Source organism: Schistocerca piceifrons, chromosome 11, assembly GCF_021461385.2.
Source record: "Schistocerca piceifrons isolate TAMUIC-IGC-003096 chromosome 11, iqSchPice1.1, whole genome shotgun sequence".
NCBI classification, from domain to species: Eukaryota; Metazoa; Arthropoda; class Insecta; order Orthoptera; family Acrididae; genus Schistocerca; species Schistocerca piceifrons.
Window position 1 is genome coordinate 157708706 of NC_060148.1, and position 141378 is coordinate 157850083.

Sequence of the window (141378 nt, forward strand, 5' to 3'; positions counted from 1 at the left end):
CAATCAACACTATTGTGCCATTAGTGTCTTCAACGAGATTGGGTGTTCACATTTCAAAATGCAGGCAGTCATGATAGGTACTGTCTGTATCCTTGTAAGAAACTTGATTATGTTGTATACGGTGAGACAGAGAGGTGATGTTTATTAATAATGGAGTGTTTTTCAGTTGTTGAGATCTTGAAAAATCTATCGTGAAGTATTTTACAGACTTAATCCTCAAAATAATGGTTCCTCATGTTAGTTTACAGCTATCTCTGATTGTTGCAGTTGTCGTGTTACCGGAGTAGTGATATGCAGCACGAAATGTTAGGTATAAATGAGTGAACAAAAGATCATTTTTCTGTGTTCTTTATTTATGACTAAGACATATGGTAAAACTAATTATGTGTTGTGTAATGCTGTACATCAGCGTTGTTGCAGCATTTCCACAAGCTGCTGCTCATTGTTCTGCATGGCGAGGTCCAGAGGGGTCCTCCCCCCACCATCCCTGGCCACACTGTCAGCTCCCGCCTGCAGCAGTTCAACCGCCACCCCTGTCTGGCCCCACCTTGCCGCCAAGTGTAGTGGCGTGAGCCCCAAGTCATCTCTGCCATTTGGGTCAGCAGATGCATCCAGCAGCACCTGCACCAAAGCCGTGTGGCCATTTGCTGCAGCGAAGTGTAGGGGTGTCGTCTGCCTGCTGCCCCTGGCGTCGACCTCCACGCTGGCCCCTATGAGGCAGCTGGCTGCCCCCACATGGCCCCAGACTGCTGCCCAGTGCAGGGCAGTCCGGCTGTACCACGCTCTGTCCCTCACCCCCACGTCCGCTCCTGCCGCCAGCAACCTGCACAACTGCTCTACCACCCCCTCCTTGGCTGCTTCTATCAGCCTCCTCCCTCTCTCTGCTTCGGAAAGCAACCTGCACAAAACATCAACACTCTTACACTCTGCTATAAACACTCAGACACCAAATGAAAAAACCATCACAGACGTAAAACTGTGACCAGTCATGTATACACTTCTGCTTAACGACAAGTTACAAATCTAGAAATCTCCCCTCTACAATACAGATCTATCAGCGTATTGCTGACAGATACTTACCAGTAGCCCACAATACAAATCTGCAGCCACTTCCCATTAAAAATTGGTTCACTCCATCTCATTACAAAATGAGCTGTAACTTTCTCCTAATTCACTCCAAAGAGTCACCTCCTTTGACCTGTGAATCCTGTTAGTAACCAATGGTTGACCTCCACACGAATACAACTCTAACACTACCTTCTGTTGGCAGCAATCCCTTCTGATACTTAGGAAGAAAACACAAGTAACTAATCACATTTCTAAGTAGTGAAATACGTCATCGCCTGTCAACAAAACGTAGGTGCCAACACTGACAACATTATTGAAAATGAAAGCAGTGAATATTGGATCTATTACTGGGTTTATGTATTAGTCTACATCAATGTCTTCATCAAAACATTTCCCATTACATGTTATACATTTATTCCAGTGTTTGTACCAGTTACTGAAAAATTCTGGAATTGTCTATGAGATAACCCTTATCTCTCAGGGGTGTGTTTTGAATATGATCTGTGTATGAAAAAGACAGGCCTTTAAGGTTTGTCTTAATTTTTCGGAACAAAATTTCATACGGGATGATCGTGGTGCCAAGGGCACGACTACAGTATGGTTTGTAGCCAAACATGCAAGAACACGCAACAAATTGTAAGCAGGTGCATCATCACAATGCAGAGATGTTTGTTCCACAACAAATTTGAAGGTTTTTTTTTCTTCAGGCCAGTGGTGATGAGTTTTAAAGTTGCACTGCTTGCTGACCATTTCACCTTGTGACAGGAAGTCATGGTGCACTAAACTGTTGAAATCTAAGAACACTGTGAGAAACATGACATTCACTTTTGACCGTTGTTGGTTATCTGGAATATTGTCACAGACGATTGATTGTTAGCTCAAACATCATATCGTGAAACTTATTTCGTCTTCTTTTATGAACCTTTTCATAATCATCATCTTCGAAACATGTGTATCTGTCATTAAGACCAGTTTTACTGATGGTAGACTCACCAAAAGCAGTATGTAATATTTCTAAAACCTTGATGCATTTCATTCCATTCTTGTAACAACATGTAATACAAATGCACTAACCGCTTTTACATTAAACAAATAATCACCACTACTACTAACACACCAATAACCCTGTTAACATCTGACAACACACTAAATATCCTATATGCCTGGTGTACACATACTTTTGAGATATGTTTACCAACATGACAATAGAGTCATGCAAATGAGTTGTAGAACACGCGAAACAAGTTTTCCATCACTTTTGAGCACAACTCTTGTCACAAGAATTGTCGCGTTTCAACGCATCCCATCAAAGGAAAGCCTTAAATTCTCCAGTATACCTGCAGTGTTTTTTGTTTAATATCTTATCAGACGGAATATATATGCCAATTTTGGAGGAAGTTGTAGACAAACGCATATTCAGTGGAACAGGCATTCGGTTTTATATTTGCAACATATACGGGAGCCCTGACTTGATTCCTGTTCCCATGTTAATGTAATTTACTCCATAACATTGCATTTCAGGAGTGGGCAGTCGTCTGCTGCATTATGATAGTGTCAACTCATTTACATAGCAGTAAACACTGCCAGGATGTGTCTCCACACTGGGTCACTGCTGATTTAAAACATGCGCTGTGGTACAGCACTTTGAAAGAGCGCACAGAAGCATCTCATGACGTAGGTGGGTAGGCAGAGTGGGCACTCACTGGCTCGTTCACTCACTCACTCACTCCACTGACAGGCAACACTGCATCATGAACAAAAGATAGTCAGGCAAGGCTGCACCAATGTAAGTGACCTTTCAATTGTTTACTTGACTGCACTGTAGAATTAGCACGAACTGCCAAGTCTATATGCGAGTCTCTTGTGCTTCAGTATTCTTGGAATGCAGGTATGTACAGCAATGAGAAGTCAGACATGCTAATTTTATATCAAGGATGTCAAAGAAATTCTGTTGAAACAGGAATATCTTCTTTCCATCATTGTCCATTGCACCAGAGCCTTGCACGAATAATTAGGTCACCGGTGCGATCAGAGAGCTCCAGCATCATCACACAGAGGACAAGGACAAAGACTGTGGCTGACAGAGCACTTGAAGACGCTGTTCCAGCTACAATGCTTGTCAGTTCAAACAGTAGCATGAGACATACCGATAGGAATGTGGGAGACGAGTGTCATTCGCACCCCACATTCACATAAATGTCATCCCTACCGTCTGTCAGTACATCAGAAACAGTCGAAGACATTATTTTGAACATAGCATACAATTATATCTATCTGATCTGCAGTGCCTGCACATGACACTAAAAATCCATGCTGGCTTGGTCAGGTACAATACTAACGACCTAGAATTGCGAATGTATGGTGTGGTATGATAGGAAATTACATTGTGGGACCTTACTTCATCAAAGGAGGGAGGTTAAATGGAAGTACATATGGACATGTTCTTAGAAACATTCTGCCCATTCTTCCAGATGAAGTACCACTGGATAACTGTCAGTGTATGTGGTTTGAACATGACCATTGCCCAGACTCTTCTCCTGCTGTAAAGCAACCACCAAATGAAAAGTTTCCTGACTTCTGGGCAGGATGGAATGCTGCAGCACATCAGCAGGCAAGCTACCCTGATTTCACTCCTCTATTACTCTCTATGGAGAGCACTGAGATATGCAGTCTGTAGTGAACTGCAACTATGTCAGATGATATGAGCCATTGAACCGCCATACAATGCAACTGCGTATCATCCAACACATCTCCTTCTGTTCATCTATTTCTCAAACAGCAATTCCACATGTGGCCTGAGGTGGATGGTCCACAACTTGAGTACATACTTAAATTTAAAACCGCATTTTGTTAACAAAAGTATGTAGTTTGTGGGTGAAAAGTCATCAGTTACTTTGAACAAAACGTTTAACTTACTTAAAGTTTATTGTCTCTGTTTATAATGGCAAGTAGTTTATAATTTTGACCTGACAGTATATGTTTCACCATTAACAAGCACTTGTGTGCCTTCAAGCAAAGACAGGTCAAGTATTACACGGAGCTGACGAAAGTCGTGGGATACCGATGTCTACATACACAAATGGTGGTAGTATCGTGCACTCAAGGTATAAAAGGGCTGTGCATTGGTCAGGCTGTCACTTTTACTCAAGTGACTCACATGCAAACATTGCCGTCGCCTTAATGGCTGCACGACGGGAATAAGCAGACTTTGATTGCAGAATGGCAGTCAGAGGTAGACTAGGATTGTTGATATTTTTAAGAATATGGAGTATCCAATACATGAGTATTTATTAAAATGTTTATATCGACTCTTGATATATTGAAACATATGTGTCTATCGGTGGACAAAATATTGGGGCTCTCCTGCCTACAAAAATATCGGCTACACGTTGTAAATATACTGCTGGTTTTCGAGCTGTAGAAGTATCTATTTATTATTACATATTCTGTACATCAACAAGGTAGCAACCCGCCCATCTCCTTTAGAGCAAGAATTGAAACGAAATGTTGGATGTTCACGCATGCCGATAAACACTTCGTTAAAAGTGGTAACTCCACACAAGTGGCACAATGAAAGGCGTCTGATGGGTCAATCGTTTGGTTTTGTCGCATTTATAGGATTTGTCTGATACACTTCATGTCGCCTTCCCTGTTCTTTCATTTCCGCAAATGCCAGCGACCTAGCAGCTGTAGTGTCAAAATTGCATGCTGAATCTAAACATTTGCAGTTACTGTTGGTAGTGCTGGCCACCAATTATGTCAGCATTTCCCCTCACACATCTGCGCCCACTGCAACTACCATTCTCGACATTTACATTTTTGTTGTTGATTTTCAGCAACTGTTTAAAGAATATCGATTCAAAGAAATAGCACACTAGTTGCAGCAAAAATTGTGTTTTAACGCCACTGGTGTTCTGTTTCTTATCAGTCTTGTTACTCCATTCAAACCACCACCCCCAGTGCAATCGAAATTGTTCTGTGCCACATATACTTGCTTTACAGTGTCAAACAGAAAGATCGGAAATGATGAAAGCTCAAAATGTAGTAGGACCCCTTCACACAGTGGAAGTAAAATTATGTCCTACTACAATTTAAAAAAATACTTCAAATATTTTTGGAACATTGTGAAAAAATATACCATAAAACTGAAATATCAGCAGTTGATATTGCTGTTTTGATATCGATACAATGATATATATCAGTGTCACATTTTCCAACAGTATATCAATATTTTTTGGAGAAATTAATGATATATTTTCATTTCATCATGCAACTAAGCTAGATGCATGGGAAATTCCATTTTCGAACCATTCCAACATCCAGTGTGTCAAGAGTGTGCCAAAAATACCAAATTTCAGGCACGGCCTCTCATCACGCCTTCACTTAATGACCAAGTGCTGTGACATTTGCATATTTCACACAACACTGTGTGAAATAACCACAGAAATCAATGTGGGACATTATGAAGAACACATATATTAGGACAGTGCGGCAAAATTTGGCCCTAATGGGCAATGGTAACAAGACCGACGTGAGTGCCTTTGCCAACAGCGCAACATCGCCTGCATTGCCTCTCTGGGGTTCGTGGCTGTATCAGCTGGACACTAGAGGACTGGAAAACTGTGGGCTGGTCAGATTAGTCCAGAGTTCAGTTGGTAAGAACTGATGGTAGGGTTTGAGTGAGGCACGTATCCCACAAAGCCATGGACACAGGTTGTCAATGAGGCATGATGCAAGCTGGTGCTGGCTCTATAGTGGTGAGGGCTGTGTTTATATAGAATGCACTGGTCCTCTGGTTGAACTGAGCCAAACATTGCCTGGGAATAGATATGTTCGGGTACTTAGGGGAGGCCATCTGGAGCAATTCATACACACTTCATTTGCCCAAACAATGATGGGATGTTTGTGACTGGCATTACACCATGTCACTGGGCAACAAGTATTTGCAACTGGTTTGAAGAACATTCTGGGAAACTCAAGCGGATGATTTGGCCACCCAGATCACCTGACATGAATCTCATGGACTATTTATGGGACATAATCGAGAGGTCAGTGGTAACACTTTCGCAATTATAAAGGGCTGTAGCAGCAGCACGGCTCTATTTCTGCAGGGTACTTCTGACAACTTGCTGAGTCCCTGCCATGTCTAGGTCCACCACAATTCAGGAAGTATCCCATGACTTTTTATCACATCAGTGTATTATCATTGACAGTATTGCAGTGGCTGTGTTGTTACGAAGACCAACAAAATGTTCGTTTGTGAATTTGTGCATATCCAAAGAAAAATGCACTGCAGCGGCTGCAGCCATTATGAAATGCGTGAAATGCTTTTGCAGATGCGAGTACTGCAGCCTTCAAGTCCGTAAGAGAATGTTGGCAGTGACAATTCATGCCAGACCTGGACTCCACCCCAGATTTCCTGCTTTACGCGAGTGCTCGCCTTAACCACTTTCGCTATACATGCACAACTCATGGCCAGACCCAAACTTCCAAAATGTCATCATTCATGCATCACTAACTGTACTCATACACACATCAATTTCTGTACTGGGGAGGACGCTTTGATTGAAAGCCATTGACTGATGTGGGGAGATAAAACAATGAGGCAGTGCCTCTGTTGATCAATTATTTCGTTCATAACAGATGTAGCTGTCGCAATGCCTGCTCCTTGAGACATGCATGCATGTCCAAACGAGCGTTTCATCATTCTTCTTAAAAAGTTTGGAGACTTGAGCAAGAAGAAGGAAGGAAATCGGCTCGTGGCATATATATGCTGTCCAGGGAACAGTCCAATCCATGAATCCGTCAGGTGTTGGTTAGGCATTGGTTGTACCATGACTGTCACTGGGTAACAGCACAAATTCCAGACAGTTACTGGAACAACAATTAATAGCAGCCAGCAGTAGTATAACATATCAGCTGAGAATTGTTTTGTCAGTTACTGGGAAATACGCTGCTCACAGTTGCTCACTGGGTTTGCTGATATTTCACTGAAACACCATTATGCTAGCTCCAAATGATGAGATTTTCTCGTGGAAGTTCGCATGCGGCACCAGACATGAGTAGGACACAGCCTGACTGACGTCTCTGCACTGAGAGCTGCATCCACAAGCCTACGAAGAACAACTGGCCACTCACATCTTGTTAAACCCTTGCCATGTACTGCCACTGTGATTCCAATGGAGCTTGTCGTTACTCTCATTAATCTTAGCCTCATCAATAATTTTAGTGTAAAATCCAGTAGTAGCATGAGTAACTTTCACTATTAGTGAATAAGCTGGGCTTCACTCCTGTGGAGTCAGGGTGGTTGTTCTGGTGTTGCTATTTTACCAGTAGCCCACAGCGATTCTGTGGAGCGAGTGAAGAGGCTGTTCACCGCGTAAGAAGTTTATATGTATCGAATGTTCGCACATTTAGTGGGCTATGCAGGTGGGCATGGCACACAGGCAGATTGTGTTTCCATCAATGGCAGCTGAGATTCGCGATATATGCAACAAACATACCAATATATGAAAATGAACAGGTGTTTCAGTATACTGAACTAGGAGAAAAGAACGAAATCAATAAGGGAATCTGATGGGGTTCTGGGCAGTGGAACACAAAGAACTTAACACAGACACACTTACTGGCCAGAACAATGGAACCCTTGCTTCACTAACACAATAACCAAATTGGATAACAACAATAGGAAGCCGTGGGACCCACTGCAAGTAGATACACACATTGCTCATATCGATGGCTGACCATTCTAGATAATTTGAGTTATGGAATCCTCGAATCTCTGTATAGGTGGGAGCAATGAATTTCCTTAAGTCAATTCATACATTTCACATGCCATTTAAGTTACAACATATGCATTGCACCCACTTTCCCACTTGAAAGTTGGGACACACTATTCCATAACGTCTTGCTGCATTCTTCTCTGATCAGTTTCAAATGGCATGCTGAATAGTCACACTGTTGGTTGTCCTATGCCCGTGCAGGTACTAGTCTGGTACATTGAGCACGTTCATGTTAAGAAGGAACTGCAATGTCAATCTAGTCCCAATGAATGCATCTTGTAAACCTTTCAACTCACTGTCAGACAAATTTTTGTTATACAGCCAACTGCCTATGACCGTACCGTCGGTCGCTTATTTCCAATAACAGGGAATAGTTATGTGAAAGCAAGCAAGAGCGGGAAAATGGGCATAAGAGAACTACAGCTATAGTATGAGCACTGCTTCTGACCAACAGCTTGTTAAAATGTCTTTTGCTCAATTCCTGGTCTGCATATAAAAACCACACTCCTTTAGAGCAAATTATCCCTCCTTAAAGGTGTGTGATACAACAATTTGTATCACTGGAAAATTCAGCCTCTAGATGTATGTTTGTTCTATGCCTATAAAATGTACTATCGCACTATCTCCATGTACACCTTCAAGGATGGCGAGTTTCATGATAAACTCCATGACAGACTGTTTTGCATTCATTTGCATGCCATCAAATTCCATCAGTTGTTATCACACCATTACACGTGTATCATTTAAAAGAGTGGATGCTTAGCTGAATGTTCTGAACAGTTTGCCTTTGTGACCTTTTATCATTTGTGCTCGTGGTTCAAGTTAATGGTCTGTCCTGAACATTTCTCGGGTGTCGACGATGTCTATTCTGTTAAGTGTAATAAGTGTGTCGTATAGGAGGTTGATCTCTGAACCTCACGGAAACATTTTTCTGTCACCCTCCTGATGAAGATGGTGAGTCATTAGCAGTTAAAATTTTTTCCATCAGAAATGTTAACACTTTCAAATGAGTGAAAGACAGTGTGACCTCGCACTTAAAAGAGGTTTCTTGTGAGAATACATTCACGTGACATGTAAGTTTTGCTGAATGTCAGTGCACTGAAACCTTGTCTTCTCACCAACTTCTTTTAGGACTAATTTTTAAGGTACGTCAACACCATCAAGAGCCCCAGCCGCATTAAACACACCAATTAAATGAAGAAGTAAGTTTTCCTGATAGCTCCAAGCTCAGCTACATCGAAAATTTAAAAAATTTAAATTAGAGCCTTTCAGTGTAACATTTGGTTGACGCGGCACTGAGAGTTACTGTGAATGTACAAGTCGTGCGTTGGCAGTGATGGTACTCACCGCAGGCGGGAGACGGCCGAGTCGTCAGGTGGCGGGGGAGTATGGCGGGCAGCAGCGGTGGGAGTGCGGCCGCAGTCGCTGAGCGGCTGAGTGCCGTGGCTGGTGCTGGTGGGCCTGCAGTCTGCAGTGGCTGGCACGCTGAAAACAAGAGGCACTGCGTCAGCGGGTGGGCGCACAGGGTATTGTGGGGCGGGGGGGGGGGGGGGGGGGGGGCAGAAGGTCGCTTACTGCAGCCGGGGGCCTGTCCACAGTGGCAACACGACACACGCTGTCTGTGACACTGGTGGGGAGCCTGAGTTCAACAGCCCACCATTTTGTCAGTTTACACACTGGTTTTCCCAAGTTCCACCATAACAGCAGCTAAGTGTACCAAACAAAAAATTGTTCAGAAATAACAAACCAAAGGTAAATGTAAGGGCCCAGTATCTCTGGACTGACAGTATTATTGAACAGGACATTGCAAATACGTCACTAAAGCAATACTCAAACTAGCTCATTTATCAAAGACTGAACTATAACAGGCACACATAACAAACATTAAGACAGCAGATACTTAACTTCGCAGGGAAGGTATTTCAGATAAGGCACGAGAGAATGGAGCTATGCCAGAGGAAACTTTTAGTCATTAAAAAGTCATCATATTTTTATTTGATTATAAATAAAATTATATATAAAATTATGCCACATTCCCCTGTACTCCTTGTACATAGTAGAATAAATTGGCTACAGAAATTGCTGGCATACGCCATACACATACCAAGGAAATGAAAGACAATTACACAAAGTAAAGTCTGTACTGCAGCAGAAGCATTCAGTGGCAAGAGCATAAGGAACACCAGTTGGTGATTACACTGACTGACATCACACTTCTGAGCAAGCAACTTAACACTTTTAGGACGCTGTGTTTTAGTCATCCCATGGATCACACTTCAAGGTACCATTATGCTCCAAATGCTGCGCCCCAAAATATGGATTTTCCGGGGGTCATAACTCATGTTCCGCTGGTGACAGAGACAAGGCATGTAGTGTTTCGGATAGCCCTTAGCCTGAAGGCCATTTGTATACCAGACAGAAGATCTCATACTGTTGCTATCCTTCAGTACAGCGTAAAAATTTAAACACCACACACTCCTTCCAGCCCAGGCAAACTGAGGAAATCATCTGGTTATTTTGCATTAGGTGTGGCTCACGCTGGACCTTAGGTGGCTTATGAAAGCACAATTTGTTCATGGGAAAGCCACAAAGGACCAAGATTTTTGTGTAGGAAAAGCACCAATTGTGGGGACAGTAATTTCTATTCATGACAGCACCTTCGCCATGTCTTCTTAAGATGACATTTTTCAGTAACTTTGAAACTTTTTGGATATCATTATCCGTTATGATATGTAAGAGTTCATATTTAGTGTTTATATCCACTCAAAGTATGTGTGTGATATCCCATCTGAAGTACACATATAGTTTTAACTGATGTAATGAACACATGGCAAGGGTTTTAGGGCCATTGCATAGGTTCTGAGGTCATGAAACTTGGTTTTTACCCAGCATTTTTCCATCAATAAAACCTTATGACATACTACCTCTGTATAATAGGCACTTCACACATATATAAATAGATGGGAAGCTGTACTACAGTGCTAAAAATGGCCTCATGAGGGTTTTCACGTGTTGAAAATAACTTAAAATTACTGTTAAAAACATATATAACTGGAAAAGCTGTTGATTCTGTAAATTATTACTAACAACATTTTTACGTCTTAAGACAAATATTTCACTTGATCAAGGTATACAGAAAGAAACCTAAGTCAAATAATTTTGTGTTAACTTCATATTATGCATACTTATTTGTTGTTTATATATGACGAAGTACCTAAATGTGCCGAAGTACGTAAATAAACTGTCTAAATGTTGTTGACTTACAGAATTTGATTGATACGTGGCGTACCACCTAAACTTTTCACCGCCATTATCTGTGGAACCACCAACAGATACTGACTAACAGCTTTCACGGGTATGAATGTACAGCAGAGGCTCAAGAAAGTAAAAACTATGGGACAATCTAAACTGTGCGGAAATATTGGTTTCAACAGAAAGTAGTAGTTATGGCATTAAAATATAAATGCCATGTGGCTAGGGCCTCTCATCGGGTAGACAGTTCGTCTGGTGCAAGTCTTTCAAGCTGATGCCACTTTGGTGACTTGCATGTGGATGGGGATGAAATAATGATAAGGACAACAGAACACCCAGTCCCTGAGAGGAGGAAATCCCCGACCCATCCGGGAATCAAACCCGAACCATTAGGTATGACATTCCGTTGCGCTGACCACTGAGTTACCAGGGGCAGACAGTAATGGCATTGATTTCACCGCAATGCATCAATTACATTAAGAAATTGGTACATGAATTTGACGCTTGAAATAAGCGGAACATGACATTATTGCACTTTTCACAATATAAGAGAAACCCACATGTTGCTCGAAATCGCAGTGTGATTTAAGTACTATGATACAACAAAGCTGTATTTATGTATCGCTATGTACACTGTTAGTACATGGCCTAGGAAACACACAGATGTCCAGTTACCCGCAAGATAAACAAGGGCATGGTTTACTCGTATGTGCTTCATACTACTACAGTGCACATAACTGTAAGAAAATACTGGTATCCACTGACCAGGGTAAACAAAATTAATGGCTGTCAAAGGGTCACACAGAGGGATACATGCTATTTGTATGTAGTTTATCAATTACACAATGGTACATGCCATGTACGGGACGTGTTACTGAACATCTTTAGTGACTGCTGTCACTATATCCTTGGCAACACAGCTGTGCCCACTCCGTCACTGATCCACTCGTGGCTATCAGTGTTTGTGATGCTATTGCAGAGCATGCAGCACGAATATAGGCTGTAGTGTTCGTACTTGTTGTTGGGACCTGCTGGTACACCGCATCTTTGACATTTCCCCAGAGAAAAATGTCCATGGGCGTGAGGTCTGGCGATCCTTCTGGAAATCCCTCGATATGATTGCTCTGTTCAATTCATCGATGTGGGGTGGTTAGTTTAGCTCCTACTGTCCCACTGTGGCATTATGCACAGGGCATCCATCATGTTGACACCACATTATTTGATGCAATTGAAGGGTCGGTCTTCCATCACGTTTTGGAAACAAATACGCTGCATATTTTCATATTAGTATAAATTCGAATTGCACCGAACACAGCACGTTACTTTCCAGAGCTTTGAAATCGAGATTGTGATGCCCTTATGTAAGCCAATCATATCTCATGCAACATGATCTCGACAGCCGATGATAGATATTCAGAGAATAGGGCACACCCTGTAGTAAGCCAATAGTGAGATCACTTACGTAGCGTGAATACACAAGGAGGAAAAGTTAACAGTTTACATTAATATACGTAGTGTGGCAAAAAGAAAAGCCAAGCTTTCTCATATAATATTGGTCTCTAAGATTAATAAGCTACAAGAGAATCTAAGCTTTCACATGTAGTATTGATCTTTCTTGCTTGTGTTATACTTAAGGTATTTCACACAAATGTGCCACTAATTTGGAATAATGATGTGTCTGGTCTCCTGAGACACAAATTATTCTACATGGTTGGGCCTGAAAGTATTCAGTTCTAAACGAGAGTCAAATGCTCTGATTGAAGAAATTCATCCCACTTTCTCACACGTAACATAATTCACCTTCCATAAAGAGAAATTTACTTTGAAAGTAACACCTCTCAAACCACCATTCGCAAAACTATCCCGAGATTGTTAGAAGTAGGTTCGATTTAGCAGTTGCCAGAGTGCGCCCGAAAACAGGCATTAATGCGCGTGTGCAGCTGCAATGACGTAGGAAGCCCGCACGTATGTATGTATGTATAAAGCATAAAGAGATCTTACATTACACCATAAAAGAAACATGACATCAGAGGATATTCCAAAAGCATCAGAATTTTGTAAACTATACTGAAACTCCCAATCCGGCCTGAAGTGCACATTGATTTGTCAACATTCAAAATGAAGTAGGTCCCACGTGATATTAACCTTTTCAGTGTGGTTTTTGGGATGTACATTTTTTTCGAATAGCAGTACTGTACCATCTCATGTTGTACGAGATTGTATGATTAAATGATGACTGGCAATGGCAAGGAAATCGTTTCTGAAGAAGAGAAATTTGTTAACATCGAGTATAGATTTAAGTGTCAGGAAGTCGTTTCTGAAAATATTTGTATGGAGTGTAGCCATGTATGGAAGTGAAACATAGACGATAAATAGTTTGGACAAGAAGAGAATAGAAGCTTTTGAAATGTGGTGCTACAGAAAATGCTGAAGATAAGGTGGGTAGATCACTTAACTAATGAGGAGGTATTGAATAGGATTGGGGAGAAGAGAAGTTTGTGGCACAACTTGACTAGAAGAAGGGATCGGTTGGTAGGACATGTTTTGAGGCATCAAGGGATCACAAATTTAGCATTGGAGGACATCGTGGAGGGTAAAAATCGTAGAGGGAGACCAAGAGATGAATACACTAAGCAGATTCAGAAGGATGTAGGTTGCAGTAGGTACTGGGAGATGAAGAAGCTTGCACAGGATAGAGTAGCATGGAGAGCTGCATCAAACCAGTCTCAGGACTGAAGACCACAACAACAACACCAACACCATCTCATGTATAGTTCTTTATAATGGCATAGTACCATACATGTCACAACATGAGAACGTGGACTTTAAATTCAGTGAACAATTGAAACTAGCCAATTCTGTGGCATGAAACACTTTGGTTCAATTAAATTGATTGCCTCAGTGTGAGTGATTAATAAAGCCAAATTTCTTTAGCAAACGGAAGACGGTAAGTTCATTGTTCTGCAAAGTGATTAATGCTCGACTGCTAAAATCTTTGAAATAAAATAAAATCCAGAAGACTGAAACTAATATATTTTTGCCTTCCATAATTATGTCAATGTATTTTAATTCGCTTGATAGCTCCCAGCCACAGAAAAACGTTTTATTTTCATTTGACTTGGGAGCTGTAAAAGAAGATTATACAGCAATAGCACTAAACGCAAATACGGGTCACGTGGAGGCTAACCCCTCCCCACTACAACTCAGGTAACTCTGCACAATGCGTGAAGCTGGCAGCTATGGAACGTAAGAAAAAATTTTCTCATTAGCATTTTGCTGCTTGCTGCTACTGCCGATAGAGCTAACAGCCGCACTTCAAGTAGCCAGAAGAGGGAGAAGCTATTGCTCATATGCACGTCGACTGCACATCCGCCCACTGACAACTGCTCAAATGAACCTGATGTAGGCAGTTGTGACGCCACACTTACAGAAAGGAGTTTATTGTTACGAAGGTCTTTGATACATTTTTGCTGTTTGCAGATACTTGTGCGTGCAACATGATTTCTTGTTTTAAATGGAGCATTTCCTTCACAACTAAAGATTTACTTTTTCCCCTCTCGTTTATGTTTTATTGCTGCAGTATTGTTCTCCAGTAGTATTCTTCGCTAGAGAATCAATTCTTACCAGTCAAAATTAAAAAAAATTTAACTGAAACTAAAACAATGAAAAATTCGAGTTTTTCACGGTTTCATATTGGCAGGCCCGATCCCTTGAGATACCTTCAGCAATGGCCTGCGGTTTTGGGCTGTCGTGGAAGTCCACCCATGTGGTCAGTTATTTACGTGTCACAGAAACCATGCTGATGAAGTGAGTCCATGGTGATCAACCCATACTGAGCTGCAGACAGGTGTGTAAAAAAGACCAATCACACACTCAACTATATTTTCGGCCATGGCCTTTGAAAACCAAAACACACACACACACACACACACACACACACACACACACACACACACACACACCTTTCATTAAGAAGTCATGCACACACCACTGCTATCGCCAGTCGCTGTCTACAGTCTCTTGAGAATCAGAGCCAAACAAACCACTCCTCACACCTCCCTGCCTCTTGTTGGCAGCTGCTAGGCTAATGGAAAGAAGTGGTGGCAGCACTGACTGCAAGTGAGGGGACAGGTGGGAAAGGGAGAAGCAGAAAGAACGAGGGAAGGAAGTGGCGCACATACTCAGCTGCCGCCGCCCCCCCCCCCCCCCCCCCCCCCCCCCGTCAGTGACTGCTTGGCACCTCAGTAAACAAACCATTTCATCTACTGGGACCAAAACAAGATATTTCCTGTGTTTATTTTTTTCAAATTTCCCTTATTCCCTGACATTTTTGAAATTCCCTGATTTCCACAGCTTGTGGCAACTCTGCACTGACAGTATTCCTGGTGATTTTGAACGTAGTCATTATGGAGGACTATGTACTGCCACATGATACGGGTGGTATCTATGCCTGTCCAGAATACGTCACGCTTTCATTCGAGGAATTCCCACCCGTCACCATTTGATGAATACTTGCACGAGGCTTTATTGCAGGGATCACTACAACAACTCCATCTGTTGCTTCACGTGTGAGGCCCCTGCTGCAGAACCACGTTCATGGACAGAACTGCCCTGTCACACAAAGCCTTCTGACAATACTTGTGGAGATGTGCCATATTTGTGGCATTCTCTGTACAGTAACATCATGTCAACCATTTCCTCATTTTTGAATACCATGACAGGTAAATTAATACCACGATTACAACTGACACCAATCACAGTGTACAGTACACCAGTGCCATGTACCTGTACATACTTTCACAAAGAACAACCTGCATCACAGTGAGCCATTCCCACATACAGTGCCGATTGCAGCCCACTGCTGTATGCAACTGCAGAGGCGAAGGGTTGACCTGGACACTAACGGGGCAGCGTACACTGGCAGGTACTGTTCCACAATCTGTATGTAGATGAATACGACAAGTATGAGGGACACTTACGTAGATATCAATGGTTGTGGCAGAAACCCTTATTACTTCCTTAGGCCCTCATGATAGCAATGTGTGCGTACATTTTGCAGCTTGCACTACAGCTGTAGCGGTTAGAAAGCTAAGTACTGACGAACTTATTTGTCCACTGTTATACAGTTATTAAATTTAATAGTTTTTGGCAGTGTTTCATGCTGTTTGAAGCGAAATAACGATTTAATAAACTTTTGGAATAGTTCGCTTGCTGTGTATTTTAGAGTTTTCTGTGCATTTAAGTTGTTTGGTAAATTCCGTACATTAGTTTTCACCCGACATTTCTTATTGTTTCTAGTGAAATACTTCAGTAAAATTTTCATTCGCTGTTTTAACTTCGTTTAATGTTCCAGTAGCCTTTCGAATTTTTTGGTTTTAGCTAATAATTTTGTGAAGTTTTGTTGGTATTGGTATTAGCTGTTGTGTAGTAGTATTTATACAAGTAGTTGCTTTCTTAGTAGGCAGAGAATTTCGAGACCTTTATTGTTAGTTCTATAAATAATTCTAGTGGTGTAACAACTTTGGTAACGTAGCCATATAGTTTTTTCAGTAATTGTAAAATTTTACCATGAGTGAGGAGTGTGGGTTCTGTCGTAGGTTTGTGAATAGTGGGCTATGGTGTAGGATTTGTTCAAAGTATTTTCATCGGGGGGAATGCAGTGGCGAAGCCAGTGGTCATTTTAGTGAGATCCTCTCCTGGAAATGCAGAATCTGTAGTAGAAATAAGTTGATGAGCAGTTACAACACGCAAAGGAGGAACTAGATAGGTTGAGGCGGGTGAAGGGTAGTGGGGGAATGGGAACTGGCTGGCTCTGAGCACTATGGGACTTAACATCTATGGTCATCAGTCGAATGGGAACTGGCAATTGGCAAGAAGGCAGCTAGGAAGAGGAGGTATTCAGACTGTTTTACTTTGCATATATGCAATACATTTGACCAACTGTCAGAGTTGAGTGGAGAGGAGCCTTGTGTAGCTGTAGATTTAGGGAACATGCAGCAGTCCTCAGCAATTAGGAGGCCTAGGTTAGTCACAAAGTCATTTATTTTTATCTGTTATTACTTTTACGTTGTAATTTCATGTACTGACACATTCCATGGCCTTTGAGATTTGCTCCTCAATTTGGTCCTACAGAACTTACTGTATAAACAAAAAAAATTAAAAAATGAATGTAAGAACATGCACGTCAATCACTTCGTGATTACGAGCAATGTGCGGGTCACTCTCGTTTAGCGGGAAGTACAATAACAGCGCATTTTGTTCATTTCATGCAGCAACTTTAGTTTCAATTTCTTGGAATGTAATTTATGTATTGCAATGCAACCAACGCCATTATTATTGTGATCGCTCCTGTTATTGATTGTGTATGGAATAATATGGAGTGTCCATTTTTTTTTTTAAAGTAAGTGAGTTGATACCAGTATTTCCACACCATTTAGAATGTCTCACAGAATTTACATTCGCGACTCCCTGCCTTACATTAATAGCCGGAAAAGCCATTTGTCAGTATGTATCGTGGTTCCAGAGATATTGGCTGTGGAAACTTTAGATGCACAGGGAAACACTACCAGGGGAAAAATGCTATCAGGGCATGAAAGGGTGAAAATATTTAACTCTTTGAAAGACTGACAGCAAAGTAGGGAACCAGCTGCCTCAGTCGTCACTGCACCTTCCTCACCAAAAATTTTGGTGTCTGGAAATACTCAATTTTTTTGTGCTGAAAGAGTAGTAGAGAGAGTTATGGCAAAAGCTAGGAAAGACAGTGCCAGTGGGAGAAAAAGAGGAGGCTAGGTGGCGGGATGGAGGTGATAAAGTCGCAGTGAAAAATTGAGATGCATGAAGACAACAGCAATGAAACCAAAAGAGAGAGATATTGCTGGTCAGTGTGAGACAATAGCAGTAGAAGTGAAAGAGAGATGGATGGACGTATACCCAATAGGAGAAAAATGGAGAGATGACAGTGGAAATGAAAAATAGATGCGTGGAGACCCTACACATGCTTTGTGGGTCTGCATCCTAATACACACAGGAATAGGGGGACAGCACATTATGGACTGGAATTTTGAACACATGGGGATGGGAAAAAATAACATTGACACCACAGAATTTTTGAGCTGTTGCAGTTAGGTGGAGACAGTGGCATTGCAAAAGAAAGAAAGGGAGACAGTGTAAGTAAGAAAGGGTTTCCATTTATTGCTGGGAGAGGGAGAGAGAGAGAGAGAGAGAGAGAGAGAGAGAGAGAGAGAGAGAGAGAGATGGGCAGTGGCTGTGGGAGTGTGCATGAATATCTTCGCATGATAAAAATTTTGGTACGTAAAGCAGAATGAGGGCTCAAGCAGGTAGTTCTCCATTTTTCTGCACGAGTCCTTCAAAGAGCAATATTTCCACCCTTTTGTGCTCCGACAAGAACATCTTTCCCCTTTTGTCTTTCAGTCCAATCACAATTACTGATGGAAAACTTCCCAGTTGTCAGTACCTCAAAGATGCTTTTGAAAGCTGGGGCTACCAGAAGTCAGGCTGCTGTCGTGTGCACAGGACCAACTGTCAGTTCCAAGTGTTGTCTCGGCTGCTGAATGTGTACTGTGAGATGTGAATGTGGGACTGAACTAGGCATGGTGACATGCTTCACTACATCTAGAAGTTACAACAGGTTATCATGTACAACATTGCAATGTGTGGATGTATTGCTGCCCTGTGTTCTGTGTAAGCTACAGCAGTATAAGAGTACAGTGACAGGAAGATGAAGAAATAAACAATTCCTACTGAATGATCTCCTACCTTGATGTCACTGACACACAACAGACCATGTTCAGGGAGCACAAACACACTCCATGCAATTCAGCTAGTCACCCACCCATTTGCACATTACAAAGTTGTGGTAGAAATAATAGAACTAAAGAATAAACGAACTCCAGATCCAGAATGGATGCATTCACAGATACTCCAAAGACTAGCATCACAGATCACTCTGTACTTACCAGAATTAATATATGATGCCTTAAGGCTAGGCACGCTATTTACAGTTTGGGGAACCATAATTGCAGGACTCATCCAGAAAATGCAGGCCAACTTTCCTCAAAAACCAGAATGGCTAAGGTGCACAAGCTACTGTACAGCTGCCTCCAGGCAGCGAGTGCTTCGGGGCCTCGGCCCACAAGATTTTGGTCTTAATAAAAGGAAAGCAACAGACGATGTAGTTAATCAAGCTCTGGAAATTGTCAAAAACATACAAAACAAAGATGCCACAGCCATCGCGAAAGATATTGCATATGCTTTCGACAAACTCTGATGCCCTGCAATATTTGCTAGTTTCAGACAACTCTAGGTGCTACAATCCTTAGACTATTGCAGGTATGCAGTAATAGAATGGTTTGTGGGCACTTTTCAACCAGTATGTAGGCACACTGAGTAATTTGAACCAACAAAACAGCTGCTAGATGAAGGCAGAGGAGTGGCCTGCTTAGACTGTCAGCTGTGTTTTCAGCATCACTACAGTGGTAACACTGTGTGTGGGGATCAGAACAAACCCAACTGATATTACTACCACATATTGGGCAGCAATGTACTGGTTAAAGTTGAGTAGACTAGACTAGACGAAGTTGAACTAATCAACTGTGCATCCACTAACAAGTACCAACTTAAACTCTGAAAAATGGAGACCTGGGAAGGTGATTAAAATGCAGGCAATAAGGGGCAACAAGTCTGTATATTTCTCCCCACATCTCACACAAGGCTAAGAATCAAACATGTCGATCTGAGCTCTGGCACGCTGTACTTCTAATCTGGAAGCTGACATTACCACAAGCACTTCAACTGCATGAGTAACCAGAGACAATGTTTCACATTTAAAAAATTAGGAATGCCTTAAAACACAGACCTATTCTGCAGGAATTAAAGAAATTTCAGATACCACTGACAGGTACACAATGTAACCACCGAACATTAAATATATGAAGCCATGACGTCAAACAATAGAACCAGCTAACCAAATTGGGAGCCTAAATTTCTAATACAACTTATCAAGAATCCCTACGCACTGTTCCATAATGGGGGGAGGGAGGGGGACATTAATGGGCAGCAAAATGAGAACGCTTAGGGTGGAAGAAGAAAACAAATTAAGTGACTTTCAACTCCAGACACCAACAACAGATGTCTTATATAGCCACTGGTCAGCCACAACATTATGACCACCTACCTAATAGCCAGCATGGACAACAGCAGTGACTCTTAATTGCATCAAAGAAATATAAGGCCTTTGTAGGTCACTGGAGGGAGTTGGCACTGCATCTGCACACTTGAGGCAGTGTCCTATGTGAGTGACAAAAGCGAGCGACTTCTGGATATGTGACACTCCAGCGACAAGCAGCAACATCAGGTAAGAGCTCGGGTTTCCTGCGTGCGAGCGAACATGTCGTGCTACAAGAAGGCTGCTTAGAGCCAACCAGCTGTGTCTATAAAACAGCACCCTTAAACTGTAGAATACTGTAGCTGGAGAGTAAGTCTACAAAATTAGATTTACCTAAGAAAATCAAGCGAAAAGGAATGCTGTGCATGAAATTTACAAAGGGAGGAATCTCCATGGAGAATTTCATAAATATCAACTACCAAGATCACCATACAAATCTTCAAAGACACGTGAATGAACAGAGGAGCATTCGACTATCTCACCAGTACATTAAATACAAATGTTTTTTATGTGATCAAGAACTTTTAACAGCCAATAAATGCAGAAGAATGACTGACTACATTACTGACTACCATAAATAGACATGTAAGTACGTAGATTGATAACTGAAGGACAGTTAGATGTGTAGAGGTAGCGTTACAGAACATGAGTATGATTCGTTGTCCTAGGTTCGATTTCAGCTGCATCTTATATTTTAACTGACTCCATTACAATTCTGTATAATACACTTTATATATACTGTTTACACTGCGTTTCTAAGCATATTTTAAGGTCTTGCCAAAGAACTTTATCTTTAAGTGTATACACACCTCTCCAAGTATATCACAAACATTAAATTCCTAACAAATTACAATGAAGCATGAAATTTTACAGATATCTGCTGTTACAAATGTAATTCATCAGCAGTCAGAGTTAAGGCCAAGCGTTACCATTAATCTAAATAGTGTGTAAAGGTAAAGCATACAAATTTTTTAAAAAGAAAGTCAAAGATTTTGTGTAATGATTTGTCTAAAAATAAGATATAAAAAATATTAGGGAAATGTTTGGAGCACCTCATTTTCTGTTCATGATTTTGAGCATCATTCAAAAGCATGTAGAACATTTCTCTGATCTACTTATTTCTTTTACACAAATCATTTCATAAATTATGTGGATGATTTCTTTCATTTTTGATTTTCAAGTTTTATTCAGGAGGAATGATTTACTGACTCCTTGTTTGCCTTTGTAACATACTTGATTCGATGGAATCCTTTTTGACATTTAAAGACCAATGTATCTTTTTATGTGCAAAATAGCTAGGCCTTGAACAGACGAAATTTGACACTTCATTTACATAGCTTGGCAGCAGCTTCTTGTGAAATATTTCAATTTTTCCTCACCTCATTAATTAAGTTTTTTATAATTACCCAGATTACTTTCAAGCAGTTACGTATGTTCATACAAAACTAGAGCTCACGCTGATCACTTTGATACCTCGTTTACTGTTTCTTTCCCTTTGTTTGGCTATGAAAATTCAGAAAAAACCTCATGGTGTAATTTAGAGGGAGTTTTGTTTTTGCTCTGCTCACGCGTTTACAAAAGTGAATCGAGTGTCAATCATACGATAAATAGTCCTTTCTGCGTGTTATCATTTCCAAATATCATCTTTTCGATATCTTGAACCGTTTATGAAATACAACAATTTTTACGACCACTTGATTCCCAAAGCGCAGGAAAGGTTCCGCCCCGTCCGTGGATGTAACAACCAATATCTCAAGAATGAAAAGAAATATTCCGGTCTCAATTTTAAATACAGTTTAGATATATTATTACATTTCATCCACAATAATGTATGGCCTTAAATGAACTACATGGAAAGTCTATGCAATGTGATTTTACCTCTGCAAATTCTTCAAAATTTCGTGCACCCATGTACTCAATTTCGTGCAGCACAGTAACTATGACGAATAACGAAAATAAATTGAGACCTTTATCAAGCGACGATATCAAGCTGTAATATGCGGATGAACCAAATTTTTTCACCAAATAGTTTTCTTATAATCTCCTAAATATTTCAATGGCTGCCGTCGCGTCCGCTCCACTGTCTTGCCGAGAAGACACGTGGCTGTATCTCTCTGTCACACATGTTGCAGCAACAAGATTCAAATACGTTTGAATTCAAACATAGCCAGTTGCAGCGGGAGACAGGCAGCGACACAGACATCGCTCACGTAGGACACTTCCGTAACTACACCTGCGGTTGTGTTTTGTCGCCTGAAGCTGTTGTGCACTGTCAGTCTCTTCTGTTGCTCACGTAGGACACAGCCTAAGTCACCTATGTCCATCAATTCCAGAGAGGGGGAGATGAGCTCAGATGCCACATTCCATCGTATGCCAGATGTGTGCGATCAGGTCGCATATCAACTGCAACTCGCCAATGTGTTCCTCAAACCACTCCATCACACTCCTGGCCTTGTGACATGGCACATGTTATTGAAAACTGCCACTACTGTCAATAAATGTGAGTCAAAGGGCTGTGCGTGGTCTGCAACCAGTGTATGATACTCATTTGCTATCATGGTGCCTTGAGCAAGCTCCACTGGATCCACAAGATCCCCCTGTGAGTGTTCCCCACATCATGACGGCGGCACTGCCAGCTTGTCTCTCCACAGAACAGATGGGAGGAGCTTTTCCCCTGGAATATCATTCATGCCCTACCATCCGATTGATGAAGAAGCTATTGGGACTCATCAGACTGTACACTTGTACAATGCTCTGCCACTGCACCAACGTCCAGTGCCGATGGTCACGTGCCAATTTCAGTTTTAGTTGCTGATGTCACAGTGTTAACATTGCCACATGCAGTCATTACCTGTGGAGCCTATTATTAGAGGTGTTCAGTACACTGTGTTGAGACACAATTGCACTCTTCCAAGCATTGAAGACTGATGTTAGTGTCACCACAGTTCGCCACTTGTCCTGCTTTAGCAATCTGTGCAGCCTGTGACATCTGACAATGGGTATACTCTTCTTTGTGAGTACTGTTTCACCCTGTGTATGCCATAAAGCATTTAACAGTGTCTGAGCCATAACAGGTTACCTCTCAACACAAAGTTCTTCAATTTCAGGTGCAGCACACTGAGCAACTGCTGCTCAGCTTCTAACAAATGACTAAGTTGTTCCACAGCCAGTCACTCCTCCCAAGCACCATTAGTTTAATGGTAATGAAGAGGATTGGTCTGAATATCACACGCAAGTCGAAGCCCACTTTGACACATACAATGTTACAGCTATGATGCCCATTGCTTTCTCTCCATCATCTGTCAGAACTGACATACTGACTGTGTTTCAAACTGTGCCCCAATTCAGTGTTCAAAATTGTGCCCCGATTTTCGTCATGATGACCTTGTTTGGAAGTTAGATGAACATTCTGTTGCTCAGATATGTATGACTGCAGTTAGGTTCTGATTTATTCGTCTCAAGAAGTTGCCCCAACAGTGTTTTGAACAGTGGATAGCTGAACTTACAGGGTTAAACAAGATATTTCAGGTTTACGTGCTTTGGGCTAAGCCATAGCATTATTTTGTTACATATTGCAGTCACATAAAATGTGTCAGACACATGCATTTGCACAGCTGTTCTAAAATTGCTTGAACACAATCTGAAAACAGTTTTGTCTATTGTGGAATCTAAGTACGGTGGACACAATTGAAGTTGACTTTGATTCTCCATCTATTTCTCTTGTTAAATGATGCACAAGACACCCAGTCTAAAGTTCATCCTAATGTTTAAGTGAATAAAACAGCGATCACGTGAACAGTGAAAGTGAAGGTAAAAACTTTCGGTGGCATCGTATGTGAGGTTCACTGCAGAATACAATGAGAAAGTCGTCTTCAGTGCTTTTCAAATTACAGGAAACATTGTCCTTGGTGTGACACAAAATGCTTCCACATGGTATGCAAAGACCTAGCCTGACAGTCTGTTTACAAGGCAGCCTGGGCAAGCACAGGTCCGGTGCACGGATTCAGTGAAGCTTACATGAGGTGCATTTTGTGTCAATGTCACCAATAGAAAAGAAATTTTAGTTCGCAACTGGTGCATCAATAACACGACAGTATCAGTAGCCCACATCATCAGATGCCTACTTCTGTAGTATCTACAGATGACGCCAGTAGTGTGTGTGTGTGTGTGTGTGTGTGTGTGTGTGTGTGTGTGTGTGGGGCAGTGGGGGGGACACTTGCGCGCGCTCACACATGCAACATGCCAGCAACTTTTCGTGAACTTGCAATATATGTTTCATGCACTCAGTTCTAGGAACAGTGCAAAGATTTTTGGGTTAGACTTGTTCAATTTTTCAGTGCCTCTCATTAAAGTCTGCGACCCATGTGACAAGAACAGCAGACTGTGTGACCTAGATTTGCAGAGGACTAAAGATTGAGGTGCACAGAACCATTGAAGACAATGCAAAGCCACATTTTTTCATGTTTGGCCTGTCACACGTGCAATCTATGAGGAAGTTGCTCTACACAAACATTGACTAAACTGCCCATAACATTTGAGGAAACATCCTGGCAACTAAGTGCCAGAGTGGTGTCAACCTAGATTGCAGCCTGAGCTGACATCCGTGTATCCGTGGAGGTGCCACCCACAGACAGCCATCACACTGCCCCAGGTGTTTCACTTGCCATCGACCCAACCGACAGCATCTGTGTTACTGGATACGCGACTGCCACATGGCCAGTTTTTCAGTCGGTGCTCCTAGTCATTCGCAAGGTGGCTATCGTGGTGTGGACAACAAGCAGCCGTTGGCTGCTGTTCCACTTCCTCTCTTCTCATCTGTGTTCGCATTCAGGCCACCTCTCCCCCACCATCACCATGTGACAACACTAGATGACAATGGTATGGAGGTTTCGTGGTGGGGAAATATGGTGGTGTCAAAGACCGAGGTCCCATAGAACAATCGGTACCTCAGAATGAAACCACAAGTAAGCACTGTCACTGCCAGTTGCAGCAATGATTGAGAGATTTTTTCAAAGACACGCCCTCAACAGTTTCTGTATGCCACCACTGCTTAAATAACGTGAGACCAGTGTCTTGTTTAACTTTAACTCTGCAATAATTGCTTAAAATGACAGTATTGTCCCTCTACACAGCCAGCAGCGCAAGAGTTCATTAGACGCCACCATGTAGTAAAGTTTACAGTCATACATTGAGAGGAGGTACTTATGTGGTAAATTAGTGTTTAGTGACAGTGACAAACACCACATTCCTGTTAACATGGATTGTTTCAAAGTTAACTATTTCATCATCTTCAAGTTATGATAAAGAAATACAGTATAATAGTTTGGGTGTGTTGTATAATCCACTCTGCCTTCTCCAGCAGTAAATCTAAGAAATCCGCATAGTGCTAACAAGTTTTTTTCATCAAGCACAACAGTTCAGAATATCGCACACGCACGCACACACGCACACAGATTAATGGTGATCATCTTGTGCTTACCTGGACTCTGGTGTCTCCGCGAGCAGCTTGCTGACCTCTATGACGTCTTCTGGCTGGGTGCGTACTGCGTCAGCCCAGCCCTGCGTTGCCATCACTTCATGCGTGCGCCCCTTTATGTAGGAGATGGTGGTCAGCCTCAGGCCAGGGCAGCAGTGACGCACAGCAAGAACAGCTGTGGCCGCCGCATTGTCCACAGCCAGTGCTGTGGCCAGCTGCTGCTCACACTGAGCCTTCAGGCTAAGCACGCCGTACTTGTCGGCGGCGACTAGTAATTGTGCAGCCATGCTCGCCAGCTGGGGGGCATGGAAGGTATACATGAATGTCAGTAGCTCTCTCAGCACTGGTCCGTCCACATCTCTTATGTCTACCAGGCCACTGCCTGACTCCTCCATGTTGTGGCGAAACATTGCGGCAAACACGGGGCTCCCGGTAACTAGGACGGCTGTGTGTGCCACCAGCCGTGTCTCCCCCGCCGCCAAAGTCACCATGTTACCTTCCCCAGCGTCTAGTAGGCCACCCAGGTATGCAGGTGTGCTCTCCTGAACTCCCTTGCCGGCTGCCATGGTAGTCGATTCTGAAACACAGCGTTACTGAACAGCACTGTCGTTACGCAGCACCGTCAACAAGTGTAGACCTGTATCGATTGACACTTCGTTAAAACTGTAATATATCTGTTGTGTAATATTGTTGCAACAGGTGAAATGCTACAAGTCTTTGATATCACAATTTTCAAGGTTTTCAATTTAGTTGCAGCATCCTAACTTTCCACAAGATGTCTTTAGAAATAGAGGAGACCAAATTTCTTCAATTTGCAGCTAAGTGCACAAATCTTGCAGTCTTTCAAAATGAAGGAGCTTAGTGTTTTAACATACCATCAGCATCGAGGTCATCTGGGTTTGGGTACAAACTCGGATTAGCTAAGGATGGGGAAGGAAATTGGCCACGCTCTACTTTGAGTTCATTCTAATGTCATTTACATTCAATCGAGCCACAAATTACCTTAACAAATGGTTCAAATGGCTCTGAGCACTATGGGACTTAACATCGGAGGTTATCAGTCCCCAAGAACTTAGAACTAATTAAACCGAACTAACCTAAGGGCATCACACACATCCATGCCCGAGGCAGGATTCGAACCAGCGTCCGTAGCGGTCGCGAGGTTTCAGACCGGAGCGCCTAGAACCGCATGGCCACAGCAGCCGGCTTTCTTTAATAGCCCATATGCGAAAATGTCTGACCCCACTTGAGTTTGTAAAATGCAAAATATTTATTGAAATACTACAATGCTTGTAGTACCTATAATACTTTGTTGGAAATGGGTTTGTGTTATGAAAGAAAGATATTCATGAACTGTAATTTTAAAAAAACAGTTTCTACAATTTTTATCCAATACTCTAAAATGTAGTACTTGTACAGTATAAGCAGAAATTTTTCCAGGGAGGGGGGCATAATTTATCACTTTTGAGATGTTATCATGCCTCCAGAACTCTCCACGAAATGATCGATGTCAACTCAGTATTTGTATTTATTATGGGTAAATTACTTTGATACTTACAAGACGGGCATGACTCAATTACCTTCTTTGAAGTAAACCTTTCTGTGTTATTAATAGGATTTTGGACATGACACTTTTCTGAAGTTGACGATCTAACGTTTTATCATTCTACGATAGCATTCAACATGTGTTCAAGAAAATGACCAATAAGTCAGGAAATAAAACTGCAAAATATTTAGAAAACATTTTTATCAAGTACTAGTAACGTTAAACTGATACGAAAATGAAAAATTTGAAGTATAAAACGATTAGAAATGAGAATAGTATTTGTTATAAGGAAAATGAACAAGTCAAAGAGCCTTTGAGTAATCTTTCAGGAAAGTGATAAAGCAGAAAACAAATTTTAAGGCATAGCGTAATGCACAGGCCATTCTGTTACTACATTGTTCCGGAAAGCGCTACGTTTAGCTACTGATGATTCGTTACGAAACCTGTGACGCACACTGATTCCACGACAGCGGTTAAATGCCTCGTATGCAACTCCACAGCAATATTTCAAAGACGGCAGTAAAGGAAGTCGACAGAGAGGCTATTTTCAGTCTTTTTATGATCCAAGGTAAAATGGCATGTTTATTGTTGTGGAAGGCAGACCGACTTACAGCCGAACGAAGCCCGCGCTCCATAACCACACGTCTGGTGTCACATTTTCTAAGGAGAACATGACAACTTCTACAACATTATTTCAGTGGTACAGGCTGGCGCACGAAAAATCGGCCCCGAGTATTGGACTGCCCATTGTCGCCCACCAATCGTCATCTACTGTTTTGCAGTTGGGACTCGCATTGGCTTATTTGGTATTTCTTTATTGCCTAATTGTTGTTGTTGTTGTGGTCTTCAGTCCTGAGACTGGTTTGATGCAGCTCTCCATGCATTGCCTAATTATTACATGTTTATCCCTTTATTGTATCTGCTCGTAACGGGCTTAGTTGGCGAGCAGTCAGTAACCGGGGCCGCTTTTCCGTGAGCGACCCTATACTATTTCACTGCAATCAGCCATGTAACGCTTCAATTGGCTACCACGAGAGGTTCTGCAGAATCACGGAAATTACTTCAACAAGTATGTGAGTTCTGCAATGAATAAAAACCCTGTATTCCAGAGGGAAGGCAAGTGCCCCCTCTTGGCGGCTTCCATCCTTCAGTCACCTACACTACTGGTTTTCAATTTTTCTTAAGAACCGTATACCATGCACAAATGAACGGTGAACAAATAAAGATGAACGGCTCCCAAAAAAGAACGATCACCAGTGAACTAGTGCCGAAGGATGAACGTGTCTGTCCATCTCTACACAGCACCCAGCAGCCCTGTACCGCGGCAGGGTGGGTCAATGATGCGTTTCGTGGCAAATTTTACTTTTAAGATTGCCGCATTACTGAGAACCGACAACGAAATTCAACGTCTCTTAACATTTTCATCGTGCATAGAACTGGGGAGGGGGGGGGGGGGGGGGGACAGCTAGGTAAGAAACGCGGTATTTGTTCGGAGTGTTGGGGCCTTACGACTGTCGTTTTAGAACGCATTTTAAATTGACGAATTTGTGTTTCGTTGCCATTTTATTGAAACGTTAACCACAAAAACACAGTGTCAACGAGTATCACTTATTCCGCATTTCACTACAGGATGAATGTCTGGTACCATTTTTTTTTCTTCGTCGTCTTGTTCTTCGAGTAATGCTAATTCAAAAACAAAGCTCGCAAGTTGAAATCTGCAAGTGAGCTTCTGTGGGTGGATTTTGTTCTCTCCAAAGAGTAAAAAAGCAGCGAGCAGAGCTAAGTGCAAACTTCGGCAAATTTGTAGCTGCCGACTTGTGAAATCGTGAAAATTTACGTCGGAGGGCACAGAACTCTGGGAGACTAATGTTGCTATGAAATTAATCACGCACACGTCACACTACAGGTGTGTTGAGTTCTGGCTGTGGCCGAGTTTCCACACTGTCGACGTAACCCGAGAATCGGTGAAACTGCGCAACCCTTTGCAAGCTGGAAGGCGGTGCGGAAACTCGACCTAACCGCGAATTCATTCGTTTAGCGTTCCCCCTGAAAACAAATGTACTCTCGTAGCGAAAATGCTGGGAAAATTGAGACGTTTATTTCTCTGCTTCAGTCTTTTGTAAGGAATCTATTGTAATGTTGTTAACTGAATTTATCGTTCTGTTCAAAGTTTTGAAATACACTAATTGAACACTGATCGTATAAAGACACCACCGTATCCAATACACATATTCACTAGGCAGGCATCCTGCACCGACAATGACGATGTGTGTGACCGCTTTGAAGTTTCTAACCCGACCATCGTTCTATTTTTCATTCCTTTAAAAACAGCTACTTTCCGTTTCAAAGAGAGAGTACACACTGAAGCTTCATTTTCTTCAAAAAGAATTTAATGGCTATTTCACATATTTGGAGTGTTTACTCTCAGATCCCAAACGATCTGGATGCATTCGAATTACAAGTACAGCTAAGAATTGTTTGAAACACTGACTGCGTAAGGGGCTGCACCACACCGAAAGATGCGGAAATAATTTTTTATTTCTATCACCATCGAACGAAACCATCTTTTCTTCGACCTTGAAACAAACTTGGGGACAGGCTTCCGGCCTGTCCAGAACAGTGTCCCTCGCGCCGCCCACTGCCTGCAGCGCCACCCCCCCCCCCCCACCCCCCTCGCACTCACGCGCGGCTACTCGTACTATGGACTCGCCGGGGCAGCGACACAGTCCGGCCGTTTTCAGGAAGAAAGAATGCGATCCCTGTGCCGAAGTCGCGACTGCAGGCGACGAAGCGCGCTGCTCAACTTGTCGAGAGGTATTGCAATAAAAGTACAGATATGCCTACGTTGCGCCTTCTAGTACTTGTGCCTACTGCACGAACAACAAATGCTTTTTGTTTACAGAGAGCTGAAGTTAGTTAATTAGGCCTATGTTAGGCGACACTGAAAACATGGTGTATACGCGGACAAGGAAAAAAATTTCCCGGTTAAAAATACACTTTCTCCCAGGTGAAGACACGCTTTTTCCGTGATAAGTGACACTATATTTTCCCTTATCAATCCTTTGAATGGTTATGGTTTTTTACACGGCTGTAGAATTTCCTGGCACTTTAGAAAACGAAACTCAGGGAAGAAAAACACGTTTTGGAAATATATTTGGGGTTGAATTGGATTGTTTGGGGGAAGAGACCAAACAGCGAGGTCATCGGATTATGGAAGTCGGCCGTGCCCTTTCAAAGGAACCATCCAGGCACTTGCCTGGAGGGATTCAGAGAAATCACGGACAATCTACATCAGGGCGGCCGGGCGCGGGATTGAACCGTCGTCCTCCCGAATGCGAGTCCAAATATATTTGATGTGCAGCAACATCTGCGCTGCGTATTTTCGTATTACGAAAGTATACATTGGAATGCCACCAAACACCGCATGTCACTTTCCGAATCATTGAAATCGAGATTGCGAAGCGCTTTTGTAAGCCAGTCATAGCTCATGTCACGTGATCTCGCCAGTCGATGACAGTGGATATTCACAGCATAGACAGGACACGTGATGTAGACAGCCAACAGCAACATCACTGTTCAGTAGCACGAACACGCAAACAGGGAAAGTTAATAGTTTAAATTAATATACATAGTGTTGCTACAAGAAAAGAAAAGCTTACACATATAATATTGGTCTCTAACGTTAATAAGCTACAACAGAAGCTAAGCTTTCGCATATAATGATCTTTTTTGCGCCTGTTACATCATATATCATACAAATGTGCCAGTAAAATTTTTAATGACATAAATGTCTGATCTTCAGGGTTTGAAATCCTAAATGGCTCGCTATCAAGGAGTTGATTTTTAAATGAGAGTTAAACGCTCCGTGATTTAAGAAATTCATGGTACATTCTCGCACATAGTTCAACTTACGTAAAAGATATTTACTTTGAAAGTAACGCATTTCAAACCACCAGTCCCAGTGTTTTCCCGCGACCTGTCAGAAATAGGTTCGTTTCAGCAGTTGCCAGAGAATATAGATAACAGGCGACACAGCGCTTGCGCAGCTATGATGACGTAATAAGCCCGTATGTATGTACGTGTAAAACATTGAAAGCTCATACATATGTCATAAAAGAAACAAGACATCAGAGGATACTCCAAGAGCATCGGAATTTCGTGAACCATACTAAAATGTGCACATTTAAAGTGCGTACTTAAAGTGCACATTCGTATGTCCAGATTCCCAATGAATTAGGCCTCGACCTGATATTAAGCTTTTCAGTGTGGTTTTCGGGATGTAAATTTTCTTGCAGCGCCAGTACTGTATTATATCATGTTTGGTTCTTTATTATGGCATAATGCCATACGTACTAGAAGATGGAAACGTGCACAGGTACGTTGACCTCTTCAGCAGAAAAGGTTAATAAAAGCCAAATTTCTTTAGCAAACAGATGACAGTAACTTCATTGTTCTGCAAGGCGATTAATGCTTGCCTGTCACAAAGGTGGAAATAAAATTTGAAACTAATGACATATTTTAGCTTTCCGTAATTATGTGAATGTATTTTAATTCACTTGATGGCTCCTGACCACAGGTATTCGTTTTGTTTTCATTTGACATGAGAGTAAACGAAGGGGAAACAGCAAAATCACTGAATGTAAACACGGGTCACGTGGAGACTACCCACTGTAACTCAGACTGCTCTGCGCATCAGCCCCGGATCTACAGATATTTGCGAAACGGGTCAATACTAAAAAAAATCGAATTTTCAAAAATATGTTCATCTTGTAGCGCGCATCTTTCTGAAAAGTCGAACACAAAACATGTGTGTTCGAGGAAATGTCATACATATTATTTGGCCTTAAGTGTGCCAAAGTGCAGTGCTCTTGATAAAGCATTCTTTTACCGCAAGTCACTGTATTTCACTCTGTGGAATTGATACGTGTAAATTTTGTAATGGATGCCATCAAACTATATTCAGGACAGTGGAAATTGAAATATCTTGTGGTGCCTCTCCTGCTCCCTGTCGGCCGGTTTGACAGCCTGCCCCTCTAAAAAATCTCGCAATTAACAGTGGATGGGATTATTTGTAATCGGGAGAACAATAACTTCAGAAAATTTGCACCCTTTATTGCCAATTAGCTAATAACTTGCTGTTTTGTGTGACAGAATTAAATATCGGACACACAAAACTAATACAGACAAGAGACATGGAAGAATGTACACATTTCTTCAATCCTTAGCTCCTAGCATATTTTTCTCTCTAATCTTGCTACAGCTTTACATGGCGTGCTTTCCTTTCTGCGAAAGAATCTATTACCTCATCAAAGTTCGTCGAACGTTTTGCTACATGAAAAATCGAAATGTTATCTAATTATTTTCCGGTTAGGCGTTATTACGTGTTCGTACAACACGTTTTCCGCGTTACTTCCAGAATAGAACTTAAGCGGCTGCTAGCCGGGGACTGTACAACTGGTCCTTACTAGAGTAGCTATCTGGACAAAAATTTTCTGTCAAAATTTAATTTTCTTGGATACACCGAGAAGATAATACGTAATCTTTCTCACCCATTATTCCTGCCAGTCGTTTATTTCCATTCTGGTAGTATGAATCTATGGATTTCGCTAGTAATTATAACAACCCCGATCATTCGCAAACCCAATCAACCACACAATCAAGACAGCGATTGGCATTCATCCGTTCGGCTTTACTCTGCTCAGCTCGTATAGCCCCGTCCCCTTTTGTCTGCGTGAAGTTTATTTCTAGATTCGACGAGGATTCTCCTAACGCCGGCCGCGGTGGCCGCGCGCTTCTAGCGCTGCAGTCCGAAACCGCGGGACTCCTACGGTCACAGGATCGAATCCTGCCTCGAGCATGGATGTGTGTGATGTCCTTGGTTAGCTAGGTTTAAGTAGTTCTAAGTTCTAGGGGACTGATGACCTATGATGTTAAGTCCCATAGTGTTCAGAGCCACTTGAATCATTTTTTGATACTCCTAACAGAGACATTACGAACAATATGCACGCATTCAAATATGAACTTATGATTCATTAAGAAATCAACTTAAAATGTGTTCAAAAACCAGAAGGGAAGCTTTTCAAAATCATAAGAATAAACGATAGACAAACGTGCGCTGGATCCTAGGCGCTTGGTGAAGCAAGTCCCCCACCCCCCTCAAGAATATGAATTTGGAGGCCCTTTTTTCCCGGTGGCATCTAGCTGCCTGCTGCGACTGCTTCACAGCCAACAGTGACATTCCTTTGGCCAAAGTGGAAGAAACTACTCAAACGCGACTCAACTGCTAACGCGCATGAGCCCACACGTAACTGCTAAAACGAATCAAATGTAAACAGTTGTGACTTCACGCTCATCGGAGGCAATTTGTTGTTATGAAGCATTGCATAGTCTTCCCAAAGCCTTTGACACATTTTGCTGTTCGCAGACGCTTGCACGAGCACTGTATGTCGTCGTTGTACATGGCGCATTTCCTTTGCAATTTATTTTCGTTTTCTCTCTCGTTTATGTTTTATTGTTGAAGTATTATTCTGCAGTAGCGGGAAACAGTAATATCCTTTGTTAGAGTACCGGTTCTTACCAGTCAAAATTACAAAAATTTAAGTGAAAACTAAAACAATGAAAAATTCCCGGGTTTTTGCCGGTTTTCTCCCGGATGAAATTATTCCCGGGTTTTTCCCGGATCGTATACACTCTGTGAAACACTTTCTGCCAAGTGCACTTATTTCCGTGTTGAGGTTTTGCTGTATACGAAACCTACTTTGAGTGGCCATCCGCCTCGTTCACCAAGTAGCCTGTTATGTATTTAGGTATTTGCCTGTCACGATATTAAATTGTAAAAGTAAAGAAAAGAAAAAGTTTAAACAGGCAGGCAGATAAAATATATCGTAAAGTGTAAATATTACTGCCTCATTTGAAAGAATGTGTACATAGTCATATTTAAGTAAATAAAGGCAATACATGGAAGCGACACAAAGTACTTCTCAGGACAGGGAATCGTTACTAAGAAATTACAGAGAACTTGCTGCAAATTCGTGTTCCGCACATCAATACTATTAATTCGGTCTCTCAGAATCTAGATACCCTGCGATGAAATACATCAACAGATTACAAAGTAGTTTAAATTTGCTACGTGGTTAACACAAGCAATCACACACAGCAATCATGCCTACAAAAGTGTCAAACGTGCGGCATCCACGACAGACTTGAGCCTTCGACAGACGTGATGATCGGTCATTCTTCCAGCAAAAAAGTAAAACCCTCTCGGTAGCTGGAGACGTCTGGCAGTTTTCCAGATCTCAACTCGATTACCGTATTTATATACTTCCCTCAAATGGACTAACTTGTACTCGAGTAAACGAATAGGTCACGTTAAGTATAGGCCTATTTCTGTTTTGTGTTACAGGGCCCTACACTTAATGGAATAAGTGAACAAAGCCAGAAATTGAGCTTCGAATTTTACCTACAGTGCTGCGGCAAAGTAACGTACTTTCTTTCACAGCTGCGATAACAAATCTACCTCAATTCTCCCAATTATTACACTCGAAATGACAATTTCAATTCTACCGTCGTTATCGGCTGCGCGTAAGAATTTACACTTCTCTTTAACCCTTAACTCACGAAGGGTTATCTCCCAGCCCGCTTGAAAATTTCGAACTGTCTCTCGAAGGTCAATTCTGGCAGAATGCTTCTATATCCCCACCTGCCTTTTCCCTCAAGCACCAACTCCACAATATTTTGTGAGCTGCACTACTGTCTTCTTTGTCTGTTGTTTACACGTGTTACTGACAAGTGATGTCTCCTAGACCGCGTCTCGTGAACTTTTCAGTTTTAACGATCGAAAGTTTAATGAAACCATTTGTCAGTGGATGCAGGGACATGTCAATGACAAAATAGCCGGATTTTACGAGATCCAGTGATCGCAGTTCTGCTGGCGAAGGGTCATTCAGAGGAAGAACTTCAGGACAATTGTGATGTGGTCCTCTGTTTCTCCAATAAAATTCTTAATGCTTTAGTTAAAATTTTATCTTCACTGTGGTGATATAGAAAACTGAATGTCACTTTTTCAGACTTTCGTTTTGTATCTATAGAGCAGTTTTTATGTGCACGTTGAAATCCCAGCATTTAGTTGATGTGAGAATTTACTTGCTACAGATGTACTGTACTTTTTGAGAATCTAAAATTCAGTTCTGTAAAACTTCGTTTATGTCTACTATTTAAAAATCCGCACAAAATGTTAAATAAAAAGTAAACTCCTGCAAATCAATAAAGATTATTTAAAAAACACTTAAGTAATTCTAAAACGAAATGTCATTTAACTTAAAAATATCAAATTATTTGCGCCTTAATTCTCAGATTAAACACAGGGATCTCAGAGACCCCATCTCGTAGTATAAGTTACAGAGAAGTCACTTTGATAGTTAAGGGTTAATCTCGTCATTTGACTCATTTTTTAACAGTTTCACGTGGCACAAGGGAGCTGCACGAAAATAAATTTAAAACGGTGGTAGAGACATGGCTGAAGGAGAAAGCATTCTCTAGTACAAGTGAATTCATATGTAATAACAAAACCTTTTATACAATGAAAAATAAGATAGTCTTTTATATAATGAAAAATAAGATGCTCTTTTATATAACAAAGTGTGATTGTGAACTAACAAAATTGTATCTTACGACATACAACAAAATTTGTCTGTGCAACCGGTGTAACTAATTATGGACGAGTAGAAGATATGCAATATTTACGTAATAGTATCTATATGTTAACCTTTTGTATAACCATCTGTGGAATTATGTATCTACTCTTTGTATAATTTGTGTAACAAACTGTATAATTATGTAACAAATGACGATGCCTTATACAACAAAGGTTGTCTACAGGCAAATAAAATCCAATTCAATTCAAGTAAAGAAGTTGGTAAGTGACAGCGCCAGAACCGGTAACATTCGTTGCTTCGTACAGAAAAATACGACTAATGCGGAAGCATGACTGCAACAACTTTTCTGCACAAGCCGCACACAAATCCGACGCGTCTCAAAGAGATCTCTGATGCGTTGTAAACGCAGCATGCTCTCGTATCACGCAACTTTTAACACGAGAAAAGCCAAACGAAGCGCTGCAGCACTGCAGAGAACAAAAAACGTGTGGTATTTGATCGCTTCCCCCTCAGCAGCAAATCTCAAAAGAGGAGACGTGACAGAACGATAAAAAAACAGATTTATTTCATGAAGCAGGAACATTACGGTAACTTTTCAAGGATTCGCAAACTACTCACCCCATCTTCGGCTCAGTCCAACCAAGATATAGGGGAACGCGACAAATCGCACGTTCACCACAGCCTCACTTCCAGAACATTGTGAAAATATTGAAATTCACGCAAGCGCTGTGTTTCACCGCCAGAATCATGTCGGCATGTCGCCACGTGTTCTGCTTCGCGAGTCGATTCGGAACGCCCGCGCACGAAACAGCTTTTCTTCCCCCAAGTTACGCGTATTTTTGCATTTATTTATGAACATAACATTATAACAATACATGTACAGAAAAATGTAACTACGTCTGATTACTTTAGAAATGAGTTAAAGTGTGTAATATTTGTCATATAAAAGCGAGAAAAAGAGAAGAACGATTTGAAATTATTCTGAACGTGTCTTCAATGCCGCCAGTATTCTCATTATGAAACGCTGTATGAATATGGTCTCGTTAATTTGCGCTCCGTTTTAAGCAAAAACAAGTTTTTGTCGTGTCTAAATATTTATGACTTATCTCCTGACGCGTTTGCCGTACAATGATATAATTTAGCCGATACTTTCAGTGGTGTATGTGGTTACTGTCTGCGAAGTGCGCTGCAAACAGCGTCGGTACTAATGAAGCAACAAAACGCCATGTCTGATGCCGAAGTTGACTGCACGAGCAGCGAAAGTGTGGTTGTTCACGTTGTGTGTGGTTTGTAGGGCCAGGAGGAAAGAGGATAGCGAGAGAAATAACAGCCTTTGAAATTTTGTTGAGTTTATCGTAAACGCTAAGCTGTCTCGTTCTCAAATACTGGGTGACTAACGTCCGGGAATTTCAACGCCTGCAAGAGACACTAAGTGGACTGTGATACTTTTCTTACTGCGTGAGACCCGTAACAAAATTGTACCTCTTAAATACTAGATTACGACAGCATTTTAGATGTTTAAATTCGGCCAGTTTATGTGAAACATTCAAAATTAAATTTCTGCTGGGAGTTCCGTAACAGAGATGGCTACGGCTGATGGAACCAGAGGCAGAAGACCTAGTGTCGCACTAAAACTCACTCAGTCTGCTGCATTTGATGGTTATCGCCGACTTTCGTCCTACGAACATATTTTATTTCGATGCAGCGACATAATAAAGAACGCGTGGTTTTGACTTTAAATACGTGTGGTACGAGAATTCTGCAGGAATCTACACTGGCACATCTCTGCAGGAATCTACACTGGCACATCGAAACACTGACCGACTGAATGTGGCGCTATTTTCCATTTGTACCACGTTATTCTCTCTCAGGTTTTCAGCGATTAAATGACTCTACAAAAGGCAGGAAATAACGAGCAAAAAATTATTAAACACTCGACACTGTAAATTAACACACTATTCGCCATTCGTAGCGATGCTAATTTTCTGTTTTCAAAGTACGACGCTGTTTTGGAGAGGAGCAATTTTGCTGAGTTTGCGAGTTAGGCGACGGACCACACAAAAGCGTGGAAAACAGCGGAACAACGTCCGCAGCTTCCAGAAATTACAGTAGAGGGCGGCTGCCCGCCTTACCTTCCTCTGATATTCCCCCGGAGAAGTGATAGAAAGCAGCTCTCGAGCAGACAGCACCGCGTCTCGCCGTTCTACACGCCTGGCTCCTCACTCCAGAACTGGGCCGCACAAACCGCCGGGGCGCGTGGCTGCCCCCACCCAGCGCTGACGTCACGGGGCGGCGTTGCCAGCTGGGCCCAGGGCAGGCGAGGGAGCGGCTGCGGCAGAGCCGGCCGGCGAGGCGTCTACGTCGGTGTGCGCACTGCCGGGCCGCCTGCCTCCTTCCACACCACGGTGTCTCGTGGTGCGCTTTGCTGTTCGCAAGGCAAACCCCGTTTACATGGGGCTCCCAACACATGATTTCGTAACGAACCGAATTCCCAACACCGCTTCTGCGTAGTCATATAAACACTTCAAAATCTACTCTTTTTTTTTCCTGCCTTTGCACAGGTGTTCAGTAGCACCCGCTGAGATGCATGCCATTTGTCAATGCGGTGTTCAAATTGTTCCCACACTGCAGCGAGCAGGTTTCAAGTCACAGCTTCCATAGCTTCTGTTCTGCGATGTTTCAGTTCATTCAAGTAACGGAACCACATAAACAGTCTTTCATAAGCCCCCACAAGGAATAATCACAAACAGTCCGGTCCGGTGACCTTGGAGGCCAGTAATGTAAGACTATCATTTGGTCCATTGGCGTGAGCTGCAGTCCCTCGGCGTGAGGCCGCATCAGGAGTGCTAGCAGGGGGTTGGTGTGGCGGGGGCCGCGGCGCGCAGCCCTCTGCTGGTGCGGCCTTGAGCGCCTGCGGTCGCCGCCCGCCCCCCAAGGCTGCCACCCCGTTGCCGCTCGCTCCTGAATTGGGTTCCGCCACGGAGGAAGACTGCCGTTACCATCGCCGTTCTGCTTCGACGCGATCCTGACACAACACAGATTACACGTTCAAATGTGTCCTCACACATAATCGAAAGTATTATTTCGCTGAGTAGGTTTCATTTAATTTCAGGTGCCTTGCAACAGCACGTTAAACAGTCGAGTTCTCTCAACAAAAAAGACTTACATTCTAATTTTACAACATCTTAAATTTGGCGTGAGTGCTTTACAATTGGCGTACCATTTACAAGAAAAGATTCTCTAACCCAGGAATATTTAATCTAAAGTGTGCCATGATTACTTTACATGTAGCAAAAGTTTAGTGACAAAATAATAGGCTGATCTGCGAATATTTTAGTCCAAAGTGTGTCATGAATATTTTACATGTGGCACATACATTTGAACACAAAATTGTCAATACTCTTTCCCTTTGATGGGTCAGTCACAGGATGAGAAACTAAAATTCGTCACTGTTGCGAAATGTTTGGCTATGAGGTTGAGGTAGCTGAGGATGCGGCCGCTTTTACCAAATCGTCTCTCCCGATCATGCAGTAGTTCGCAAAGTTTACTACGTCACTTTCTTCCATCAGGTTTTCATTCTCATGTACTCTATATACTGGCAAACTGATTAAACGAGTTAGTACCCCAAAGTTAGAGTCTATGCTAACCATTTATTCTTGAGGTTCATTTTATTTCTTCACTATTGAAATTACTCCACGAATTAGTAATATCATAGATGGAGAAATCAAGACACTTTAAAGGTCTCAGTAACATGCAACCCTTCACTCGCAGCATTGAGGCTTAGGTGCATTTGCTCCTTCAATTACACGTGCAAAAGTCCATTAAGTCACACAGTCTGAATACTGGCCCACAATTACTAACGTTACAAACAGCGAACACTATAAAACAACTAAAAGACTCTTTTAGTAAAAATACAATTCCGTCATTTACATCACTGAGGTTAAGGTTTGCTTTTGCTCATTCACTTTGCTGTTGTCCCTGATTAGGATGTCTTCCTTCCAGACCTGTTCTGTGCCCATCGTTTATCTGAGGGTTTCAATCTTCGTTGAGGTACCATCAATTTGTTCAGCATTAATGTGTTAACACGTGATTAACAGTGGCTATGTTATCTTATCTAAAAGTGTTTACCCAGGGGTATAAATTCCTCATGGATAATTTCCTTTACTAGTTATTTGCGATTGTGCTAATGGCAAAAGTTTGCAACAAATTTAGCTACCTGGTATAATGTAAGTTTATGTCTAAACTTAATTTAAAATCATGGTAGTTAACGATAAAATTTCTCTTGTTAATGATTATTTAAATATTTATGCTTATCAAGGTTAACCATTATGATTCTTTTATTTTTACATACTTATAAACACTGCTTTTTCTATTCCCTGTTCTCTGCTTTGCCTTGAAAGGTGTCTCATTGTAAGGAGAGTTGTGGAACATTGTCGCTGCAAGTAGATCTCCATCACGATATGGTCTGGTCGTGGTTTCCGTCGGCACAGTCCCAGATATACTTCATCGTCCTGAAACACAGAATTCTCAGGCTCTTCCCTCTGTCGGAGTTCCCTTTCTTGATCTGCACTATCTTTCTACAACGCATGTGCTTCCTTACGGCACACAACATATCGCCTCTATGGGCTTCTCAACATCCACTCTTTACATGGCGCATTCCGCTTTAGAATCGCTTAAGACGTTCCTATACGGCGCAAATCTACTACTACTATCGACGCGACCAGTGCTCGTCCATTCTGTTTCCTTTTATTAGAAAATGCACCTTGACCTGCCTCTCATTCACTCGGGCATACTGCCTTGGACTGACACTCAACCAGACATCAACCAAATTACATGAATATCTTGCCTTATTGAATTTGCAAGTGACAAACATTCAGAGAACTATGATTTAAACTTTTATTTGTGAGTTGAGAAACATAGTATGACATAAACCTTCGTTCTAATAATGATTACATTAAAACACAATCGCTCCTTTCTTAGTACCCTATTGCTTCCACAGTTGCCGGCCGGAGTGGCCGAGCGATTCTAGGCGCTACAGTCTGGAACCGCGCGACCACTACCCTCGCAGGTTCGAATCCTGCCTCGGGCATGGATGTGTGTGATGTCCTTAGGTTAGTTAGGTTTAAGTAGTTCCAAGCCTAGGGGAATGATGACCTCAGATGTTAAGTCCCATAGATCTCAGAGCCATTTGAACCATTTTTTTGAACTTCCACAGTTTTAGGTTGCTGATGTGGTGTAAACCACGGGATTTTCTCGTACGAAGAGTGTGTATTTCAAATGCATTATCGTGTACCACTCTTTTTACACGAAATGGTCGGTCATGCAGATTGAAAAATTTACTGCTGTGATAACTAGGTTTCTTTGACAACCGGTGAAAACGGACTAGGACTATCTCCCTCCTGCACATGTATCTGGCGCAATGCACCTTTGTGCCGTCGTTTCCTGTTTTCAGCTTCCACTGTGATACGTTTTACAGCGTGGCGAAATACTTCCGTATGTGTCAAATTCTGTGACGCCGGAAACTTCACGATCTCTCTGATCCTGTCACGTGGCGTTTTATTCTTTAATAGAGTCATCGGACAAATTCCAGTTGATCCATGGGGCATTGTGTTCAGTATATTCTCGAATTCCTCTATATACAGACCCCAGTTCTTATGTTGTTTGTGGCAATAGATTCTACAAAGTTTACCTAGTTCGTTCGGCGGTATTCGAACGCGCGCTGTATCTGGATATAAAGATGGGCGTGATTTGTCTTCTGTGTAACAGTGATCTCCACTCTTTGGACCCAAACTGTGGTCCGCTGTCGGTCATCATCCCTTTTACGCGTCCGACTTCGGCGAGAAAGTCTCGCATGAACGCTGTGCATACCGCTTTGGCAGTCGCGCGGCGTAGCGGAGTGAATGCATCATACTTTGACACCAGCTCTACCACTACCACAACATATCGACACCCACTTATTGTCTTAGGTAAAGGCGCGAAACGGTCAGCTGCTGCTAATTGATTCAATTGTGTTGGCACTATCGGATATAACGGTGCTTTGAACGACACAGTTGGTGGTTTTGCCTTTTTGGGAACTTTTACTAGTGTCGAGGGCAGTTCTAATGCGACTGGCCATGTTGTGAAAGAAAACTGACTCTTGTAACTTCATGCAACATTTTTGTGCCTCAAAGTGTCCGTAGCTTAGATGACACTACCAGACTAGTTTGTTAATGAGCTCATTTGGAATGCAAAGAGCCAGTTTATCTCATTAGCGCATTTTCGGAAGAAAAGTACACCATTTTTAGTTGTATATTATTCCCTCAAAGATGAAGTTCTTTCTTCGTTCACTTTATTTTTTATCAGAGACCATGTAGGATCTTTATCTCTTTCTTTCCCTATCCCTGTGAGTGTTGGAATCATAAAATTTTCAAATGGAACTAGTTTCATGTATAATACATGGAACGGCATCTCATTTTGTTCCATCTGCGCCTGTCATGAGTCCGTCAGGACTACGCGATAAGGCATGAACCACGATATTTTGTGACCCACGAACACAGATAAGTGAGAATTGAAAATATTGCATGTATACTGCCCACTGTTTACGTCTGCCACGTTTTAATTTTGCCGTCATGAGAAACGGCAGGGCCTCGTGATCTGCATAAATATTTGTCTTTCGGCGTAACAGTTAGTATCTAAATTTGGTAAAGGCCGAAGTGATTGCTAAAGCCTCCAATTCTGTGACGGTACGGTTTCTCTCGGGGTTCTTTAATACACAGCTAGCAAATGCTGTTCAAAGTTTTGAAACAGCGTCATCCCCAATGCAGCTCGTGCACCACCTGTCCATAGGCAGAACTCCTTGTTTACATCGGAATGTGTGAGCAGTGGAGCAGCAAGAAGCGCCTTCTTCAGTTCGTCGAAATCGACCTGCGCCCTTCCATCCCAGTTCCAAAAGGGTTTCTTCCTGGTTAGGGTGCATAGACGGGGGCCGTCACGCACGCTAGTTTCACAAAACGTTTATAAATATTTACTAGTGCTAAAAACCTGCGCTGTTGTATTCTTGTTTTGAATACGGGAAAGCCCTGTATTGCACTGAGTTTTTCAGGATCGGGACAGATTCCCTCTGATGACACAATGTGTCCCAGGAGTTTCACTTCCCTTTTACCAAATTCGGATTTACTCAAATTGACAGGGACACCTTTACCTCTGAATGAGTTCAGCTGAACGTCGGGCAATTTACTGTGCTCTGACCGCCACCCCTCTGCAATGAGCACATCGTCTACGTACAGAGTCACCCTGTCCCTAATTTCCCTCGGTATCGCAGTGTCCAGCGCCCGCACGAATGCAGAAGACGAAACATCGAGCCCGAACGGAAGTTTGCGGAATTGAAAACATCGCCTGTAGCATGAGAAGGCAGTGCATTTTCTGCAGGAGGGAGCGAGATTGACCTGTCAGATGCTCCGTCGAAGGTCGCGTGAGGGCAACACTTTTACTCCGTGAAATCGTTGTAATAATCCGTCTAGCGTTTCAGGGCGATCCGTTTCCGGCTCAGTTATTGTATTAATCCTTCTCGAATCGAGCACGAGTCGGACAGAACCGTCCTCCTTTGCCACACGGAGCAACGGGCTGTTGCAGGGGTTCACAGCTGTCCCTATGGTGCCTTGTGATAACATTGATTGCATTTCTGCCTCGACTTTATTTCGAGACACTGACGGTATCCCATATGGACGAACGGAAAATCGACGATGTCGCTTGACACGAAATTCGTCGACAAAATCCCGTATTGTTACTGGAATTTCTGAAAGCACTGCTGCGTTGTGTTGCAGAATTTTCTGCAGCTCTCTCCTGTCTTCCTCCGTCACGATATGCTTCGCTTTGTTTCTCATTACACCTGCGTCTTGGTTTTAGTTTTGCATACTGCGTACAAACCGAGTACTGCCTAAAGGTTCATCCGATTCTATTCTCATACCGAATAATTCGGACACGAGATCGTCGGTGTCTGTCTCGTTGTTAACATTTATTTATGCTGTGCACCCTTGCAGGGCTAATGAAACACAGCTCCGTTTGAAATCAAGGACAGCTTGATACGTAATTAGAAAGTCGCGTCCGAGCATCATCTCAGCTGCCAGAAACGGTAGCACCAAAAATACACCGTTAAATACATGTGATTGGCACGTGAGTTTTAGGTGTACTTGTCTCCGCACATCTACACATTTGCTCTGCACGGCGCCCCTAGCTTTTGTTTTCTGCAGTGGTAAGGATGACCACTCACACTTTGTACTGCAACGATTCAAAACGTCTTCCCTAATCGCCGACGTTTCGCTGCCTGAGTCTAGCACAGAAGGCACAATTATTCCGTTAATTTCTAAATTTATTACGAGGGACTATTCCGAAATTATATCGTCTCCTTCTTTCAGTAATTCTTCACGGATCTTTTCAAAATCCACGGAGAATATACTGATTTGGTTTACCTCCTGTTCTTTGCGTACCCTCCGTCCTATTATCCAGTCATTCTTGCGTGCTGCGTGTCGTTTGACGCTGACGATCTTTGTGGCGTGGGTCCGCACATCGCATCTCAGCTACTCGTTCCGAGTCTCGGCCGTTATTTGGCGGTCAGCGACCCACATCACGTGGTCTCTGATTGTCCTACGGACGCCAACTCCAACTTCCCCTCCCACGGTTTCTGTCCCGCCGATCATAATTCCTGCGCGGTGCGGAATGTTACGGCCAATTCCGGTGGTCACCATTACATGGGGACGCGTTTTCTATGCTATTTCTGTTTTCATTCGAATTATTTTGGACTCTCGGTCGTCCAACTTCTTGCAGGAGATGTTGAAAAGAGGTGACATCTTTTAGTCCTCTTCCTGCTATCATTATTTCGCTCCTGAACTTTTCAGGTAGTTTTGTTAAACATATTCAAATGAGCTGAGAAGGTAAGTAAGGTGCATCGAGATCCTGATTTCGTCGAGCTAAGTCGCGGGAGTAAGCGGCAGGGTGTGGACGATCACCTTCGCTAGCATTCGCAGCAATTGGTCAGAAACGTGGTCAGAATGGAAGAAGACAGAGCATGTGAGAGGATTTTTGATGGCAAGGCTGTAGGCAGACGGCGGAGGGGAAGCCCCAGAAAGAGATGGGTGGATGGAGTTGAAGAAAACATGAAAAAGCTGTGTGTCAGAGGATGGAGACGGAAAGCCAGGGATCGGATAGAATATTGCGATGCAGGCCAAGGCCCTTCAAGGGCTGTGGAGCCGAGGAGTAGTAAGTAAGTAAGTGGATGATCACAGTCGTTATAGTCTGCGTTCATAAGAGTCACTAATTTTGTTCTTTCTTGTTCGGTCTCTGACCAGAATTCTCGAATGAAGCATAGGCTTCGTCTCGGAGGTGGTTATACACGAACTTCATTTGTTAACAGCTCCCACGATCATGTAGGTATGGCCCCGTTATCAAGTTGTGAATTCCAAATTCGGGAGTGTTGCAAAGTATTTGGGTCTGGAAATAACGAGTACTTCAGTACCGAAGTGAAATGTTTCCAACAGTTTTCGTCTTCTGTTGTCGTGACCGCAGTTTCGTTAACGGAACTCGAATCTGCATCTGTAGATTGAACAGGCGCGCTTCCATTTGACGAAGTTCGTCATGTACTTGACTTTGGTTTGTGTCCGTTTCCCTATCATATGATCCCCCATCTACTACGTGTCCGCGCCTGGCTGCCTCGCGCTCGTTCACTTGCAGCAGTTGATTTGGCAACTCACGGTTTCTTCTATTTATGTCATTCTGCGTCTGTTTAAAGCGTAATAGTGGTTGCGCCTCTTCGCTATCACGAACAGCCACAGGGAGTGTCCTATCAGATCCATTTTCCCTCCGTTCGGACGCACTTTCGACTGCCAAAGTCGGTACGCCTATTTTCTGCGTGACTTGGGCCATAGCGCCCGCTTGCGCCTTCAGTGCAGCCTGTTGTGGACACACTTACTGGCAAACACTGTTTAGAGTTTCCTGCTGAATTCGATTTTCTGTTCGCTCGGTAATTTCCTCCATATCTTTACGTATTTTACGGCTTCGGTACTTATTGCCCTATTACTTGATTGGTTATCTGTCGCCAACCCATTCACGCGGGTTTCGAGTTCTCCAAACTTTTGCGTTTGTTCCGCAAATCTTTGTTCCTGCTCATCGAACCGTTTATTCAAGTCTTCTGCTATGACAACAATTTTGTTGTTTAAATCTTCCGAAACTCGTTTCTGTTCTTCCGACTGTTGGTCTAATTTACGGTTTTGTTTTCGCACGAGTTTAAGAATTTCTCCTAAAATGTCATTATTGTTACCAGCGGTAACCGCGAATGTTGGTTGCGCGCTTTCTACACACGCCGCCCGCTCCAGAGTTTCATCTTGCGGAAGCGTGCTCTCGGCCACCCCCACCCCCACGCCCGCCTGCTTTAACGGTTCCTGCTCGCCCGACTGCAGCCCGCTGCCGTGCTCCTTTGTGCAGCCCTGCATACCCTGTGTGTGTGTGTCAGCGTTTACGCGCTCTCGCTTTCTTGGCTGCCGTTACGGTCTCCATTGCCTCCAAGTTGCACTCTGCGTTTTCTATAGCTCTACGACTATGCGCTCGCGCCCTTGTAACTCGCATACCACTATACGCCTAACGAAATGATTACACCCCAAAAGGAAAGAAAAAACTAATTAATTGTCCACAAATTTCTTTAGCCCTCCAAAAGATTTCACACAGTTAAAAAACAAAATAAAAACAAAAGCACCGCCGTATTTTCAACGCCGTTATCAACGCTGCAAGAGGACACAAAACAGAATTGTGGATGCCTGAAAAAGAAGTTTAATTGGTACATCCTATCACAACTGACTGCTCGATCTGAAAAAACCGGTGTCCGAATGAAAATCCTGGCAGGGGCGTCACACTAGTTTTGTTTGCATTTCATTAACTCTGCCTGTCCGTTCAATACAATTATTGAATTTATAATGGCAGGCTAAAGAGGAAGTTGCTTACTTTTGATAACAGGAGTTTCTTTCATGCTTTGAGAGAAGATCTGGGCCACACCCTTATTATCGCCGACGTAACCTTCTCCGACTATTATGCCCGTTAATAGACTAAGGTTTCGGCCCACCTAAATTCTGATAACAATCTGCCACCGATTAAGCTTCATTCTCGTGTACTCTCTTGCACCTACGGATATTTTATAAGGTCGCAACGGATAATGCAGTAGGAATTCGGGGTCAGTCAGAGAAAACTACGTTCTGGCCTGAACTAATCTTGTGCCGAGAACGTAAGGCTGGGGCAGCCTAATCATAAATACTATTAACGTGACTCTCTTTTCAGGCATTGTTAGAAATAAGGTAGCGAGAAACATAAGTTGCTTTCAAATTGCAAGTTATTTTTACTTTCGATTATCTTTTTAACAGTTTGACAAACGTTCATGATATTATTTACAAGGTATCAAATACCTTTCGAAATTCTATTTCACAATATCACACCTAAGAATTACATGCCGTGTTGGCTTCAATTTGCATAGTCCTGTGGGGAAGGGAAAGTCTTGGAACACGTGGTCACTGTTCTATTTTAACGACAGACATTCACATGCACTAAATAATCAACACGGGCAGGCAAATGTCGACAGCATTTCGCTGAGAAGATTTTTTTATACTTCATGGCTGCCATCGAGCAGGATTTTGTGGCGACGTATTGCTAGCGTGAAACGCTTTTAAGGAACACGGACTCGTCTCACAAAACGCGCACTCGTTACAAATTTGGAATAAAACACTCTGACATCGACGCAAGATAATTTAAAAATTCTCATCAATAATAAATGGAAATCTGTAACATCTCTTACTACGTTTAATGAAGATTTAGATTTGTATTTACGGACTGCGTGGTCGCATCTGACGGAAATCACATTCTCAAAATACTCTGTATTCGGTTAATTCGACTAAAAGTCATAACCGGCCCCTAAATAATCATCATTGAAACATCTATCAAGAGGAAATTGTTGAGTTCTACAAATAAGTGAAATTCAAATACCTGTGTCCAGTATTCGACACAGCCGTTCTGAGAGAATGCCCGGCCGCTTACCTGTCTTCTAACACTCCCCAGAAATTTTGCATTTACCGATCAATGAATTTTTTAACGGATTTGTGGATTGATGTCTGCAACCATATTTGTCCGTTTAAGTCAGTCTTTCGATTATACATTTTGAAAGTATATTCAGCGTGAAAAATCCTAAACTGGCAACAATACGGCTACAGCTACTTCTAATAATCAGATTTCGATATAGTGTTTCCCCTGCCTCAACAAACAGAACAATTCTTTCCTGTCTTAGTTCTTTGCTTTTAGCACTGCAGTTGCAAGTTACCGCGTTCTGAAGTCGTTACGGTACATAGAGCTGAATTGTGAATGTTTATGGTGCAGTTAATCGCATTGTAATCAGTGATTGATTTTCTTTGCATTTTATTAGTTGTCTCATCAAAATGTCGAAGCAAAAGGACAAAAAATACGCCTAAAATCGTAGAAAAGAGGTTCTTAGCCACAAACAATTGAAAGACCGGCTTGTTGAGATCCCCGCCGATCCTTCCAGTGTGTGATGTCGATTTTGCCAGTGCAATTTAAATTCGCATCTGTCGGATTTATTGAATCATTCAAAAATCAAAAAGCATGTAAAAGGTGCGGAATCCTTTTCCTCACAGGGGCAGTTGCAACTAGATGCTCATGCAGTTAGGCAGTCAAATGAAATGAAATTTCTGTTGCAGAAGCTACATTCTGTTGATTTGTGGCTAAATATTCCGCAATAAGGTCTGTGGGTCACCTGTGCTGCCTTTCAAAAAGGTGCTTTATAGGTGCTGACCATCTGTCTCAGATGCGTTTGCATAGAAGCAAGTGTAGTGGAGCGATTAGAAACATTGTTTACCTATATTTCAAGGCCAGTCTGAAAAGGATATAGGATACGGATATTTCTGTTTACTTTTGGATGAATCTAGACATTAGTGCCAGTAGATTGTCACCTGCGTGTGTCATGTACTTTTCTGAGGCCCAAGGTCGCATTGTTTCCACATTCTTGGGAATGGTAGAGTTAGAGGAAGGCAACACAATGGCAGTAACTAATGGTTTGAAATCTTTGCTTAATGAGTACGGTTTGAACATTCATTTAATGCGTGGTTTAGGTACTGACAATGCAGCAGTTATGGTAGGCATCAATAACTGTGTGCATCAGAATTTCAGAAGAGAAGTCCCTCATCTTGTCTTAATTCCTGGTCTCTGCCATTCCGTGCACCTGGCGGCATCTTCTGCTGCAGATGAAACTTTGTCCCAGAATTTGGAAATTTTGTTGTCAGAAACGTATTCTTGGTTTTCCAAGTCTTCATCCCGTCGAATTGCTTGTAGAAAGTTATTCGGTGCAATAAATGACGGAACTAATCCATTCAAAATAGTTCAGAAGTGTGACGGAGCTAATCCGTTCAAAATAGTTCAGAAGTGCAATACACGTAAACAAAATTTACCTTACTTTTCTGAAACATTATTTGGAAGAATGTCAGCTGGTAAACAAGGAATTTCAGTCAAATTCTGCAGACCAATCACGACTCCTAAACGATATTGTTTTACTAATCGGTGGGCTCGTAAGGAGAATAGTTGTACCAGGCTATAGGGACGATCTTTTAACAGCAGACGTTCGCAGTTACAAGTCACCAAGAATATACTTAGGTCATGAAGTCGAAGTCTTAGTGCAGAATATGAATGCTCCCAAGAAAATTTCATCTGAGATTGAGAAAGTCATAAGGAAGAGATGTGAACATTTCTTGTTTCCCTTGCTTCTGAGCTGCAACGCCGCTTGCCCCAAAATGTAAAAGTGTTGCAATAAGTATCCTTAATTGCTCCACGAGAATGCTCGAGAGCGATAAAAGAACCAATAGTATAGCTGGCTAAGGAATTTGGCTTGTGAGACAGTACAGTAACAAAAATTGATTTTCAGTGGTCAAAGCTCACTACTGTCCAATGGAAACAAATCGCCAATTCTGCGGCGTTCTGGAATGAAATTAGGTCATACAGAGATGCCAGAGGCTCAAATCCTTTCCGAGAACTCTGATCTTGCTATTATGCTTTCGGTTTTACCGCGGTCCAATGCAGAGGTGGAAAGGGGCTTTAGCCAACTAAATTTGATAAGAAGGTCTCTCCAGAACAGACCAACTATTCTTATTGTGAACGCCATGATTACAATAAGAGCTGGTCTTAATCGAGTTATTAAGTCCTGTCACGATTATGAGCTGCTGGAGAATGTTCTCCAAGAAATCGGCACCTTGACAGGATATGCCCCAGTGATATCTTCACCCCGTCCTAGTACTTCAGCAGACAGCCTACTACAGGATGAGAAGGAAAATGAAATTCTGAGGCTTGAACTCTACATTAATGTAGTGAGTGGAATCTGAACTTAGTGAACTTCCTTTTAGTAATTGTAGTAATAATAATAATAATAATAATAATAATAATAATGGCTGATAGGGGAATTCCTGTAGATATGCAGGACGTGGGAATAAGGCATAGCCAAATAAGCACCTGCGGATCAACTGAGGAATGAGAAAAATGGCCAACGGTCTCGAAGGCAGAAGAGGGGAAATCCCAATGGCAGAGACGGCGGAAGAACTGACTTAAATCCACTTTGCGTCTTTCTTGCAACAAGCAGCAAAGTGGTCAGCGTCTGATCACCAGAGGAGCCGCTGGAAATGTATGTTCTGGAACTATCCACTCCAGTCCTATGAAACTGGGCTACAGTCCAAAACTTGTGATGATCAAGTACTACGAGGCGTGACAGGAAACAAATTTTAACCCCAGATGGTAACCAATCCATTGCTGCCATCAACAGGACAACCAGACTATCGAATTCTGTGGAGTCTGGCTTGACACGCATACAGAGGGAGTCGGAGACCTCTGGCCAATTTCGCCCAAATACCAAAACATTTTTAGGAACCTTAAATAGAAATACTATCTTGCGGGTAGGGAAGTTGTATGAACTAGAGAAAATCCTTAACGAACAAAAATTGGAAATACCGGCACTCCAAGAAACAAGACTGACTGACGAAACCGCAATGGATTTCGGGAACTATAGACTTTTCAAAAGCAAAACAGACGAACGGATTCTCAAAAATACTCCACATTTAGGAGTTGCTTTTGCAGTCAAAAGAGCATACTCAACTCGGTAACTCATGTGACTCAACTCGGTAACTCATGTGAAGCCTGTAAATAATAGACTAATAACAATCACAATAAAGTGTGCAAACAAAACATACACACTGATAAATGCACACATGCCTATCAATGATGACAATAAAACAGATCACGCAAAGGTAGACAAATCGTGGGAAACACTAGAAGAAATAATATCAAAAATTCCAAAAAACCACGTCAAAATCTTAGTAGGTGATTTCAATGCGCAGCTAGGCAAAGAAAGAAAATACAGGAAAACAATAGGAAACTTCTCAGCACATAAATGGACTAATCATAATGGACGGGGATTGGTCGAATTCTTCAGAATATTCAACCTTAAAATCAGGTCAATGTATCTCAAGAAAACAAATGACATGGAGATGACCCAACTCACTCATTGGTGCTGAATTCCAAACTGATCATGTAGCAATTTCCTATCCAAACCACAGAGAAACGATGAATATCCAAGTAAGAAAGGGTGCAAATGTAGACTCAGACCATTACCTAACGAGAATCAAACTACAGTTAAAAACTCAGAGGTTCACATAAAGGAACCCACTAATCCCCAAATTTGACACTAGCCAGATCCAACCACCTTTCACAGAAGAATTAGAGAAAAAGCCCTCCAACAATTAGAAGCAAACTAATCGAAACCGCACAAACACTGATACCTCTGCAAAAAGGAAAAAAAAAGAAAACACCCTTGGTGGAACGAAGAATGTGAACAAGCAATCCAGTCTCGACAGAAAGCATACAGTAATTGGAACAGCAGAAAGACTGAGAAGAATTGGAAAACATTCTTGGCAGTGAGAAAAGAGACAGTCCAATTAATCAGAAAGACCTAAAGGAAATTCGAAAAGGACCAGCTACTTGAAATCGAGAAAAACTTTGAAAGCAATAACACGGGAAATTTCTACATGAATTTCAAAACAAAACTCACATGATATCAGCCGCAAAATCGTTGTTTCAAGAAAGGAAATGGGCAATTTACACTAAACAATCAATAAAATTGCGAAGAACTAGCAAGTTATTTGGCAAAACTGCTGAACTGCGCAGAACAAACACAAAGATTTCCGCCTCAGGAACCTGAATCCACAAACCCAAACTCATTATCACCGGATGTTGAGAAAATCCCCAAACAGATCAAACGACTTGAAAACAATAAAGCTGCAGCTGAAGATGGACTCGTAGCGGAAATCCTCAAATCAGCAGGCCCAAATACTATAAAAGAAGTCACCGAAATAATACATGGCATTTGGCAAACAGAAGGAATTCTGGACGACTGGAAAAATGCATTAACTCATTCTATACACAAGAAAGGAGATAGATCGGATGTAAACAACTATAGGGGAATCTTGTTGATGTCAGTAGCTTACAAAACTCTATCCCAGTGCTTTCTGGAAAAATGCATTAATTCATCCCCTACACAAGGAAGGAGATAGCTCGCATATAAACAACTATTGGTGAATTTTATTGATATGAGCAGCTGAAACGTCCCCTTAGAACAATTATACATGACTGTGCTTAACCTGACACACAATATTTTTAGCGCAACGCAATCTGACTTTCAAAATTCCCTACTAAAGAATGGCCCTGACAAACATTAAACTATACCTTTCACAAATCACTTACCTCACAAAAATCTTCGCTGCTCAAGCTACTGCAATACAGCGAGCGCCACTACTGCCAGCTAAATAAAAGATTCAAACTACTGAAGGCACTAACTACTGATAGGGGTAGTTAGCAAATGAAAGATATTAATAGAGAGCAAACAATGTATTTACCTTAATATCATCACAAGTCACAATATATATCAGTTCATGACAAATTACAAAACTCCGCCATCTCTCTCCCCACATCCACCACTGCTGGCGGCTCACCTCTAACTGCGCAACGTTACGCGCTGTTCACAGCCAGCTGCCGCTGCCCAACACTACAATGGCAGACAACAATGCAAACTAGCCACAGACTGCACACAGCACAGCCAGTGATTTTCATATTGAGCGCTACGTAACGTTGCCAATAAGAAAACATAAACAGCCTACTTACATAGAGAAAACATAAACAGCCTACTTACATAGCCCCCATGCTCCCCACAAAAAATTTTTACAAATGGTGTTGGGCACTGGCCAATACAGATTTGACAAAAATTTTTCACAATTACAGTAACAAAGATATAAAATGCACACACTTATTGATACAATGTTGGTCAAAAGCTAAAATTTTCTCACAGTCTATAAAGACAGTCTTGATCATTCATCACAGTGAAACTGCCGTTTCTTTTCTCAAAGTCTGAGCAGTAAAAGACAATGCACACAGAAGTAGTGGATTTCCATGCAGTCTTGAAGAAGTAGTGTTGTCCTTCCAACGGAAAGACAGTGCTGACTCTTGACATGCTGACAGGTAATGGGCCACAACAGAGCAAACCCACAGCAGAGTTCATTCGACGTTTTGAAGAATATTGTTAGGTAGGTCATCACAGAGCAGACCCACTGGAGTCCTGGTAGAGATTGTGGTATTGGTGGGCCACCAGAGGTGCAGACCCACTGCAGTCCTTGTAGAAATAATGGCGTTGGTAGGTCATCATAGATGCAGACCCACTGTAGTCCTTGTAGAGATAATGGTATTGGTGGGCCACCAGAGGTGCAGACCCACTGTAGTCCTGGTAGAGACGGCCAGCAGCCATCCGTTGCGACTGTGCAGGTGCACAATCACCATCGAAGATTCTTGCAGAGAATATAGCAAGTCCATAAACCACCACTTGTGCACTCAGAAAGTTTTTCTTTTAATTGTCCTTAGAACCAGCAATGCTGTTATCCAGTCCCTTGCTGAATTACCAACACATGTGCAAACACTAACAGTCCCTACTTCTCATATATTGTCCACATACTATGACCAACAGAAACGTGTGCAGTGAAATGTAACTAACAAGTTAATAATGTCATGAACTGGTGACAATTACAATTTTATAACATAAGAATACAATTACAAAGGTACAAAATACATCATTAAAAACATAATAATACAGATAACATTTGTAGTACAGGCTTTACAAAAGAATAGAAATAAACATATACATGAGTGTTACAAAAATAGTGACATAAGTACATACATAAAATAATGAGAATAGTTTTCGAAACATTAATTTCACACATGAACATTGAAACAGAACAGAATTGTAAACAACTTTACAAAGAAAATAACATATTATTAATGCAACTTATATTTGAGGATAACAGTATTCCTCCTCATAGTGAATATAGCTTAGTATTAGAAGAGAAAAAAATTCTATGAAACAGTACACAGAGACAGGAAGAAAACAAATACTCAAGGGTACACAAACACATAGTGGGATAACACCAATAGGAAAGGACAGGGTTCGTTTTCAGTGTAACATTTGGTACTGCAGTCCAACCCAAAACTTCATATATCTTTCCTCTTATTTCATCCTTTGTTTCCACCAAAAAAAATTCTATCTAAGCATGCTTTCTGTATTTATATGTTCACACATTTCTTACCTCAACATTTATTTCCAAGAAAATCCTACCTAAACCTGTTTTCTCAATGCATTTCTTCCAATTCATCGCAACTCATTCTCTTAGAGGCTACCCCCTCTTAAGCTAACTTAAATCTACTGAGCTCAGATGCTAAACTAAGGGACGAGGCAATGCAGCATCACATAACAAATCAACACAAACAGTAATGCAAAAAATGCAAATTGGCAAAGCTAGCAGCATAAATGAGCAAAAGTCAAATTCAATAACACTATGCCTGGCAAACAGCAGCAACTTATACCTAAACATGACATAGCGCAAGCAGAAAAAATATTACAGTAAAAACAACAATGCAGATAAGGGAAATGTATAATCAAATCTTAATGTCTATGTAATTAAAGTGGTGCACCACAACAACTTATTGTAAAAGAAATATTACCATGTACTTGAAAAGAATATTATGTATGCAGTTACTAGTTCCTTCTTATTGTTCTTTCCTTTCCAAGTGCTCCTTTTTTAAAGAATGTGGATCATAAAATAATTATTTAATAGATCTGTTGACAGAAAGTGTTCACATTAGCAAATGCATTTTATTTTATAAAAGCAATGCTGCAACACAGCTGGAAACCAGATATCAAGTGAAATAAGCAATTACGCAAACCAAAGCATAAAAACATCATTCAATAGTCATTTGGCATTTCGTAAGTCAGTAGCTCTCAACTCTCATAGAAAGACACTTGTCATAATCAGGTGTGCAGATGTACGAATATTTCCCATCAATTCATAAGCATTTCAGCAATTAGCACAAAGTGCGAGTAATCATATGTTTTCAAGTAACGAGGGTGTCGCATTAGCGATGAAAGGCACACCCTAATGGCTTGTTCTCCAGGTGTTTTCCTGTGCTCTGAAAGGCACGCGCTAATGGCTTTTTCTCCAGGCGTCTGACACAGCTGGGTGCCCACGACGCATTATGTGTAGGTGGTCCGTTAACTTTCTTACGGAAATATTTACGACAGCAGTTTCCGCTACAGAGACAGTCGCACATAAAAATATTTCACAGGTCAAGAATTAGCGTTGCAAATCTGTAGAAACAAAATCCTATAAATATAAGTGTCCAAAAAAAATTTTCAGTGGCATTGTGATACATTCACACATGATTCACACATGTCATAACTCTTAAAGTACTATTCTTGGTTTCCAACATCCTTTTCATAAATCAGAGTCCCTAAACACTACTCCTTATTCCTTACCTTATTACACATATACATATTCATATTCATCAACACGTCTTCAATATTTCATCATGAGAAATACGTAGCATAATAAACATTCCTCAACAACATAATACACATCGTCGTCGTAATAATAACATCATAACACTTCAGTCAAATCTCAAAATCGTCGTAACTTCCTCCAATAATTTCTAAGCCTAAAATAATTCTCTGCTCATTTCAATAGTGTCATCTACCTCAAACGTACTTTAAAAATCATGAATCCATATCAAATATATCATTCAAAGCTCTCATAGTATCACAATGGTTCCGAAAAAATATGAACAGATCACACAGTACAGACAAAATACAATTTCGTAAGTGTGAAGTAATCCAACTCTGTAATTGCGTAAACATATGTCACTGATGTAATAAAAAAAGTTTATCTCTCAGTTAAATGATCAGATAGCTGTGTAAATTGTGTGTTAGAGAAATATGGTACCGATGTGTAAAGTTGTATAAGCAAATACCATATTAGCTAGGGCTCCTTGTGCTTGCCAAACACATGGTACACAAAGTAAGCGTGTACCCCCCTGAGGATAAACGTAATTATACCCTCAGGTGTTACAAATTACAGCAATGGAATGAAATGTATCACGGAAAACTTTCTTTGTAATTAAAAAATCTTTGAAAATAAGTGTTTTAAGTATAAGATTAATCACTCAAATGCGTGTCCTGTAGCGCTAAATGCGCGTCTTGCTGTAAGATAATTCTGTGGAACTGTCGTAGTTATCGTCCTCTGTAAGCAAAGTTCTGCTAAAGTCAATGTACTTACCTCATGATACACAAAAGTGAAATGCTTTACGTATAGATATCTTAGTTATTACGCTTATTGCCGTGATGAGGAAAGTACTGTACAGTAACGTATTGTTATGCCACGAAAAAGGCTGTCTCATTGTTGCTATACCACAAAAGTTACTACTAAAACATGTTTTTCTTCCTAGAAGAATTCAGAAAACTGTGCAGATATAAAACAGATACACTGCAAAAGCAACATTGTAAATTGTCACTCATTAGTAGCGTCGTGATAAAAATCGTGTAGCTGTCACATAAACTAACCACTGTGTCCTCTGGTATCTCACAGAAAGTACTTTAAACCCAGAATGTATTTTCAAGTAAACCAAAATGTTGCATTAAAATCTCATTAGCAGTACCAGTATGTGTCCTAAGTATGTAACCCTGATAGTCGTTACGTAATCGTGCAACTAACAAGCAAGAATGTACAAATACAACACTGTGTCGTCTGTTCACTATAACAATGGATTCGTAATTTCTGTTTTAAAAAGTTCTCTTGGTTCTTCACTGGATATTTAACTTCAAACATTGTTGCACGTTAACAGATTCTAAGTCTGACAAGCATACTAGTAATGTAAAGTGAAAAGTTTTATGGCAATGACAAAGTTAAAAAGCAGATTATCTTTCAATAAACGCTTTTACATTTGAAATTTGGTACAATCTTTTACTCTTCATAGTACTCAGAGTTTCAACATCAACCCAGTTATCGTGCGGTATACGTCGGTAAAGAATACTGGAATATTTCTCAAGGTTAGCGTCTTATGTTATTTTTCTCGGAGCCAGCGGGCGCACGCGGCTGCCTGCTGTGCGAGTCATTGTCTGTTCCTTTGTTGGCGCGCGTCGTTATTGGGATTTGGAGACCTAACTTCTACAAATTCACCGTGACGAGAGGGCCCTGCTCTGTTTGAATCCCGCCAGTTCTGATGCAATTCAGGTCTGTCGTTACGATCATATCGTCTGTCGTCATGTCGATAGCTCCTGTAGTTTCTTTCTTGTCGGTTAAGTGGTGGAGAATTTCTCCCTGAATCGTAACTGCGCGCTGGACCGTTGCGTCTAAAGTTATTCTGTCTCCCTTGATAATTATTGTTTTGGTTCCCATATTGTCTGTTTCTCTGATTGTCTCTATGATAGTCATTACCACGGAGAGGTGATCTTTCCCTGTAATTATTACTACTCTGCCAACGGTTGTCATACGGGTGGTGTCTGTTTTGGTCACGATATGTGTTGTGAGAATAGCCTTGTCGTGTCCAGTTATTATTTCTTTCATCGTGGAATTGTGACAGATGTGACCTGTAATTGTTGTGCTCCTGTTTCCGCGTTCCCCGATTGTCAGTGTCAATTTCCAATTCTTGTAACAGACCCTGAAATGCTTCAATGTCATCTTTGCAACGTCCTGCTAAAATAATATGTCGTAAATGTTCAGGCAATTTGAGTAAGCAAATGCGGATGAGTTCTGAGGGGCTGTATGGGTTTGAAAGATATTAATAGAGAGCAAACAATGTATTTACCTTAATATCATCACAAGTCACAATATATATCAGTTCATGACAAATTACAAAACTCCGCCATCTCTCTCCCCACATCCACCACTGCTGGCGGCTCACCTCCAACTGCGCAACGTTACGCGCTGTTCACAGCCAGCTGCCGCTGCCCAACACTACAATGGCAGACAACAATGCAAACTAGCCACAGACTGCACACAGCACAGCCAGTGATTTTCATATTGAGCGCTACGTAACGTTGCCAATAAGAAAACATAAACAGCCTACTTACATAGAGAAAACATAAACAGCCTACTTACACAGCTTACAAAATTCTATCCCAGTGCTTTCTCGATAGAGCACAACAACATTTAGAGCTAAAAATGGCAGAACATGAGGCTGGATTCCGAGCAGGCCGTTCATATCAAGAGCTAATTCTGAACTTAAAACTAATCTTAAGACATCATAGAATAAGTGGCAAACATGTAGTTTACATCTTTGTTGACTTTAAAAAATGCCTACAATTCAGTTGGTCGTCAATCATTATTCCAAATATTAAAAGTACAGGTTTTAGATCTGAAAACACTTGCAATCATATAACAGACATTAATAGACACAAAATTTATGGGGGAAATCTCTGAACCTATTCTGATCAAAATAGGAGTAAGACAAGGAGATGGACTCTCTCCACTACTGTTCAATTGCGTTCTTGAAAAGGTGATACAAGAATATCGCAAACTGAAATCAGTCCTCAAGATCGACCAACCAATTACTCTCGGCAGAGGAAAATTAACAGTAGATTGCTTAGCATTTGCAGATGATCCAGCCATCTTAACTCGCGATGTTTCAACAGGTTAAAAACAGATTGAACTCCTGAAAGAAACTGCGGAAAAAGTCGGCCAGAAGTATCTTTGGAAAAGACAGAACATATGACTTGCAACAAACGAGCACCAAAATTCATGGAGACAAAATATATTAAGACGCGTATACACTGAGTTCGCAACATTGTTCATAACATTGTTCGTGACTAGTAATGGACAACCGATGTTCGCAACATGTTCGCGGATCGCGTGCTAGCTTTCCAGTGACGTGGCAGAATGTAGGCGGATGACCGGGCTGGGGGCCAATGAGACGTGTGTATAACGCACGTAAAAAAGGAATAACTGAAACAGCGCTGGGTGTGCGAGGTTTGCCATCCAGCATCGTCATACAGGCTGCGGCAAAACAATTTGACCAAAAGTGTAGGGTGGAGAGGCAGCATTAAACATAGGAATTTGAGTATAGCAACTAGGAATCGCAATTGAATATCTTCGGCGCTACAGGAACGCAACTGAAATCTAACAGACGGATGTCTTTACCCAAAATGATGGGTAACTTATAGTAGATGTATACGTAAACAGAATGTTTGGACTAATAAATCGCCACGATGAGAACAAGATAAGTTTAAAGCATTACTTACACGTGTATCGCTCTTACCTGACGGACCAGGCAGTACTTCTTTAAAAAATGAAGACAATCACATACCCATGCTGCCAGCACGCGATCCGCAAAATCGCGAAACCAGCATCACATTCGCATAGTGACGCTGTACTGATTGTCAGCACATTTAGACATTAATCGGAGATGCAAGTCGCAGTAATCCAGAAGCCGAGTCTATCTTTATGTTTATTCTCCGTCTCCTGTAGACCACAGAGCTCTGTCGCTGCATCAGCGGTCGATCGTTGCTGTTGGCGACACGGAATGATGGCAGTTAAATTGAGACTTTCTCCGGAGTATTTGGGATTCTATTAAATGAATAAAAACGTAAAGAAGTAACAAACATGGCAGCTAGCAGTGAAACTGCGCGTTCCTGCTACTTTAACGCTATTTTAAACGATAAATTACGTAGTGGGACTGAGTTAATAGCTCTGCACAAACCCGGATTTAAACTTAACGCCGTCCACACACCAATTCACTAAAGTTATCGTCCTTGCCATATTTCATTTTACACACAACTGACTTCGACTATTTCTTAAGAACTACTCTTAACTAAGGCTGTAATTCGTGTCGGAGTCGACTATTACTGCTCTCGTATCTTCCTTAGGCAACGAACGAGCAAAATGCTCAAACGAGATAGCGGTCTTGTGTCCAGCATGTAATCATCCAGGACACCGTGTCTCCAGCCAGAGCATTTACTGTTCCGACACAGGTATGATTTTGTAATTACCTCTACATGGAATTTATATGTAACCTTATAAACTGAATACTTAGTACAAGGGCGAACCGAATTACGTACCGCATAGTGTTAATAGATGTTGCAGTTTTGGCGGCAATAACGACAGAAAAGCGCATAATACCAAGACTCAGTTTCAGATGTCTTCCATCACAGAGCTGTAGTGACAGCTAAGTCGTTCACGAAGTCTTAATGGTGACCACAGCGGCTGAGGTGCGTTTACAGACGGCAGCGGCCCAGACCGACGTGTGACGTCACGTGGCACCCCTGACCCCGTAGACCACGCGAGATGTGTTTCCGTGCATTTAATAATTTCTCTTTATCGACCATTCTGCTAATTTTGCACATTTGAAACATCGGTATCTTTTCTTGGTATCGATATAATGATATTAAAGGCTTTGTATAATACTCCTTTACGAGCGGCATGGTTATTAACAATTTTACTTTCAATTTTTGTCAAGTAGTTATCCGTTAGTTACTGTACTTTCTGTTTCTACACTCAATTAGCGTCAAGCAAATTACGTGTACTTTTGAAACATGGGCCGCTTTTACCAGGTACATCTGTAGAAGTATTAGATACATAACATGTCTTAATTATTTACATTCAAAAGTTGATCTTGTATGAAAAAGACGGATGTCAATGTGTTTCTGTTTAAGAGAAACATTGGAATCTCTCCCCGCTTGGGGCAGCGTACTGACTTCTTAAACTCCACCTGCAGCAGAGTCTATCCTGCCAGTCGTAAGGTGCGTGTCCAGTACCGTGTCCCAGTCGCCGATCAGTGACGCCATCTTAATCTATCCACAGAGTGCCATGTCGCCACCCACAAATTACTGGGTACTCTTCCTACGTAACAGAACTTGTCCGCCCTTAGCATCCCGCTGCTGTTGATTTAGTTTAGACTTCCCGTTTCAAGATGCGCCACACAGCCGGTCGCTCCCAGGCCGTGACTCACAACCGCTTTCTCTGAAGTCTGCTTCTCTCTCTCCATTCGGATAACGCATGTTCCAGCGTCGCGCCTAATCGCCTATGCCTCTTGTTACCCCATGCCACGAATGGTGCTTTGTTTTCAGAAGTATTACGAGGTGCATTCAAGTTCCAAGGCCTCCGATTTTTTTTCTATTTAACGACTCACCCGAAATCGATGAAACTGGCGTTACTTCTCGACGTAATCGCCCTGCAGACGTACACATTTTTCACAACGCTGACGCCATGATTCCATGGCAGCGGCGAAGGCTTTTGAGTCTGTTTTGACCACTGGAAAATCGCTGAGGCAATAGCAGCACGGCTGGTGAATGTGCGGCCACGGAGAGTGTCTTTCATTGTTGGAAACAGCCAAAAGTCACTAGGAGCAAGGTCAGGTGAGTAAGGAGCATGAGGAATCACTTCAAAGTTGTTATCAGGAAGAAACTGTTGCGTAACGTTAGCTCGGTGTGCGGGTGCGTTGTCTTGGTGAAACAGCACACGCGCAGCCCTTCCCGGACGTTTTTGTTGCAGTGCAGGAAGGAATTTGTTCTTCAAAACATTTTTGTAGGATGCACCTGTTACCGTACTGCCCTTTGGAACGCAATGGGTAAGGATTACGCCCTCGCTGTCCCAGAACATGGACACCATCATTTTTTCAGCACTGGCGGTTACCCGAAATTTTTTTGGTGTCGGTGAATCTGTGTGCTTCCAATGAGCTGACTGGCGCTTTGTTTCTGGATTGGAAAATGGCATCCACGTCTCATCCATTGTCACAACCGACGAAAAGAAAGTCCCATTCATGCTGTCGTTGCGCGTCAACATTGCTTGGCAACATGCCACACGGGCAGCCATGTGGTCGTCCGTCAGCATTCGTGGCACCCACCTGGATGACAGTTTTCGCACTTTCAGGTCGTCATGCAGAATTGTGTGCACAGAGCCCACAGAAATGCCAACTCTGGAGGCGATCTGTTCAACAGTCATTCGGCGATGCCCCAAAACAATTCTCTCCACTTTCTTGATCATGTCGTCAGACCGGCTTGTGCGAGCCCGAGGTTGTTTCGGCTTGTTGTCACACGATGTTCTGCCTTCATTAAACTGTCGCGCCCACGAACGCACTTTCGACACATCCATAACTCCATCACCACATTGCTCCTTCAACTGTCGATGAATTTCAATCGGTTTCACACCACGCAAATTCAGAAAATGAATGATTGCACGCTGTTCAAGTAAGGAAAACGTCGCCATTTTAAGTATTTAAAACAGTTCTCATTCTCGCCGCTGGCGGTAAAATTCCATCTGCCGTACAGTGCTCCATCTCTGGGACGTATTGACAATGAACGCGGCCTCATTTTAAAACAATGCGCATGTTTCTATCTCTTTCCAGTCCAGAGAAAAAAAATCGGAGGCCTTAGAACTTGAATGCACCTAGTAAATACAAAAATAGTACAACGTATTATTTTAAGTTGCTGAAAGCTACACTTCGTTGGGAGTGGGCTCGAACAAGAAGATTCAGATCATTTATTTTTCTTCTGAGATCAAAAATGTTCCACGTTGTTGGAAACTCAGACGAAAAAAAGGATTTATTTATTTCGATTCTTTTCAGAGTAAGACAAGATATTCTTATTTCGTGGTTGTAGTACATATTTTGTAGATTAAAACTGAAGAAACTGCAAAAAGGTGGGAATTAAAGGAGATGGGACCTGGATAATCCGACTAAACCAGAAGTTGTATAGAGTTTCAGGGAGAGAATAAGGGAACAAGTGACAGGAATGGGGGAAATAAATACAGTAGAAGAAGAATGGGTAGCTTTGAGGGATGAAATAGTGAAGGTAGCAGAGGATCAAGTAGGTAAAAAGACGAGGGCTAGTAGAAATCCCTGGGTAACAGAAGAAATATTGAATTTAATTGATGGAAGGAGAAAATATAAAAATGCAGTAAATGAAGCAGGCAAAAAGGAATATAAACGTCTCAAAAATGAGATCGACAGGAAGTGCAAAATGGCTAAGCAGGATGGCTAGAGGATAAATGTAAGAATGTAGAGGTTTATCTCACTAGGGGTAAGACAGATACTGCCTACAGGAAAATTAGAGACCTTTGGAGAAAAGAGAACCACTTGCATGAATATCAAGAGCTCAGATGGAAACCCAGTTCTTAGCAAAGAAGGGAAAGCAGAAAAGTGGAAAGAGTATATAGAGGGTCTATACAAGGGCGATGTACTTGAGGACAATATTATGGAAATGGAAGAGGATGTAGATGAAGATGAAATGCAAGATATGATACTGCGTGAAGAGTTTGACAGAGCACTGAAAGACCTGAGTCGAAACAAGGCCCCGGGAGTAGACAACATTCCATTAGAACTACTGATAGCCTTAGGAGAGCCAGCGCTGACAAATCCCTACCATCTGGTGAGCAAGATGAATGAGACAGGCGAAATACCCTCAGACTTCAAGAAGAATTTAATAATTCCAATCCCAAAGAAAGCTGGTGTTGACAGATGTGAAAATTACCGAACTATCAGTTTAATAAGTCACAGCTGCAAAATATTAACGCAAATTCTTTACAGACGAATGGAAAAACTGGTAGAAGCCAACCTCGGGGAAGATCAGTTTGGATTCCGTAGAAATGTTGGAACACGTGAGGCAATACTAACCCTACTACTTACCTTAGAAAATAGATTAAGGAAAGGCAAACCTACATTTCTAGCATCTGTAGACTTAGAGAAAGCTTTTGACAATGTTGACTGGAATACTCTCTTTCAAATTCTGATGGTGGTAAGGGTAAAATACAGGGAGTGGAAGGATATTTACAGTTTGTACAGAAAAGAGCTGACAGTTATAAAAGTCGAGGGGCATGAAAGGGAAGCGGTGGTTGGGAAGGGAGTGAGACAGAGTTGTAGCCTCTCCCCGATGTTATTCAATCTGTATATTGAGCAAGCAGTGAAGGAAACAAAAGGAAAATTCGGAGTAGGTGTTAAAAACCATGGAGAAGAAATCAAAACTTTGAGGTTCGCCGATGACACTGTAATTCTGTCGGAGACAGCAACGGACTTGGATGAGCAGTTGAATGGAATAGACAGTGTCTTGAAAGGAGGGTATAAGATGAACATCAACAAATCAAAACGAGGATAGTGGAATGTAGTCGAATTAAATCGGGCGATGCTGAGGGTATTAGATTAGGAAGTGAGACACTTAAAGTAGCAGATGAGTTTTGCTATTTGGGGAGCAAAGTAACTGATGATGGTCGAAGTAGAGAGGATATAAAATGTAGACTGGCAATGCCAAGGAATTCGTTTCTGAAGAATGGAAATTTGTTAACATCGAGTATAGATTTAAATGTCAGTAAGTCGTTTCTGAAAGTTTCTGTATGGAGTGTAGCCATGTATGGAAGTGAAACGTGGACGATAAATAGTTTGGACAAGGAGAGAATAGAAGCTTTCGAAATGTGGTGCTACAGAAGAATGCTGAAGATTAGATGGGTAGATCACATAATTAATGAGGAAGTATTGAATAGGACTGGGGAGAAGAGAAGTTTGTGGCACAACTTGACTAGAAGAAGGGATCGGTTGGTAGGACATGTTCTGAGACATCAAGGGATAACCAATATAGTATTGGAGGGCAGCGTGGAGGGTAAAAATCTTAAAGGGAGACCAAGAGATGAATACACTAAGCAGATTCAGAAGGATGTAGGTTGCAGTCGGTACTGGGAGATGAAGCTTGCACCGGATAGAGTAGCATGGAGAGCTGCATCAAACCAGTCTCAGGACTGAAGACCACACAAGAACAACAGAACATATTTATTTTAAAACGCTTGCCAACGCTTCGCTCGAGAACGAAGGCAATCTAATGTTTACTAAACGTCACCTGACTGCGTTACAAGATGACGCTGTGTGGAGGCGGATTTGAAATAGCACCCGCCTCTCTTTGACGTGTCAGTCTTGTCCGTTCACAGTTATTTTAACTTCTTTCATTCTAACAGGCTATGGCTTTCCGTCCTCACCCACAAGAAGAGATCTCGATGTACGAGTGTTCTGTTTTAATTCACGAAAATACGCGATTCGCGCCGAACCAGCGATATGAGAAGACATATTCGGTTGGCGCCAAGTGTTGCAGAAGACGTTAACCACGAAAGGGGTTACGGAGAACGCAGCGTAGCCGTCGGCCGACAGGTGGCAGTATGCGTCTTGCAGTGTTAAGCAGTGATAGAGCAGCATGAACAGGAATCAACAGTTCAAAAAAGAATAGTACGTTGTACTGGACACCATTCTGTCATAAAATCATGCAGGACATTGTGTACAGTAGTGGTTATAGGACTTCTATTAGCTTTTTGTACACATTGATAAGTATGGATCAGAGAAGAAATGTGAAGCGCAAAAACACAATTTTTGTCTCTCTTCCCGTTCAAGAAAACGGCCGATATGTTAATATTCACTTTAATTGTGCCAAAGAGAATATGAAGCGTACTTTAACAGTCCTACATACGGGTAGGAAATGTGTTTTTCACAAACCGATCTCCGAGTACCGCTTCTGGTTCGTCATGTAAACACTTTCATATCGATTCTCGAAGTGCAGTTTTAGATGCCGGATTTACATCTGTATTTTAAAAGTAAAAATCGGTACCATAGCAGCCCATTGTTTTGCTGCCTTGAAGCACATTCGGTTTTATCAATGAATAAGTATTGTACTGTAAGGCGGTTAGCACCCTTGTGATGTCATGTCAGGTGTGTGTACCGGTACTCGATGGCAAACCTCGCTCAAGCCAGTCTATGACTTATTTTCGATACTTCTCGAACGAAAGCACGGATTACACACAATCGTGAAACCGTCTTCGGTGTTGCATAATGACACTGTATAGACTCTGAACGCATGTAATCGCACCTTTCCGTTATTTCCCCGTCTCCTGCAGCCCACAGAGCTTTGTCTCTGCCGCTGCTAGGGCTCCGAAATGTCGGCAGTTTAACTCTCTCACGAGTGTTGGATCTGTTCTGATGTAAATGAAAACAAGAGATAATGATAATGTGCAGACAGCGGTCAGACTTTACATTTAGCAAGGTAATAAGCGAGTAAACCTGTAAGTGATAAAACACGTCGGTGGGCCACACGTAACTGTGATTACGCTACATAAAGCCACGTTTAGAGTTATGCCTTCACAGACAAACTCGCAAAAGTCATCCTTTTTCTCAGATGAAATAACATACCGTATTGTTTACTGGAAAACGATACTGGCTTCCACTAACCACTTGTGGCGTCGTGTTTCACAACACTTCCACTTGCGTATATTCACTGTGCGCTCTCTCCACGTATAAAAACAGTACAATAACTGTCGCTATAGTAACGGCGGAGATATAAAAAATGTCAACTTCTTGCTTCATAATTATCACGTCTGCACACATGTCATGTGATGGTCGACCATCGGTTTCTGCACGTGCAGTGATAACGACTTACTGTCGTGCAACAGCGGCTAAAACTCCTACGCAGACGTGGAAAGCGAATAGCAAAAATCGTCGTTCATCCCAACAGAAAGTAGCTACCGTATCACTGAAAAATGATATAAGCGACAATATTTTCAATAATCGATCACTCTCGGAAACTAAATTAGTCGACTCATCATCGTAATTACATTTCTCCTCAGTTCACAGGTTTTCAGCTCTTCAGAAAAGCGTAAACGAACAATTAATTACAAAGACGTGCAATTCTCAAAATGCCGCGAAAACAGGCGTTGGCCGAAAACATTCCGTTACAACTCGGAACGGCGTTTCTCGCAGCGACGTTCTTGTGACACATGCTCTCGGCATTCTTGTCGCGTTGAATTTGAGTAACAAATTAAAGATTCGACGAATCCCTCCACCGAGTTTTTCTGGACCAGCTGACTACAGCCGTGCTGCGAAAGATGGTGTCCATGTCTGCGACGCTGCTTCCCTCGTGCTTTAAATGTAAACACCTTTTGGATATCCTCTGTGTTCTCTCAACATTAAGACAAAAATAAATTGGAAGTTACTGTTGTACATTCTCATCTCTACAGTCCGTGTCTTGACAGAACTGACGGTTCTTAGTATTACGTGAATACATGTAAAGTAACTAATTTTGCGCCGGCCGAAGTGGCCGAGCGGTTCTAGGCGCTTCAGTCTGCAACCGCGCGACAGCTACCGCCGCAGGTTCGAATCCTGCCTTGGGAATGGATGTGTGTGATGTCCTTAGGTTAGTTAGGTTTAAGTAGTTATAAGTTCTAGGGGACTGATGACCTCAGATGTTAAGTCCCATAGTGCTCAGAGATATTTGAATTCTGGACTAATTTTGCCTAAAACGCTACAGCGGACTTTTAAATTTATTACTGCTTTTTCGCATTACTTGTGCTAAACATATTAAGTGTTGTGATATCTTCGCTGTTGTCACATGTGGTTCTGGGCGTTGGCAAGCAAATGTATCATTAACGGTGCTGAAAGTTCATCGCTGCTAAACTAGCATCGACCTACTTATTAAAGTTTACATGTATTCTAAACGACAGAGCTTGCTCTGTTATTGGCCTTAGTGAGAAAATACATTTATCAGTCGAAAAGATGCGTCGTTCTAGGAAGTTAATGAACTTAAAGGCCTTACTTTTTGTTTTGCTCTAGCTTTAATACACTTGAAAAATATCTCAAAGGTGCACATCTAGCCGTTCATTTAGAACACTGTGGCGTACATATCCTTTTCTTATAGCCTTACTCACGTTTCAAGCTGGTTATTTCTCACGTTTTCCTTATTATGGCATCTTTCGTTGCCAAATAGGGCTGTGACTCTTTACATATTCTGGCCACATATTAGAAGAGAGTTGCAACTGTAGTGGAGACAATGGACGAGGGCAAGTTGTTAATGTTTTATGTCGCATTGTCAGGTGCGCCGTCTGCTCTCCAGAATTCGCCAGTTCAGATACTCCTCGGTCTGCTTGACCCCGTGCCGTGAACTAAACAGGCCTGCGACCGTTAGTGCTGCCCTTCTCTGTACACGTGCAGTACGCTCCAGTCTGGTACGGGTCCCACACACACGTGAGTATCGGACGCAGCAGTGAGTGTGGAGCAGACTCCCGCCACCCTGCCAGTGGCCGCCAGTCCCCCACCTGCCTCACCCACGACTCAGCCTGTGTGTTCACTCCGTCTCGTATGCCTGCAAATTGCTACAACTAACTCATTGCTATTGTAAGTAATTTATACGTAGTCATATGACATTTGGAATCTCCGTGATTTCTCGCATTCGGGAGGACGACGGTTCAATCCCGCGTCCGGCCATCCTGATTTAGGTTTTCCGTGATTTCCCTAAATCGCTCCAGGCAAATGCCGGGATGGTTCCTTTGACAGGGCACGGCCGATTTCCTACCCCATCCTTCCCTAATCCGATGAGACCGATGACCTCGCAGTCTGGTCTCTTCCCCCAAACAACCGCAACCCATCTCCGTGATTTCACATTCCCGTACATTTAGACCGCGTTTCCACTCCACACCACTTTGGTATCTTATAAAGAGCTCAGTGTGTGTCACTGAAGCATCTTTCCGACAGTAATTCGTCAACTAAACATCGCGGCTGTGGTTCGTTGCTGATGCACAGTGGTGACGTCATAATACCGACCACTAGCGACTCTGCACATATGGTCCATCTGTAATCGAGTGAGCCCGGCCTTACATTCTTCTTACTGAAATAACACACTGAGTGCTCTGAGACATTCGTGATTTTCTTACCAAACGAAATGTATTTCCATTTTTATCTGTGCGATTGTCTTTTACTCGCTGGCTTACAAGCACAAAACTCACAGTGCAGAACTTATGTATTGTTTCCGCCTCGACAAGCGGATTGCGTGCCCTCTGTTGGCGACACGCTAAACCCGTGTAGTGTCTTCCATCTCGGAATTGTGCCATAGTCTGCTTAATATTCCTGTCACATATTAAAACAATCCCGCAATTTTTTTGATGACCACGTAAAACAAAAAGTTGTCATTTTTATTTCCTTTTATAAAGTGAGCTCTCCGCCGCGTTTAAATAACCGACGTCGCAAAGTCTTGTTTTTTAGGACTTCCTACCAAAAATTAAGTGTATTCGGCCATCAATATTTCGTGTCATGTCTGGCATATACAGGGTGCAGAGAAACAATTTGACCAAAAGAGTAGGGTGGAAAGACAGCATCAGACGAAGGAAATAGAGCTGGCAGTTGAGTATTTACAGCGCTATGGCAGCGTGAAAACGGTGGTCAGTTTCAACATTTGCTACCATTTGGTGGCTCATTTTTCATTTACTTTGAACTTTTTAAGATGTGAAACAGGACCGTATGATTGTTTTCATTTCTAAATAAGTGCGATGTGGTACTTCAGCTAAGTACGAAACATGAGTTTGTGATGCTTTAAGTCAATCTTTTTCTCATTGTGAAGAAAAAGTGGTTCAAATGGTTCAGAGCACTATGGGACTTAACATCTGAGGTCATCAGTCCCCTAGAACTTAGAACTACTTAAACCTAGCTAACCTAAGGACATCTCACACATCCATGACCGAGGCAGGATTCGAACCTGCGACCCTAGCGGTCGCGCGGTTTCAGACTGAAGCACCTAGAACTGCTCGCCGACACCGACCGGCTCATTGTGAAGACTGGTTGATCCAAAGACTGTGTTTACGTATACATTTTCTGTGAATTACCTTTTATATTGAGTAAAAACGTCAACATGTCAGATTTCGATTAGATTCGTCTATCGCTTATAATGGGCAGTTACGACCCTTAGTTGCTATATTCTAATTCCTATGTTTCGCACTGTCTATCCACCCTACGCTTCTTGGTCAAATTCTTTTTCCGCACTCTGTGTATCCTCGGTGGATGGCAAACCTCGTTCAAACAGCACTGCTTAAATTATTCAGTTTTTACGTACGTTACAGATATATCACTGAATGACTCCCAACCCGGTCGTCCGCTTATATTCCGCCACGTCACTGGAAAGCCAGCACGCGATGCACAAAATGACGAAACCAGCATCATATTTTCATAATGACACGTTACTGATAGTGAGCACACTTAGACATTAATCACAGATTCAGATGGTAGTAATGTAGAAGGCGAGTTGATTTTTCTGCTAATTCTCCGCCTCCTGCAGCCCACAGAGCTTTGTCGCTGTCTCAGTGATTTATTGTCGCTGCCAGCGCCGCGGAAAGTTGACGGTTGTTAACACTCGCGCGAGTAACGGCGGTTGCATGAAATAAATGAAAATGGTAAAAAAATGTACAGGGTTATTACAAATGATTGAAGCGGTTTCACAGCTCTACAATAACTTTATTATTTGAGATATTTTCACAATGCTTTGCACACACATACAAAAACTCAAAAAGTTTTTTTAGGCATTACCAAATGTTCAATATGTGCCCCTTTAGTGATTCGGCAGACATCAAGCCGATAATCAAGTTCCTCCCACACTCGGCGCAGCATGTCCCCATCGATGAGTTCGAAAGCATCGTTGATGCGAGCTCGCAGTTCTGGCACGTTTCTTGGTAGAGGAGGTTTAAACACTGAATCTTTCACATAACCCCACAGAAAGAAATCGCATGGGGTTAAGTCGGGAGAGCGTGGAGGCCATGACATGAATTGCTGTTCATGATCTCCTCCACGACCGATCCATCGGTTTTCCAACCTCCTGTTTAAGAAATGCCGAACATCATGATGGAAGTGCGGTGGAGCACCATCCTGTTGAAAGATGAAGTCGGCGCTGTCGGTCTCCAGTTGTGGCATGAGCCAATTTTCCAGAATGTCCAGATACACGTGTCCTGTAACGTTTTTTTCACAGAAGAAAAAGGGGTCGTAAACTTTAAACCGTGAGATTGCACAAAACACGTTAACTTTTGGTGAATTGCGAATTTGCTGCACGAATGCGTGAGGATTCTCTACCGCCCTGATTCGCACATTGTGTCTGTTCACCATTAAGAAAAAAATGTTGCTTCATCACTGAAAACAAGTTTCGGACTGAACGCATCCTCTTCCATGAGCTGTTGCAACCGCGCCGAAAATTCAAAGCGTTTGACTTTGTCATCAGGTGTCAGGGTTTGTAGCAATTGCAAACGGTAAGGCTTCTGCTTTAGCCTTTTCCATAAGATTTTCCAAACCGTCGGCTGTGGTACGTTTAGCTCCCTGCTTGCTTTATTCGTCGATTTCCGCGGGCTACGCGTGAAACTTGCCCGCACGCATTCAACCGTTTCTTCGCTCACTGCAGGCCGACCCGTTGATTTCCCCTTACAGAGGCATCCAGAAGGTTTAAACTGCGCATACCATCGCCGAATGGAGTTATCAGTTGGTGGATCTTTGTTGAACTTCGTCCTGAAGTGTCGTTGCACTGTTATGACTGACTGATGTGAATGCATTTCAAGCACGACATACGCTTTCTCGGCTCCTGTCGCCATTTTGTCTCACTGCGCTCTCGAGCGCTCTGGCAGCAGAAACCTGAAATGCGGCTTCAGCCGAACAAAACTTTATGAGTTTTTCTACGTATCTGTAGTGTGTCGTGACCATATGTCAATGAATGGAGCTACAGTGAATTTATGAAATCGCTTCAATCATTTGTAATAGCCCTGTACATGCAAGAGTTCGGCACCGAAATAAGAGTGAATCCGTGATTGGCGCTCGACCTAATATTTAAAATTAACCCACAGCAGAACCTCGCGTAGCCCTCCAGTTGTGATGTGTGCATCCACTCCCACATGTGAATCTCACACTCCCGGTCGCTGGCCAGTTGTGCCATTTTAATTCATCCGGCCAGTGCTGTTTCGCACTCCGGACATTCATGGATGGTCCTCTGACACAGATACCCCCACCTGATGTTACGCTAAACACCTGAGAAGGAGGAGATTGTGCGAAAAATCTTTCAGAAAACGTATACAGAAATAGTAAAAAAGAAGTGACTCCTCAGTAAGCACCAGACGCCGTCGCGCACGCACCCCCACGCCGCTCCGCTCCGTCTCTACCGCCATGGCCCGCACAAAGCAAACGGCCCGCCAGTCCACCGGCGGGAAGGCGCCGCGCAAACAACCCGCCACCGAGGCGTCAAGAAGCCCCACCCACCGTTATACAGGCCGGGCACCGTCGCCCTGCGAGAAATCAGGCGCTACCGGAAGAGCACGGAGCTGCTCATCCGCAAGCTGGCCTTTGTAATGGTACTTGAATTACGTAACCATTACGGCACCTCGACTTAACCTCTCGATACCAGCCATATTCTACAGTGTTTCTGTAAAGTAGCTGACGTATTTCTGAGACAACATTCAGATTTGATTTCATTAATGTAGAGTTACTTTGATACATCGATATGTTTATATTGCAACGATATTATTCTTATGTATATTCTTTCTTTTGTCACTATGATCTTTGACGTACTTGTAACTCTTGATTTTAGGCGCGTAAGCGGTTATTATTACAGAGTCGCACCTTGAGAAAGTCAAGTCTTGGACGTCATGTTGCAAAGACGCATGTTATAGCCAGCTTATAAAATGTGAACTTTAACAGTGACGAAGGTGTTTGAGTATGTTTTGTGTTGTGAAGTGATGTATTGTGTGTTACGTGATATTGGAGCAAAAGTAATAAAAAAGAAGTGTAACTTAAATTCGGAGTGCTGATTAGTTTTTTACATCACCATTGTGCTAACTTGGAAAGATTTAATCTTCAAGAATGGTTTGTGAAGCGCATCTACAAAACTTTTGAATATAGCAGAATAAAATCTAGGCCTCTTTGCATCCGAGCTCGGAATCATCACCACCTACATTTTCGATGATTGAGCCATGATTCTACAACGAGACCAGCGTGGGAAATACGAAATGATGAGTGCCTAGTTTATTTATTATTACATGAAATGACTATTAACTGTGCTCTAATGACACCTGCCACGTAATAACTTTGTTGTTGCCCGAAAATGCAGTATTTAGCAGCGTGAGCAACACCACAATCATTATTAAATTTTGACCTTTGTTTTGGTAGGCTTGTTAGACCTTCCAGCGCCTAGTGCGCGAGATCGCCCAGGACTTCAACACTGACCTGCGCTTCCACAGCTTACTTCTCAGTATGTGAAAATAAAAATACCACAAACACTTTTTTATCCATGCCCGTTAACACTTCTATACTGTTTTCTTATCCTAACCTGGATCACACGCATTGTGGAGAATGTCCGAAGCCCCTCTCGAGGCAAAGCGAAGTCTTAATCATATACGAGGAATTAGCTGATACGTTCTCATCAGCCATTGACTGTGAAGATGTAATAAAAATTTTGACAGCGCTGTCTGTTTCGTATTGATGAGGAATTTAAAGGCTGTTTGAGAAACTGTTTCATTTCCTGGCAAAGTGTCCAGCTGTTGTCCTGTTTAGACAGATTGCACTCGTACCTGCTAACAGACAAAAAGTAAATGGCTCTGAGCACTATGGGACTTAACATCTATGGTCATCAGTCCCCTAGAACTTAGAACTACTTAAACCTAAATAACCTAAGGACACCACACAACACCCAGGCATCACAAGGCAGAGAAAATCCCTGACCCAGCCGAGAATCGAACCCAGGAACCCGGGCGTGGAAAGCGAGAACGCTACCGCAGGACCACAAGCTGCGGACAGACAAAAAGTGAAGATCTATCGAGGGCTTTTACACATTGTACATTACAGGAGGAGGACCGCATTGAATTTAACCATTAATTCACTGAAAAGGCAATAAAACGAAAAAAAACTTGTGTCAGCGATATTATTCTGTCCTGCAGCTGGGCAGCAGCAATCGAGAGAACGAAGGTAATCAGAGCTTTAGTTTCCGGTGTCTGTGTCATATGCTGCTCGTTGTCGTATGTGAAACTGGAGGCATACCACCCTCCATAGCTTCAACTATAGAGATACACATGTAGGCGGCGCTCGCCTATATCTCATCTATAGCAGGAATCGGGCAGTGATTTCAGCGACTGATCTCCTGGCCAGTGGTGGATACATATGCTTGGCGCATCCCCCCCCCCCCCCCCCCCCCCCGGTTACGGGAACGCCCGCATTTACACCCGCGCCGCCCCCGCCAGTCAGCCTACACGCTATTCCTTCGTTTCTTTCGTCTGTCGACTGACTGAATCGAGTTACGTAGTAGTTGTACTTTCCTGTATATCACGCGCGTCCGCCTCATCGTATTTTACACGATTCTGTCTGGCACATAGGGATCGACTTAATGGCGTAGGTAGCTCTGTTGAACACTCACCCTGACATTGATTGTCCTATTGACGATGTAATCAACCAATTTGCCAGGAAGAATAGGCGCATAGAATTCATAATTTAAGGAACAGAGCCGCAATTGTCACTTTCTTATATCATAAGATGTCATTGTCTTGTATATGCGTATAATCAGTTTAAATAAAACTTTCTTAAACTTTGCACGTGACTAGATTATTTGTTATTTCGCTAAAAGTAAAGCAAGCTCAAAATATCTATAGCGCTCCCTCCTTGAGGTTTCCCTGGATCCGCCACGGCTCCTTGCTGAATTAATGTTGGACATGTAGCAATTCTGTTGACTTAATTTCTCCAGAAGTCGAAAGGGTAATGGGTGGTTAACCCTCTTACGTTCGGACATGTGGAACGACAGCAACCATTTCAGACACTGTACTCACTGATCTTTATTTTCACAAACACCCGAATTTCAGTCATTCGATGAACTCTTGTTCATGGTGGACTATGACTCATTTAGTTGAACGTTTCCACAGGAAGAGAATGCCAAATATCGTTTTGGCAGGAAGCATATAGTTTTCTGGCGCTTTCCTCAGCAATACGTACGATATGTTTTATCACGCTTTAACAAATAACATCCGTAATTTACGATTTATAGACAGAATAAGAAGATACGACTCATGTTTAATCCAGTACAGGTACCGACGCAATATCAAGGTATGAAGCGTGATATATCAGAAGACCTTATTTGTAGAGGAAACTCGTATAGTGAGTTAGAGATTAACTTCGGGCGTCTCAAAATCTTCGCCATTCGTAGGGTTTTAGATCTGACGACCGACATACATCTCTATTGTATTCTATTTTGTATATATTGTATGTTAACTGGGGCCCTAGAAACGACGGAGAGGCTCCGTCCCCGCCGCAGCCGCAGTGGTCCACAACCCCACGACGACTACCGCAGTCCACTTCACACCTCCGCCCCCTCCCCGCCCCCCCCCCCCCCCCACCGAACCATTCGGCCCCCGATGGACCCCCCACGGAACGTCTCACACCAGACGAGTGTAAGCCATATGTTTGCGTGGTAGAGTAATGGTGGTGTACTCGTATGTGGAGAAAGTGGTTGTGCAGCAATCGCCGACATAGTGTAGCTGAGGCGGAACAAGGGGAACCAGCCGGCATTCAGCGAGGCAGATGGAAAACCGCCTAAAAACCATCCACAGGCTGGCCGGCTCACCGGACCTCGACACAAGTCCGCCGGGCGCATTCGTGCCGGGGCCCAGGCGCTCCTTCCCGCCCACACAGCCGTGCGTTAGACCGCACGGCCAACCTGGGCGGGCTGACATACGTCCCTACTTTCAAACCATGCAACGCTTTTGAAACACTAATTCGGCTTAAAATTCTTACTTGTGAAAGAGAGTGTCCAAGCATTTATGAGTGTTTCGTTACTGCGTAAACTGCAAAGACTTTTCTTTCACGTGTGCTTGTGATGATCGGCAAGCACTCGCATCTTAAGCAGTGCCGACGACTCACCGCCGCCAAGCCGTTCCGGCGTATATTCGATACACATCGCGGCCGGTCTCGTTCCGTGACGCACGACCGTGACGTCATAACATGGACACTCCCGTCGCGTTCATTACGGCCGACTCTGCAACGCCACATATGCAGCTCCTACATTCGACAGACCTTGGCCTTAGGCTCTTCTCACTAAAATGTTATGTTCAGTCTTTCAAAAGATTCGTCCTGTTTTCAAGTTTAAGCATTTAAAGAGAGTACTTCGTGTTCTGATACTGCTTTTATACACTTTTCAAATGTATAAATGACGTGCGTCTAATCCATCGTTTGTAACACAACGGGTGACAAGCGTCAAACGTAGAAATTTCCATCGCTTATTTTAAGCCTCGACAATCGAATCGCGCAACCTCTGTCACCAAAGTGTTTTCGTTGTACTTACTTCTTCCTCCGCGAAGTAGTCCTGCAGTATCCTGCACTTTCCGGCCACGTATTTAAACAGGACCGTAGCAGCATTGATGACTCAGAGGAGAAATCTGTCATTAGTAGCTGCTCATACGAAATATGGAGTCCGCATTCCGTGTTTAAATAGCTCACTACTAAGAACTGGCGCGATCGTATATGTACAAATCTATGAAAGTCATGCCCGAATTGGGGCAAACGTAATTTCTATGTTAGAAATATCATGTGCTATTGAAACCTTTAATTCACTGACTTGATGTTGTTCTCTCGTAGTGAGAACAGTTCTGCGAATGGCGCATACTACTACGACAGTCTCATTTAGTTCGGACCGGTACTTCGATGTAAACATAGAAACTGCACAGCTACTATTAAAGTTCTTGAGCTTATCCACATATGGTTCTGGAGGCAATACTTAGCAGGTTTCAGTTTAGTTAAGATTGGTTATCTATGAAGCAACGTTGTCTTCTGGCCATAAGAAACTGGTAGCATCTATTTATTCCGACAGATTAAGTTTAACAGTTCCTTCATGTACGGTACGCCACACAGATTATGTTATTCTTTTTGCCGTAGGTCTATACTGGAATTGAGACTAGAAAGAAAAAAAAGCGCTTTTATCAGTATATCGAGCGACATAGTTGATTTCTGCGTATGCTGTTCACTGTATGTGTGTGCTCTGCTTTATTTGGGAACTATGGACGCATCTGTGGTTAGTAAAGCCAGCAAACTTTTGCCAACGGCTGAATCGCCCTTTCAAAACTAGTGACGCTACCAAATCAGCTCGCCCTTGCTAACGAGGCGATGAAGCGATTTGACCATCGCGTTTAAATGTTTTGTTTTTAAGTTTCAATGCTTTGGGAATAGACGTCAAGCGCATTGCTTTTCCTCCGTTCATCCACAGGAAACAGTCTTTCGATCTGACAATAGAAAAGAAAAAGCCTTCACCAAATGATCATCGAAATCACATTTCTTTCCAGTTCACTGATGTGTAATTCGTCAGTATCAGATAAACGAAAAATTAAAATGACGCGTTGTTTATAAATCGCCAACAAAAAAGCTGAGGGCCGACAGTTCCGTTATAACTGGGAACGCCGTTGCTCGCGACGGTATTCTTGCGTCAGACGCTGTCCGTGTTGCCGCCGTTGAGTAACAGATCGAGATTACGGCGAAAAAATCCACCGCTTTTTTTTCGGGACCTTGTTACTGCCGTCGTGCTGCCAGAGCAGGTGTCGCTGTCTGCGACTGTTGTTGCGAAATCTGTTCTGTGCTGCGTGTCGGATGACACAAAATGTAAAGGCTTTTATTACTTATGCCTCGGTTCTCCGTTGATAACAGCACTGTATATGGTTTTATCTTAAACACTAGTACGAACTGTAATTACATAAGCAAGCAGTAAATGACGCAAAACGTTAGAATGATGTCGCGCTTCCGAGAAGTAAATGTTCCCTACGCTTCAGCTGCGTTACATGTATTCTGCCGATCGCTGAATGCCTCACGCCATTACAGGCAATTGTGACGTTACAACATGGACACATATCGATTAACACAGAGTATTCTCCGTCATATCAATTACGTCTGTGTCAACGTACAAACCCTGCAAAGCACTGCGAAGTGCATGGCAGAGATTACTTTCTACGGTAACACCTGTCAGAAATTTTCACTCTGCGGGCAGAGTTTTTGCTTAGACAGACGCCCCCGTGCTGCAGTGCTGTGCTCAGCCTGGTTCTGAACCGGCGGCCCTTATGGCAGCGGCGCGTAGTGGCCGAATAGTGTCTTCGAGATCGTCACATGACGATCATCTGTGAAATTTTGTAAGCAGGCTTTCGCGGGACAGTTTGCGTCTGCCTCCAAGAGTCTGCAAGTTCAAATGCCTCGCGTTCCTAACACGATCTCGTACGAGTAAAAGAACCCGCCCTTGTGACCTTTCAGAGTCTCCTGTTTGTCCTTTTTGGTACGGGTCCCACACGCTTTTGCCGTATTCGAAGACGGGACGTGGGAGTGACTTGAAAGCAGCCCCCTCTCTGGGCTGACCGCACCTCCCCAGTGTCCTGCCCACGACCCCAAGTCTGGCTCGTGTCTCGCATACTACTGGGCCTCTGTGGTCGTTCCATTCCATGTACCCACAAACTGCTGCACACAGCTGTTTGCATGAGTTGACCCACCAACACTGTGAATCACTGATACTGTATTTAAACGATATCTGGCAAGCGCATTTAAAGCTAGTTACCAATCTATAAACCTCTTCAAAATCCTTTTCACATCCTTATTGAGTATTTCTGCAGCTTTTTGGCGATAGTATATCAGAAACAACAGATATCGGAAGTCCTCTCTCTATAGCCGACTTAGCCGGCCGGTGTGGACGAGAGGTTCTAGTTGCTTCAGTCTGGAACCGCGCGACCGCTACGGTCCCATGTTCGAATCCTGCCTCGCGCATGGAAGTGTGTGCTGTCCTTAGGTTTGAGTAGTTCCAAGTTCTAGAGGACTTATGACCTCAGATGTTAAGTCCCATAGTGCTCAGAGCCATATGAACCATTTTATACCCGACTTTGGTGACGCCACAACAACGAGGACCGCGAAGCAATTATCACGAGCGATACTGCAGCGTGACGATACTCTAGTGAGCTCGCCCTTCGCTTTTTCTCACCAAGGTAATACATTTAGTACTGCGAGAAACTCACAGCAAGTTTCCTTCGATTTTCTTGTGTTATAATGTAGTTCTGATACAACTTGAAAACGCATACATGATGGACATCTGTGAGACCGCTTCTTATGCTCCGGGTCAAAAGCGCCAAACATATACTTTCTTACTGATTTATCCTTCCTTCGACAAGAAGCGAGCCACGTGACCTGTGCGGTCTCGATTGCTGTAGCATCTTCCGTCTCTAAATTCTGCTCTAATCTGCTCCATATTCACGTCGTATATTAACACAATCACGTACTTTTCTCGATGACTATCTCAAACGAATGAAAAGTTGTCAGTTTTATCTCCTCTCGTAAACTGTGCCATCCGTCGTGTTTAAATAGTGTAAATCACGAAGTTGTTCCACAAATCACGCGATTCGTATGTATACCTCTTGTGTCAAAGTAATTTCCCAGTACGGGACAAAAGCATTTACTTTTCAACGAAAATTTTTCCTTTCCTTACGAAGCGCATTCGATACAGTTTCGCACGGGCGCCTAATCAACAAAAAACGACGGTACGGAATATCAAACCAGCTGTGTGACTCAACTGGCTAGCAAACAGAATACAACATATATCTCTGAACGGGGACAAGTGTTCACACGTACAAGTAACTACGGGTGTGGCCCAGCAGAGGGTTTTAGGAGCGTTTCTTTTGGCAATATAGAGGGTGGTCCATTGGTAGTAACCGGGCCAAATATCTCACGAAATAAGCATCAAACGAAAAAACTACAAAGAACGAAACTTGTCCAACTTGAAGGGAGAAACCAGATGGTGCTATGGTTGGCCCGCTAGATGGCCCTGCCATAGATCAAACGGATATCAACTGCGTTTTTTAAAATAGGAACGCCCATTTTTTTACTACATATTCGTGTAGTACGTAAACAAATATGAATGTTTTAGTTGGACCACTTTTTTCGCATTGTGATAAATAGCGCTGTAATAGTCAAAAATGTATAAATACGTGGTATCACGTAACATTCCTCCAGCGCGGACGGTATTTGCTTCGTGATACATTACCCGTGTTAAAATGGACCGTTTATCAATTGCGGAAGAGGTCAATATCGTGTTGATGGATGGCTATTCTGATCAAAATGCCCAATGGGCGTGTGCTATGTATGCTGCTCGGTATCCTGGACGACATCATCCAAGTGTCCGGACCGTTCGCCGGGTAGTTGCGTTATTTAAGGGAACAGGAAGTGTTCAGCCACATGTGAAACGTCAACCACGACCCACAACAAATGATGATGGCCAAGCAGGTGAATTAGCTGCTGTCGCAAGTAAACCGCACATCAGTAGCAGACAAATTGCGCAATAATCGGGTATCTCAAATCTACATCTACATCTACATCCATACTCCGCAAGCCACCTGACGGTGTGTGGCGGAGGGTATCTTGAGTACCTCTATCGGTTCTCCCTTCTGTTCCTGTCTCGTATTGTTCGTGGAAAAAAAGATTGTCGGTATGCCTCTGCGTGGGCTCTAATCTCTCTGATTTTATCCTCATGGTCTCTTCGCGAGATATACGTAGGAGGGAGCAACATACTGCTTGACTCTTCGGTGAAAGTATGTTCTCGAAACTTTGACAAAAGCACGTACCGAGCTACTGAGCGTCTCTCTTGCAGAGTCTTCCACTGGAGTTTATCTATCATCTCCGTAACGCTTTCGCGATTACTAAATGATCCTGTAACGAAGCGCGCTGCTCTCCGTTGGATCTTCTCTATATCTTCTATCAACCCTATCTGGTACGGATCCCACACTGCTGAGCAGTATTCAAGCAGTGGGCGAACAAGCGTACTGTAACCTACTTCCTTTGTTTTCGAATTGCATTTCCTTAGGATTCTTCCAATGAATCTCAGTCTGGCATCTGCTTTACCGACGATCAACTTTATATGATCATTCCATTTTAAATCACTCATAATGCGTATTCCCAGATAATTTATGGTATTAACTGCTTCCAGTTGCTGACCTGCTATTTTGTAGCTAAATGATAAAGGATCTATCTTTCTGTGTATTCGCAGCACATTACACTTGTCTACATTGAGATTCGATTGCCATTCCCTGCACCATGCGTCAATTCGTTGCAGATCCTCCTGCATTTCAGTACAATTTTCCATTGTTACAACCTCTCGATACACCACAGCATCATCTGCAAAAAGCCTCAGTGAACTTCCGATGTCATCCACCAGGTCATTTATGTATATTGTGAATAGCAACGGTCCTATGACACTCCCCTGCGGCACACCTGAAATCACTCTTACATCGGAAGACTTCTCTCCATTGAGAATGACATGCTGCGTCCTGTTATCTAGGAACTCTTCAATCCAATCACACAATTGGTCTGATAGTCCATATGCTCTTACTTTGTTCATTAAACGACTGTGGGGAACTGTATTGAACGCCTTGCGGAAGTCAAGAAACACGGCATCTACCTGTGAACCCGTGTCTATGGCCCTCTGAGTCTCGTGGACGAATAGCGCGAGCTGGGTTTCACATGACCGTCTTTTTCGAAACCCATGCTGATTCCTACAGAGTAGATTTCTAGTCTCCAGAAAAGTCATTATACTCTAACACAATACGTGTTCCAAAATTCTACAACTGATCGACGTTAGAGATATAGGTCTATAGTTCTGCACATCTGTTCGACGTCCCTTCTTGAAAACGGGGATGACCTGTGCCCTTTTCCAATCCTTTGGAACGCTACACTCTTCTAGAGACCTACGGTACACCGCTGCAAGAAGGGGGGAAAGTTCCTTCGCGTACTCTGTGTAAAATCCAACTGGTATCCAATCAGGTCCAGAGTCCTTTCCTCTTTTGAGCGATTTTAATTGTTTCTCTATCCCTCTGTCGTCTATTTCGATATCTATCATTTTGTCATCTGTGCGACAATCTAGAGAAGTAACTACAGTGCAGTCTTCCATTGTGAAACAACTTTGGAAAAAGACATTTAGTATTTCGGCCTTTAGTGTGTCATCCTCTGTTTCAGTACCATTTCGGTCACAGAGTGTCTGGACATTTTGTTTTGATCCCCCTACCGCTTTGAGATAAGACCAAAATTTCTTAGGATTTTCTGCCAAGTCAGTACATAGAACTTTACTTTCGAATTCATTGAACGCCTCTCGCGTAGCCCTCCTCACACTACATTTCGCTTCGCGTAATTTTTGTTTGTCTGCAAGGCTTTGACTATGTTTATGTTTGCTGTGAAGTTCCCTTTGCTTCCGCAGCAGTTTTCTAACTCGGTTGATGTACCACGGAGGCTCTTTTCCATCTCTTACGATCTTGCTTGGCACATACTCATCTAGCGCATAATGTACGATGGTATTGAACTTTGTCCACTGATCCTCAACACTATCTGTACTTGAGACAAAACTTTTGTGTTGAGCCAACAGGTACTCTGAAATCTGCTTTTTGTCACTTTAGCTAAACAGAAAAATCTTTCTACCTTTTTTAAAATTTTTTTATTTACGGCTGAAATCATCGATGCAGTAACCGCTTTATGATCGCTGATTCCCTGTTCTGCGTTAACTGTTTCAAATAGTTCGGGTCTGTTTGTCACCAGAAGGTCTAATATGTTATCGCCACGAGTCGGTTCTCTGTTTAACTGCTCAAGGTAGTTTTCAGATAAAGCACTTAAAAAAATTTCACTGGATTCTTTGTCTCTGCCACCAGTTATGAACGTTTGAGTCTCCCAGTCTATATCCGGCAAATTAAAATATCCACCCAGAACTATAACATGGTGGGGAAATCTACTCGAAATATTTTCCAAATTATCCTTCAGGTGCTCAGCCACAACAGCTGCTGAGCCAGGGGGCCTATAGAGACATCCAATTACCACGTCGGAGCCTGCTTTAACCGTGACCTTCACCCAAATTATTTCACATTTCGGATCTCCGTCAATTTCCTTCGATACTATTGCACTTCTTATGGCTATAAACACGCCTCCCCCTTCACTGTCCAGCCTGTCTCTGCGGTATACATTCCAATCTAAGTTTGGGATTTCATTACTTTTTACGTCTGGTTTCAGCCAACTTTCTGTCCCTAGTACTATATGGGCATTGTGACCGTTTATTAATGAGAGCTGTTCTGGGACCTTTCTATAGACGCTCCTGCAGTTTACTATTAGCAAATTAATATTGTTATTCCCTGTTGCATTTTGCCTACTCCTACCTTGCCGCGTCTCAGGATTCGTCTTGTCGGGCCTAGGGAGGAGATTCTCTAACCTAAAAAACCCCCATGTGCACTCCACACGTACTCCGCTACCCTTGTAGCCGCTTCCGGCGTGTAGTGCACGCCTGACCTATTCAGGGCGACCCTACATTTCTCCACCCGATAGCGGAGGTCGAGAAATTTGCACCCCAGATCTCCGCAGAATCGTCTGAGCCTCTGGTTTAAGCCTTCTACTCGGCTCCAAACCAGAGGACCGCGATCGGTTCTGGGAACGATACTACAAATTGTTAGCTCTGATTCCACCCCACGAGCGAGGCTTTCCGCCTTCACCAATTCTGCCAACCGCCTGTACGAACTGAGGATGACCTTTGAACCCAGACGGCAGGAGTCATTGGTGCCGACATGAGCAACAATTTGCAGTCGGGTGCACCCAGTGCTCTCCATCGCCGCCGGTAGGGCCTCCTCCACATCTCGGATGAGACCCCCCGGCAAGCAGACAGAGTGAACACTGGCCTTCTTCCCCGATCTTCCCGCTATTTCCCTAAGGGGATCCATCACCCGCCTAACGTTGGAGCGCCCAATAACTAATAAACCCCTCCCCCCGTGTGCCTGCTCGGACCTTGCTGAAGGAGCAGCCACATGTCCACTCACAGGCAGAGCGGGCGATGCCACACGGCCAACCTCCACATTGACCCTCCGCCTCGTGCGCCGCGAACGCCGCTGAACCCGCCACTCCCCTTGGGGAGAGGGTGGCCCAACCGCGCCCGGTACCCGCGAAGATGTCTCGACAGCAGGGACAGTGGGTGAAGCATGTAACACCTGGGGTGTACCCTGCGACGCACCAGACTCCCCACTGCCGCTACACTCCGAGGCAGCAGCCTGAAGACGGCTGACCGCGGCCATCAACACGCTCAGCTGTTCGCGAACAGTGGCCAGCTCCTCCTGCGTCCGTACACAGCAGTCACACATCCTATCCATCCTAAGGAATCAGTTTACTGAAGAGAGTTAATCAACCTTTAACTAGACTGCTAATTCACTAAAGGCGGCTGTTTATTGACTAAACTGTGGTTGCTAGCCACTTCTTGTAGAAAACAATGAAAATAGCACTACCTGTCTCTGGACTGTATTCAAAACAAACACTAGCACTACTGGCACTATGGTTGACTAAAGGGACTCTCTCTGACTGTATTCAAAACAAACACGAAATCTATGGAACACTATTAATAGCACCCGACAATTAAAGCTTCCTAAAAGCAAATACACACGGAAGAAGAAGTGACAAGTAAGAAAAATACAGTTAATACTTAAATTAAGGTAGCTCGCAGCACAGCAGACGTGAAGCAGACGGCAGTTACGTCGGTGTTGGGAATGCTACATCAACATCGATTGCACCGGTACCATATTTCTATGCACCAGGAATTGCATGGCGACGACTTTGAACGTCGTGTACTGTTCTGCCACTGGGCACAAGAGAAATTACGCGACGATCACAGATTTTTTTGCACGCGTTCTATTGAGCGACGAAGTGTCATTCACCAACAGAAGTAACGTAAACCGGGTTAATGTATGGTGTGGCATTATGGGAGGTCGCGAGAGATAGAAATACTTCGGAGTGCCGACTTGTGTACTTACGACATTTCCGTGGCTTCCAATGTGAAGACGTAGTGCGCGTTTGGAAGTGAATATCTCTTGTCGCTCCTAACTAATTACGTGCAGAAGGAATCCATTGTTTCCCTGTTATTCAACTTATCTTTCATTTAATTGCTGGACCATCGACACCAATAAGTGTTTGCAGAAATGTACGGCATTTTAAAAAGTAGTTCTGCTATCGTACTTATCATTTAAAGTCGTTAAAATAGCACCTGCACATTTTATTTAATTGCAACCTTTCACTTATAAATTTCTACATTAGTTCGCGAGATCCTTTCTGATCATGATGCTCAGCTAGTTACAGTATATGACATAGCTCCATTCAGTAATTCAAAACTAACTTCCAAAGTTAAAGTTAATCACTCAACAATTGAGAAATTTCAGAGAAAACCTTCAGCAGTTAGTCTGGGATGTGGTGTACAAGGAACCCGATGCCGATTTAAAATATAACTTATTTCATGATAGACTTGTAAGAGAATCTGAATACTGTTTCCCCAAGAAACGATGCAAAAAACCTTGGCTTAATAAAGCAATGAAAATATCTTGTAACCACAAAGGGAACTGTATGTAACAACAATAAAGAGTAATGACCCAGAAACAGCCAAATATTATAAAAACTACTGTGCTACATTAAGAATGGTTATTAAAAAGTCCAGAGGCATGTGCATCATGTCTGAGATTAATACCTCTGTCAACAAAATCAAAACAATTAGGATATTATTACAAGGGAGACAGGGCAACCAAGAGTACAAGATGATGGTATTACCATCAGAGTGAATGGAAACTTGACAAACAACAAGCCGGAAGTCGAAAACATTTTGAATAATCATTTTTCAAATGATGTAGAGAAAATACGATCTAAACGTTCATTAGAAAAAGCAAGGCTGTTAATGGAAGAGGCCTTACCCACACCATTTCATACAATTGCAATTCCACCCACCTCTCCTTCTGAAATTAGGAACATAATAAACTCTCTCAAGAATAAAAGCTCACATGGAATTGATGGCATTTTCCTCAGGATAATAAAAGCTTGTTCCCAAGAAATAAGTAGGATTCTTAGCCACATATGTAATAGCTCTCTGAAGCAGGGTATTTTCTGAGATAGACTGAAGTATGCCACTGTTAAACCACTGCATAAAAAAGGGGATGCGTCTGATGTCAACAACTACCGCCCAATCTCTCTTCTGACTGCCTTATCCAAAATTCTTGGAAAAGTAATGTATTGTAGAGTAGATTCACACATTTGTGAAAATAAGGTTTAAACAAAATGTCAGTTTGGTTTCCAGAGAGGTTTTTCAACGGAAAATGCTATATATACTTTCACTAATGACATATTAAATGCTCTGAGTAACCGGAAATCACCCGTTGGGATTTTTTGTGATCTCTCAAAGGCTTTTGATTGTGTAAATCATGGAATACTTCTAGATAAGCTGAAGTACTGTGGTATGAATGAGACAGCGCTCAAATGGTTTAAATCATACCTAACTGGAAGAGTGAAGAAAGTTGAAATAAGCAGTTCACATAATATGCAAAAAACTGGTGATTTCTCAAACTGGGGAACAATCAAGAATGGGGCGCCGCAAGGTTTGGTCTTGGCTTCGCTCCTGTTCTCAATATATATTAATGACTTGCCATTCTATATTCACGAAGATGCAACGCTGGTACTTTTTGCCGATGATACAAGTATAGCTATCACACACACCTAACAGACATGAATTAACTGGTGGAATTGTAAACGATGTTTTTCAGAAAATCATTAAGTGGTTCTCTGCAAATGGGCTCTCATTTAACTTTGACAAAACACAGTACATACAGTTCCACATAGTAAGTGGGATGGCACCATTAATGAATATAGACTTCGATCAGAAATCGGTAGCTAAGATAGAATATTCAGAATTTCTAGGTGTATACATTGATGGGGGGTTGAACTGGAAAAAACACACTGAGGATCTGCTGAAACGTTTGAGTTCGGCTACTTATGCTATTAGGGTCGCTGCAAATTTTGGCGATATACATCTCAGTAAATTAGCTTACCACGCCTATTTTCATTCTCTGCTGTCGTGTGGCATCATATTCTGGGGTAACTCATCATTGAGTAAAACAGTGTTCATTGCACAAAAGCGTGTAATCAGAATAATTGCAGGAGCTCTTCCAAGATCATCCTGCAGACACTTATTTAAAGAGGTAGAGATCTTCACTGTAGCCTCACAATATATATATATATATTCACTTATGATATTTGGTATTAAAAATCCGAACGAATACAAATGTAATAGCAGTGTCCATGGCTACAACACTAGGAGAAAGGATGATCTCCACTACTCAAGGTTAAATCTAACTTTGGCTCAGAAGGGGGTAAATTATGCTGCCACAAAAGTCTTTGGTCACTTACCTAATAGCATCAAAAGGCTGACAGATAGCCATATAGCATTCAAAAGGAAATTAAAAGAATTTCTTAATGGCAACTCCTTCTACTCATTAGCTGAATTTTTGGGCAGAGTAAGTGAGTAATTTCCCCAACCACCACAAAAAAAATTAAAAATATTAAGTGTCATGTAATATTTTGTGTAATGTAATATCTTGTATAGACACCTTTTATTAACTTCACACGTTCCACATCATTACGTAGTGTCGTATTCATGATCCACGGAACAAGTACTAATCTAATGTAATCTGATCTGACCATTCGATTCATGTGTGTATTCTTATCGTATACTGTAGACTCAGCAGTATTTGGTTTGTAATGCGGCAGCTACGTATACCAGCCCCTAAACAACGAAACCAGCCAAAACTTTTAATATTCCAACTCTGAGCTGGAGGGTGCGTAGTTATTATTTTGGAAAGCCCACAATTGGGGGTTTCTCGTCCGGGATTTGTGTCCTGCAAAGTGGTAATTCCTTTGCTCTCTGTTATTGAGCATACTATGTGAAGTGTAGAAACCTTTGCAAAACCAGTAGAGATTTCTGTAGAGTGGACGTCTCGCAAAACACAGTGTGAGATCGGTTTTTTTCGCAAGTAGGTTTCTGAAAATAGTGAAATTACGCAATAATTTTCACAGTTAACACATGCTATCGATAGAGGTCCTAATCTATCACGTTAAAGGCTTTTTGCGTGGGGGCTCAGAGTCTAAATATGTCGAGTGCAGGGAACAGTAGTGGTTAGCGCGTTTAACGGACAGCGGTATCGGAGATGGTTGGAAGACGCCGTCATCGCCAGCAGCTACAGTTACTTCAGGCCACGGCCGCCTGTATTAGAGGCCGGAGTCGTCAAGCTGACAACGTCGTAGCCTGTGACGTCAGCAGGCCGGCTAGCGTGACCAGCTAGGCCCAGACTGAAGTTTAGATTTCGCCGATTGCAGACGACGTGTCAGATATAAATACGCAATCACTTTCTTTTTTTGTAGATTTGGTCCCTATAAATAACACAGTAACCTAGAAAAGCTAATTTCTCGCAGTATTACGCCGACTTTATGTCGGAATTACGCATTTTATTCTCGTTTCCTTGCAACGATGAACTTTTAAATAACTCACATGTGCTTCATAGCAGTATATTATGACGTTTCTTACCCGAGATTTGGAGGTACAAGTTCAGCAAACAATTTTGTGAGGTGCCTAGTAACATTATTTGCAGACTTGCAATTATTTCAGTCTGTTATTTGGAATGTATTGTCATGTTCCTTCCTATATAAATGACAAACTAATATAAAAGTTTCTGACAGCTGCAACATATCTTTCACACCTTTATATGTGAGGGTGGCATAATAATAATTTTTAACGAACGTTTTTTGTGTATTGTTCATTGGTATGTTAGATTTCTTTTAAAATCACAGGTGATACACAATCTATTTAAATACTTTCACACATCTTTCTGAGTCAGAATAAACTGGGGACCTTGCTGTAGGATTTGCATAAGAAGCATGACTGAAATTTATCAGTCCATTAAAGTTTATTTCATAGTGGCCACCTCCTCCTTGCCAGTACTAATCGGAGCATTTAAGGACTGAGGTTATGGGTAAGAAAGAAATTTCATAATTTTGTGTCAAAAGTAATGTAATGTTTTTAATTTTCTATTAACTCCCTCCTTCTTGGAACATATTAAATGAGCATTTTGGAGTTTGGTATAATTATTTAACAATATGTTACACTTAATGGAAACCAGCTTTTTGTAGATATCAGTAAGTGGCCTTCCACAGAGACATGAATCTGTTACAAATATTTGCAGAGAAACATGCGATTTAACTCCTTGGCCAACCAGATTGAGTAGTAACTGCTTTTGATTTTGACAAGTGAGGAATTTTGTTTCATACTCTTCAGATATTAAAAGCTGCATAACTGTATATACACAAGTGCCAAGTTCCACAACAATATCTGATGGCACAGTCAATCCACTTTGGACAAGGGTATCAAAATATTTATCTGTGGTGTGTGTGCCGAAAACAAAGTCAGTGCATGTTGTACAACTGAGCAATTGTTTTGTGTGCTGCATTACCACAAACATACAGAAGCAGAGATTGGTGTACATCAACAGTTTCATTGCCTATGTATTTCAAAACACTAACAAACAGATTCACGTCAACATCTGTAGACATTACATCTGAGATGCTTATGTCATTCATTATTTCTGGAGAAAATTTTACTGGGCCATATTTTGCAGACTTTATTCCCAAAACACTCATTATACGCAACTTCTTTTCAGATTCAAATACCTGGGTTACAGAAACGTTATAGTTTCCACCCGATAATTGACGATACCTACTAAACCTTGATTCCAAATTATCAGTTTGTAGTTTTACCGTGAGAAGGTACTGCACACCTACACCACTGAAAGAATATTCGACAACTTCTGAAATAACAGAAGTACTCTGATACAGTGCCTGATGTGTGTCTGTGGTCAGACAACTGGTAGTGTCCAAAGCCCTCCATCTCTCTAACCAAGCCAAAAATTTGTCAAGCAATTCAAGCCTGTCATCAGAAGCACTAGTGAAAGGCAGACACAGTTCATTTTGTTTGTGAATTCCCTTTGTACAGTTCTTAACATTAATAATATTCCACCAACGGAGAATGATTTCAACAAAGTGTACAGTTCCTGAAATTTCACCATATTCAGCTTTTAAGCCTGCAAGTGTTGTCTCATTAAAAATATTGCAGACAAGACTGACATTTTATCTTTCTAAGCTACTGGGATATACTGACTTGTGAGTCAACCGAGGAGCTAATTTCAAAAGCTGTTCGAGTTCCTTTTTGTATAGATTCTCAATATCTGAAAATTTTGCCATTAGCAGATCATTGGATGTTGAGTCAAAATGGGGAAATTTAAATGTTCTGTCACTGTCCCTCTGGTTCAACCAGTTGCTCCTAATACTTTTTAACAAATGAACTGTGTCAAACATTACAAATACCGGGGACCCACATGACAGAAAGGAACATGGACTGCTGGAATTTTTTACCAATAGTGGAAACATATTCCTATTAATTCTGTTGTTATCAGATATAATAACAACAACAGTCAGACCACATGAGGAAAGAAACTGCAACACATTAAGTGTTAATATATGGAGACCTGAGCCTGACAACTGTTTGACAGGAACCAAATGAACAACTTCTTTGAAACTGCCATATAAAGATGATGTGAGAAAGGCAAGCTCAGTTCTTGCCTCAGATGGGGCATTATTTTCTGCATATCCATGGAGTTTCCCCCCTTTAAACTGAATACATGGCTTAACATAAATTTCATCCACTTGCAGAATTACAAATTTTTCTCTCTCATGTAATTTATCCACAACAATTTTAAGAAAATGGGCATTTTGTGATTTATTGGTTGGACAAATCTTCAGTGAAGATGAAAGCTGCTGAATGTGTTTCACATGTGGTAAGGTAAGCAATCCACTTGACCGGAGTGCTGCATAGCATGCTGGAGATTGGTTGTAGATGATAAATGCATGCATCATCATATCAACCGAATATGTCTGCTTATTCATTGCCAACAAATCTATCTGTTCCAACAGAAACAAGAGTGTGTCACAGCAATTTGGATTAGCTTCTGAATGCAGAGTAAGTTTCTTTACAATATTCTTTAATTCATTTAAAAGAGAACTAAAGGTGGGTGTGTAGCTATCACAGTTGATAACTCTACTCAAAATATTTTCAATTTGTGACCATCTGGTTACTCTAAGTGAGGAAGGTAACATCCAGCTGAGCTGCTCATGTGACAGAATGAAACCACTCACACACACACTTGAAATGAGTTTGTCATTAATTTCCATACTCGCTTTGACCTGAGGAATGTCTTCAGAAAAATCTATAGTATAAAAGAATATCTTATTCTCTTCAACACTAACACTCCACTTTCCTACACTGTTTATTCTATTCTGGTACTCAGCACACAAACATTGAAAATTTGCAATAATGTCCTCATTTAGCATGGCTTCATTCTTCTCCTCCTCTTCATGGCGTGCACGCTTCCTTCTTATTTCTAGGTCACACCTTCTTGGAGGCTGCACCTTATTTAAATACGATGGTAACGCAGGGAATATTTTTGGCACAGCTTCTGGTAAAAGCAATGGCCTTTGACGGGAACTGTCACGAGTTTCCTCGTCAGAGTCCTTGTAAACCTCCACTCTTGATACATCACATTCTTCAAAATGTTTAATGCAAACGACACTTCTATTTGATGGAGTCCAGTCCTTTCAGGGGATATTTCTTGTCCACCGTTTTCTGTTTTCCTCTTCAGTAGGAAATCTGAACACTGAGATGTAACCCTCTTCCTTGCTGGACTTGTAGTTGCTGTTGCAACCAGGAACACAACATTTTTCTGGCATCTGCAAATAGAATGATGCATTAATTGCTAACATCTTAAATCAAAATACTATTATGTAAAAATTGCAAATGAGAATATGAGTGGACTGGTTTTTTTTCTACTGCTTGGATATCACGAAACAGAAGTCTACAAACAGAATCAAATGTGTAGAAATATTCATAATATTAACACAAAATCACTTAGGAGAAGATTCTGATACTAAACTTATGAACTCAAAACTTTATTTTCAAATTGTATCTAGAATATAGTAGAACTTTTCTTGCAATTGTGTAGACGAAAGTCGTTCACGTAGCACACTTGCACATATACATGTAAAAACAATACAAATTTCACATAATTGTATACTTACATTGTGTTATATCTTCAACTGTAGTCACGACTACTTGCTATAAGTCAAGTATAGCGTAATTACACTGTAATTTCGGATAAAACAAACACCTTTAAAGTATGTAAACAACTGCTTCCGTTCGCTACCTTATAGTCACAGCCATGCGGTAGGCCTTAACGTAACGTTGCCACATTTCAGTCGTCCGGCCTCTAATACAGGCGGCCGTGATCAGGCGGTTTTCTCTGGTGGCGGACGCAGTTCAACAGCAGTACGGCGGCAGCGTCTTGGAGTACTCAAGGGCAGTCTTCAGTGTCGACTTCCACTACAACCGACCGCTTCACCATGGCAGAGGGAACCATCCCACATCAGGTAAGTGCCTGCGCAAATAGAGAGATAGTGTCTGTTTCTGAATTTCAAGGTCCACTTATACATCTCGCGGATATAAAACAGTCACCTAGCATAATTCTGAAAACGGAAGTGAACCGATTAGTCCTAAAACAGAGCGCGAAAGTGTAACTAGTAGGAATTCAGGCAAGAGGAATGAATGTGGGAGAAACATGGTGTCTCAGCTAATGCAAATGATCCAGGGAATGGCAAATAATTCAAACAGTTTGTGGATACAATTCTGACTGATATGGGTACAATGCGAACTAAAATAGTTGAAAAAATTACGAGTAATCTTGAAAAGCAATTGATGATAAATTAAAATGTGTTCGAGTGGATATGGGGAAAATTACAGACGAAATTGTAATAGTAAAATCTAAAATCGAATCAGTGGAAATAGATCTTGGGGTAAAAATGGATAAGATACAGACGGAACTTGGAACAGGATAAGCGACTGTATAAAAGCGCAAGATACTCATAAAAGCGATATAAATTTTGCAATTAGTGACATTGCCAATCATGTAGATGAGGGGGAGAAAGAAAGGAAGAAAAATTAAAGATAAAATAAAGTCCTGTATCATTAGTGAAAATCAATTAAAAAAACAAATGCAACATATGAAGAGTGATTTAAATTCGTTAACCTCCTAACAGGCCACGGCGGTTATAAATATCCCTCGGGCTAATACCGGATTTGTGAAATGTTACACAGATGACGGAAGATTGGCTGGGTGTAGGGACGATTTTGTTCACAGCATATCGGACAGAGCGAAAATAAAATACGTTAAACGGCATTTGGAGGGAGACCCACAGTCTTGGGCAAATGTTAGATGTAGTTCGTGCGAATCGTACGACGAGTTCGAAAAGAGTTTTTTGAATAAATTAAGGAGCGAGGCAAAACAGACGCGGATCCAAAATGAATTTTTAAACGGTCCGACTACGGGCCGATTACGGTAATGGGACGATGAGAGATTTTTGCAAGCGCGAAATTGGCAAACTTATGTATGTGAAAAATCCGTTGGGGGTTTTAACGGAAATCACCACGTTAAAAAGGCGATTACCAAAGATTTGCAGTGGGATCTTGTCCATAGTCCATGTGATTCCGTGGACGAATTTCTATAGGTCGTAGAAAAATTGGAGAGGGCTTTGAAGTTCAAACAGAGCAAACCGGGTGGTAGTTATCAAAATGGGAACCCAAATAACCATCCAAATAACCATCACCAAATCAATAATAGTGAGAGAAATCAAAGGAATTCTCAGGGAGATAGGGGATAGTAGCTGGAATGAGCAGAATGGTCAGAGAACGAATTGGGGTGATAACTTCTGTGAACGGGAGCCAAGTAAAGAACGTAGCTTTGAGTGCGGAAATTTGCGCGAAGTGCAATCGCGCAACAACTGGTCGCAAAAATGATGTTCGACACATCTCAGGTCCGAAGATGGCGATCAGAACAGGCGATGAAAAGGACTGGAGATAATGGTAATGGTAGAAATGTTGATAGGTTTGGAGAAGGGCAACAAATATGTAATATGGAGTATGTTAAAGGCTACGGCGGAAGCATAGATTTGTGGGAGATTCAAGTAATGGGAATAAATTTTCGGGGAATGATGTAAGTTATGAATGTATAATGAATGAGTGTGCGAGCCGGCCGCGGTGGACGAACGGTTCTAGGCGCTTCAGTCTGGAACCACTCAACCGCTACGATCGCAGGTTCGAATCCCGCCTTGGGCATGGATGTGTGTGATGTCCTTAGGTTAGTTAGGTTTAAGTAGTTCTAAGTTTTAGGGGACTGATGACCTGAGAAGTTAAGTCCCACAGTGCTCAGAGCCATTTGAACCACTTGAGTGTGCGAATGGTGATAATCGAAAGATATAGTGATTTAAAAGGAAGTCAAAGAGGAGATGAATTTTGTGAAAGCAAATTGTGTGGAGAGTTCTCTAGAGGTATTAGCAAATAGTAGCAATTGCAGTAATGAAGGTGTTGTAGCAGCAAGTATTTGTGAGTCGGCGAAAAGTGTCGTTGTTAGTGAAGGCGGCGTAGCTTCGGTCTCGCCATCTGCAAGTGAGGGTGATTGTGCTTCGGCGGAAAGTGTCGATTATTAATAAGGGAGGCTTAGCACTGGTCTCTCCAGCAGTTGAAGTTAAAAATGTATCTGCGGAGGTAGATGATTTCTGTTTAAAAGAACAATGGTAATTTATGTAATGATGTAAAAGCTACTGGTATTGATACTTTGAAGGAAGGAATTTACGCGTTTCTAATCAAGAATGAAGTCGAAACGAAACTTTTTGATGAATGTGTGAATCTAAAACGTTTGTCAGAGTGTGAAAGTGAGAATGTATGTAAAATAGGATCGGGGGTTAATCTGGATGAGAGGTGTGTAGAAATGGCAGTGTGTGCTGAATTTTGTCCGATCACAGCGGAATATAGCAAGTCTGAAAGTCCCAAAATTGTACGACAAGGTAGCAGCAATTTGTGTAATGTAGCGGCGGAGGATAAAGTTGTGTACGATTCACGTAAAGTTAATTTGTCGACGGAGGAAAGTATTCTGACGTGAATTTTTGTAGTGATTTTAATGGTGTATCAGCAGGTAACGTTGCAGAGATGGGTATCTATGGCTTAGGCATCGATGTATTATTTCAGGAGGATACAGTGTTTAACAGTGAATCGATGTGTGAGTTTGTTGAAGCTGCAAGTGTCGATATTTTGGAGGGGAAAAACAGTAAAGTTGTGCATGCTATGGGTATTGAATCGCCAAAATGTGTGGAAGAACTAACTGAAAATTTAGAGAGCGCTGAAGTAAATAGTGTGAATGCGGGTAGTTTGTGTAATGATGTTCGTACGAATTGGTATACGAAGGAGGAGTGTGATTGTAGTGAGAGTGATTGGCGTTGGTACGGTAGAACGTTTCAGTCGTTGCCGCCACATATGTGGAAACGAGAGAGGTTTAAGATTGCTAAGGGTATATAGAGAAAGGGCAGAAGTGAAAAACTCTTCTAATGTGTAATTAGTGGTAGTAATTTTGGAGGGATAATTTATATGTTTATTAGGGGATTTCTCAGTAATTTGTTGGTTTATTGTGGCACTGTACGTGTGCAAAAAGGGGAGTGGAGGTCAGTGACCTCGTAGATTTCAGTAAAATATGTATTGATTTATGCTTTGTATGAGAGTGTGTCAAAGAATTTAGTGGTCAATTTGAAGGGTATTAAAATTGTGATTGTATGTACATCCAATTTTTGGCGTGTGGAGGTAGGAAGGATTGATTAAAGTCAATTAAATACAACTCGTGGGAAGTTGAGCTTACTGTAATTCAGTCGTTTGCCTTGTGACTTTGTTCCTAAAGTGTCCTTCTCCGCTGGAGGGAATCTTTAGCGAGGATCCTGGTTGATTTTGGAAAATGGGTTGTTGACGGGTTTCTACTTTTGGTTTTCGTTGTAGACAGATTTGTCACGATAAACGGTGGAGCTCGGAATTCAGAGGCAGACACGATTTATGCGAGGCACTTGATCAAAAGACTGATGTGAGTTGATCAATACTTCGTGGTAAAATCCGTGTGAGCGTGTGTAGTGCGACGGAAAAATTAGTGCAAGATGGCATCTTCAGTACTGAGTAAAGTGGCACAAGAAGTGCTTACAAAATGACACCTAAGTGAATGTGCATGAAAGAAACTTTATTTCTTGTCCAAAAAAACAGTGTATGCATTACTGAAATGCAGGCATTTATTTAATATGTCGTTTCGTACAAAATTTGTGTTGGTTTAAGTTTATTTCGAAATTCAAGCTTAGTGAGTGGGAGTGTGTGAGGTAACGGGCGAATTGTGGCGCCCTGAAAATATTCCGAGTTGGCGCGGCCGCACAGGACGCTGGCCAAAGCCGCGGCCCGGCAGCGACCACGTGGTCCCGGGCGTCAGCTGAGCAACCGCAGGATGCCGCACAACGGCCGGTCCAGCCGCGTGGCTGGGAATTCCATGTGGACTCTGTGACGAGGACGGTGCTTTGTGTCGGTGAAGGAGATGTCTGTGCCGGACGTGTCAAAGATGGCGGACTTTGTGAAACCTTAATGGCAGACATTTCACATAGAAATTAATAGTAGCCAGATGAACATGATACCTCAAAAAGAAACATGGACATTACTATTATCTGCATGACGATTCTGATGGTGTTATCACATTTTCAATATTTTTATTAGTTTAAAGTTTAGTATGTGACGGTAAATTATACAAGTAATACCCAGCAACGAATTTCCGAAATATAAACGCTTCATCCGATTTTGTCGATCGTCATGTCTCTAGAAAGCTGTTGGAGTAAACCTAAATTGGTATAAATTACAGGCATGTAACTTGAATAGTACATGAGTTATTGCAGGTCAAAGTGGCCGATTACTATCGATCGCGTCAGGCCATAAGTACTTCACAGTTACACGAAAAAACGGTAGCAGCATGCTTATAAATATATTGATTCATCCATGTCTTAGTTATTAACCGATATATGCTATTCATGAAGAAACTGGTCAATAATTTACTATGTTTTAGAAAGCACAGGGACATTAGGCTCCTGCCCTACCTTTCGCTTCTTTTCTTTTCATTTATGTTTATTTAATTGCTTATGTAGTTAATTATGTCTGTTGTAGCGTGTTTATGGTCCAGCAGTAGGAGTATTTATTTACTTTCAAGTATTTAAATGTAAATCCAGTATTTCGAATATGCTTCATCATGTTTTTGAGAGTACGTTGGATTGAAGAGACGGCGCGAGCGCTCTAGCGAATCACAGACCTAGAGAACGGAGAGACTGTTTGGAAGTGGGGAGGAGCATCGTTTCCGGAGAGGGCGGCACAGGGCACGGGCGAAGGGTCGCCGAAGGACTCGGACAGCGTGGAGCGGTTTCCGCGTGGTCACGAGAGATAGAAATACTTCGGAGTGCCGACTTGTGTACTTACGAGATTTCCGTGGCTCCCACTGTGAAGACGTAGTGTGCGTTTGGATATGAATATCTCTTGTCGTTCCTAACTAATTACGTGCAGTAGGAATCCATTGTTTCCCTGTTGTTCAACTTATCTTTCATTTAAATGCTCGACCATTGCCACCAATAAGTGTTTGCAGAAATATACCGCATTTTCAAAAGTACTTCTGCTATCGTACACATAATTTAAAGTCGTTAAGGTAGTACCTGCAGATTTTATTTACTTGCAATCTTTCATTTATAAATTTCTATATTAATTCACAATTGCCGAGTTATAAAAACCTTCGACTTTTCTACTCATGTGTGTATTCATATTGTATACCGTAGACTCAGAAGCATTTGGCTTGTAATTTGGGAACTACGTATCCCAGCCTCTAGACAACGAAACCAGCCAAAACTTTTAATATTGCAACTCTGAGTCGGAGGGTGCGTAGTTATTTTTTGAAAGCCCGCAGGAAGTACAGGGAATCGAAGCCGGGTCTTCCGGATGTGAGCCGCGCCGTGCGCTAATCTGTGGAGGCTCAAAGAACAGTACACAACGTACTTCCAAATATTCTAAAATGAACGGTTCTTCCACAGATTTCGAGGCTGTTTTCACAGTCCCGCTTACACAACAATACAAATCGTCTAAATTAAAAAGTACAGTATATTGGGAGTGGATTAAAAATCTCCAAAACCAAACACAGAACACATCACCGTGCGTAATACGATGCAGGATACCAGTTGGCATTCAAAACAGCTTTTAGTCATCTCAAACTGGAAATACAGGTCGTGTGTGCTTATCGAGAGAGTACTACACGGTTCGTCCTACAAGATAGTGGCAAGTTCAGGTGACGGAGGTTGATAGCGATAACCGACCTCTCCCTCCAAAGGTAGGACACAGAGGCTGAGCAGTACTGAGATCTGGTCACTACGGTGGCCAGAGGTGACGTGACGGGTCACAAAACCAGTCCCGGACGATGTGAGCCGAGCCATCTGGGAACACAGCTCCAAGCCTGCGGAGGGAGCGAACACTGTGCCACGGGATTGGTGTGGTCGGCCAGAAGAGTCGCACAGACCTTCACAGTAGCGCGACCTCGCAGAGCAGCCGTGGAGCCCGTGGAGTACCACGTCCCGGCTGCCCATGTTATCACTGTACCACAGCCGTGTCGAAAATTGCAGAAACAGATATTAGTAGTTTCTTTAAAGTCATACATTTTGGCTTCAAAGTGTTGATAAAAATGTTAAATAAGCTCTGTTATTTGGTTCTACGTCAATGACGTTCTACACACACTGAAATAGATATATCGCTACTTTCACTAAAGACTCACCACTCTCTCTCTCCCTTTTCATACATGTGACAGCATGGCGACAAATATGTCACAATGTTTCCTTTTCAGGTGTCTGTCTCACTCACAGTAGTAATACACGAGTGCCGACACAAATATTCTCGCAAAATATGACTTTCTCAAACATAGATAACTTCCATAAACAGTGACAGCATTCACTCAAAAGTTATCTACAAAATGAATTACACAAATAGTGATTTTAGCCTCGCTTTAGTATCTTCTCGTATGGTGCTCAATGCAATACATATTAATTGCACCAGTGTGTTTGCTTCTAAAGTACGAAAGTGACTCATACGGCGTAATGGCATATCTCGTGCGATGTGCCATGTGGAAGAAGACAGAGCAAGTTGAATATCGCATTTATTTAAAAGAAAAGAAAAGAAAACACACAGACTAGGGACGTATTTCCCAGCAGTGATGAATGAAAACTTCCTTTCTGCCCTCTGACCTTCAAATACACTACCGGAAAAAAATCGCAACATCAAAAGTTATGTAATGTGGAGTAATGAAATTTCAGGAATACATTTATCTAACATACCTTATTTAAGTGATTAAAATTGCATGGTCACAGGTTAATGTAATCGTGACATAACCCATTGCAAAAATGAAATTCTGCTACATTAGTAACCGGTGTAAAGAATGTTGAAGGGAGACACGCAGACGTGTACGCAGTACGCTGTAGAGGTGCCGGATGTCAGTTTGTGGGACGGAGTCCCCTGGCAGTTTACACTTGGTCGGTTAACACAGCGACAGTTGACGCTGTTTGTGGATGGCTCTGGACTTGTCGTCCCATGACGACCCGTATGTGCTCCATTGGAGACAGATCTGGTGATCGACCAGGCCGATGCACTATGACTCTCTACAGAGCACGTTCGGTTACAACAGCGGTATGTGGGCGAACGTCATCCTGTTGGAAAGTACCCACCAGAAAGCTGTTCGTAAACGGCACCACAACAGGTCGGATCACCAGAATGACGTGCAAATTCCAAATCGTGGCGAGTGGGATAACCACGAGAGCACTCCTGCTGTCATACGAACTCGCTCCCCAGACCGTAACTCCACGCGTCGGTCCAGCGTGTGTGGCACGCAGGCAGTCAACTGGCGGCCTTCTAATGAGCGCACGGCCATTACTGGCAGCGAGGCAGGACCAGCTTTCATCAGAAAACCCGACAGACCTCCAGCCTGCCCTCGGACGAGCTTCTTCTTGACACATCAGAAGTCGCAAATGGCGGTGGCTTCGGGTCAGTGGAATGCACGGTAAAGGGCGTCTGGCTCGGAGCGGCCCTTGAAGCTGGCGCTTTGTAACAGTTCGTTGTGTCACTGCGGTGCCAACTGCTGCAGATGCAGTACGACGCGCCACAGTCATACATCGAACACGAAGAGCCTCCCTCTCTGTAGTGCCACAAATCTGTCCAGAGGCCGATCTTTATTGTTTGTACTCATTCCATGCCAGCCACTAGACGGCTGCGAGGGTGAGTGTTCTCGGCTGCTGTGGAGCACAGACCCAAACACGTCACTTCACGGTTCTGTCGTCCTCCCTGTCCCCCGTTGCAACCCCCATGCCACTCCCCTTTCCCCTCCATTACCTCCGTTAGCAAAATACCCATTTTCTGAAGTCAATCAGAGCTAACTATTTGTAGTATCGTTCCCAGAACCGATCGCGGTCCTCTGGTTTGGAGCCGAGAGGAAGGCTTAAACCAGAGGCTCAGACGATTCTGCGGAGATCTGGGGTGCAAATTTCTCGACCTCCGCTATCGGGTGGAGAAATGTAGGGTCGCCCTGAATAGGTCAGGCGTGCACTACGCGCCGGAAGCGGCTACAAGGGTAGCGGAGTACGTGTGGAGTGCACATGTGGGTTTTTTACGTTAGAGAATCCCCTCCCTAGGCCCGACGAGACGCCTCCTGAGACGCGGCAAGGTAGGAGTAGGCAAAATCCAACAGGGAATAACAGTATTAATGTGCTAATAGTAAACTGCAGGAGCGTCTATAGAAAGATCCCAAAACTGCTCTCATTAACAAACGGTCACAATGCCCATATAGTAATAGGGACAGAAAGTTGGCTGAAACCAGACGTAAACAGTAATGAAATCCCAAACTCAGATTGGAATGTATACCGCAGAGACAGGCTGGACAGTGAAGGGGTAGGCGTGTTTATAGCGATAAGAAGTGCAATAGTATCGAAGGAAATTGACGGAGATCCGAAATGTGAAATAATTTGGGTGAAGGTCACGGTTAAAGCAGGCTCCGACATGGTAATTGGATGTCTCTATAGGTCCCCTGGCTCAGCAGCTGTTGTGGCTGAGCACCTGAAGGATAATTTGGAAAATATTTCGAGTAGATTTCCCCACCATGTTATAGTTCTGGGTGGAGATTTTAATTTGCCGGATATAGACTGGGAGACTCAAACGTTCATAACTGGTGGCAGAGACAAAGAATACAGTGAAATTTTTTTAAGTGCTTTATCTGAAAACTACCTTGAGCAGTTAAACAGAGAACCGACTCGTGGCGATAACATATTAGACCTTCTGGTGACAAACAGACCCGAACTATTTGAAACAGTTAACGAGAACAGGGAATCAGCGATCATAAAGCGGTTACTGCATCGATGATTTCAGCCGTAAATAGAAATATTAAAAAAGGTAGAAAGATTTTTCTGTTTAGCAAAAGTGGCAAAAAGCAGATTACAGAGTACCTGACGGCTCAACACAAAAGTTTTGTCTCAAGTACAGATTGTGTAGAGGATCAGTGGACAAAGTCTTATGTCAAAGCGGTAGGTGAATCAAAACAAAATGTCCAGACACTCTGTGACCAAAATGGTACTGAAACAAAGGATGACAGACTAAAGGCCGAAATACTAAATGTCTTTTTCGAAAGCTGTTTCACAGAGGAAGACTGCACTGTAGTTCCTTCTCTAGATTGTCGCACAGATGACAAAATTGTAGATATCGAAATAGACTACAGAGGGATAGAGAAACAATTAAAATCGCTCAAAAGAGGAAAGGCCGCTGGACCTGATGGGATACCAGTTCAATTTTACACAGAGTACGCGAGGGAACTTGCCCCCCTTCTTGCAACGGTGTGCCGTAGGTCACTAGAAGAGCGTAGCGTTCCAAAGGATTGGAAAAGGGCACAGGCCATCCCCGTTTTCAAGAAGGGACGTCGAACAAATGTGCAGAACTATAGACCTATATCTCTAACGTCGATCAGTTGTAGAATTTTGGAACACGTATTATGTTCGAGTATAATAACTTTTCTGGAGACTAGAAATCTACTCTGTAGGAATCAGCATGGGTTTCGAAAAAGACGGTCGTGTGAAACCGAGCTCGCGCTATTCGTCCACGAGACTCAGAGGGCCATAGACACGGGTTCACAGGTAGATGCCGTGTTTCTTGACTTCCGCAAGGCGTTCGATACAGTTCCCCACAGTCATTTAATGAACAAAGTAAGAGTATATGGACTATCAGACCAATTGTGTGATTGGATTGAAGAGTTCCTAGATAACAGAACGCAGCATGTCATTCTCAATGGAGAGAAGTCTTCCGAGTGATTTCAGATGTACCGCAGGGGAGTGTCGTAGGACCGTTGCTATTCACAATATACATAAATGACCTGGTGGATGACATCGGAAGTTCACTGAGGCTTTTTGCGGATGATGCTGTGGTGTATCGAGAGGTTGTAAAAATGGAAAATTGTACTGAAATGCAGGAGGATCTGTTGCGAATTGACGCGGGGATGCAGGGAATGGCAATTGAATCTCAATGTAGACAAGTGTAATGTGCTGCGAATACATAGAAAGATAGATCCCTTGTCATACAGCTACAAAACAGCAGGTCAGCAACTGGAAACAGTTAATTCCATAAATTATCTGGGAGTACGCATTAGGAGTGATTTAAAATGGAATGGTCATATAAAGTTGATCGTTGGTAAAGCAGATGCCAGACTGAGATTCATTGGAAGAATCCTAAGGAAATGCAATCCGAAAACAAAGGAAGTAGGTTGCAGTACGCTTGTTCGCCCACTGCTTGAATACTGCTCAGCAGTGTGGGATCCGTACCAGATAGGGTTGATAGAAGAGATAGAGAAGATCCGACGGAGAGCAGCGCGCTTCGTTACAGGATCATTTAGTAATCGCGAAAGCGTTACGCAGATGATAGATAAACTCCAGTGGAAGATTCTGCAGGAGAGACGAACAGTAGCTCGGTACGGGCTTTTGTTGAAGTTTCTAGAACATACCTTCACCGAAGAGTCAAGCAGTATATTACTCCCTCCTACGTGTATCTCGCGAAGAGACCATGAGAATAAAATCAGAGAGATTAGAGCCCACACAGAAGCATACCGACAATCCTTCTTTCCACGAACAATACAAGATTGGAACAGAAGGGAGAACCGATAGAGGTACTCAAGGTACCCGCCGCCACACACCGTCAGGTTGCTTGCGGAGTATGGATGTAGATGTAGATGTAGATGTAGATGTAGATGTAAGTGGTTTATTGTGTGGGACTGCAGGGTGAACTGTATCGCCTGGGAGAACACGTGCTTGATGAGCTAGAAGTTTGGTCATTCATTAAAGACTGAGTTCTTCAGTACTTCCTGAGCCATAAAAAGCTTCTGAGCTATTGTAATAGTATTGTACAGTTTTGATGCTTTGGCCGTTTTGAAGGCTCGTTCAATTATCGCCTTCTGAGCTCTTGCTCTCTCGACCGATTGAATTAGCCATTCAGCTACTGGCTTCTTCTTCGCTGTAGGCAAAGCAACTACACACTGTGTATATTGGGGTGTCGCCAGACTGCGGTTCATTACTAAGTATGAGGTAAGCAGTGGTGGACCACGTGGGGCAGCTCTTGCACGTTCAGGCGATTCAATTAGCCATTCAGCTACTGTGATCTTCTCTAGTACAGGTGAAGTGACCACCTGCTGCGCACAGTGGGATGTCGCCAGATTGTGGTTCATCACTGGGCACAAGGTAGGCTACGTTGGCCCATGTGAAACAGCTCTTGCCCGCTCTAGTGATTCAATTAGCCATTCAGCTACTGTGATCTTCAGTACAGGCGAAGAGACCACCTGCTGCGCAAGTGGGATGTTGCCAGATCGTGGTTCATTGGTGAGCACAAGATAAGCAGCTTCAGCCCACGCGAGACAGGCAGTTTCAGTGTGTCATACGAGTCGGGTAGTGCCAGCATACTGTGCGAGGTAGGCAGTGGCTCCATCTCGAGTGAGGGGTTCAGTTGCAACGTCTAGAGCGAAGCAGGTCATAGCGTTTTACCACACAAGGCGTGCAGTCCTGGTGTCTCAAGTGAGGCAATCAGGGGTGAAGTCCCGAGTGAGGTGGGCAATTACACTGTCCCACAAGAGGTGGTCAGTGGCAGCGTCCTGTGAGAAGTGGACTGTAGCACTTTCTGGCACGAGGCAGGTGATGGTGGTGACCCAAATGAGACAAGTGGTTCTAGGTGGTGTGAGTTGCTCAAATTAGTTTTGTGGTGGCACTGCCTTATTGATGTGGGCACTGGAAGAGGACCAAAAGAGGCAGTCATTTCCAGTGGTCCAAACGAGTAAGGTGGTAGCTATTGTACACACGCAGTGGGCAGTACTGGTGGCCCAAATGAGTGGGGCAACAGTGGTGGCGCAGATGAGGTGGGTGGAGGTTGCACAAATGAGGCTGGCGGTGTTGGCTGACCAAATGAGGTGGGTGGTGGTGGCAGAACAAATGAGGTGGATGGTGGTGCTGGACCAAATGAGGTGGCCTGGGTGAGCCACAGACGTTTGGTGGAGGTGGCATAAAGGAGTTAGGCAGAAATGGCCCCCAAACATAGGGCAACACTGGAATCCAACTAGAGCATAGGCGTGGGTCCCCACCCATCAGGCAGAAGTAGGTAGCCCAAGCTCGGCAGCAGTGGGCCACACAGCAAGACTGACAGTGGGCCAGATAAATAGTGCTGCGGTACAACCCAAGTAGTCGGAGGTGGCTGAGTGCACACGACGGTCGTCGGCGGAACTAGATTGATGAGTGGTGGCGGGCACCACATGACGGGAGGTGAGCCGACAGGCTGTAAACTGTAGAGATATGGTGGTGCAACAGATGTTGGCGGGATGGCAATAAATGGACTACCCACAAGGTGAGGGTAGCAGTTTACCTGTGGTGCACATGTTGCCGGCACCACAGTGAAGACTGGCTGGAGGAAAGCTGGTTGCTGGCCATCAGCTTGATGCACTCCAGTGCTGCAGTCTGGGATATTCGGTCGCATGACACCACTGTCGATTTGCAGGATGTATGAACTGGATGCTTTGATGATGTTTCTTCAATGTATCCTCTTCCTCGTTGTCTGTTAACAAAAATACTGATGTTTTATATACCTTCCGTAATTCTAATTTTGTTTCAACAAGTAAGCTTTTGATTACTTGAAAGTCATGTTTGTATAAGCAGTTTTGTGTGTGGGACCACTATGGGACATTCTGCATTGTCAGTGTTGCTTTGATCATAGGTGCTCGCCTCACACCAGCACTATTTTCCTCCTGCTCGTCAACTTGTTGATCACTTATGCAATTTTCTTAACTGAACATAATAAATGCCTAATCACTCTTGAAAGCTATTTGAATGTAATGTAAAACTACTTTTCTTAATTTTGTGTCATATTTCAAAATGCGTGTGCATTTCTCTGCCTCATAGCAGTTAGATGAGGTAGTCGGTTCTCAAAGACACAGTCGGGGGGTGGGGAGGCAAGAGGGGACACTTGCCCGTTCCTGGAATCTGGATACAGACTTTTATTCATTGCACAGTTCTCTCGGATTTCTACCACTCACTGTCTGAGCCACCGGTAAACTGCAGACTCAATACTGCCAGTGACGACAAGAAATACTGCTACCTCATTGGTCCCTACGTAGCTTGGGTTTTGTTAGTTGTCGTTCGATACGTGGAAAATTATACCGACTGCTTTGCTGCACTGCAGTTTAGGAGTGGGTCTGCAGTCAGCCGTCACACACAACCATATCTATTTCAATTTTTTTCTGTCACTCTCTCATTCAGCCTTCAGTCACATCTCTCGAAAAAACTATTTCCTGCGTCAGAAGAGCAAAGAAGAGTGTGTGAAATGTCGAGGCTAAAAATTGCGCCCTCTAGTACTGGGACCTCCCCAGGGTCTGTGGGTGCGACGCAGCTACCCTTCGCCTAACCAACCCAACAAATTGTCGCCCTCCAAACACTTTGCTCAACTCGTGTTATGGCACTCGACACTAAAATTCAGAAATCGTGAAAGCAATGCAATGTCGCGTACAGCTGTGAAGTTGTTTAAGCAAACAAAGTGTTACAGATGGCATCACTGTTAAACAAGATTTTCTTATAGTTTATTGCCTCGTTTATCCACTTTAAAGTTTATTAATGCGGCAGTTATATTGATGTGCAGCAGGATTTCCTCAGTCATTCTGATTTCTTTTTCAATTTCTGATTTCCTATTTTTAGTTTGAGTCTCACGTTGTAGTAGCACGAATAAATTGTTTTTGTGAATATTTTCGAACTTTTATTTCAAAACTCGTATGGAGCCATGGTGAAGAACAGCTCGGTGACTTCCTAAGACACTTGAACAGCCTCCATGCCAACGTAGAATTTACCATGGAAGTAGAAAAGGATAAAAAGCAACCATTTCTAGATGTACTGGTCACAAGGGATAGCGAAAACCTGGGACACAACGTGTACCGAAAACCGACACACATGGACCGATACCTGCACAAACTATCAAACCACCACCCGAGCCAGAAAAAAGGCATGATTAATACGCTCGTAACGCGAGCAGGACGAATATGTGAGCCGCAGCACCTCAGACGCGAAACGCAACACCTGGAAAGTCTTCTGAGGAGCAATGGGTACACCACAAATTATATTAGAAGTGTAACAGAGCCAAACACTCGGCAGAGTAAGGAATCAGAAAAAGAAATGTCGGGTACGGCCTTTCTGCCATACATTGCAAAGTGACGGACAGAATCGGCCGTATATTGCGCAAACATGGCCTAAAGACGATTTTCAAACCGACAAGGAAGATCGGCAAAGGAAAAAAGGGACCCACTCGCAATGTCGGGAATATACCGTATACCATGCACATGCAGAAAAGTTTATGTCGGAATGACTGGACGATCAATTAACACCAGAATCAAAGAACATAAGCGACATTGCAGGTTGGGGCAGGTGGAGAAATCGGCCGTGGCAGAGCATGCACTGAGTGAGACCGACCACGTAAAAAATTCGCCGACACGGAAGTTCTGGCTGTAGAAAAGCACTATCACACGCACTTGTTCAGAGAAGCTGTAGAAATACAAAACCACGCGAAACTTCAACAAGAAAGAGGAAAGCCTTAAGGGAAACTGATCCTGGTTTCCCGTACTGCAGCCAACGACCGTCGCAGGTAGCAAGAGAACCACACCGGAAATGACCGCGGAGAAGCCCTCGGACGTTGGCGCGCCAGGTACATATAGTCTGCGGCCGCGACCTCGGCTCCAGTTCACCACAGGCAATGGAAGGTGAATCTTTGATAATGCCATCCACTCGTGGTGGCGAAACGTCAGTAAAATCATTAGATGAACGTCGGCCGAAGAACACGAGACAGAAGCCAATAGGCAGTTTGTCCAACAAGTGACCACGAAAGCCTTAACTATTTTCAAATACTAGCGACTTTGTGAACTGGTTGCATCAAAAGGATTAACATGTTAACAAAGCACTTAGGACCAAATTACACACCATAACTCAAAATTCTAGTGCTGAAGTGTTATCTCAGCACAACAAGAGGAATATTTGTGTAAAAACAGAATTAGAACAAACTGAAGCTATGCTAAAACGTGATCTTCCTAAGTGGAAGCATGACGTGGAAAAACATGTAGGCAAACAGCACTGTGAGTTGTCAGCCATGCCCAGTAATGCAAGCAGAAACCCAGCAGCTGCAGCAACAAACAATCCACATATGTATTTACCGTCTTCACAGTCGTATTGTTGTACAGAGAAACACCGTACAATACTTACACGAATGTAGGATAACTACCGTGTAATACATCTTGTTGCCAGAGAGTTTGCTCAAGCATCTTCAATTTCAGATGTACATCCGAGACTAGAAAGGGGTCAACACCCTGTTGTTTTCATAAAGAGTTTCGGAGGAATACTCCCCAGATCCTGGACAGACACCCAAAGAATACAGTTCTTTGCCTAACATGTACAATGTAAAGGTGCGCTGTGGGCATCAGAAATTATGCAGATATGTTAAACATATGAGCAATTCGTGAGAGCGTTTCTATCAAAGTACTAGCCTCCAGACCACTAAGTGAGATCAAGAAAAGAATTGTACTCACCTGAGGCTTACAACAGTAAGTAGGATACTCTACGAAAGTACTTTGAGAAGCATATCAGAGAGACAAGATACTGAGATGATCCCAGATCAGTAAAAGATGTTATTCGAATTTTAAATGCAAAATTCCCTTTAAATTTAAGAGAAAAGCTATTGCATGCCCCTGGAAATGACACTGAGCAGTTTATGTCTGTTGTTGTCTCAATAGACTTGTTACATGAGGACTCAAAGCAGACAATGGGCAGGCACCACAATAATAAATTTTTAGACAACATAGTTGCGTGGAGATAGCAGCGATTGGTTTACTTATAATCAATCAGTCAAAATGACAGTCACAATTGCGTTATTTATTGTGTCGCCAACTGGTTTCAGCCCGCGATGGGGTCATCTTCAGGGTAATTTACACCATCTGGTCGCTCGCTGGAGTTGTCACCGTGCCTGTGCACGGTTGGTAACTATATGGTGTAAATTGCCCTGAAGATGATCCCATCGCGGGTTAAAACCGGTTGGCGACAAAATAAATAACGCGATTGTGACTGTCATTTTGATTGATTGACCACAATAATAGTGCTAACGGGAACCAGAAACGAAACCGAAACAGTAACGGTGTCGGTAATGGGCATGGATAAAACTGAAATACACCCCAGAAAGGTTATAAAAGTGACCATACACAGTATGGTAACAACCAACAGCTCTATGGAAAGATAGGAAGGAATGATAATCGGTGTAATCCTGGTTATCGGAATAGTAATCACAGGAATAATCAGTGTTACAAAATAACGCCACCAACATTGCCAAACAACAAACAAACGAATTGGCAATCTAATACTGCGCAATGAAACAGTGGGCAGCAGCATCCGATACAGAATAACTATCCAAACCAAAGTAATCAGAATAACAATAATAATATTGTGAACTGGCGGGTACAAAACCAACCTGTGAGGCTAACTGAAGTGACCAAAAGTAATCATCCTTCAAACAGCCTGCCAATAAACTAATTTCGGTGTCATCGAGCCCTTAGATAGTGGTCGAGAATAGTGTAGGGGTAATTCGCAAAAACAGATCAGCCTGATCCGTTATAGTAACGCAGTTGATATACGTGATGACTTGTTCTCTGAGGAAACTTCCTGCAGAGAGCAACATAATACAGTGGTACAGTCTGCATTTGAAGATGAAGTAGGTAAAGTACCAGTAGTAGTAATAATTGACACCGCTGCATTGGCGAATGCTGTTTCTAATAATATATTTAAACAATTATGTGAGAAGAGTACACTTCCCACGTTACCAGTCCAGAATTGTAGAATTATTGGTGCAATATGCACCAGTGTGAAGAATATTAGTTGGCACGCTCAGTTGGAAATATTGACAGGAAATGGATCTCTTACTACACGTTCCTAGTGGTTGAGGATTTCTCAGCCAACTGTAATACTGTTTTAGGATTCCTTCAAGAGAAGGACGAAAAAATCGACTTCTTAGCAGGCAAATGCTGCATTACAGTTGTTGAAAAAATACAATTCTGGGCTTCCTCAAACAAAAGGTCACCATGGCAAATTCTGCCAGCGAATGAAATCAACTTTGTAGGTATTGGACCCCCACTGACAGGTGGTAGTTCAACTGCTCTAGCTTATGTAGCCAAGTGCGCTAATGTTGACGACAACTAGAAAGATCTCGAGGCAATCAGATTACTTAAGTGAGCAGCACAGAAACGAGCTATGCAATGTCTTGTATAGATATCTATAGATCTATGCAGAAAAACCAGCTACAATAAAAGAAACGTATATCACATGCAAGTTAAGTCTCTACTACCTGTACTCAAGCCAGAAGGTAGTTTACCATTAGTGCTGAATGCACGAGTGATCAGGAAGATTACAACACCTTTAAAAACAAGGCCAGAAAACCTAGAACAACAAATACAGAAATTTTATGGTGTGCAATATCTATCTTCGACAGATTTACGAAATTCCTGCTGGCAGATCTTTCTGTCCGAGTAATCAAGAAAATATAAAGCATTCATTTTCAGTGGCAGAATTTTTATGAGTTTCGTGTACTACCTTTTCGGTTAAATGTGACTGCTGGTGTGTTTATCACCGCTCTAGGTACGGTATTAGGTCCCAAATAAATGGGTTAAGTAACAGCATACGTAGACGATCTGCTGATAGCCACTGCAACGTGGAACGAGCATATTGAGTTACTTGACAGATGCTTCACAAGTTCCAGAATGCGGATATCACTGCAGATTTGCATAAATCCAAGTTTGTAATGTACAAAACAAAATTCTTAGGTCATAAAGGTATAAAACCAGAACCAAGCAAGATTGAGGCATTGAAGAACGTGGCACCTTCTTGTACTAAAAAACAGCTAAAAGCATACTTAGGATTAGCTTGTTTCTTTTGTCGCTTAGTCCTGAGTCAGTTGCTTAATAGTGAAGCACTATTAAGCTTACTTCGAAAAAACACACCTCGGTGTTGGAAAAGCAGGTGCCAGATTGCATTGGATAAAATCAAATATGCTCTAGTATAAGCACAAATTCTGCATCACCTGGATATGAGCAGGGACTTCTGTCTGGCGACAGATGCATCATTCCCCAGACTAGGTGCTTGCTTATTCCAGATGGGTCCTAATGGCAACAATGTTGACATTAGAATCATAGGGTTTGCGAGTAGGACTCTATCGCAGTGTGAAAGATCTTACTCTGCCACCGAATTCGAGGCATTGGCCATAACATGGTCATGAAAGAAAATTAATTACGATTTAAATGGTAAACACGACAAGGCGTTTTGTGATCGCCAAGCCTTGAGTTTATTCGGGAGATGTAAGTTGCTGCACAGCGTTTGGCGGGCTGGTCATTGTGTGCTTCAAGAATATGACCTAGAGTTTGTTCACAATATTAGAAACGAAAACTTGGTAGTGGACGTGCTATATTGCCAACTGCAAGGATTGCGTGAGTATTCAGAACTTGTTGAACAGATTACTGAGTTTAAAGTACTGTTGCTCAAAGAACATACACACTAGAGGTCATCAGTGAACATGTGTTGTAATGTGCAGGCCTTACAGAAGGATGACACAGGGTGCAACGCAATTATTGAAGCAATAGCTCAGGGACAGTAAATCCACATTTTACTTCACACAACGGCATTCTGTTCCAACGTCGTGATACAGGAAAAGATGAATGGTGCGTATGTATTCCGTTGGAATACGAAGAGTCTTTGGTAAGGTGTACACACTATACCAGCAGCCACTATAGCATAAACAATTGTAATCAGAAACTGAAACGTTATTGTTATTTTCCCAATTTAGAATGGTATATTCTCCAAATACTGAGAAAGTGTATAACATGTCAGAAAGCCGAACCCATGAATGTATGTTCTTGGATACAATTATGTGCAATATTGCCAACTAAACCACTCGAGACCATGGCAATTGTCGTCCCAGAACCCCTGCCAAGGTCACGTGGGAGCGTGAAGTATGTAGTAGCTTTTATAGGCGTGGTCACAAAACATATGAAATTGTATGCTACAGAAACCACTACTTCTGCTCCTATAGCAGTACTTCCTGACAATTCCAGTAATTTCACCAGCCGTAAAAAGAAATCCTTTTTGAAAGAACAAAACATTAAGCAAATTCTAGTATCACGCTACCACCTGGAAGGGAATCTCACTAAAAGAGTATTCAGGGAATTCAGTAGATTATCAGATCTTATAGACCTCACAGACAGACCAAGTGGATAGAATATATAAAACCCTTCAATGAAATTACTGAGAATTTGCCACACTAATCCACCACTTTTACACATGCAGAACTTACGCTAAAGACACATGAAAATAATGAATGGATTGAATCCCTTCCACAAATGCCTAGAACAGAAATTGCGTAGGAGGAAAAATTAAAATGTGCTGAAGCTTCGTTATCTCACTAAGCACAGGTTAGAAAACACAAATATGATAAAGCCTTGGGTAAGGTACAGAGGCAGCGCATTGGGGACAGAATGTTACTAAAAGCAATTTTAAAATCATTCTTATTGAAAAAGAAGAATAAGAAGTTTCAGCTGAAGTAAAATGGTACACGCTTAATTGAGGACATTCCTCATAAAGGAAGCTATTTACCAGCAAACTTCCTACCACATAAAAATACAAATTTCTTGAGTTGTTTAAACTCAAGAAATTTATTTCATAAATGTAACATTTGTATTGTATATATCTGTGCAAATATTTCATTTCTACACTCCTGGAAATGGAAAAAAGAACACATTGACACCGGTGTGTCAGACCCACCATACTTGCTCCGGACACTGCTAGAGGGCTGTACAAGCAATGATCACACGCACGGCACAGCGGACACACCAGGAACCGCGGTGTTGGCCGTCGAATGGCGCTAGCTGCGCAGCATTTGTGCACCGCCGCCGTCAGTGTCAGCCAGTTTGCCGTGGCATACGGAGCTCCATCGCAGTCTTTAACACTGGTAGCATGCCGCGACAGCGTGGACGTGAACCGTATGTGCAGTTGACGGACTTTGAGCGAGGGCGTATAGTGGGCATGCGGGAGGCCGGGTGGACGTACCGCCGAATTGCTCAACACGTGGGGCGTGAGGTCTCCACAGTACATCGATGTTGTCGCCAGTGGTCGGCGGAAGGTGCACGTGCCCGTCGACCTGGGACCGGACCGCAGCGACGCACGGATGCACGCCAAGACCGTAGGATCCTACGCAGTGCCGTAGGGGACCGCACCGCCACTTCCCAGCAAATTAGGGACACTGTTGCTCCTGGGGTATCGGCGAAGACCATTCGCAACCGTCTCCATGAAGCTGGGCTACGGTCCCGCACACCGTTAGGCCGTCTTCCGCTCACGCCCCAACATCGTGCAGCCCGCCTCCAGTGGTGTCGCGACAGCCATGAATGGAGCGACGAATGGAGACGTGTCGTCTTCAGCGATGAGAGTCGCTTCTGCCTTGGTGCCAATGATGGTCGTATGCGTGTTTGGCGCCGTGCAGGTGAGCGCCACAATCAGGACTGCATACGACCGAGGCACACAGGGCCAACACCCGGCATCATGGTGTGGGGAGCGATCTCCTACACTGGCCGTACACCACTGGTGATCGTCGAGGGGACACTGAATAGTGCACGGTACATCCAAACCGTCATCGAACCCATCGTTCTACCATTCCTAGACCGGCAAGGGAACTTGCTGTTCCAACAGGACAATGCACGTCCGCATGTGTCCCGTGCCACCCAATGTGCTCTAGAAGGTGTAAGTCAACTACCCTGGCCAGCAAGATCTCCGGATCTGTCCCCCATTGAGCATGTTTGGGACTGGATGAAGCGTCGTCTCACGCGGTCTGCACGTCCAGCACGAACGCTGGTCCAACTGAGGCGCCAGGTGGAAATGGCATGGCAAGCCGTTCCACAGGACTACATCCAGCATCTCTACGATCGTCTCCATGGGAGAATAGCAGCCTGCATTGCTGCGAAAGGTGGATATACACTGTACTAGTGCCGACATTGTGCATGCTCTGTTGCCTGTGTCTATGTGCCTGTGGTTCTGTCAGCGTGATCATGTGATGTATCTGACCCCAGGAATGTGTCAATAAAGTTTCCCCTTCCTGGGACAATGAATTCACGGTGTTCTTATTTCAATTTCCAGGAGTGTATCTTATGCACATAGTAGAGTTAGTTGTGAGAACAGATGTCTCAAAGCAGATATATGGATATTGTAAAGAGGAGGTGAAATTCATATAAAGACCACTAAAATATGATTGTCAACACTCAATTTTACTTGTAAAGCCAAAACCTGAGTTCTAAAGATACCTCACATAATAAGTTGTAAATTGTAGTATTGTTTACTAAACGGAATTTGTAGATAGCGTGTCAGTTTTAAGATTATTAATTTTTACTTTGTGTCGAAAATATGTGATTAGTTGTAAATAACTGTGCACTATTCATATCAGAAGTACATGTCCAACAAGCTAAAGATAAAAGTTTGGTATAATAGAATATGTACTCAAGCATATAAATACCGAAGGACATATTTTCTGTAGGATGATGTCCTATGTCAGTGTTTAGCCAGCATGCAAGGGGCTCAGGTCCTCTATCTTGCAATTAAACTGTATGCTTATTTCGGCACTTACTGATGTCCTTGGGGATTAATTTTCCATTTTAGTGTTGTTTTTATGCATGCTTCCTTATCAATACGGTACAAGACTGGAAATGGCCATTGAACTGGGTTTTCCTTGGAATAAAGAAATAAAGTATTTGCCAAATGCGAAAGAAACAAATACCTGTGAAGCATGGGCGCTCAACACATAAAATAATGGCCGAACAGTTTGCATCGCAAATTTTCAAAGATATTGCAGAAACTGACGTAATTAACATTCATGTGCAGCCATGATTCCAATGTAAATGTTAAACAAGTGTAAAGTGATATCATTTCCAATGATTCTCCAAACAGCAAACAAACAAGATAATTTGGATGTTATATGAAATGGATAGTTTCAGTATCAGCGTAATTGACTCAAAACACTAAGTAACTGCAAATGAGTAACAAAATGAAAGCCAAAGTCAGTGCTATTAAAGACTTTCAGAGAACACCACGGTAGGTGGAATTTGTGTACAAATAAACAAAAATGTGCAACAGAATTCGTCTATGAGAAAAGTGAAAATATTAGTGTTTCAAATTGTGTAATAATGTTGATGTTTAACTTCAGTGAAGTGTTCAGTCATGCGTGCAGGTGCAGCATCCTTTATACCTCTGCATCCATTTTCAGTAAACTAGCACAAGAATTCAAAAATCTTAGCACTAATCCACACGCTTTCAAATCGAAACTGAAGAGTTTCCTCATGGGTCATTCTTTCTATTCTGTCGAGGAGTTCCTTGAAAAATTAACCTGATTCTTGTGGTATTGTTGATTGCGTTTACTGAAACTCATGGCACGACTTTTATGTTGTAATTTCATGTACTTACACGTTCCATGACCTTGGAGATTTGCTCTTCAATTTGGTCCTCCAGAACTTGATGTAAAAGTAAATAAAAATAAACAAATCTCTTAGGTAAAGCACAAGTAGCCATTCTAGGGAACTCGCACTGCTACGAACTGAGTGTACTCAGAGTGCACAGCTCAACAACCTCCCATATGAAGCTCTGGATTGTTGAGGTGGAATGCGAGCCACGTGATTGCTCAGTACTCAGAGCAATTCAAAACATAGAGGCTTGTCACCGCTAAGCTGTAAAAGCTCTTTTAATGCATATGGTGATAGTGTGATATGCCAATAAATAAACTACAATGCTCATTGCAAACAAACAAGAGTCATGATGCAATCGAAAAGAATTGACAATGTGGACAACAGTACAGCTATCGAAACTTCACTGCAACAAACAAAACATAAACAAAAGAAATAAATGAACAGAGTGAACTGTAAACTATCACCACAAAGAGGATATACAATCATTATGTCCATCCATAGGACAATACATGTACTAATATATCCTCTTTCAGACAAACTACACAATTATATGCTTGTATATTAATGGTTGATCTATTGTATTCCATGTACCCCATAGCTGAGATGCTTGTCCTGCGAAAGAACAACACCTAGTCAACTGTATCCAGTAACCAGCTGCAAATCCTGGCATGTGTTCCAATGTTCCTGTCTGCACCTGATAGTCATGGCATCAACTCCCGTCTACCGGCAAGAATGATCGTTCCAGTAATCAGTTGGAACATATATCATCGCAACTACGAACCATTCTATTTGACGTTGTAAAAATGTGATAATTCTTAGTCGTTCACAGTTTTGTAAAGACTTACGATTCTGATTAGTGAAAACGAACATTTATGACAAACTCGCATAATGTGACCTTTAAATGAAAAAGCTGTATGATAACAGACTCTTACACTAAAGAATTGTTTAAAAACTGAACATTTTATTTAATAATCCTGCTTGACATGTGTTATCGTTGACGTTTTATGGACATCAGAATCTAATGTGTTTTCCAAATGACATGACAAAATGCCTGTGAATTTCTATAATATTTGTAACATGTTAAATATTATTATCCTTTGCTATTCAAATTTCAAGTGATTTTCAATTAGAAAATAGACTGAGGATTGTACTCCATCCTTTGGTTTTTTCCCATGTTTTCTTGGGACCACATCTGAATAGGTGGTCTATTAATTACAGTTGGGTACAAGTTGGAATACAGGCTTCAGTCAAATAACAATGGCAAAAATAAAGTGTAAATGTGAATGTACTCAAATTATCGCACTTTTTCTGAAATGAAAGAAGTGGTATCCGTGTAACATGTCAAAACTGTGAAATTATCCCCTTTGTACTATGAAAACAGCAAATTAAGTGACTTTTGTTAAATGTTTATCTCCAACAGTCAAAACAGTATCATCTCAAATTTATGGGGCATATTATAATGTCCACAACATTTACAAGAAATTTACCCAAAGTAATGTAAATATGCCCAAAAACTCTAGATAATACATCGATAATCATGCAAAGATCATAACGTGTAAGTAGTATAAACAGTTGTCAAACAAGGGCGTCATTCTCTTTTCTCTTTTGCTCTGCTCTTTTGCTCTTTTCTTTTTGCCATTGCGTTTGTCTCTCTTGGTTACCTTGATTCACGTTACGCATTTAATTCTGTGAATTCGAAAAATTGGTTGTAGGAGGTCTTTCTTAGATTGGTACTTAATTATTTGCAACTGTTATTATAAATCAGAATACCAAGTGTGTGCATTTGAATATCTCTCATTTCTTTTGTTTTCAATATTATGCTGTGCAAAATAGTGTAAGTTGACTTTTATTTCCTTAAAATATACTGTTAAAGTTTAATCATATTTCATTTATGAACCTGTCCTCCCTTTAGAGATTCACAATTATGTGTGTTTTCTTAAATATGGAAGCTTTCATTTTTGTTGTTATATTTCATGCACCATAGTCTTTTGGTTGTGAAATCTGATAGAATTTAAATATTACAAAGTCCAATAATCAGTTTAATACTAATTTCCACAATGGCACATATTTCAATTCACAGTCAGTAACAAATTTTACCAAAAGATTTGCTCTCCAAGACAAAGCTGTGGGCCGTTGCTACTTTCAGAAGACTTTGCATTGTTGTTGTTGTTGTGGTCTTCAGTCCTGAGACTCGTTTGATGCAGCTCTCCATGCTACTCTATCCTGTGCAAGCTTCTTCATCTCCCAGTACCTACTGCAACCTACATCCTTCTGAATCTGCTTAGTGTATTCATCTCTTGGTCTCCCCCTACGATTTTTACCCTCCACGCTGCCCTCCAATACTAAATTGGTGATCCCTTGATGCCTCAGAACATGTCCTACCAACCGATCCCTTCTTCTGGTCAAGTTGTGCCACAAACTCCTCTTCTCCCCAATCCTATTCAGTACCTCCTCATTAGTTATGTGATCTACCCATCTAATCTTCAGCATTCTTCTGTAGCACCACATTTCGAAAGCTTCTATTCTGTTCTTGTCCAAACTATTTATCATCCATGTTTCACTTCCATACATGGCTACACTCCATACAAATACTTTCAGAAATGACTTCCTGACATTTAAATCTATACTCGATGTTAACAAATTTCTCTTCTTCAGAAACGCTTTCCTTGCCATTGCCAGTCTACATTTTATATCCTCTCTACTTCGACCATCCCCCCCCATGAACCATGGACCTTGCCGTTGGTGGGGAGGCTTGCGTGCCTCAGCGATACAGATAGCCGTACCGTTGGTGCAACCACAACGGAGGGGTATCTGTTGAGAGGCCAGACAAACGTGTGGTTCCTGAAGAGGGGCAGCAGCCTTTTCAGTAGTTGCAAGGGCAACAGTCTGGATGATTGACTGATCTGGCCTTGTAACAATAACCAAAACGGCCTTGCTGTGCTGGTACTGCGAACGGCTGAAAGCAAGGGGAAACTACAGCCGTAATTTTTCCCGAGGGCATGCAGCTTTACTGTATGATTACATGATGATGGCGTCCTCTTGGGTAAAATATTCCGGAGGTAAAATAGTCCCCCATTCGGATCTCCGGGCGGGGACTACTCAAGAGGATGTCGTTATCAGGAGAAAGAAAACTGGCGTTCTACGGATCGGAGCGTGGAATGTCAGATCCCTTAATCGGGCAGGTAGGTTAGAAAATTTAAAAAGGGAAATGGATAGGTTGAAGTTAGATGTAGTGGGAATTAGTGAAGTTCGGTGGCAGGAGGAACAAGACTTCTGGTCAGGTGACTACAGGGTTATAAACACAAAATCAAATAGGGGGAATGCAGGAGTAGGTTTAATAATGAATAGGAAAATAGGAATGCGGGTAAGCTACTACAAACAGCATAGTGAACGCATTATTCTGGCCAAGATAGATACGAAGCCCACACCTACTACAGTAGTACAAGTTTATATGCCAACTAGCTCTGCAGATGATGAAGAAATTGAAGAAATGTATGATGAAATAAAAGAAATTATTCAGATTGTGAAGGGAGACGAAAATTTAATAGTCATGGGTGACTGGAATTCGAGTGTAGGAAAAGGGAGAGAAGGAAACACAGTAGGTGAATATGGACTGGGGGACAGAAATGAAAGAGGAAGCCGCCTGGTAGAATTTTGCACAGAGCACAACATAATCATAACTAACACTTGGTTTAAGAATCATGAAAGAAGGTTGTATACATGGAATAACCCTGGAGATACTAAAAGGTATCAGATAGATTATATAATGGTAAGACAGAGATTTAGGAACCAGGTTTTAAATTGTAAGACATTTCCAGGGGCAGATGTGGACTCTGACCACAATCTATTGGTTATGACCTGTAGATTAAAACTGAAGAAAATACAAAAAGGTGGGAATTTAAGGAGATGGGACCTGGATAAACTAAAAGAACCAGAGGTTGTACAGAGATTCAGGGAGAGCATAAGGGAGCAATTGACAGGAATTGGGGAAATAAATACAGTAGAAGAAGAATGGGTAGCTTTGAGGGATGAAGTAGTGAAGGCAGCAGAGGATCAAGTAGGTAAAAAGACGAGGGCTAGTAGAAATCCTTGGGTAACAGAAGAAATATTGAATTTAATTGATGAAAGGAGAAAATATAAAAATGCAGTAAGTGAAACACGCAAAAAGAAATACAAACGTCTCAAAAATGAGATCGACAGGAAGTGCAAAATGGCTAAGCAGAGATGGCTAGAGGACAAATGTAAGGATGTAGAGGCCTATCTCACTAGGGGTAAGATAGATACCGCCTACAGGAAAATTAAAGAGACCTTTGGAGATAAGAGAACGACTTGTATGAATATCAAGAGCTCAGATGGAAACCCAGTTCTAAGCAAAGAAGGGAAAGCAGAAAGGTGGAAGGAGTATATAGAGGGTCTATACAAGGGCGATGTACTTGAGGACAATATTATGGAAATGGAAGAGGATGTAGATGAAGATGAAATGGGAGATACGATACTGCGTGAAGAGTTTGACAGAGCACTGAAAGACCTGAGTCGAAACAAGGCCCCAGGAGTAGACAATATTCCATTGGAACTACTGACGGCCGTGGGAGAGCCAGTCCTGACAAAACTCTACCATCTGGTGAGCAAGATGTATGAAACAGGCGAAATGCCCTCAGACTTCAAGAAGAATGTAATAATTCCAATCCCAAAGAAAGCTGGTGTTGACAGATGTGAAAATTACCGAACTATCAGCTTAATAAGTCACAGCTGCAAAATACTAACACGAATTCTTTACAGACGAATGGAAAAACTAGTAGAAGCCAACCTCGGGAAAGATCAGTTTGGATTCTGTAGAAACACTGGAACACGTGAGGCAATACTGACCTTACGACTTATCTTAGAAGAAAGATTAAGGAAAGGCAAACCTACGTTTCTAGCATTTGTAGACTTAGAGAAAGCTTTTGACAATTTTGACTGGAATACTCTCTTTCAAATTCTAAAGGTGGCAGGGGTAAAATACAGGGAGCGAAAGGCTATTTACAATTTGTACAGAAGCCAGATGGCAGTTATAAGAGTCGAGGGACATGAAAGGGAAACAGTGGTTGGGAAGGGAGTAAGACAGGGTTGTAGCCTCTCCCCGATGTTGTTCAATCTGTATATTGAGCAAGCAGTAAAGGAAACAAAAGAAAAATTCGGAGTAGGTATTAAAATTCATGGAGAAGAAATAAAAACTTTGAGGTTCGCCGATGACATTGTAATTCTGTCAGAGACAGCAAAGGACTTGGAAGAGCAGTTGAATGGAATGGACAGTGTCTTGAAAGGAGGATATAAGATGAACATCAACAAAAGCAAAACAAGGATAATGGAATGTAGTCTAATTAAGTCGGGTGATGCTGAGGGAATTAGATTAGGAAATGAGGCGCTTAAAGTAGTAAAGGAGTTTTGCTATTTGGGGAGCAAAATAACTGATGATGGTCGAAGTAGAGAGGATATAAAAAGTAGGCTGGCAATGGCAAGGAAAGCGTTTCTGAAGAAGAGAAATTTGTTAACATCCAGTATTGATTTAAGTGTCAGGAAGTCATTTCTGAAAGTATTCGTATGGAGTGTAGCCATGTATGGAAGTGAAACATGGACGATAAATAGTTTGGACAAGAAGAGAATAGAAGCTTTCGAAACGTGGTGCTACAGAAGAATGCTGAAGATTAGATGGGTAGATCACGTAACTAATGAGGAAGTATTGAATAGGATTGGGGAGAAGAGAAGTTTGTGGCACAACTTGACCAGAAGAAGGGATCGGTTGGTAGGACATGTTCTGAGGCATCAAGGGATCACCAATTTAGTATTGGAGGGCAGCGTGGAGGGTTAAAATCGTAGAGGGAGACCAAGAGTTGAATACACTAAGCAGATTCAGAAGGATGTAGGTTGCAGTAGGTACTGGGAGATGAAAAAGCTTGCACAGGATAGAGTAGCAATGGAGAGCTGCATCAAACCAGTCTCAGGACTGAAGACCACAACAACAACAACTTCGACCATCATCAGTTATTTTGCTCCCCAAATAGCAAAACTCCTTTACTACTTTAATTGTCTCATTTCCTAATCTAATACACTCAACATCACCCGACTTAATTCGACTACATTCCACTATCTTCGTTTTGCTTTTGTTGATGTTCATCTTATACCCTCCCTTCAAGACACCATCAATTCCGTTCAACTGCTCTTCGAAGTCCTTACAATGTCATCGGCGAACCTCAAAGTTTTTATTTCTTCTCCATGGATTTTAATACGTACTCCGAATTTTTCTTTTGTTTCCTTTACTGCTTGCTCAATATACAGATTGAATAACATCGGGGAGAGGCTACAACCCTGTCTTACTCCCTTCCCAACCACTGCTTCCCTTTCATGTCCCTCGACTCTTATAACTGCCATCTGGTTTCTGTACAAATTGTAAATAGCCTTTCGCTCCCTGTAATTTACCCCTACCACCTTTAGAATTTGAAAGAGAGTATTCCAGTCAACATTGTCAAAAGCTTTCTCTAAGTCTACAAATGCTAGAGACGTAGGTTTGCCTTTCCTTAATCTTTCTTCTAAGATAAGTCGTAAGGTCAGTATTGCCTCACGTGTTCCAGTATTTCTACGGAATCCAAACTGATCTTCCCCGAGGTCGGCTTCTACTAGTTTTTCCATTCGTCTGTAAAGAATTCGTGTTAGTATTTTGCAGCTGTGGCTTATTAAACTGATTGTTCGGTAATTCTCACATCTGTCAACACCTGCTTTCTTTGGGATTGGAATTATTATATTCTTCTTGAAGTCTGAGGGTATTTCGCCTGTTTCATACATCTTGCTCACCAGATGGTAGAGTTTTTATCAGGACTGGCTCTCCCGAGGCCGTCAGTAGTTCCAATGGAATTGTTTTGTCTACTCCGGGGGCCTTGTTTCGACTCAAGTCTTTCAGTGCTCTGTCAAACTCTTCACGCAGTATCGTATCTCCCATTCCATCTTCATCTACATCCTCTTCCATTTCCATAATATTGTCCTCAAGTACATCGCCCTTGTATAGATCCTCTATATACTCCTTCCACCTTTCTGCTTTCCCTTCTTTGCTTAGAACTGGGTTGCCATCTGAGCTCTTGATGTTCATACAAGTGGTTCTCTTCTCTCCAAAGGTCTCTTTAATTTTCCTGTAGGCAGTATCTATGTTGCCCCCTAGTGAGATAAGCCTCTACATCCTTACATTTGTCCTCTAGCCATCCCTGCTTAGCCATTTTGCACGTCCTGTCGATCTCATTTTTGAGACGTTTGTATTCCTTTTTGCCTGCTTCATTTACTGCATTTTTATATTTTCTCCTTTCATCAATTAAATTCAATATTTCTTCTGTTTCCCAAGGATTTCTACTAGCCCTCGTCTTTTTACCTACTTGATCCTCTGCTGCCTTCACTACTTCATCCCTCAAAGCTACCCAATCTTCGTCTACTGTATTTCTTTCCCCCATTCCTGTCAATTGTTCCCTTATGTTCTTCCTGAAACTCTGTACAACCTCTGGTTTAGTCAGTTTATTGAGGTCCCATCTCCTTAAATTCCCATCTTTTGGCAGTTTCTTCAGTTTTAATCTACAGGTCATAACCAATAGATTGGTGGTCAGAGTCCACATCTGCCCCTAGAAATGTCTTACAATTTAAAACCTGGTTCCTAAATCTCTGTCTTACCATTATATAATCTATCTGATACCTTTTAGTATCTCCAGGGTTCTTCCATGTATACAACCTTCTATCATGATTCTTAAACCAAGTGTTAGCTATGATTAAGTTGTGCTCTGTGCAAAATTCTACCAGGCGGCTTCCTCTTTCATTTCTTAGCCCCAATTCATATTCAACTACTACGTTTCCTTCTCTCCCTTTTCCTACTGACGAATTCAGTCACCCATGACTATTAAATTTTCGTCTCCCTTCACTATCTGAATAATTTCTTTTATTTCATCATACATTTCTTCAATTGCTTCGGTCATCTGTAGAGCTAGTTGGCATATAAACTTGTACTACTGTAGTAGGTGTGGGCTTTGTATCTATCTTGGCCACAATAATGCGTTCACTATGCTGTTTGTAGTAGCTTACCCGCATTCCTATTTTCCTATTCATTACTAAGCTACTCCTGCATTACCCCTATTTTGCTTTGCATTGCATTAACTTTTCTAAAAGTTAATAATTAAGTTAGTCATTTAATGAAAGAGGCCCCCATTTCTTTTAAACACTGCCGCCATTGCTTTTCATTTTAATATAAAAATAGTTCACAACCTGAAATTGTCTTCCATAGTGTATACATAATTGTAACAATTTCTTGTTTGTAATTAAATGTATTTTCTGTTCCATGTATGAAACACATAAGTAATGTCTGCAATTGAGAAGCATCAGGAGAGTGAACCAAGAAATGGAATGATGAAAGCAATAACACGATAATAAGTCATAACTGTAGGGTATGGAAAAACAGTGATTATCACGCTAGAAATACGACAGTCTAATATTGAGAGCACAGTGTCTCCCGTCTCCCACCGCCTCTCTTTCTCTCTCTCTCTCTCTCTCTCTCTCTCTCTCTCTCCCTCCCACCCTCCCGCATTCCTCCTTATTTTTGCAATATCCAGCAGAGTAAGAATAAGAACTATAAAAACTACACGAACGTAGCCTGGTAAGAACTCAACAACATTTTACCGCATCTCTGCATCCCGATATATCGGAAACAAATAGCTTCTGCTTATTAAATCGACTATATGTGGTAATCTCATTAAATATGTATGTATTGGTCCACTGGACCAGGGGACCAGTGACCGAAGTCGCTTCCATGGACCTGCGTACACAACTTATCTCCTTGCTGTAGCTCCCTACAAGTAGCAGTGGGAATCAAGTCAGCATGCATAACTGTTTCCAGACTTTTGAGTTCCTGTCAACTGCTGCATAGCACGAGTCTGATGAGACATTATATGATGTATCGGTGTCAGACATTGAAATGTTTCCAACGTTCAGGTTTTCACTATATCCTTTATATGCTGCACTTGTAGAGTCTCACATAGCTACAAAACCACAATTACTATACTTTCATCTATGTAGTTCGATTACTTTCATGCTCATCCCGTAGGAAATTGATGCATCTAGATAATCAGAAAGAGGGAAATTCGTATGAATTTTTTTAGTAGGTTGATGTACCTTGCATGTATAAAATAAAACCACACGTGGTTACCAATATGAGCATATGCAAATAGAAGAAATGTGGAGAAAAAGACCTGAAAACGGTAAAAAGTACGAAAATTGAGGGAAAGTACGTATAAACCCAGCGGCGATATGACCAAATGCGGGGAAAGTTGGGGGAAAAAGAGAGAACTTACGTGTCTGTTTACTGCTAGCAAGTTCTAATACAGGGGAACGAGTGTGTGACAGCAAAAGAGATATGAGAAAATAGAACGAAATGGAAGCTCTGGGACCCAGAGAAACAGTGATCATTGACTACAGTAAGACAGCTCGAATACACTGTTTGACATGGATGACATAGAAATGTAGAGTAATAACTTTATATTTGTCAGATCACGAAGTTATCTGTAACCGCCAATCTTACAGATTTATATAAAATGTCTGGACATGTGACTACCAAAATCTTTTACATCCTCCTTACGTAATGAGTATTGTACTACCAGGTTTGGGGCTGCAATATGCAGCTACTGAATGGATTGTATGTTTGACCCTGTGGAATACTGCCTAAGCGTTTCAGACTCTAACTAACAGTATTTACAATGTGCTTATCTGTGTTCTCTAGCAATCATAACAATATGATCCCGGTAACGATTTAGCGTTACTGAACCGTGATTTATTTTCGAAGAATATTCTTAAGAATTTATTTTATTTACTAGCGATTCATCAAGAACGTTAACACATTTAATCACACTATGTAAGCATGGAAGTAGTTGCCAGGGAGTAACTGATGAAATCATAACCAAATTCCTTTTAACAAATGGGAATTTTATTCACTTTAATAGTGCCTAAAAGCATTTTTGAAAAGAAACATTTAAAATTATAATCAGAAAGCACCCTCTAAATATCAAGGTTACAATTTATTCAGAGGCAGCAAGAAACAAGTTTTGACTGCATGAGCTTTCGAGCTGAGAATCTTACTGCTCCCTTTTGACACGGCTGTAATTACGACCGCTCACAACAGCCTCTGAAAGAGTACACTGGTGCAAATCCGCAACACACCAGATAACTTTAAACTAAAAGTTTTAACAATTTACACCATCACCCAATCTATGCACCCCCCCCTCCCCATAGGAGATATGGAAATGGTATAGAACACTAACAATTAAAATAGTAACCTTGCCACCGTAGGTGTAACTTGATTTTGACTTCTAAGAAAGGGTGGCAACTTAATATACTAAAATGATCATTTAAATAAAAGCCCATGAAATGCGATCTTATATAAAATTCTACAAGTTTGGCCAAACAGTAGTTAAGATACTCTACAGTACACAGATACCGCCTCTCAAGATCATAGGCAATAATATCAAAGTTTCCAAAGATCAAAACAATTTCAGGTATTAGGTCATTACACTCCAAGTGATAAATTCGTTAACACACCAGATCCGACAAATACGACAGATGCAGCTACTAACGTATGGTAAATTGATAGAGAGATTACCGAACAACCTAAACTGCAGGTTCCTCTAACCCACCCCTACTCCACAAGGGAAAAACGGACCACCCAATTTATAAACAACCACCTTCCTGCGGGTGGTCAAACAGAGAAGAATGGTGGGACGACCCCAAAGCAAAACGTCTGGCGACCTCACCAAGAAAACAAGTAGAATCTAACAAGAGTAAATCAAACAACATATCACCAATCACTCAACTTCTAATAAACTGCGATTTCTCGAGAAGACCTGGCGCAGCACTCCCAAATCACTCTCCCAAACCGTCCGCTGCCAGCTTCTTCAACGGAAGCAGGAAGGTGCGCCGATCTCCCATCTCACATCGTCGCAGCTCGTACCGGCCAGATTGATGTCGTGGGTTGACTCCTGTTGCTCTCGTGTAGACCACGAAGCAACTACCCCTCGCTATACGCCGCAGCCCGCTGGACGCACATGGCGACCTCACATGCGCCGACGCTCAAGACGGACAAGTCATCTTGTGTCTCAAGTGCGCGATCGACCAACCGATCGATCCAACCTACAATGACGATTGCCTGAGCAAACTCGAGCGGACTGGCGACCTAACGTGCAGACTCACATGCAGGAACTATGCTCTGACCAGGCGACCACTCGTCGAGTTCTCTTACTGGCAGAGTGGAAAGACTCTCATTTTGACGGCTTTAATGGTTGATCCGAACGACAGACATACTAGCACTCTGAACGACAGACCGACACTAAGTGCCTAAGAAAAGCGGACGAGCGACAGACTAGGAAGCTGGGGACGAGAGACTGACCCACACAGACTCACTGGCGGGCTCATAGCGCCCCTTAAATGCACGTGAACAGGCAACTTTTCCCCTTTCCCAACAGAGGGAGACACCAAAGCTGCGACTGCCAGAGCGGCGCCGTCGCCAGAAATGGAGGGGGACTGTTTCACACTACGCACTGCGGCGCGCTCTTCAAAACAGCAATTTTTACCACGGCTCAGTTACCTTACAGAAGAGTTGCTGCATGGTTTATTTAACAATATTATGCAATATGTCCACTGAAGTGGTAGGACTACCTACAAATTGACTGCCATAATGGATGATTTTGTAGACAGTTGCTCAGGGTGTGAGAGTGCTACCTACAATCGTTAACACCAAACCTCTCCATACCACAGCCAACAGAGAACTTCCAACGCATGTGTGATGAATCATGTCCACCAAAGAGATGGAAAACCTATTTCAGCAACCTCTTTTAGATGAACGAAGATACACGTGAAGTTCGCCATTTCCTGGTCAAATTTTGGACATGAATCAAGTCGCTGTTTCATTGTTACTTTGTTTCTAAGTCACTGACAGGGTGTTTTTTAGGTACTGCAGGCCCCGTGTATACATTTGCTTGACAGTTGTGTGTTTGTGTTTGTGTGTGTGTGTGTGTGTGTGTGTGTGTGTATCTTTGTCAGGAAAAGAGAGAGTGTTCTGTACATGGAATTAGTGCTGCATATCCACCAAACCGATGGAAAATCTATTTTGGACCCCTCCTTCAGATGAATGAAGATGCATACGAAGTACATCATTTCCCAGTCACATTTTGGACATGAATCGAGTCATCAGTTTCATAACTACTTTGATTATAAGCCAATGACATAGCTTTGTGAGATACTACTAATCCTGTCTGTGCATTTGCATGACAGTTGTCCTGTTCACAGAGTTAGTGCATCTTGGTGCATTATTTCACATGTCAAATACCATTGCTATGCATTTGTCTATTTCCTCATAAGCTGCATTTCCCATTGCTGGCGATCATTTTATAGGACTGAACTGTAATCGGTTGTGAACAGTGAGCGCTAGACACTCTGGAAAGTTATATCGCCCATGTATCACAAAAAATCTGTGTTTTTCTTTGTTATATAAGGAAGTAGTTTTATCATCTTAAAGTCTGTCAACGTAGTAAGTGGGAAAGAAAACTTGCAGGGTGGATGTATGTCGGATGTTGGACATATGTGCCTGCAGTAGAGCACTGAGACCATGGCTTTCTGCACGACTAATATTTCAGAAACCACATGGCTTTAACATTATAGCGTGTGTAAGTGCAGAACTGTATAGCCTTAGGAGTGTATGTGTTTATGTTCTATAATCATTTTTCTCTTGCCAGTACTTTCTTGGTACTGACTCCAGAATTGATATCACAGTTGATTTACGTAAAATGTTTCAAATTCCATTCGTCTGGACCTCCATCATGCATAAACCACACATTTCTTGTTGAGTGTCTGTTACATCACCACAGTACTCTCATATATACTATACATCAATAAGGGGTGCTCACTTCCTCGACATACACACGTTTGGAGAGATCTTGTGAGATTGCATGGATACTGAGAGTAAGGTTAATGTGGAACACTCTTTGTTGTGCAGCAGTTACATACTCAGCCGGAGCTCGCTCTGTTCCTTCAGGAGAACTGGAATGTAGTGGGTACCGTACCCTCCTACTTATGGTCAGTTGCAAATTAATTCGGCGACTGTGTTGCAGAGAGGGTTGGTCAAAGACAATGCAAGGAGCTCTTTCAGTCTCCAACTTTATTCTATAAATGAGAAAATACTTCATGATTCCCGTCCAAATAGAGTAAGATGGCAAACTGTAATTAAATCTTACCAAATGTATGAAGTGTTTCGCCTAAGGAACGTAGTTTTCGCACCCTCTCTCCGCTGGTGGCTATTTCCTACACAAAGAAACAGCATTGTGTCATGTGATATTGGCAGTTTAACAGGCGTCATGATATATCCATACATATATGGCCCTCGCAAAGTAATGGGGGGTGGGGGGGGGGGATGGTTTTGCAATGATACAGAAATTGAGAACCATGTTGCAATGTTTTCGGCTGACAACATAGCGGCAGTGACGTGATGAGACTTTTTGTTGGCTTGACAACTCGTTGAGGGTGGTGGCTTGGACCTTGCGTAACTGGATAAAATGTGTTAAAATTAGGGTAAACGTGGTACAGTTGCGAAATTGATGGAGAATACGTAATCACTGTAGAAGAAGACATTAAATGTAGAGGTCGTCACATTTGGACAGCTGTTTGGAAACATTGCACAATACCACAAACTCTTCCATTTTCGATATGTTGTAGTACCTTCCACATTTTTGTCAGTAAGAAACACCAACTCTGTCTCTTATTCCAACCACCCCATGTATTGTGGTAGGAGCATAATTTACAGTATTTGATGTCTAGTTTTTTGTGTGAGATCCAATGGATCAAACGTGTTAGTGTTGGATCAATCCTGACATGGACCTCGAAGTTATGGAAGAAAAACATCGTGCATGTCTGGGTACATTGCTGTAGTCATACACTGCTTCAGTGTCTTACAGCAGAAACAATGTATCAAATTGCTTATGAAACAACAACACAAGAACCCTCTCCTTAGCCAGCCATTATGGCTTCAGTCCAGAACCGCGCGACTGCTAAGGTCGCAGGTTCGAATCCTGCCTCGGGCATGGATGCGTGTGATGCCCTTAGGTTAGTTAGGTTTAAGTAGTTCTAAGTCTAGGGGACTGATGACCTCAGATGTTAAGTCCCATAGTGCTCAGAGCCATTTGAACCATTTGAACCCTCTCCTTACGATTGATAGTCTGTCGGCTAGGGTCTTCCTCCAGTACACGCGGCGAAACTTTACTCAGATCCATAGAAACGACTTCGATCACTAGCCACCTGGTCCAGTGGACCAAAACATGTATATATAATGGGATCACCTCATATGGGCGATGTCAACAAGCACACGGTATTTGGTTTTGATATAACAGAGAGAGAGAGAGAGAGGGGCGGTAAAATTTTGTTGAGTTCTCTACCGAAATTTTTATAGTTTATAGGTTTACTCCAGTGGATCTCACAAAAATAACGAAGACAGAGAAGGGGAGAGAGAGAGAGAGAGAGAGAGAGAGATACGATGTGCTATCAAAAAAGATTTAGAGATCATTGCACTGTCGTATTTCTGATGTGATAATCATCAGAATACGATAAAGGAATTAGGACATCTATCGGGGATATGTGTAGACTGCTGAATTTCTTTGTGCGGTCCATGCATACTCTGCTTGGTTGTGAATTTCCTCCTGTACATTAGTGTGCAACTTTTCTCGTTGTGATAGCTCTCTGCCTAGTCAGTGACGGGTGCAGGTGTAGACAGCCTTCTGACGAATAGAATAGAGCTCTTGGAATGTGATGAGATTACGAGACTAAAAGCGGGCGTCTGTAACTTGGCGGAGGACATTCCTTACTCTCGAAATCAGGTGTATACAAATTCTATTATCGAAGACTGGAGGAATCATGAGAATAAGACAGATAAACGATAATCTGACGAAACACATTACAACCTCTCACATACATCTCGAGAAGTGACTGCAATTAGAAAATTAGGGGCTAATACGAACATTTCTACAGTGAGACAGTCAGCAGCAGAAGTTCTGTCTTTGTTTTCTCGATAAATTAGAGGCGACGTTCTTCCTTAATTATTTAGTGTGGCTGTAAATGGATGAACTGACATCTTAATATGTATATTAAATTTACATCTACATCGATATTCATACATCACAAGCCATTGTACAGTGATTGGCTAAGGATACCCCTGTACCGTTACTGCTCATTTCTTTACCTATTCCACTTGCACACAGGGTGAGGGAGAAAAAGATGCTCCACATACCTCCGTACAAGCGCTAATTTTTCTTATCTTATCTATACGCAGAATGTATGTTGGCCGCAGTATAATCCTTCTGCAGTCAGCTTCAGATGACGATTCTCAATAGATTTCCTTGAAAAGAACATCATACTCCCTCTATGGATTCCCATTTCGGAAACATTTCTCAGAACGTTTTGGTTTGCAGAAGAGGTGAGGAGGAGCATGTTGTTGAGCATCCTGGTATTTACCCCAGTGACATTTAACCTCACACTCCTTCAGAGAAAGATAGGACAACTTTAGCACGCATGGAATCAGCTGCCTGACACAGTGAGCAGTGGGTTGTTGGACAGGAGCAATAGAGCCCTGATACGAGGGGTGGGAGTGACAGCTGTTCACATGCAACTCAGTGGCAGGGTGGTGATGGGGGTGAAGGCTATGCGGGAGTGGTGAGAGGAGTGAAACATCCTGCTGTGCCCATACACCGACAGGTCTCAGCACGACTGGTTTGAGAGTGGCAAACCAGGATTCTAAGTCACTTACTTCCACCAGCATGACAAGGCAACCGAGAGACAGACCGTAGTTAGAGATGGATATCGTCAAATATTTTAAGACAGCTAGCATCCATATTGGTATCAGAGGAAGTAAGTACCTAGCCTGTGGGGAGCCTCCAGAGACACCACAGGAGCGTCTGCAACAGTTACCTAACGAGTGTAATCTGACTGCGGGAAAAAAAAATTACTGACCATGGAAAGCGACTCTCATGATCAATTTAATTAATTCGTCAATCAATTTCATATCAATGACGTGCTGCTAGGAGGGTGGAAGCGAAGGAGAAATTACCACAGATATTATTCGAGAGTTGAATTGGTAATCAGACGTTTTTTCTTTGTGGTGAAATTTTTTAACGGAATTTGAATCTCCCAACTACACAGGGACAGATGATTATATTAAATTTGGGTACAGTACCGAATTTACAAAGTGATATGTAGTATGAGCCTGATATTTACAACTCCTCTGTGCTGCTACATTGGAAGACTTTGTAGGTGACGTGGCATTTGGTTACTTTAAGATAGTTCGAATAAGAGGAGACATCGTGAGACAGAGGTAGAGAATGCTTTCAGCACCCCATCAGGAACCAAAAATGAGCTTAATATTCTAGTCCTGTGAAGCAGGACGGGCAGATATTAAACTGATAATAACATTTTTTTGTACCTCATGAGAGCATACTTAGGGGAAATATAGTCCGTGCCACAGTACTGTACAAGATTTTCATAACAAGTGGAATGATGGTGTTGGCAACAACACAACTTTTCCAGTTTGTGGAATGACAGTGATTTGAACTGTGGTCTGTGGTCCACTGTAATGTGTACCAGACTGTCAAATCAAGTGGGTCACGTAGAAAGAAAAGTGTTGGCTGGTTTTTCCACAGAAATGTACATAATTTGAGTCATATCAGCCCAACAGGTGTATCTCTCAGTTGCCTTGAGGATTTACCAGAACAATTCTGCTTGAGGCAGTGGGCACATTGAGTCATTGTGTACATAGGAAAAACGCTACGTGGAATCAGAAAAATGACCTATTGGCCAATGTACATAGTGGTTGCTTTCGCTGAATGAAGTGTAACACATGCTCTAGTGTATGATCAACAGCCTTTCCTAGCAATCGGACAAGTGTATCTGTCCTTGGAAAGTTTAATTGTGGTATTAGCTACAGGTTGAGTGTTTTTGTACGCTTTGATGAACACTTGCTTGCGAAAAACAGCAGCAGGCATGGTAAGGTGTCTCACATCCATGGCAAATTGACTAATAATAACTCTAACGGCCAAAATCACAAAACTACATCAGGGAAAGGTTTCCTTAGGCCTCCTAAAGCGAAAGTAATGGGCTTGTTGTCTGTATAAACTGGAAACAGTGTACAATGATAACCCAAAAACAGTGTCACTCAGAAGGTAAAGCCAGCTTACCTGTTACCTGGTGACCAGCTAGCACCCTAGCACACAAAAAGTAATGAGCAATTTCATTGAACCACAGATGACAGCAACACCCTCGCCACCATCCACTACTGAGGACACCCTTCGTGCTACACAGCCCCTGACACCTGTTTATATAAGCGTCGTTCATCAAGTTTGCCACAAAGTCCCACACATTTGAAATTCTGCTCTACGACAGTTAGGGGGTGGGGGGGGGAGGGGGACTTGTGGGAGTAGATGTGACGAGAGATTGACATACAGCATTTGTCAGGCACATTGCATCTCTGTGGTGCTTAAATCAAACTATCAGCTCTCATTGGTACACATACACAAACTGTCTCTCTCATTTGGTACAAGTTAATGCTGGCTGCATATTTGCAGGTTGTGAATAAATTTTCGTTTTTGCTAAGCATTCTTATGGTTAAAATACCTACAGCTATGGCCAGTGACATGTGGTAACATTAAGTAAATTACGTCTAATGAGAATCTGGGGTGTTTAATAATATGTTACCATTACCTAACATGCACTTGATATGTAACACGTGATTAAGATTAATATTTCATTACAGAATGTGACTAGAGTACCCATACAGGGTTGGTGGCTCTTGCATTGTGTGCTGATGGAAATTTATTGATGCTGGCCATAGGCAATTGGATGGCAGTATATGGAAACCAATAAGAATCACTTAACATAATTATTACTTTCAGTTGGTGGAATGAATTAATTACATTAGTTTTAATATGCAGAGCGCCAAAATAACTTTTATGTGTCTGGTTATTATGCATTTTAGGGTTTGTTACTGATTTTCATTGTTGTTTGATGAATGGAAAAACTAGATTAGTGACACAATTACCTTTAGTGAAGCCTGAAGCCTAGGTTAGGCTGGAGTTTGAGACTTTGACTGTGAGTTTGCGAAGCCAACAAATGTGAATCGAAGGAAACATAGGTGTGTTGACATTCTGATCTGCAGAGTACTAGTAGCGCAAGACCTTGAAACGTTGGAATGTGACAGTTCAGTTTTGAGTTACAAAATCAATAAAGATGAAAGTACTACTAAAATAAAAAATTGATGTGTATTGTAGCCTGAGACATATGTTCGTCATTGCAGTAATCTACTTGTGTATCTTATTTCCGATTTAGCCAAAAACTGTGCCTAAGTGATTAAATTGTAACCTAACAGAATAAAATACCATCTAACTTTATTTAATGCCATAGAATATTCTGAATGAGCTTCCAGATTTGCAGTTGACAGCTGGCTTTGAAAGTGCACTTTTATCTAGTGTTTTAATTAATATGTATTTGCCTGCCTGCTGTCATGCAACAAAGAAGACATATGGCATCCAAACAGTGATTTTTATTTCACTGTGTCTTGTATCAGCAGGTCAGTTTTGTCACTATAGTAGTAGACACTACAACCAACTTTTATTTGGTGCTTAATTGGCACATATATCTCTTAAGAAAAGAAACTTCATTTTATTTGTAAATTATATCGAGCCTAGTATGAGTAGCTTTGTGATATGTATTTTGCACTGAGCTTGAGCGTGAGTACTTTTTTAAACACTACAGAAGGAGGAAACCCTATAGCCTGTCCCAGAAAAAGAGATTAGGTAATTCAGTATAGATGTATTATCAGTTTATCCATCCAGTTTTATATTCTCATTTCGGTTTCAGTAATCAGGTTATTTAAGGAGAGCAGGTGATTAGTCCACTGCTTCCAATTGCCTTGGTGGGGCTGCCGCCTTATCGCCCAGGCACTGACGATTTGCCAGATGTACGGCATATTCGCTTGGCATTTCCTCCGCACCCCTATTCGTGGGTTGACCACCAGAATCTGTTATGTGAGGGAAATGAGAAGGAAAAGAAAAAGTATGGGCTAGGGATGGGAAGAGGATAGGAGACAGGTTTTTGATTGGCGTATTTTAAATGTGAGATGGCCAGATAAAATTACAAAAGAAGATCTTTAGACGGAGACAAATCAGCAACCAATCAATATACAAATCAAAGAAAGAAACCGGAACAGGATTGGGCATACATGGAGGAAACCAGATGGAGCTGTTGAAAGGATGGCATTATACTCGAACCCTCAAGGAGTTAGAAAACGTGGCCGTCCCAAACAGACATGGAAAAGGAGGATCGAGAGAGAAGTTCCAGAGGATGGGAAAACCTGGAGTGAAGTGAAGAGACTTGCTAGAAATCGTACCAGGTAGAGGAATTTCGTCACAGCCCTATGTTCCAGAGGGAACGACAGGAACTAAGTAAAGTAGTATAGATGTAGCTGATGTTGCAACTTTCTATTATTGGATTTTGATTCTAATTAACTAATGAATAGACACTGTTTTAACATCTTCTCTGAGCTATCAATTTTCAAGTATGAAATGTAAACAAAATTTCTGTTAAGTGGCAAAATAAACTTAAATTTTGTGAAAGGAATCTGATTCTATATTTCAGCAATTACTTTCAATTGATGCTTGCTAGTTAGGTAACACAGTTCCATTTTCCTCACCGAAGAGTGACAATAATTTTAGAGAACATTCAGTACAGGCAAGTAGATATTTACATTACTGCACAACTATCAGTATTTTAAGATATCATAATTCCAGTATAGTAAATTCATTTTCGTGTTTGGTCACAAATGTTATAATGAAATATCAACACAAAATTTATAAGTGCTTTCACATATTTGAAGTTAATCTGAAGTGACATCAAATCGCATCAGAACGAAAAAACTGTTCTTATAAACACAAACGCCAATTTACTGCAAAATGTCCTACGCATAGCACTTGCAACTTCCAAAAATTCTCAAAAGGGCATTTTGTTTCGAGCTGATATAAATTTAAAACCTAGGTGAAAGATTCTTTGAATGACAATACCATTGTTAAAATGGTATCAAGTTTGTTTTACTTGAAATTCTTTAAAATCCAATAGACGCTTCCAGATAAAATGTTAATCTCAGTTATCATACCTTAATCCACATTAAACTATGTGTAGGTTATATCCTCTATTTTGTCGGTAATATATTTTTTAACTTAGCATTATTTTTTTGTGATATTTTTTCAATTGACATTTTCAGATATTGCTGGCTGCTTTGAATAAGGCTGTTTTTACTAGTGTGGTCATTGTGTCTTTAGCTGCTGTACAGATATTCATAGTATTTCAACCAATCTTTACAACTGCTAAAAAATATCGTCACATTAATACAATAAGTCGATCTTTTGCACCTTTGAGTCGTCACTATTATTCATCCCTCTGCTACAGCTAGGTATCTCTCAGGATTTACTGTTGGATCGCAATACTCACTTCAACAAATATGTAAACATTATGTCAGTGAACATTTCTCTGTTACAAATAGCTATCTTGAATTGCCCAGGTGTTTCTTAATACGAACTACTAATGGCACCATAACTGTAATGCCTGAGGCAGATATTTATATTGGCAACAACGTTTGGTGAGCATTTTCCCCCATTCTTTCTGGTTTTTCCTATTTATGCCATAAAGAGTTAAAAAATCAGGGACGTTTGTTTGATTTCAGAGCTCTCATGTATTGTCAATTTGTCAGTTATGAGTTCCAGAGGAAAATATGATGGAATTTGTTCTATAGAATTTGCAGTCTCTTGCATGTATGTATAACAATAGTCCTCTGAAATACCGTTGCTTTGACATCAGATTTCAACGCTTTATTTCTTTTTTCTGTTCCCTTAATTTTCTATGGATGCAGAATGGAAACCTTTTTTTTTTTAATTTTTGCAAAGCTGGAGGGTAAGGGAAGTATGAAATACAGGATACACAAGATACAAGACTTTGTCTCTGTTCTTCTGTACGTTGCCTTGATTCTTCATATTTCCTGAATGAGATACCACTCAAATCAGACACTTTCCCTATACTTTCCTCGCTGGTTACAACAATCATGATTCACATTCGACATCGGATATCTCTCGTCTTATTTTTGAATACCAACCAACATCTGGTAATGAATCAGATGAAGAGCAACAAAAATAATGAAATCTTAATTTGAGGCCATTAAAGTCGAGTGATGGTAACAAAGTTCAAAGCTATTGTAGACAGCAAATGAATGTGACATTACTGATGGGCACCCCAGTAAAGAACAGAATTTAGAGACATAGGAGAAACACTTTCAAGGACAAGCAACGCCATAAAACATATATAAATATTGAGAACACAGGGATATAAATGTTTTCAAAATCAGATACCACTGCAAAGAATCCTACACTTCACTCAGTGAACTCCATGTTCCAGGAGCTTACATGAAAGATTCACATCGAGAAAACTGCAGAAGTAAATGTCATAAGAAGTTTATTCATGCAGAAAATGCTGAACATTTTTTAAAGATATTACAAATTAGAGATGTGTGAGAGAAAAAGGGGCCTTATTTGCTGTAACTCAGGCAAGATCGTTAAAAAAACGCTAGCATATGAGTGAACTCAAAAAGGAACTTCACTGTTATGTTCTACTTGCTACGAAGAACAGAGTATTTCAACTTCTGTAAGACCATGTTTCTGATTAAACTTGGACTACGTTAAGGTGTTGTGGTTATAGCGATGAAGAAAAGAGCATTCAAAAACACAAGTGAAGAAGGCAGAAGGACCATCATGTAAGAAAATTTAGTTCACCAGAACTTTGGGATGGTGCGAGAAATCAAGCTGAAAGTTTTTCAATGGCTCAGTCTTACTACTTTCACTGTGGAAAAAAAATTAAATTCCAAGGATTGTCACTTAACATCACACTCATGTAATCCCTGTACAAGTCTGATCATACAGACCATATTTACAGGAAGAAAGTTTCATAGGATTATAGTCTCCATCAACCCAAAAAAGATCAGTGACATAAAAAGTTCTCAGTTTACTTGCCACGTCAAATTTGGATAACATTCCAAGCTTTCGATGACTACCTCCTTCAAATTGGCTGGATTACGTCACGGTGAAAACGGCGCGTACCGAGGTGGCAGCCTCTATATCTATAGATTTTCTTTGCGCGCTTTATCCAGCGTTGCTTGCAACGCCATCCATCGCAACAGGTGGAGAACTGCGAGGAATGTCAGAAGTCTCCCTCTGCGCTCTTTCTTTATCAATTGCGCGCTTCCATGCATTGCTGAGTGCATAACCAGAGTCTCTGTAGAAGTTATTTTCACAGAGTCTAATTTCAACTGCTTCCCTGATGACAGAGTCACAATAGTTTGAAGGGTGAGCAAGTACTCTTGTTTCATGGAATAAAATCTTATGTTTATTTAACAAACTGTTCTCAGCCACCGCCGATTTTTCTAGATACCTGTTTTTCAGGTGACGCTGATGTTCCACACAGCGATCGGCAACAGTTCTTATAGACAGGCCCACATAATTTTTGCCACACTCGCAAGGAATGCTGTATATTCCCGGTACTCTCAGGCCGAGATTATCTTTCACGGGTCGCAACATTTCCTTAATCTTCCTGGGTGACCGGAAGACTGGTCTGATTCCCTGCCGGCTCAGGACCCTGCGGATCTTGCTGGTCGTTGCACCGCAGAATGGTAGCCGCGCGATGTGTTGGTCCTCTTCATCTGCTCGAACAGCGCCATTCCTAGGTTTCTTCGCCAGAGTAGATACGATATCACGATCGGGATATCCATTTTTTCTGAATACCGTCGTCAGATGGTTAATCTCGGAGGTGATCATTGTCCGAAATAGTCCTTGCTCTGTGTACCAAGGTATTCAGCATAGCTCTCTTCTGAGCTGGGTGGTCAAAACCATGTGCGTTTAGATATAAATCTGTATGTGTCGGTTTTCTGTACACAGAATGTCCGAGACGTCCATCTGATTTGCGTTCCACCAGCACATCTAAGAGGGGTAACTTCCCATCTTTCTCCACCTCCATTGTAAATCGTATGTTCTGATGTATACCATTCAAATGATCAACAAACTGCTGCAGTGCCTCATTGCCATGTGACCAGATTAAAAATGTATTGTCAACGTACCTGAAAAAGCAGGATGGACGTAAGGGAGCACTGTTCAACGCTCGTTCTTCGAAATCCTCCATGAAGAAGTTAGCTATGGCTGGTGACAGTGGCGAACCCATGGCTGTTCCGTCAGTCATTTCATAATATTTTCCACCATATAAAAATTAGGTGGTCGTCAAAGTGTGTCGAAATAACTTCAGTATTTCAGGAGAGAAATGAGCAGCCAACGTTTCAACGTATCTTCCACCGGTACCTTTGTAAACAAAGAGACCACATCTAGGCTGATCATGATGTCACTCGGACCTATCCTCATCTGCTTTATGATGTCGACAAACATTTTTGAGTTATTAATATGATGGCTACAGAGGCCGACTATCGGTGCTAATAATATGGTTAAGTATTTTGCCAACCGATATGTAGGAGACCCAATAGCACTAACAATGGGTCTCAACGGGACCCCATTCTTATGGACTTTGGGTACACCATGTAACCTGGGTTTCCTTGGTGCTCTTGGTCATAGATTCTTGACTAGTTCTTCTGGGAGGCCAGAGTTCTTCAGTAGCTCCCCTGTCTTCCTGCTAAGTGCTGCTGTAGGATCCCATTTAAGAATTCGGTACGTGGCATCTTCCAATAATACGGCCACTTTCTTATGATAATCGGTAGCATTGAGGATAACTGTGGCATTCCCTTTGTCGGCTGGTAGTACAACTAACTCTTCATCCTTCCGCAACGATTTCAATGCCAGTTTCTCCACTCTGCTTACATTGGACATAGGAGGCTTGGCTGTTACTAATATCCGACTAGTTGCAAGCCTTACCTCATCTGCTGCCTCTTCAGGAAGGTGCCGAACCGCTTGTTCTACTCCACTGATATTCTCGGCCACTGGTAGCTTTTGTGGAGCTGGTGAAACGTTCAGTCCCTTACTGAGAACTGAGATGGTGGCGTCATCAATTTCCTTGTCGGAGAAGTTGATAACTGTGCGATGTGCGTCGCTGGGCCCAGAAATTCCTTTTCCCCGGTTTAGGCACACAAATTTATCAGCCTGTTTTACTGTAGTCTTGCTTAAATTAGCACGCTGATGTGCAGCCAAGGTCGTGTCTACCCATTCCCAGTCCCATAGTGACAAAACTGCAAACATAAACAGATGGCAACTATATAAGGAGTTAGCGTTGGCATCCAGTTCATACCTCGTATGGTGTATCCTCTCCCTGACGATCGCAAAACTTGTCTTCCGCAAAATTCTATCCACTGTAGCAGTTCGGATGTGATGTTTGACAACTGCGAAATTTGGTACAATATCTTTGTCACGACAACGTTGTAGAAAAGCCAGATTACTCAGCAGCTGTGACTGTTTTAAGCGCAGCTTCTCCAGCCGACGAACGCTGCGCACTACATCCTCCCCGTAGAGGAAACTAATATGACTACGAAGTCTTTCGGAATGGAGTCCTTGAATAAAAAGTTCTCCGTTTACTTGCTTATAAAAGCGGAAGCCTCACTGGTCCACAACAGTCAGTTTTACCCCTGACGAAGATGACGGAGGTAGTCATCAAAAGCTTGGTATGTTATCCAAATTTGACGCGGCAAGTAAAATGAGAACTTTTTATGCAAGGACTCCGTCGCGAAAGACTTCGTAGTCATATTAGTTTCCTCTACGGGGAGGATGTAGCGCGCAGCGTTCGTCAGCTGGAGAAGATGCGCTTGAAACAGTCACAGCTGCTGAGTAATGTGGCTTTTCTACAACGTTGTCGTGACAAAGATATTGTACCAAATTTCGCAGTTGTCAAACATCACATCCGAACTGCTACAGTGGATAGAATTTTGCGGAAGACAAGCCTTGCGATCGTCAGGGAGAGGATACACCATACAAGGTATGAACTGGATGCCAACGCTAACTCTTTATATAGTTGCCATCTGTTTTTGTCTGCAGTTTTGTCACTATGGGACTGGGAATGGGTAGACACGACCTTGGCTGCACATCAGCGTGCTAATTTAAGCAAGATTACAGTAAAACAGGCTGATAAATTTGTGTGCCTAAACTGGGGAAAAGGAATTTCATGGTCCATCGACGCACATCGCACAGTTATCAACTTCTCCGACAAGGAAATTGATGATGCCACCATCTCAGTTCTCAGTAAGGGACTGAACTTTTCTCCAGCTCCACAAAAGCTACCAGTGGCGAGCTTATCAATGGAGTAGAACAAGCGGTTCTGCACCTTCCTGAAGAGGCAGCAGATGAGGTAAAGGTTGCAACTAGTCGGATTTTAGCAATAGCCAAGCCTCCTAAGTCCAATGTAAGCAGAGTGGAGAAACTGGCATTGAAATCGTTGCGGAAGGATGAAGAGTTAGTTGTACTACCAGCCGACAAAGGGAATGCCACAGTTATCCTCAATGCTACCGATTATCATAAGAAAGTGGCCGTATTATTGGAAGATGCCACGTACCGAATTCTTAAACGGGATCCTACAGCAGCACTTAGCAGGAAGACAGGGGAGCTACTGAAGAACTCTGGCCTCCCAGAAGAACTAGTCAAGAATCTACGACCAAGAGCATCAAGGAAACCCAGGTTACATGGTGTACCCAAAGTCCATAAGGATGGGGTCCCGTTGAGACCCATTGTTAGTGCTATTGGGTCTCCTACATATCGGTTGGCAAAATACTTAACCAAATTATTAGCACCGATAGTCGGCCACTGTAGCCATAATATTAATAACTCAAAAATGTTTGTCGACATCATAAAGCAGATGAGGATAGGTCCGAATGACATCATGATCAGCCTAGATGTGGTCTCTTTGTTTACAAAGGTACCGGTGGAAGATACGTTAAAATGTTGGCTGCTCATTTCTCTCCTGAAATACTGAAGTTATTTCGACACACTTTGACGACCACCTACTTTTTGTATGGTGGAAAATATTATGAAATGACTGACGGAACAGCCATGGGTTCGCCACTGTCACCAGCCATAGCTAACTTCTTCATGGAGGATTTCGAAGAACGAGCGTTGAACAATGCTCCCTTACGTCCATCCTGCTTTTTCAGGTACGCTGACAATACATTTTTAATCTGGACACATGGCAATGAGGCACTGCAGCAGTTTGTTGATCATTTGAATGGTA

General features: G+C 42.1%; 1 protein-coding gene across 1 annotated transcript; it reads right to left on the reverse strand.

Annotated features, from left to right (window-relative positions):
- Nucleotides 1–350: 350 nt before the first annotated feature.
- On the reverse strand, nucleotides 351–46425 carry LOC124719850 (ankyrin-3-like). Its single transcript, XM_047245035.1, has 5 exons — nucleotides 46295–46425; nucleotides 38095–38387; nucleotides 25766–26339; nucleotides 9198–9335; nucleotides 351–898 (listed from the first exon to the last, which is right to left on the reverse strand). The coding sequence occupies exons 1-5, from the start codon at nucleotides 46423–46425 to the stop codon at nucleotides 406–408; spliced, it is 1629 nt and encodes a 542-aa protein (XP_047100991.1). The 3' UTR covers nucleotides 351–405.
- Nucleotides 46426–141378: the final 94953 nt, after the last annotated feature.

Excerpts from the sequence above, each read along its gene's own strand:
- LOC124719850 (XM_047245035.1), bottom strand. The coding sequence starts at position 46,425 with ATGCAGGGCTGCACAAAGGAGCACGGCAGCGGGCTGCAGTCGGGCGAG. Across the intron at positions 38,388-46,294 it reads GAAACTCTGGAGCGGGCGGC|CAAAGCGCACCACGAGACAC; the intron begins GTGTGTAGAAAG and ends CCTTGCGAACAG. Across the intron at positions 899-9,197 it reads TCGGCCGTCTCCCGCCTGCG|GTTGCTTTCCGAAGCAGAGA; the intron begins GTGAGTACCATC and ends TGTTTTGTGCAG.